The 144,179-nt window shown below is 42.8% G+C and overlaps 2 protein-coding genes across 4 annotated transcripts; one reads left to right on the forward strand and one right to left on the reverse strand.

Annotated features, from left to right (window-relative positions):
• Positions 1-849: 849 nt before the first annotated feature.
• BHLHE41 (basic helix-loop-helix family member e41) lies at positions 850-5,414 on the reverse strand. The gene is made up of 5 exons (XM_040642265.1): positions 5,060-5,414; positions 4,850-4,913; positions 4,429-4,536; positions 3,991-4,102; positions 850-3,532 (listed from the first exon to the last, which is right to left on the reverse strand). The coding sequence occupies exons 1-5, from the start codon at positions 5,119-5,121 to the stop codon at positions 2,424-2,426; spliced, it is 1,455 nt and encodes a 484-aa protein (XP_040498199.1). The 5' UTR covers positions 5,122-5,414; the 3' UTR covers positions 850-2,423.
• Positions 2,375-110,964, forward strand: SSPN (sarcospan). 3 transcript variants are annotated; one of them, XM_008693144.2, is made up of 4 exons: positions 2,375-2,510; positions 8,812-8,911; positions 104,468-104,554; positions 110,395-110,964. In XM_008693144.2, exons 3-4 carry the CDS (start codon positions 104,498-104,500, stop codon positions 110,758-110,760), a joined length of 423 nt encoding a protein of 140 aa, XP_008691366.1. In that variant the 5' UTR covers positions 2,375-2,510; positions 8,812-8,911; positions 104,468-104,497; the 3' UTR covers positions 110,761-110,964. The 3 variants fall into 3 exon arrangements, with proteins under 3 accessions (XP_008691366.1, XP_040498200.1, XP_008691365.1); XM_040642266.1 differs by lacking the exons at positions 2,375-2,510; positions 8,812-8,911 and adding an exon at positions 78,292-78,595; XM_008693143.2 differs by lacking the exons at positions 2,375-2,510; positions 8,812-8,911; positions 104,468-104,554 and adding an exon at positions 107,259-109,880.
• The last annotated feature ends 33,215 nt before the right edge of the window (positions 110,965-144,179 follow it).

Raw genomic sequence — 144,179 nt, forward strand, 5'->3', positions numbered from 1 at the left:
GGGGCTGGACAAACTGACCTCTGAGGTTCCTTTGGCTCCACATTCTAGGACTTGCAGTTTGGTTGCCGTAAGTCAGCAGAGGGAGCACTTTTTCTACATCTCATAAATTTTGACTATTATTTCAACACCTTTCAAAAATCAAGGCGTTTGTGAAGAACGTTATTGAAACTAAAAATTGACAATCCTTCACATATCAAATCACAAATTTGGTTATGAATCTGAGAAAAGTCTACAAATAATTATTTCTTTTCCTTGAATTCCATGATTTAAGTCCCACAAGAGAATTCTTTTATAAAGGTTAAGGAGCTAAAAATACAAGAAGAAGTTAAGCACCCCTAAGTGGCAGTGTATTTATACTGGACCTAGTAAAGGAGAAACACCAGACCATACAAAAGTCTATCAGGAGTCAAGATGAGACGTGAAAAATTCATCAATCAAAAACATTAGCAAATTGGGTCTAACATAAACAGACCACGCAAGTGACTGGTAGGTTTTTCTTTTGCACTTTCATTAAGATACATTTGAAACAAGTAGGTAGACACAGCCAGAGCTTGGAGGCTTGTAAGAAATTGGAAATGTGTGATATCAAGCCAATGACAAAGTATATCTGAGAACGTTAATAACTTTCATCCCTAAATTCATAGATACCTTAAAACTAATCGAGCATGTCTTTTTAATTATTAGACAATCTCATATCGTATATTAAAGTTTTTATTCCTTAGTAAGAATTTTAAAATCACAAAATAGTGTGGCAATATTTAGGTAATAGAATTTATGGAGTGCTGAAAATACTAGAATATAAAGATAATTTCTAGTTTATCTTCACATACTAAAATTTTCTAAACCAGCTGGTTTCTTGCAGATGGTATTTATTTTTTTTTAATAATTTAAGACAGCATAAGCTTGTACCAAGCATAAGCATTGTAACAAAAGTGCAACTTTTCAGCAAATCCTCCCCAAAAGATATTTTAACTCAAAATATCATTAGCACATAGTTTCTCCCTACAAAAATAGCATGTCAGACATCATTAATTGGATGTATTAACAACTATGTACATAAGAGCCACCTTGTAGGCTAAGAGTTTAACGTTGTTTAAACACAGCGTTTGAGGCAAACAGTAGCAACAGCAGCAGCAAATGCACCAAACTGACTAAAAGACCCAGATATGTTCTTCACTTATAGTCAGACTGTTGTGTCTCACCCCTTACATAACATTCAAGTGAGATTTCTCACCGTGCTACCTTGGCAACAAACTAAAAATATCCAGACAAGGTCTTGGTTTAAGCCTTATTAAAAAAGCTTTCTTTGTGATTATCTGGTATCTGGTTTGGTCTCCAGAAAATACATAGACTTGGAGATAGGAAGGCCTCACAGGGCTTCATTCCACATCTTTACAGCATTTCCAATCAAAACTGACCAGTTTAATGCTTTCCTCCACTTTTGTTATTTAACAGAATATAGGATAAATCATTTTGGATTTGTTTTCTTTTTTGTTTTTAAGTTCAGTGCACATTCCTTTTTTTTACAGCAAGATTATAAAAACTTAGGATCATGGTGAGTTAAATAATGACAAGGTGGAAATAGATTATATATATATATATACACACACACACACACATATATATGTATATATACATATATATATGAATGCAATTAAGACACGTCAATTGATTCACGGTCACTTTCTCAATAAAGTGCTAGAAAATGTACCAAGAATGATTCTGGCCTTCCTCATCCATCTCCTTCCCTGACTTAGTTCTGACAATGGCCCAACTCCGAGTCTCTTTAAACAAGAGCAAGTTACTAAGGGATACCATTCAAACCACTTCAGAATAGGTTGCAACGTAAGTGACTGCATCCTCACTTCCTCTTTGAAAAATATATGCCTTTAAAAAAGCTGAACATTATAAAATACTGAAGAGTAAATTCAATTCTAAAAGATCCTCATTCTGTTTGGAGAAAGCCTCCTAAAGCAGGTGGGACAGCTCTGCGGCAGGCAGATAGTAACTACCCGCTGGCTTTTGGAGGTCAACTCCTCGGCCACCTTTCCCCGACCCTGGTTCAATCAGCTCACCCACAGAGCACACCCTTCCTCCAGAATTAGGTTCTATAGTTTAAAAGATAATGGAACATGGCCTAAAGGAAGGCAAAACTTATTTGGGCGAATTCTTTAAAGAACAAAGTATCAATATCGCAGAGGTTCTTTTATAGCCGGTGGGGGAAGAAAGGGATGTTAGTGTGCGGAGGGTGGGGTGGTGAGGGTTGAGCAAAACAGGAACTCCAAATGTACACAAAACACCTGTGTTGTTTTAAAAGCCTGTCGTGCATCTATTACACTTCCTCCCTTAAAAACGTTAAGGGTGTTTTAACTTATTATTATTCCGTGTGAACCCTCGTCCTGTCTAAGAAAGGGGGCGAGGATTCAGTGGGTTTCCTTTCCTGGCTGCGAGGGATCTTCCTGAGCAGAGCTCTCTGGGTTCCCGGGCTCGCGGGCGCCGGCGAAGGACAGGTGGGTGCGGCCGTGCGGGTGCGGGGGGTGCAGCGCCCCAGGGGGCGCCACCTCGTGCGGCAAGAGGGTCGCGGCGGCGGCACTGGCCTTCTCGGGAGGGGGCGACAACACCGAGGACAGGCAGGGGAAGGCGGCGGCGGCGGCGGCTGCAGCGGCGGCGGCGGCGGCGGCCGCTGGCGCTGGGATGCCGGGGTACAGCAGTGGGAACGGGGCGGCAGCCGCCGCCGGGTACAGGTACTTCTCCAGGCCGCTCTTGTCCAGGAAGGGCTGTACGTAGGCGGCGGCCGCCGAAGGCGAGAGGAAGTAGAAGGGCAGGCAGAAGGGGGCCGCGGCGGCGGCTGCGGCGGCGGGCTGCGCGAAGGGCGCGCCCCCGCCTCCACCGAACGCCACCAGCGAGCTGAGCAGGGCGGCGTCGGGTCTCAGCAGCGCTGCCGCGGCGGCCGGGTCGGGCCCCAGGAGCGCGGCCGCCGCCGCCGCCGCGCCGCCCCCCAAGCCGCCGCCGCCACGGGAATCCAGCTTCATCCTCTTGGGCGCCGGCGAGTCCTCCCCGGGGGGCTCCTGCTTGATGGTGACGCGGCCCGCCCCAGAGCCTTTGCCCTTCTCGCGGTCAGGCCTCGCTTCGGCCTCGCCGCCGTAGCCGCTGTCGGTGTCCGTGTCGTTCTCGGCGGCGAGCTCGGCGCTGGGCTGAGTCCGCTGGATGACCGGCACGCAGTGGGCGAGGGGCTCAAGCTTCTGCCCGGCGCGCTCCAGGCAGGGGGCGGCCGCGGACCCTGCGGGGGCGACGGCCGAGGGCGCGCCCGTGCCTTTGCTCAGAGGGACCTGTTGAGTCAACAGCTGGGGGGTGGGCAAGAACTGGGTGGCCACGGCGTGCAAGTGGTTGATCAGCTGGACACACCGCTGCTCCCTGGGCGTCCAGCTCTCAAACCGGGAGAGGTATTGCAAGACTTCTTTGGCGCATGTTTGAAATCCCGAGTGGAACGCATCCAAGTCGGACTGAATGGGCGATTTCAGAGATCGCTCCCCTAGGATGAGGAGGGGGGTGGGGGTGGGGGCAGAGGCATAGAGGCAAGAAGAAAAATACCGACGATAAAACATCTGCTTATCACGTGGGCCCTACATTGACTAAAGTGATCTCGGTTTTTCCTCTGTATTCGGGTGATATAATCCACCGGTTGCCGAGGGGGGGGTGGCGGGGGTGGGGAGCAGGGGGGCGCTCTACTCCCAGCTGAAAAACCAAGGTGGAGAGCGCAACCGCCACTTTAAATAAAAATCTGATTCCTCTGAGTTCTGCTGAAAGCCTCTAGGATGCTTCGGGAAATGGGCACTTTCCAATGAAGGGGAAGTATAGGCAATTTAACAAATGAGAGTGAGCCCGTAGACCCAAGGAAGGAGGTGGGGGTGGGGGCAGAGTCCTAAACACTGCCCCTCTGTGGGCTGCCGGGCGGCATCAGGGTGGGTTGGCCTCCCTGAACTGACTTACCATTCTGTAAAGCAATTATCTTCTGATGCTGCTGCTCGGTTAAGGCTGTTAAAGCTTTTAAGTGTTTCAAAGTTAATTCCAAGACTACCGCTTTCTCCAGATGCCCCAGAGTCTGCAGTGGTGCAAAAGAGAAGGGGGCACTTGGTTATTTAAAAACATACATTTGGCTTGACTGGCTCTCCAATCAGCACAGCAACTTACACCGACACTTTGAAAGAAGTACTATTCCTATACTTCTTCAGCTTTCCAGAAGACGGGTTATACATGATTTCTTGCCTTCAGCTGTGAGCACCTACTCTTGAGTTTGTGGGAAACTCTACACTACAGCACAAGTTGTAAGGCATATGATATTTACATTTATTCTTATATCTCTGGGAGTAGTACCAAGCTATTAACACGCCCTTGGAGAGCAGCAAAGAATGAAAATGTGCATCTTACTGTCAACTTCAGATGTTCAGGCAGTAAATCTTTCAGCTGAGCAATGCATTCATTAATTCGATCTCTTCTTTTCTTTTCTATTAATCTGTGCGGTAATTTGTAGGTATCCTTAATATACGACAATCATGGAAGAAAGAAAACAATAAGCTACACATTTATTGGATAAAACAATAACCCTCCCCCCACAGAAACCCCCCGTATTATGTGATAAACTATCCCCAAGAAACCTTTTCCTCTGGACTGTTCTGAAATGCAATTTGAATTCAGGTGTGATGTTTAGTATCCAGCAAGCCACTTAAAATTCACAGTTGGGGAAGCTCTAGGGCTGGAATATATTTGCGGGCAGAGCTTCGCTGTGAAATCAATGGCCCTAATTAACTATCCTAGCAGGTTATGAGGAACATCGGAAACTTACACTTACCTTGCTATCGTCTCGCTTCATGCTCCTTTTGGGCTTACACATATACAAAGAGGAATAGTCCAGTCTGCAAAACAGAAATCAGCATCAGGCACCATTCGGGGAGGGGCACTGCCCTTGCCTGCTCCATACCACTTTCTGGAGAAGAAAAAAAAAAAAAAAAAAATCAAACTGAAGCCTAGACAGATATTCGCAAGGGTGCGTGCACCTTACCCTATAAAATCTCTATGTTCCAGTAACTGTCTCTCTTGCAAATGAGGAATTCCTTCGTCCATGTTCAACCGCGGTCCGTTTCCTCTGTTTCGATTTTTGGGGTTCTGTTCTATAATCTGTGGGACGATAGCTTTGGGAGATCTTGGGGGATCTGTGCGTCTCCAGTCTCTCTCTCTCTCTCTCTCCCTTCTTCAGTGCAGTGTTGAAAGTGTGAAGCAGTTGGTTCCCCCCCTCCCACCGCGCTCGCTCTCTCGCACACACGCACACACACGCACGCACACTCGCGCCGGCCCCAATGCGCTGGTAGTTTGCTCTCACTCCGGGCAGTGTTTGGCCACAGGGCACGCGCGTCGCCGGCCAGACCAGCACCCAGCTCACGTGCGGAACGTACCATCCGCGGTCCAGCCCGGAGGGGGGCGGGGGAGGAGGGGCCGGGCCAGGAGGGGGTGTCGGGAGCAGGCTGCGAGGGAAGGCGAAAGGCAGGAGGGGGCGGGGACACCTGATCAGGGCCACCGGAAAGGAAAAACAACTTCGGCCAAGCTATTCATCTTCCCAAAGGCGTTGCAGTCCGCTGGGGGAGAGGCGGGGGAGGAGGCGCCGGGGGTGTGGGACAGCCAGGGCTTCCTCGGCTCGGAAATGCTACTCCCTCAGTTCGTCCGTCATTACGGTGCAGGAACGTGAACGTGGCTTTTTGCTTCGCCACCGACTGCACTGGTGGTTTGGACCAGAGAAAGGAAAGAGAAAATTCGCGGTGGGTAAACTTCAGTCCCGAAGGAAAATTTGGAGACTTGTTTGCTCAACGCTCAGTGGCCTGGGGGGACCCCTTGGCCCTGGCTGGAGGTTGCCCCCTAATGGGGCTACTTGAAATCCTCTCCCTGAAGGATGTAAAATAAAATGTAGTCACTGGGTCAGAATGTCGCAACCCAAGTGTCTTTCGGCGACACGGTGTCCCTGGGCCACCCAAACTTCCCGCAGCAGCCGGAATTGCGGTGCCACTAATCACAGAAGCGGATGACGACGTTTGGGGCCTCTGGTGCTCCCAGAGGAACGCGGCGGGAGGGAGGGGGGAGGAGGGGGTGGCACAAGAGGGGCTACCGCGGAAAAGCAATGCACCATTATCACTCGCCAGCTAAACTCCGTCGCCCCTCTTCCCCTCGGGTGGTGCTGCGTGGTTCTCCCCCCCCCCCCCACACACATACCCAACACCTCCCCCTGCCTTGTGTGATAAGCGACGACGGGAGTGTGCAGAGCCCACGTTTACTACCGCTGGCACCTCCAAAGCCTCCCTCCTTAATCCTGTCTCAAACGGGTACCAGCACAGGGCCAGCAACGTGATCCGACCTGCCGCTGCTGCCACATCACTGCACGGGGAACCCGTGCACGCGCGCGCTCGCCCTGTAGCAGCGGCGCCCGGCGCGGGGAAGCACAAGCCCGCACGAGCCGGGTTACCTTTCCCCAGAGCCATCCCGGGAGCATGACTCACTGCTAGCGAGAGTTACCAAGAGGTGCCCAGAGATGCGCACTGCCCACGCCGCCTGGCGCAGCGGGCGACCAGGGGCCTTGGGAGGCCGGGGGGAAAGCTTGTCCTGCGGGACTCCCAGGGCTCCCGCCCCGCTGCTGCCGCTACTCGGCTCTGCCGGGGGTGGAAAGGAGAGAATATATGTTGATTTCTCTTATATAAGTAGATAGATGGAAAAATCAAAGGTCTTTCCTTCCTGCAGCAAGAGAAAGGTTCACGTTCTCCTGGGTTATCCCCGAAACCTTCATTATTGCCACCGGCGCATGAACCGAGGGGAGAAGTACGCCGAATGAGCACGCACAGGGGCGCAGCAGGGACTGGGGCCGTCGCTACGTGTCCCCCCGGCCCGCCCCGCAGAGCGCGGGTTCCGGGGACGGATCTGGGTCGCGGGAAGCAGCGGCTGGGAGGCGGTCACGTGTCTGCGGGAGTCGCGTCTCCTCCCAGCCTCTTGGAGCCGCCCGGGCCGCGGCCGCGGCGCGCGCTGCTGCAGTCTCCCGAGTCCCGGGCGGAGACGCGCCGCGTCTGGCTTCGTGACTCCCGCGGCGGCGGCGGCGGCGGCCCAGGCTCACCCCGGCAAGAGGAGACGCTCGCGGTCCGTCCACTGCGTGTCAGGAGAGGGCCCTTGAAGGTCTCTCGACTTCCTCAAATAGAGACGTAGTTTGCACCAAACAGGCAGTTTGATAAGGATAAGACTCAGAAGAAGTACTTAAATACTGACTTTATTTTAAACCTCGAGCCAACCTCTCTCGTTTCCAAGTCATTGGATGCTTAATTCTCTTTAGTGGAGAAGGCAATTTGATGCCCTACAAGCGTCATATCCCTGCAGTACTGTCCGCTTGTTCTAAATTGACCCAAAAAAGGGGAAGGAGGAGGATGCCTTTAAGGTGAAACCACCCCTCATAGGTTTGTGAATGTTCGAAGTCGGAAGAGGGTATTAAGTGTTTGTTCCACATCTAAATGTTCCCTTGAAAAGGATAGAATATTTAGTGAAAATAAGGTCTGGTTCACTTCATCTTGGCCTTGTGGTAGAGCAGACAGGACCTAAGGCAGACATTTGACTACCGCCAACCTTAGGGCCTAATTCTGGGGGCGGACTCTAAAGCAGTTTAGAAGAGGCGGAAAAGGGAAAGAAGACTAGTGGACCATGGGTGTGTTAGTTTTGGATGTACACTTCTCATCATTGGAAGACAAAGAGGCCTGTTGCTGCAAATGAACCCTTTTGTGTTACCACTTTTACCTCCTCATCCTGTCCCAAGCTTCCGTACTATGCCCGACATTTTTGTTTTCTCTTCCACTCCTTTCTCTTTCCGACGCCCAGCCCAAACTGCAGAGGGAGTCGTTTCTAATTTTTGGTTTCCTTTGTGATTCTCAGTCCTCCTTTTCTTCTGTCTTTCCTTTCCATGCCCACCTTTTTACTCATTTCTTTTTCTTTTCTTCTCTTCCCTTATGTTTTCCTCTTCCTACCTTCCCCCCCATGAAAGCTCTGCTTGTGTTCTTGCTTTGCCGTTTTTTCTTTGATCTTTTCTTTGTGTTTTGTCTTTTTTCTTTCATCATTCGCCTGGATAACTCTTCTTGCTCATCCACTTCCTTTAAAACCTGAGTCCTACTCTTTTCTCAAACTCTTGCCTTCTGGAATATCGGGCATAGTTTAAAGCCTTCTAATGTCCTTTTGCTGCAAGGAGGGTATGACACTAGCTAACAGCTATATAGCATTTACAATTAGAGAACCAGAAAACCACTCTAGGGACTTTTTATGTATGAACTCATTAATCTTTTCCACAACCTTATAAGGTAGATCCTATTATTGCCTCCATTCTGCAGATGACAAAACAGATATGTAGGGAGAGAGAAATAAATGTGCCTATGCTCCCAGAGCCAGGATTTAAGCAGACAGTGGGCTCCAGTGTCTGTGCTCTTAACTATTATTACCCCTTGGTAGGGTAATAGGGCCAAGGTCTAAATGTTAACTAGCTGTGCTTTAAAAACACAGGTGTTTTAAGCAATTTACCAGTGTCAGCGCGCACTTTTGTTGTTGTGTGTGTGTGGGGGGTGCATTGTTGGAAGAGAGGTGGGAAAGGCGAGATGTTAGCATTGGAATAGATGGCAGAGAAAGAAATGTATGAGAGAAAGAAGGGTGGCAGTCTTTTGTCAGTGAGGGATTCCACTGGCATCTGACTCCAAATTTATTGGTTTAAACCCAAATCTCCTAATTAATTGTTATAATTTCATACAGATGGACACATGGAACTACAGTATAGAAAAGGCTAACATTGACCAGCGGTTCACCATTTCCACGGAGCAAACCAAGCCGAACTCTAATGTGAAGACTTCAGGTTAGTAAGAGCAAAAGTTCACCTGTGGTGAGGTTAGAAAGGAAAAAAAAATCCCCTAACAAAGGAACAGAAGACTAGAATGCCCTCTTTGGGTCTGTTTAAAAATAGGTTGAGTCTTATCTTTTTAGGAAGGTTTAATGCTGTCCTGCTGAAAGCCAAGGAGATACAACATGAGCTTGAAACCCCTTTGAGCCTATAATTAGAGAATTTTGTGATGGCTTGCTTTCAATTAAAGATACCCATCTTTCTCCTTTTAATAGGTGAGGGGGAAGCTGCTTCCATTGCTTTTCTTTGGTTAAGTAGGGAAATCACTACCTATAGAGACGCTAATGAAAGGGTACACTTATCCCAGTTCCCACCCCCTTCCCCCACCCCCACGTAAGTATTCTGAGCGCTATGCTCATTATATTCACCTGTGACTTTGGAAGGTCTTATCATGTTTGCTTGCAAAGTCTTGGATTTCCAGCAGAAACTGAACTCTCCTGAGAGGATTAAAGTTTCCACAGAGAATAGAGGTTTTCTGCCTCTAGGGTTCTGCAAGCCCTACCACTCTCTGGGGTGGTGACTAGGGTGTTTGGGGACTCCCAGTCAGACTCAAACTAAGCGTGCATCTCTAATGGCCTTAAAGACCCCAGATCTGCCCGACGGTGTGAATCTTCTTGCCCATACTGCTGTGAAAATACCCCATTAGGGGGACACATGTCCAGTGCTGGACAGAAAATTTACAGTCAACTCGACATCGTTTTACATCAAAAAGGGAAATGCATGCTGTGAAGCAGAGTTCATAAAAATCTGAAGTAAAAAGTTTACGGTTAATGCTAAAATGAAGGCGGGGGGGGGGTGCAGGGCAGAGTGGGATGATAGATTAGGGGTAAGTGAAAGCTTCCCCTGGAATCCTCTCTCCGGGCATACACACTGCTCTCAGCGGAGAAAAGTTCGTGTTGTCATGCACAACACAGAAAGAAGGCCACCTCATAAAAGGATCTTAGAAGGGAGGGAAACCCCGTGCTACTTACTAGAAGCCAAATACAACTTTTAAATATTGATATTGCTATTTTGTGAAAGCACCAGATTTAAAATCCCAGAATAGAAGGTTGGGTTTTACAGTTTCATACTCAGCAAATTAGCAGGAACAGCACAAGTGTCTCTGTTTAATTTGTAAAAGAACGTAAGTCTTTCTGTAGGCTACCAACTAATGTGTTTGTGGTTGTAAACATACACATGAATCACGTTTTGTATTTATGTTAGCACCGCTCAAGAAGTTTGTACACTTACTCGTCTTTACATAGCACCAAGGAGCAGGTAATATGAAGTAGAAGAAATGAATTTTATCACCGCTGAAATCTTTGTGTTTTTGTATTTGTGTGATTATCACAAACACTCGTGCAGGTTGTCCTGAATTTAAGATATGCTTCAAATTCCTAGAGTGATCACATAAAAAAGACAACTAGGAGAGTGACAACTATAAGAGGTGATCTCCTTGGCTCTCCTCTCCTTGTCTGCCTGGTCTCTCTGGGTGCCCATGTGCTTAAAATTCTGATTGAACCCAGAAAAGTAGAGTGAGGAACACGTGACACGCCCATAAGGATTTCCACAAAGTGATCCCTATCTTTCTCTGGATTTTTCTGGACTAGCTGGATAGTGGAATCCAGAGAAGCTGCATGAAGATGGGGTCTTTAGACTCCTTTTCCCCCCTTGTTACTGCTGATGAAAATCTGTAGAAAGTTTTCAAAGAGATACATATTTATGCATCGTGAAACACAACTAGGAATAAGATGTGCTAGACAACCATTTATCTCACCTGCCCGTTATAGGCATGGCCCTTGAATACTGATTACAGATGGTGTCTGCCCGGTGCAGAGAGCCGTCTGCTAACAGAGTCCGGTACTTTTTAAAAGCATCAAAAAGACAAGCTAAGGAGGATTTAATCTACACTTAGAACTATTGGTAAAATGTATTCGACAGTTAACTTAAAGCAAGAGTTCATATCTAATTATCCAAAAAAGTAATATGGTTCTGATATTAACTTACAATCCTCATTGACAAGGAAACGGATGGAAATCTAGGCTGGGTGTTATCAGTTGAGGGCTGCATTCGTGCTTTTCTTATCATTTCCACCCAGTAACTTTTCTTATAATTTCCACCCAATAACTTCTGCTTATATCTGTGTCCAATCCTATTACAGGAGTGCTACAAGTACAGTTTTCTAGTTGGGGCTCTTCAGTAATGTAGGGGTTCTTTTAGTACAAAGGGAGCGGAGAATGAATATTGAGTTGGCACCAGCATCTCTGTGGTGGTCAGACGAAAGGAAATGCCTTGTTCAGGTTCTCTTCTTTTTTTCGTCAGTGGGCCTTTTTTCTCTTCTATGCCATATGGGTTGGCAGTGTCCCATTATTGTATGAGGGTATTTAATACCAATTTCAGAAAATTTTCAGTCTTTCCATCTGCAATTGCCCAAACTTAAGTAGGTCCTTAAGCACATGCTTTTTAACATCTGTATTTTTAAGTGCTAATAATTACAGAAATCTGCTTCGGGAGGGAATTTAACAGGGTTTGCTCTTCTTCCCGTAGAAGGCGAACTGCAGCTGCATGTTTTCTGGGAAATGATGGTCTTCCTTCCTGTGTAGCGGCATCTGTCCTCTCTCCATAGCTCTGCCTTCTGCCCCCAGCATTTGGGTTGAAGACAGCACCCCCCCCCCATAGTGTCCACCGGCACGTCGCTAGGACTCTGCTCTTCCTCTGCTTCGAGCCACCCTGGAGGAAGCCACAAGGGCCTCAGGGTCAGAAGATTAGAAGAGCTTTGTGATTGACTTGGGTTCTTGAGTAGGTGAGGGAGGAGAGGAGAGGGAGGTGAGGGCCCAGTCTCTGAGGCTGGAGTGGAGAAGCGAACCCTGTAAGAGAAGTCATCTCTGGGGTACGCTAGTGTGCCCAGGTATTCAGGCAGTTGTCCCACAAACCTTATTTAATTCTCTCAACTCTTGGATCTAGGCGCCTGAACTCCACTTTGTAGATGGAAAAACTCAAGTTTAAGAGACTTTCGGTAACTTGTCATTGCCATGTGGTAAATAGTGAAGTCAGGCAACAGGGAACTGAGGCCTGAGGTGTGCTGCTGGGCGTTGTTACCAGCCGGAGCCTAGGATTCTAACAGCCATCTTCTCCTCTCAACCCTGGAGGGGACCCCCCGCCCCAGCCTTCTACCTTCCTTGGTAAAGCCCCTCCAGGTCATGGGAGCCATCACTAGAGGCCAGTTAGAGTTGTTGAGAGATGAGAAGATGGTGGGATGAGGCATTCCTGAGCCTGTGCTGTGGTGTCCTGACATGTGGGTTGGAATTCTGGGATGCGAATTGTGGATGTGAATTGTGGTTAGTCCACTGGAATATTTATTGTGCTGATAGAGGCTGTGCACCGGGATGGGCATTAGGGATTCAGTATTGAAGCTTGTCTTCAGTGACGGTACGATCTAATAGGTCATAATTTGTCAAAGAGGAGCAATCACTAAGGAAGCCGAGTAGTTATCCTAAAGCCAAAGCATGTTCCGAAGGCAGTACTCAGAAGCCACCTCTTTGGTGCATGTGAGATACACTTACAGCAATGCTTCTCTAGTAAGGCGCCTTAGAAATCATTCCAGAAAGTATAGTCGGTGACCTCAGCCTATGGGTAAGCCTTGTTCTGTAATCAAAACATTCTTGGATGGAGAGAAGGGCAAGGACAAAGCTGTCTGCCCTGCTCCCATAAGCTGCCTAGACCATCATTACCGCCCCCAGTCTGGCCTGTCTCCCTGGTACTGGTGGGAATGCCCCTTCAAGAGCGTCCTCTCCAAGTGTATACAGCTTCACCTTACATGCTCCTGATTTGCTGTCTGTGATTCTGTCAGCTTCTATGACACGTATTGTGACCTTCTCTCCATGTGGCTTAGTGTTTAAACTTTCTCTCTTTGGAAATTGAATCTAAACTTCGCCCCGCAGATTAACATTTGGTTTTCCTCCTTGGTGTTCCACACCCTCTGGGGTCTCTGGTAAGAAGCTCCTGCCCCATCCCAGCCCCTCCGCCCTCACTCTGACCCCAGTTATTTGGTTCTTGCGCCAGGTTGAGACGTGGACACAGCTTGGCTTAACTAATTTCGTCTGCTCCAGAGCAGGCCAGAGCAGTTCTGAAAAAGATGGTAACTCATTACAGTGGCTCATAACCTCCAGATTTTCACATCCTGCAAAAGGGCACGTCTTCTTCACTGTCATGCTGTCAGCTTCCTTAGTTCATTTCTTGGTCTCGGCTCTTCAATCTGGAAAGGGGCCAGGCTGGGCTGGCAGATTGGGGCAGCCCGATATCCGCATCCCTTTCAGCTATATGGACCAGATGGCAAACTCAGCAGCACTGCCTGACCTTAAAGCCGAAAACTTAGTGGTCATTTTTGATCCCTTCATCTCCCTCACTGCCCCATTTAATTAATAACAATGTCCTACAGATTCCACTTCTTAAACATACATCGAGTCCCTCCCCCCCACCCCGTCCTCAGTGCCTACCCTCTAGACCAAGCCCCCCCCCAATCTCACACCCAAATACTATGAGAACTTAACTGCCTAGCAGTTGGGGTTTAGTAAGGAAAACAGAAACAGCTTTAGATATCTCAGGTAGGAGGGACTTAACGGGGATTAGAAGCAGGCATAACCTTTGGATACATAAGCGGGGGTAATCAAGACTGCAAAAAACTGCTGCTGACCTCCAAGAAATGCTGGCCGTCAGAAGGGTCCGGGAAAGCTGGATGCCACTGAGCTCAGCTGCCTGCCTTGCTGAAGAGGCTGACTTGCAGGAGCTTGCCTGGAAGCCTCTGGAAACCTCACATTCGCACACAGCTACCGCGGAAGGAATATGGTGTGTCTTTTCCACTTTCCACATCTGGCATGCGGGCCTGTGATTGGCACAGTCTAAGCAGGAACCCTGTGGGCAAGGGCGAGGGGAAAATGTCACTCCCAAGTTCCTCACCTGGGACAAGAGCCAGGTGTAGAAGGCAGTGGAGCACCTCACACTCGCACCCATTGTGTATGCCCACCTTCCCCCTCCACCACACCTGATTCCCTCTCAGCTTAGGAATGGAGCCATCTTTCTGTCCATGTCATTCCCTTGACCAAAACCCTTTGTTTCCCACTCCCATGAAGCTTCAGCGGCCCACGAGACACTGTATATGACTCGGCCCCTGGCTGCATCTTCAGTCTCAACTCTCATGTCTCTTTCTCTCTTTCTATATTCCAACGTACCAGCCGTCTTTCAATTTTTCTCTTTTCAGTATACTCTACTCTTTCAGGCCCTACCCTCATGTTGTTCCAGCTGATTGGAATGCTTTTCCCCCCACTTCTCCAGCCCCATTCAACTCTCTTTAACCTGCCAATCCTTCCAATGCCATCGGAAGTATCGTTTTCTCCAGGAAGCTTCCTCTGAGTTCCTAGAGCAGATTTGTCTCCTTCTGGAAGCTCCTTTGTACATTATCCTTCTCGTTCATAACATTTATATTGTTGGAAAGACTCCTAAGACTTTTCAGTGTCTGTATTCCCCCACGAGTCTGTGAGCCCCCCCAGGGAGGGGCCCCTCAGTCGTTGACTGCTGTGTCTCCGGTGCCCAGGACAGCGGGAAGCACAGAGCAGACGCTCAGCTGTTTCTTGAATGACTTGCAGGGGCGCCACCAAATCATCTACGAGCTGAAGGCTTGTTCCAGGAAAAGGCTTGCATGACAAGTCGTAACCCAGCCACAGAGCATTTGGGGAGTCCTCATGCCTGCTAGAGGTGGGAATCTAGTGTTGGCTCCTGCCGTCCCTTCCTCCCACTAGGACTTTCCTATATGAATGCGGCTCTTACGGGCAGGAGCACCCTCACTCCACTTGGGGCACTGTGCATTTCTTTCTTGGCCTTACGAGGCATGTGGAGACTAGGAAGTAGACAACATGAAGGATCATAAAGTGCTCCTGATGTAGCAGGAAACCCAGGAGCCTGGCAGGGTCTCTCGTGGAATGGCGGGCAGTTCTGTTGGGGACCTCTGGAACTGCTGTTGGTCACTGTGCCACGGTGGACATGTTCTGTGCCCAGAAGGCGGTGAACTCTGCCAGTGTGCTCCCTAATGGCCGTGGTGCGCTGGCATTTCTCACTCTCAGACTTGCACTTCCTTTCGCAGTGTGCATCAGAGGGCGGAGAGACTGCAGGGGCTGGAGCCGGTCCCGCTGGATTCCACAGGTGCTCCAGAGACCACGGATCGGGGAGGCGACACCCAGGGCATGGCTCTCAGAGGCCAGAAGTGGGGAGGGGATGCAGATTTCGGCATGACAAGCTGTATTTACAGGTCTGCCGAGCTGAGTGGATCACAGGAGGGGGTCCTGGGGCAGTGCCAAAGAGCTTGGTTACCAGGAGTGCAGAAAGAAACAAGCCCTGTGCCAGGATGTAGGAGTCAAGCCTCAGACTGTGGAACAAAGTAGGAGGGTTGAGAGCCAGCAAAGCCAATCCATCAGAATGCCAAACTGGTAGGCACAGAGGAGACAGGGAGAGAGAGGTCAGGAGAGACAAAAGAGAGCTGGAGCGAGACGGGGGAGGCAGACCCAGGTTGGGACGAGAGTCTGCTGAGGTGGGGGAGTGCTCTCTGGGTTGGTGAGTCATGCCCCCGATGGACTGGAAATATGGGCAGGACCACTTGGACCCTCATCCACAAACCAACTTTGCATGTGCTCCTGGCACTTAATACTTGCAAAAACAGAGGTCCCATTCTTCTAATCATGTATTCAGACAGGCAGTGTTGATTTTCCCCATCATGGGGTTGCAAAATCAGACTGCATGTACGGAACATAGCTCTGGCGATAGCAAGCCATCAGCAGGCCTGGGTCGGAGTCCACACATACTCAGCAGTCCTGCACTGTCCGGGGTGATCCAGCAGATAAAATTCTGAGTCTGTTGCGATTTTGGAGAGCTATGCTAATGATTTTTCTGGAACCTATGTTTTTTATTATATTTTTGAAATTCTGCTTTCGGTGTACCGAAGATCGTGAAATAGACACAGCCCACATTTCTGCCACCTTTCCTATGATTGCATGGTCCTGCTTACAGTGGCAGAGTGCTGTGGGCCCTGCCTTTAAATTAAGAAGACCTAGGTTCAAATACTGTTTTCCCCTGAAAAGTTGTGTGACCTTGGGCAAGTTATTAATGAGTCGTTTTTTTGTCAATGTAGTACAGAGATAGTAGCATCTACTTCTGACTGGTTGTTGTACGGGTTGGGGACAAGGCATGGGGAGCACCTGAGACACTGTAGGCGAGCCGTAACTGGAAGCTATTATTTTCCTGATTTGAGCTGCTTGGTCAAAGTTGTGGGTATCATGGAATATGGTTGGAAAGTAATTGATAGATTCAGTTACATATTTTAAGTTTGAGAGGTAAACCTTTTGCTTTCAATTATCCTTTACTAATAGGTGAATAATAATAAAACAGAAGGCCAAACCTGTCAATGTGATTTTCCATTAATGAGATAGTTTTGCTTCATGTGCTAGCTGGAAATAGGCAATCCCAGCCACAACTGTCTGATTTTAAATCATACTCTTCAGACTGCCCTTCAGAGAGCACACACAGTTCCACATTTGCGCACGAATGGGGGGAAATGCTGTCAGCTCATGTTTTGTCATAAGTTAAAGCCTTATTCAGGTTTTACGTGAATGACATGGATGAATTAAGTTTCAAATTTTGTTATCTGGCTGTGGGAGGTATATTGACTTATTTCCTCTCTATACCATCTATTCTAACAGCAAGCACTTTTCTTGCAATTACGCTGTGCCACGCTCTGCTCTGTTTTAGGGTTTTACAAATATTCACTCCTTTCTTTCCCCCAAGCCCTTTAAGATAGGTACTGTGATCATGCCCTTCATAAAAGGAGGAAACAGAGGTACAAGAGCAGCAATTTGTCCATGCCACACAGCTAGGAAGTGGCAGAGCCAGGATTCCAGGCAGGCGCTGTGACCGCAGAGCCAGTGCCTGCAATCTCGTGCTTTACTGCCTCTGCTTTTCAAAGGCTTCCCCAATATTCAGAGACACATGGGACCTTTCCATTCACCAGCCATGATTTTGTTTAGAGAAGAGAGGGTTCATAGTGCAGAAGGAACATCTGAAACTCTGACCGCAAGGTTAAGCTTGGCCAAGGACTGTTCGACTGAGAAACGCAGGGCATTGAACTTCTGCGAACCTCAGGGTCCTCACCTATTCAGTGAGGAAATTATATATCTGTCGTGAGGGTGACTAACAGTATGTCTGACACATAGGGGATGCCCAAGAAATGTTAGTCCCCTCCTTGAATACTACATACCTAAATATATCCAAGTATGCAGTTATTGGGGGGTTCTTTCCTCCTGAAAAATTCATTCTTGATTTCTTTAACTTTTCACTTTTAAGAAAGTAGGGTGAATTTTGATCACCCAGTTAATAAGTGTAAATCATTTTCTATGCGGAAGGCATTTTCTGTTGGTGCTATCCCACAGAACTTTTCGTGATGATGGAAAAGTTCTATAACCGGTGCTGTCTAACGTGGTAGCCGCTGGCCGTGTGTGGTTATTGAGCACTTGAAATGTGGTTAGTTTAATTAAGGCACTAAATTTCTAATTTTATTTAATTTTAACTGATTTAAGTTTAAAGAGACACATGTGGTTAATGGTGGTCACACTGCATAGTGAAAGCCTAGATGTTTTAATCTGGTCCAAGTACTAACTGATCAGCAGATAATTCTTTTAAGAAAGCCAAGACAGATTTTTAGTTTGTTCTTTTCCTAAAGTGTCTATGAGCTCAGCATCTTTATAGGAAGAAAAAAAAGTATCAATTACCGAGCATAAATTCAGGCAAATAAAGAAAACCTATAACCACCAACTTCACTAGGTTTTATGATATTTGACAGATCCATTTTAATTTTACGGGAACCCAAATGACATAACTTATCAACATTTTAAAATACTGATCATGAATTTGCTATGAATATTTAATGAGTTCCCATAATGGATAGTAATATAATAATTTTAATACCGCATATCACATCATATGCCTGTCAGGTTTGGATGTAAGCCGTGGTGTCCTGGTACATGTTTAACCAGTCCTCTGGGAAAAATGTGTGTGTGTGTGTGTGTGTGTGTGTGTGTGTGTGTGTGTGGTTTATTATAAATGTTATTATTATAAAGGATGTGTAGCCTAGCACCCATTTAAACATAATAATAAAATATACATTACTCCTACGAATTTCATATAGCCAATTGATTCTCACTGAATGCTTTTATTGATTTTTGCCAGATTCTTTTATCCCTTGCCAACCTACGGTGGCAATTAATTCACAAGTATAATTCTGACATGAATGTTGGGTATTTTTGTTTATGTCGTGGTAGGTGAAATTGAAACAATAAAGACAATTGTTAGAGCCCGACTCCTTCATCAATGTTATGAGCAACTTCTTCACTAAATCAGATAATACTTATCACATACTAGAAAAAGATTTCCTCAATTTTCTGTGTAATTCACAGTATAGTGACTATAGACATGACGCACTTTTAAGTCCAATCTACGATTAACATTTTCTCTATCACTTTCCTGAGTCTAACAATTGACAAAATAATAAATCAGGCTCTAATTTGTAGCATTTGCCAATTTTCGTGGCATAACTACTCCCACCACAACCAACCGTAGGCAGCAATACAGCAGCACCGAAAGTCCAGTTGGGAAGCCACAGGAGACGTAACTAACCTCAAGAGCATAGGTAATAATAAGATGTAATAAAGTAATTAGGAAGTGATGAGTTTTGTGTATTAACCGCCTTTGTTCTTAATATAATCTATTTAGTGGTAGGCTTATAGGACTTAATTTCTAATAATGGCTAGTCCCAGAATCAGTCCTGTGGTCATCAACAATTGATTGAGGGGCTGCTCTGCGCCAGGACTGAGAGCTAGGCTATAAATATGAATCAGGCCTGTCAATATGTGGGCCTTCCAGGATGTGCTTTTGCCCTCTTCTGTATCAACGTTTCCCCCTGCATGATCTCATCTAGGTTCATGGCCTTAATATCATTGTTATGCTGATGACTCCCAAATTTATGTTGCCACCTCTCTTTTCTACTGCAAGTTCCAGGCTCATAAATCCAGCAGCCTACTTGATGACTCCCCTTGGATAGCTTATGGTTATTCTAAACTTGACATGGCCATTCTAGCTTGACACATCTTAATGTCCCCCTTATGCCCCAGATCCATCCACTCTTCCTCGATTCTTCACCATGCTCTGTCAACGACACCACCATACACCACTGAATTGAGCCCCAAATTTAAGACCCATCCTTGGTCCTTCTCTTTCATATTTTCTACATCCAGTCCATCAATAATTTCTGTCTCTCCTCTACCAAAATCTTGCCCGAATCTGGACAGTTTTCAGCATCTTCATTGCTATCACCCTCATCAAATCCACTGTCTCTCATTGGGACTCTAGAGAGACTCCAACTTGGTCTCCTTGCCTCTACTTTTCCTCATACAGACCTTACACACAATACCAAGAATGAACTCTTAAAAATACAACCCAGCTCGTGTCACCTTTTTTGTTTGAAATCTCTCCAGTGATTATTTGTTATAATTAGAATGAAGTCCAAATGTCTTGCCATGTTTGTGGTAGGCGGAATAGTGGGCCCCCAAAGATGTCCATGTCCTAATCCCTGGCACCTGTGAATAAATATTTCCTTACATGGCAAAAGGAACTTTGCAGATGTGACTAAATTAAGGCCTCTGAGATGGGGAGGTTATCCACACGGTCCCAATGTAATCACAGCGGTTCTTAGAAGAGGAAGAAGGAGGTTGAAGAGAGTTAGAGGGGGATGTAACTACAGAATGATCGGGGAGATGCCACATTGCTGCTTTGAAGACAGAGGAAGTGGGGCAAAAGCCACGGAATAAGGGTGGGCTGTGGAAGCTGGGAAAGGCAAGGGAATGGATTCTTCTCTAGAGCCTTCAGAAAGCAGTGCAGCCCTGCCCACACCGTGGTTGTAGCCCAGTGAGACGCATGTCAGGCTTCTAACTCACTGAACTGTAAGATAATACATTTATGTTGTTTGAACCACCAAACTGGTGACTATTTGTTACGGCCGCAATCGGAAACCAATGCAAGTGTCTGCGAGGGCCTCCACAATCCGCCCGTCAGCCTCTCAGATCTCACTGCCTGTCTTTCTCCCCCCTTGCTCACTGTGCTGTAGCCATCTACACGTTTGTTTCGTCCGCTTAACACGGTGGATCTTTCCTCAGGCCTTTAGTTCCAGCTACGCCTCGCCTGTGACTTTCTTCCCCAGGTCTTCACAGAGTTGGCTATTCATCATTCTTCAAAAAAGCACCATCCCCTAGTCACTTTTTAATCTGTTTTATTTTCTGAATGGCTTTTATTAGGATCTGAAATTGTCTTAATCATTTGTTTATTGTCTCTGTGCCCCCTCTTCCCACCAGACACGTACCGTCGAAATACAAACTTCGTGAAGTCAGGGACCCAGTCTGTCATGTTCACTCAGTAAGCGTTCAGAGTATATTTGGTGACAAATGAATGAAAATATGGTGACTTGCCTCAGCATACACACATCCGGTGGTAGAGAAGATGAAAAAAGCAATGATGCTAGAACAATGTAATGGAGGCTATGAAAGCAGTTCCTGTGGGAGGTTACATGTCTCCATGAGAGAAGCACTTTGGCAGGCTTTCCAGAGGAATGACGACTGAGGAGAAACTGGGACAGCAAAAGCCAGGTGAGAAGGAGCAGGTGGACTATCAGGCATAGGATGAAGGAGGGGCAAGGGCACAAAGGTGTGAAAGGAAAGGCATTATGGGAACTGCAGGTAGGTTGGTTACCCTGGGAGCCTAAACTGAAAGGTAAGAAAATGCCTTGCCACGGAAGACTTGACATGACCTACCAAGAGATTTTTAATCTGTCTAAGTGGCAATTAGGGGGCCTTGAAGGATTATAAGCAGTGTCAGTTTTGCATTGTAGAAAATGTATTCTGATGATACTATTGAGAGTAGATTGAAGGGGAGGGATGCTGGAGCAGGACACCAATTGGGAGGACATGGCCATTGTCAGAGACCCTAGGGCAGTGGCAATGAAGATGGAGAAGGAATAGGGAGATCTGAGGACTATCTTGGAGGGAGATTCTATGCGAGTGCTGAGCCATTTGTCATGTGGAGTGGGGGGGAAAAAGGCTCAGGGATGACTCCCTTTGTTCTGGTTCGAGTGACCAGGCAGAGGGTGCTACCACCAGTAAGAATAGGGAATGCAGGAGGAAGATAGGAGGAAGATTTCACCGTGACTTGTTTGAGGTGCCATGGGTAAAGGAGACATCTCTGAAGTATTTGGATAATTGGATCTGAAGTTTGGAGGAAAGACCAAGACTAGAAATTTAGATTTGAGAGTCAGTGGCATATGTGATGTGACTGGTTGGGACAGTTCCAAAGACACAGAGATTAGAAGAAGGTTGAGGGTGGAATCCTGAGGAACTTCAATTTTTATATATTGGGTAGAAGAAGATCAGTCCAAGAACAGGACCAAGAAAAATTAGAGAGGAAGGAAAAGAATCAGGAATGTTGCTCTTGTGGCCAGAAATGCCTAGCTCCTTCATCTGCACCTGCAATATAGCACCCATTTTAAAGATGACCTCTTTGAAGTCCTCTCAAATGGATGCAAATGATTTTTATTGAATCTGTATCACACCTTATTTGTACCTATTTTATGGTGATTGTCACATGGAAACTTTTTTTTTTTTGTACTTTGGTCTAATTATCTCACTCCTATATTGTAAATTTCTTGAGTGCAGAGACTATGACTCACTTAGTTTTCATTCTTTGGAACTTTCAGTAGAATATCTTGCACGTATTACCTTTATGGCGAGTGAATATGACCACTGAATCCAGCAAATACTATTTGGAAAGTAAGAATTGTTTATATTTAAAAGAAAACAGTAATCACTTGCATAAGTATAGGTGATACCAAACAGCTAGCAAAATATTTCAAGATGACAGCCATGTATTATCTTGATACACTTGATCCTTATGAATTCCTATGTAGTCATAGTAGAGAATTATTTATTGAATGCTTACTATGTTCCAGCCATTCTCTCGAGTTCTTTATACATATGATTTCATGTCATTTTTACAATAGCCTGTGGGTGTGGCATTATTATTCCCATTTCACAGATGGAGGATAGGAATTTCAGAGAAGTTGAATAACTTGCCCAAGATCACACAGTCACTAAAGGGCTAAGATTTAAAGCTGGGCAACCTGTCTCTAGAGCTTGTGCCTTTGAGGTGACAACATATAAAAAACTCTGTGTCAAGGCAAGTCAGGTGCAGAAGGGGCACGTCAGAAACCTGCGGAAGGACTTTGGTAATTTAAGTGCTCATAATCAGGGATGCATTTTGAGTGGTTAGAAATAAATATGTGACATATTTGCATGGGAAACAAGTAGTTGCATTTTTGTGATTTACCTTAAAACAAAGACTTGCCGATTTAAACGAATACTCACATAAGATCAATTCATTCAGTAAGAGATTTAGAATGCAGAACTCTGCCGTGGAATACCACAGCACAAGAACCGAATATCGGCCACTGGCATCTAAGGCAGAAACAAATGAATCTAATGGAGTAAAAGACCCAAAAGAGGTTTTAGTGCCCCAAACAGGCGAGCTTTAAGAGCTATTGCTACTGCAGTTGTAGCAGTAATATCCGGTTCCTCCTGGTTCTTTCCACTTTAACAACAAGGTAGGATATGGTCTTAGTTCTCATTGGCCTGTTAGAATTGTAACATGTAACATATTAACTGTGTCTCTAAGGGACTGTAAGCCTATCAAGAACAGAGCTCACTTTTACCATTATTCTGTAGCAAATACGAAACAGGAGTAGGTAGTGAATAAGGTACAACTTGTAGCAATGATTGCAGTGGGGCGGATACCAGCTGCAGAAAGGAGGGGCTTTGCTGTTTCTGTGTACCACTGGCCTTTAAGAGAGATTCTGAGCTCAGTAAGTATTTGTGGAAGGAATGGTTTTATAGAATGGGGCAATTGTCTGACAGGGGAAATTGATTACCTACGAAGTCTTTCCATTTTTAAGGTCTGTGGCTGTTTTATTCATAGTCTATGTGCCTCTTAAAAATTATGTCGGTCACATTTCTTCTGTGCTAACGCAGTACAACAAACTACTCATTTTTTAGTTCACTTTTTCAGATTATTAAACATAATGATAACTTGCTAGTATACAGTCACTTCAATAGCACCATATTGGGATGTTTTTAATATTTCAATTAATTGAATGATTGAGCAAGTTTAAATGATTGACTGTCTTACTATATTATTAGAGAAAAAAAAATTCTAATAATGGGAGACACCAACAACCCAAATCCATATTCAAGTAATTGTATATAGTCTTTTTTTTCAGTTTATTAAGAAAAACTAGAATCGACATGTCTGTCAAATTCTTGTCACATCTACATTTTTGTAATCAGAATATTTCTGACTTCCCCAACCAGATAACCTACTGTATTCTTCAGGACTCTTCCCCACTGCCAGTGACAGAAACCAAATTCAAATTAGCGGAAGCAGTGAAGGAGATTGGTTTGTGTAAGCAACTGTGGGGAGTGCTAGGTGACAGAACTATGGATGTGAACGTCATTAGATCTCCTTCTCTCCATCTCTCAAGTTCTCTCTGCAAATTAGCTTTATTCTCTTCAGTGGGTTTCTCCCCCAAGGCTAAAACTCAGGTGTGTGTGGAGGGGGAGCGTGTGGGGGGGTGCTGCAGCTTTAAGGCATAGCTTCAGATTTGTAATAAGAAAACAGGTTAATCCTTCCGGTTTCAGTTCAGGAAAGGCTGGGAAAGGACTCTGGCCCCGTTGGGGACACTTGATGAGTTTCTATGTCCTAGAAGGACTGGTGAAGGACTCTGACCCATTAGCCTCAGTAACAGCTCTGCTCTTAGGTTGGAGATGAGATGGGATCTGTATCGAAGAGCAGGTGAAAAACAGTGGTGTCCACCACACTCATGACCTTAGCATCCACGCCGTGGTGGCCAGGAGCTGTCACATAGTAAGTGGCAGGAAGGTCGGTCTTGTGCAGAGCCTCTGTGCACTGAGGATTCTGGGAATCCTCGGAATGCCTGTGAAAATATCCAAGACTCAGTGTTGGCTTTCACTCCCTCCTGTGGATCCCACGGTCCTGGACATGTTCATGAAACTCTGTACGAGGCAGGGCCAGCGCCACCACCTCAGTCTTGGACTCGGTACTGGTGGGGAGGACTACTCCACCAAGACAAAACTGGAACGCGGCCGCGTGCCCTCTGCCGGGAGTCTGCAGTTCTCTCTCTTGCCGGGAGTGAGCTCCTTCTAGCTGCGGCTTCTCCAGGGTGCGCAGACTACCTTGGTGGGTACACTGGGATGGGAGGGATTTGGGTGTCACTTCTCATTGTCTGTGCAGGTGTATGATTGTACAAGTTACCTTCTCTCCTCGTTCCTTAGCTCTAACTTTAAGAGTTCCCGGAGCCCCCTCAGGCTCATTTGACCTCTCTTGGGGCCATTTGCATTGAAGAGGTGTAAGGGAGGTTTATGCTGGTAGATTGCAACACCCAGGAGCCATTGTTTGGCATCAGTCTATTTAGTCATCTGCATAATTCCTCAAAAGGCAGATTCACCTTAATTTTAGTACTAAATAGGAAACTCACCCTCCCTGTACACAACTGTTAACATTTAAAACCATGCAGAGTGTTAAGGCGAACTTTCTGTTTGGAAGTTTTTGAAACAACAGTTTTATTTAGATACAATTTGCATACTATAAAATCAGTGAACAATTAATTTCCAGTGTGTAATTAGCTTTTATGTGCAACCATCACCACAATCAGATTGAACCCATTTTCATCACCCAAAAAAGTAACCATTATCAGTCATTCTCCACTGCCCTGTACTCCACTCTCTCCAACCCTGGGCACCGCCCAGCTTCTTGCTGTCCCTGTGGATTTGCCTTTTTGCACATCTCATATAAATGGACTCATACAACCTGTTGTCTTTTGTGTCTGGCTTTTTTACTTAGCATAATGTTTTCAGAGTTCCCTATTGTTGTAGCATATATCTATACTTATTCCCTTTGATGGCTGAATAATATTCCATCATATGGACCACACTTTATATATCTGTTCATCACTTGATGGACATTGGAGCGATTGCCACCTTGGGCCGTTATGAATAATGCTGCCGTGAACATTCACGTACAGATGTTTGTGTAGACACATCAGTTCTTCTGATTATATATACCTAGGAGTTGGATTGCGGGTTTTAACCAGTTGAAAAGACTGCTTTCCAAAGTGGCTGCACCGTTTTGCATTCCTTCCAGAAATGTATGAGAGTCCCGATTTGTCCACGTTATAAGGGATATTTTAGCAGAAGACATGATAAATGTCAAAGTGAGGCATGTGAGTCATGATCTCTATTTACTGGCAATGAGCTCAATAAACTTTAAATTTTTAAGACTCCATTGATTCAACCTAAAAAGTGATATTTAAAATACATAATTCTGGGGCACCTGGGTGGCTCAGTCAGTTAAGCACCTGACTCTTGATTTTGGCTCAGGTCATGATCTCAGGGTCTTGAGATTAAGCCCGTGTTGGGCTACATGCCTAGGTGAGGATTAAGATTCTCTCTTTCTCCCTCTGCCCCCCCCTTAAAAAAATAAAATACACATTTCTACTCACAAACTCTAAAGTTTATGAGCCTAAATAATATACAAGAATAAAACTTCAATGTACAGTGCAAGTTTATCCAAATTCTAATAAGTGACCAACAGCGAGGATTAATGTATCTGAACAAAGATTTCAGGTTGATAGTGTTCAACTTTCTTTTCAAGGAAGCTCATCAACATGTAAAAAAAATTAGTAAATACACTGGATAGGTGGAGGTAAGGGTTTTATATAATTTCATTTTCTGGAACTATCCATATCTGGGCCTTAGCTCACCTAAGACATCCTATAATATATGTAATAAGGCAATAAATAATGTAGCTGGAAATGAAAAATAGCAATAATATTTACACATGATAAAAAGGCTTGGAGGTGCTCTTCCTTAATGCAACATCATAAACTTCTTCATGACCAAAAACAACTATCAGTGGTGGAGCACATCTTTTGCTCCCCATTCTTTCTCAGCAAGCCTGAGAGTGGAAGGCTTTGAAGGCAGCGAGTGCTTGCTTCTCAGTGATTTGTCCCTTTCCATCATGGTGGTGGTGGTTAGGTTGCTGTAGTTTGAAGGCTACCACAAGGCTCTCAGAATGTATCTAAGGGGGTGGCGTGGATGTTCATACCTGTCTTTCACTGATAGAATCTTCTTTTTAGAAACATTGTATCTGAGAGAACTTTTTTGGAGCTTTAGAATTCATCCGGATATTTATGTAATGAAACAAATTCTTCATTTCATAAAATATAAACGGCCACGGGAATATAAGATAATTGGTACATTTGTTTTATGGTTTGAACTTCTATTTTGTGACTTTCTGCCAAGGGAGGGACTCAAGGTCTTATATGTGGATACCAGCCCATAAATGAACACTGTGCACTTCTTACGGACCGATGTGATCTGGCCCTGGTTATTTTTCCATTCTCCATCCACTCTCCTCCCTACTCCTACTCTCAGTGCTCTCAGTGTCAGGGTATGTCCTGGTATGTGGTGGTTTGATGCACCTGAGCCTTACCTCGAGTCACCTGGCTTCTTCCCCAGATTCTAATTTGGCAGAATGGCCTGGGTTTATGCTCCCGGGAGGTGAATAAAGTTGAGATGCTGCCTAGCTAGTGTTTTTGTTCTGAGTATCTATAGGGAGGGGATTCTAAATCGATCTGAATGAAATCGAGGCAGTGAATAATCCTGTGGAATGTTGTAGAACTGATGCTGCGAGATAAATATGAATACCGTGGGCTTGTGTGTTTATAAAAAATTGACCAATGTGATATGCTGCTTTATAGACTGGATGTAAGTGAAAAATTCAGGGATTCGAGAAACCTATCGTCTCTCTACTTAAGGTTTTGCATTTTAACATCTTGCGTTCTATAATATTTAACTCAATTCCACCTTATTTCAAGCATGGCTTTCTAAAACTATGTCTACATCAAGTGAAAACATGAACCCGAAAGATTGTAAAATGATGAATTTTTCTTTTTGAAAAAAGCTTACTTTATCATTATGAGATTTTCTCAGTTGTGTTATGTGACATTTCCATTCAGAAATGTCTCGAAATAGTGAGGATTTTACAAGAATTACCGTAGACAAAATGCTATGTTTGCCCGACCATTACTGGCTAATCCTGGTGCAATTACAGTTCTCAGCTCATCTCACCATTACACACTCAGACCTGCTGGGTGCCTCACGCAAATGCCTGGATATTTTTTTAATTCACAAATTCTCTTTGTTCCTCATCAAGCGTTATTCCTATTTAAGGTTTGCCATTAGAAAAACTTCAAGCCATCTTGGGTTTTAAAGTAATGGTAGATTTTTCTTCTGGAACATTTCTCTTACATGGAGAAGTACTTACTATAAATTGAGGAATACAGGGCTTACTCTCTTGATGTGTAAGAACTATTTTCAAATTGGCTATAGATGTGATAGTTTATAAATTCCACCTCAGAAGTCCTATGTCTATTTGCTTATGTATCTGCATTTGTAAACCTTCAATAAAAATTTACTCATTCAGGCACCTGGTGACTCAGTCTGGTTAAGCGTCTGCCTTTAGCTCAGGTCATGATCCCGGGGTCCTGGGATCAAGTCCCACATCCGGCTCCCTGTTCAGTGGGGAGTCTGCCTCTCCCCCTCCCTCTGCCACCGCCCCTGCTTGTATGCATGCTTTTGCTTTCTGTCTCTCTCTCAAGTGAATAAATAAATAAAATCTTTTTAAAAATTTACTCATTCATAATTCTCACAATTGGAAATCTCAATGCTTTGAATTTTTTTTATCCACCTACCGTGTGGTAATTAGTGACCAAATTGGTGATTCAGAGGTACTGTGACAATAGGGATTATTTTTTAAATCATCAAAGAGAGATCAAATTTTGTCCCTAATGATTTCAATATTTAATCCATTTTCTTTTAGCATAAAAAATAGGTTGCACATCGGGCCACCTGGGTGGCTCAGTGGGTTAAGCAATTGCCTTCAGCTTGGGTCATGATCCTGGGGTCCTGGGATCGAGCCCCATGTCAGGCTCCCTGCTCAGCGGGAAGCCTGCTTCTCCCTCTCCCTCTGCCTGCCGCTCCTCTTGCTTGGGCTGTCCCTGTCAAATAAATAAATAAAATCTTTTTTTAAAAAAATAGGCTGCATAGAGGCCAGACCCCAGACTCAAAGCCCAGCCTCACCTTTGTCTCACTCTAACCTTGGGCAAGTGTCCTAGCCCCTCCTAGCTTCATTTTCCTCATCTCTTATTTATTGATATTGACATACAGCTTGTAAGTTTCACGTGAGAATTAAACAAGCCAGTAAACTACTCATCTGGCACCTAAATTGTACTCATGATGATTTGTGCCTTTCCATCATCTGGCTGCAATCGGTCAACAACAGCAATGATAACAATAACAATTCTTTGGAAACATTATTCTATGTGGAACATACGTTGTGATCTTTTTCTTTAAAGATTTCATTTATTTATTTGAGAGAGAGAGCATGCACATGCATGAGCAGGGGGAGGGGAGGAGACAGAGGGGGAGGGAGAGGGGGAGGGAGTAGCAGACTCCCTGCTGAGTGCAGAGCCAAGGCAGTGCTGGATCCCAGGACCCCAAGATCATGACCTGAGCCAAAGTCAGATGCTTAACAGGCTGAGCCACCCAGGCGCCCCTGTTGTAATCTTTTTAACCAAATAATGTGATAATCCATTAGTCAGTTACTGTACCTATTACAAAGGTAACAGATGCAGCTATGCACAAATGCGTGTGTGCAACACACAAGTCCCTACATACTGCAACTGAAGCTTTTAAAAAGAGCTTTTAGAATTTAACTCCTCCTATATTTGGATACATATATTCTCAAGGTCAGTACTTCTCACATCTTCTCAGGTGCAGGAAGAAACATGGGCACATAACTATGCTATACGGCGTACTGTCTCAAACTGGAAGACAATTCCGGTCGACAGAACACTGTCTTAACCTAGGGCACCCATGGTTTATAGCTGCCTCTTGATTGTGTCAGGAAGGGAGCAAGGCCAAACGTGTATTAGCCATCAGAGGGAAAGCACTTTGAAGCGAGCAAAAAGTGGATTTGACTCGGGCGGCACAGGGGCACTTTGTCTTGCCTTCCCGACTCGCACACATCACACTTCATACAAGTGCTGTAGTGACGTCACACAGTTTGGTATTCCAGCCCTGAACAGCACAATTCCGTGAGTGCTTTTGGAAATGTCTGCGTGACCCCCTCCCCGGAATGGCATCGTCACGTGTAATAGACTGAAGTTGGTCTGTGGATCAGTTAGAGTTTTACACACTGAAGCAGTAAAACCTGTTTATTGCTTTTTTTCACTTAAGCTAATGGTTTTATTTTCTCGAGATTGACTAAATTGTTTCTTTGTCCTATTCATATACTTTAAAGATGCTTCAAAAAAGCTTGTTTACAAGTGTCCTTTTAAAAATAAAAGCCAAGTGTAAAGTCCTGTTTTTTTTCTTTTTGTGCAAATCCTTGTGCATTTTTAATTTGGAGAGTCCTCTGCATCATTATACTCTACCTACCTACTAAAAAATGCATTAAGGGAGACCCTTGAGACCCCAGAGCTGAGAATACTTTGTAATAAATGAGCATACAGCCCAATGCTGTGAGGGCTGATAGATTTTGGAAGGAGACATAAGGCTTTTGTTTTGTTGTTGTTTTTTTTTTTTTTAGACCCTTCTTAAAAACCTAGGAACAGTCATCATTGGGATTTGTGATGTATTCTGCACGAGGATAATTTTGCCTCTGGGAAAGTTAGAGCCAGGCCAAAATCACTCCTGGGATTTTGAAGTCTGAAGTCACTTGTTTGGCTCTGCTCACTAGAGAACCCAAGAATGCTGTTGATTGGCCAGTGTGAACAATGGTTGAGAAATGACTTGTTGTAACAATCATTTCCAGAATTTTTTAAGGTACAGAAAAACTTCTACATTGGTTTTTAGGCACTAGAAAGGCAAATCCTGGTGGGGTTTTCAGGTGGCACTTAGAAATAAAGGAGCTAGTGTATATTTAAAAAATCTCCATGACTGTTCGTTCTCTCTGAGAACTCTGAAGTGCCCTGTTAGTCTTTTGAACAGGTTTTTTGGAAAAAAATCATGCTATAATGCCAGTATGAGATCAGCTTTTGTTAAAATACCCAAGGAAAACCATCAAACATTACTGAATCTGTTTGGAGATGCTAGAAGAGAGCAAGAAGGAGAAGTAAAGGGAATAAAATTCATTCTGGGTTATTTAGATGAGTATTGGCGTCATTTCCCTTTTAGATCTCTTCTTAATCTTGAAAAAATAGCCATATACATTGTGTTAGTTTTTCTCTTGCTGTTATCCAGCATGACTATTTCTTAAAATCCTCAACTGGGTCTCAAAGCTTCTGTTTGGAGGCACTTTTTCATATAAATGTTTCACTATCCAATTTTTAAAAGCATTTATTTATTCAACACATGCTTATTAATGCTTAGTGTGTGTCGGGCAGTGTTGAAAGTTCTCAGGGCGCATCAGTGAACAAGCAGACAAAGCTCCTTGCCCTCTTAGAGCTTTGCAGTTCCATTCCCACCGAGCCACTAACTCGTCTGTGCAAGCAGCCTGCAGCATGCTTAAAGGGTCCCTCTGGCCCAAGGGGATCTATTATAAGTTGATCTATTCTTCCTTGTGTGTCCCTGCCTGGTAGAAAATGAAAATAAAACAAAGGAAAAGCTAGATTTGTTTTTTTTCTCATCCAGTGTAATAATTTAACCATTGCTTTTGCGTAATGCTTGGTTTCTAGACTGAAAGAAAGAGGGAAGGGGAAGAGGGGCTGCATCAGATAATACTTTTGAATGCTGGAAGACTATTTTCTCAATATTTTCTGCTACTCATAATTCAGCATCAACAGACACAACACACTTTTAAATCTAATCTGCATTATTAACATTTCCTCCATCATTTTCTTAAGTCTAGACAGTCAACCAAACAATAAATCAAGCCCTGACTGTAGCATTTGCAATCTCCATGGTGCAAATACTTCTACCGCGGCTGATTTCAAGGTGCCAGTGCGATGTCACTGAATGTAGGAAAGATGTGCAACAGCTCCCCATTAGGAGTATTTCCAGCAAATGGAGGCGTAGCCATAAATAACTTCCAGATTGTAAATAATAGTAAACGTAGTCAAATGATTAGTAAGTGATGAGGTTTGAGTATTGATTACATTTGTTTTCAATATAATTTATATAATTATAAATTTACATACTTTAATTGTTAATAGCGGCTGTGTTTGACAACTGGCTTGCAAGTTTCCTAAAAATTTAGCCATCACTTCTCATAAGTCATTATGTCAGATCAAAACCATAGTAATCATAAATGATCTCTTCAGTTCCCTTATCACTCCCCTTCAATCCAACAGCAAATTATGTTGACTCTACCTCTAAAACATATCTTGAATTACTCACCTCCCTACTACCATCTGACTTCTCATCGCATCACCTCTCCCCCGTGTTCCTGTAACATCCTCGTAATTGCTCCTTCTGCCTCCACTACTACTGTGTCTGTAGTCTGTTCTCCATACAGAAGCCAGAGTCGTATTTTTTTTTAAAGATTCTATTTATTCATTTGAGAGAGAGAGAGACAGAGAGAGCACAAGCAGGGGGAGAGGCAGAGGGAGAGGGAGAAGCAGACATCCCACTGAGCTGGGGGCCCAACATGGGGCTCGATCCCAGGACCTGGAGATCACGACTCGCGCTGAAGGCAGACGCTTAACCATCTGAGCCATCTAGGTGCCCTCGTATTTTTAAAGTGTGTGTCGCATCATCACTTCCCATCGTAAGCTCTTCTACATTTTCCCATTGTCCTCTGAAGAAACTCACGCTTTTACCATTCCCAATAAGGCCCTGTATCATTTACCTACAGCCCCCTTACGGCTTCATCTTACCCACTGTCATATTCAAGAACTATATTCCAGCCACCCTGGCTTGCTTTCTTTTCCTAAAACGTATCTACTTTGTAGCAATCTTAAGGTATTGGCATTTGTTCCCTTTTCTAGGAATGCCCTTCCCTCACGGCATTCCAGGGCTGGCTCCTTCTCATTAGGTTTCAGTGAACTATTCTTACGGTGGTTAATTGTATGTGTCAGTTTGACCGGACCACAGAACACCCAGATTATCTGATTAGATATTATTTCTGGGTGTGTGTGTGTGGGGGGGGGTGTTTCCAAAGAGATTGGCTTTTGAATGGGTTGACTGGGTAAAGCAGATTGCCTTCCCCAACGTGAGTAGGCATCATCCAATCCATTGAGGGCCTACGTGAAGCAAAGAGGCAAAGAAAGTTTAATTGGCTTTCTAATCTGTTTAGATTCAATGACACTAATGACTTTATTTCTGGTAGTAAAGAGAGCTCTGATAGTTCATGGAGTGAATTTATAATAGAGATATGCAAAATATCTGTATTGGATACTCCTAATCAACCACTTGTAAGAAGCAAGCAGTTGAACGACTGTGTATGTGATACTTTTTCACATTGGAAAACGAATGAATATAATGAGATTGGTTGGCAGTCCTAACGTCTCTGAACAAAGTAGTGAAAGAGGAGGATGAGCTCAGAGATTTGAACCCCAGCTCAAGCACTGTATAAATGACCTGAAGGCTTCTGTTTGAGCCCTGAGGGAGACCCTTATCTCCAGTAGATGCAAGGCTGAGATTGCTGAAAATCCAATGCACAATCTCATCCCGGGACTCGCTCAATTACAATGTATATTGAACTCTCACCTTTGCAAGGCGTCCGCTGGAAAAGTGAGGGTATGGACTGGGAAATGATCAGATCCTGTCAGTTCCCACACGTGGGAAGACCCTGATGAAGTTGGGGACATTGAGCCCCTAAATTCTGAAGAGTCCTTTCTGCTGGTGTAAGAGGTCTCCCTACCCTGAGTGGAAGTGGTCTCCCCACCCCACTGGAAGTAACTGCCTTGCCCCCAGCAGAAATGGCCTTTTCGCCCCAAGGGGTAACAGCATCCCACCTCCAGTGGTCCTAGCCTTTCCACTTCCAGCTGAGGGGATTAACTGTGTAATGCCTGAGAAACTGTAATGGCTTTTCCTGAAGCCAGTTGCCATGCAAGACAATGCTGCTTCTCCTCAGGACGCAGTGTTACCACTCCTTTTTGTTTCTAGACCTATGACTAGACTCAAGTCCCCGCAGGCCCCTAAAGGCGAGGTACAGAACGAGACCCATAAGAAGTACTTTACCATCCAAAAGAACTCTTTGAGGTTTCTAATTTTTACAGACAGAAATCCGGGGAACATCTGGGTGGATGGATATGAAGAGTGTGAAATCGCAAATGGGAACTAAGGTTGGAGCAAGCTGGATTTATTGATGTGGGCTCCCTAACAGAGATTCTGCATTTTCATGTTGTAGCCCTGGGAGTTAGGGCTCTAACAATTTGCTTGGTTCGTTCAAAAGGTGGCCCGCAGTGAGTGAGTTGTAACTGCCCAACCTGCCTTGGTTTGTCGTAGAGGAAGGGATGGAAAGGCTTAAGGAGGTGGGAAAGTTAGAGTGGATTTGTTATTTAAGACCACTTCCCCACACTGGGAGGGTCCGAAAGACCTACTTTTCTCCAGTCCTGTAAGAAATACATGTGTGAGGGGAGCCCTGACATCCTTCAAGAGCTCTGTAATTGTTCCCTGTAGGTCAGACCTCACAGTGGGAACTGCAGCCACTGAATTGGGAAACCTAAATACGATGGGAGGAATTGGATGCCGGGGAGGCTGGGGCCAGGGGGCGGCACTCAACAGCGATGGCGAGGTGAGCGTGGTTTCTGTAACGGACAACAGCGTGAAAACAGCAGAGTCGTCTGACTCACGCGGACCTACGGAGCTGATGACTTGATCATAGTGTTCCTAGAAATCAAATAGACAGGAAGCCTGATAAATGCTTGCTTGATCTGTATGAGCAGAGAAGTTCTAGGTCAAGGGAACCAAAATCTAACCTGAATCATAAAAACAGAGTCATGGCCCCCTAATTAATTCCCAGACTTGAGCCAAAGCCCTTGCATGAAGGGGAGGCTGAGTTCCCTTGAGGAATGCTGTGGACTGAGGGTTACCAGCCGCAACCATGTGACCAGAAATGAAGGCTCTTGTTATAATGAGCATTTCCTCCTTAATTTGTTATGAACACATTTGTGTATGTGTATGTATCAAATATCTACTTCTCTTTCCTCTTATCCCCTTACCATGTAACATAAAATGTATTGATATTATATCATAGTATTTAAGTATTATTTATTTTACATCATAGTTTTGAAGTTACAAGATATCAAGGAGAAGAATAACATCACTCAAGGACTTTACCTCCTCCTCCGGGAAAGAGACTAAAGCATTTTCAGTTGTAGGCAGTATAGTTATATCATGTGAGGAGGAATTATAACCTTGTTATTTTTTTTTTAGATTTTTTTTTTTATTTGAGAGAGAGAGCGCACGAGCAGGGGGGAGGAGCAGAGGGAAAGCAAGAAGCCAGATCCCATCCCTGGCTGGATCCCAGGACCCTGGGATCATGCCCTGAGCCTAAGGTAGATGCTTAACCGACTGAGCCACCCAGCTGCCCCATATTTTCTTTATTTGCAAATTAAGTATGGTTTAAGGAGATGTGTATGCTGCCAGGTTGATAAGAAGTGGACTTGAGATAGTTAATTTTATGTGTCACCTTGACTCGACATTGGGATGCCCAGATATCTAGTTAGACATTATTTCTGGGTGTGTCTGTGAGGGTGTTTCCAAAATACATTTCCATTTGAACTGGTTGACTGAATGAAGCAGGTGGCCCTCCCCAGTGTATGTGGGCATCATCCAATCCTTTCAGGACCTGAATGGGACAAAAAGCCAGAGGAATTCCATCTTTACCTTACTGCTGGAGCTGGGACAGCAATTATTTTCCTGCTTTTGGCTCCTGGTTCTCAGGCCTTCAGACTTGGACTGGCTCTCTGGCTCTCAGGTCTTTGAACCAAATCACTGGCTTTTCGGGGTCCCTGGCTCGCAGATGGCAGGTCATGAGATTTCTCAGCCTTCATAATTGCATGAGCCAATACCTTACCATAAATCTCTCTTTCTCTACTGTCTATCTACCTATCTTCTATTATCTATCATCTTCCCTATTGGTTCTGTTTCTTTGGAGAATTCTGACTAATGCAATGTTCTAGGAGAGTTTTCCCTGGCTTTTTTTTTTTTTAATCTAAAGTATCTCCCCACATCACCACTCTGTCACATTACCTTATTTCTACAAATTCAGGCAAATTACTTAGCCTTTTTATGCCTCAGTTTTATCATTTGTTAAATGGAAATAACTGTACTACTTCCCTCATAGAGTTGTGAAAATCAAATGAGTTAATATTTGTAAACTATTTTGAACATTACCTGGATCATATTAAACACTACATAAATTTACTGCTGATATTATCATTGTTGATATTATTATTGAAATGGTTAAAGTGCTCATCACTGCCTAAAAGTACTTTGGGCATTTATTTGCTTGTGTATTTATTTTCTGCTTCCTCCACTGGAGAGCAGTGAACTTGAATGCCTTGCACATTGCTGTGTTCCATCACCTAGAATAGTGCCTGACATTTGTTGAATGAATCAACACAAGAACTGATAGTGACACCATTCTGAGCCTTGATTTACTTTCAGAAAAAAATGATCAAAGAGGCTTATAATCAGCATGATTGTTAAAACACAGCCTTTCATGTAGGTGGTAGAATTCCTTGACTCCTGCAACATTACTGAATACTGGTCCTTCCTGAGGGCCAAGTCGCTGATGGCCCCAGTGGCCTCAGTTGTCAGTAACACTGTGGCTAAATAAACTCCGCTTCCACAGTGAAGTCTAAGTTGTGAGAACTGGTCGTTTTTACTCATAGTGAAGAATGAGCCCAAAACCAGAACGATGAGCTTGGGGATTTCTGAAGCAGCCTGATGCTTGGGTGTCCAACGCCTCAGGACATCTTTGTTCTCCTTAATGAAGAGGCTCTGCAATGATTACCTTTAGTGGCAGAATTTAGCGTAATCCTGGGAAGACTTACAACCTTTGCTTTTTTGGTGGTTTTATTTACAACAGATATATCATCTATGGCAAGACCTTATCTTGAGTTCACCCATCTCAAACCTGAGCAGTTGTTCAAAACGGTGATTTAGAAAGGCCCATTCCCCTATGTTTCCTTTTTCAGTTAGACCCCTGAAATGTCAAAAGATGGAAGCGTTCATGACGATTTCCTGCAGCTCACCCTCTGTTGATCTGGAAAATCAGCTCCTTCACTCTGCTGGGGGCTTTTAGAGGACAGACGGCCTGTCTTTCTTACCATTGCATAGTGAGTATTTACACAGGGCCTAGCACTGAAGAATACCTATGGATGAAAGAGGGATTCTCGTGTTGAGGAAAATGTCAAATTAGATATCTGAGATCCTAGAGGGCAGGACCGGCGGGGTTCTAGAGGCCAGAGAACTCTGAATAATCCCCCCTTCTTTCTTCACAATTCTTCCTAAGCAAGCACGGAACAAAAAGAGGTGAGGCTTTGAAATCTGACAGACCGGGTTTCAGGTCCTGACACGAGTTAAATGACTATTAAATGACCTTGAGCTAGCTCCTTAAGCTCTCTGGGTTTCCATCTATAAAACAGAAATGAAAAGTGATGCCTGTAAGGATTAACTGAGATAGGGTATGTAATTTTAGCTCAGAATGTGGTACCTACTATGAGTTAAATCACTGGAAGCTTAGATAGGAATCTTGCAGAGTGCTCCTTGTTTGCGTGTTATCAGCAAGCAGATGAAGGGGCAGTGGTAAGTCTACAGCTCAGTCGGATTGGGTCTGGTAACAGATTCACTGCTGCTCTTGGGCCAGAACTGTGTTGGGAAGACGTGGGGTTGGGCCCAAAGGCTGGGGCACTGTGATGCTAGGTATGTCGTGAGGAAATGGGGCATGACAGTATAACAACAGAGAAAAGAATCTGTGGAACCCAGGCTAGATGGGGAATTTTATTGGGAGTGATACCTGAATCTTTATCAAACTACCGGAGAATCTCTATTCTTCACTAAATATCTCCTTTTTAGAGGAGGGGGGCAAAAAAGAAAAGCAAAACCATGTTCTAAGACCATTGAATTAGAAGACCTTGGCAGCTGGCTGATTTTAAACTAATGACTAGTGTATTCATCTCAGAAAGCAAGGCCACTGGCCAATATCTGTTTCTTCTTGTATTGGGTAGATCGTATATTTGAGAGTGAATCATGAGTTAGAGTTACTGGTCTGGACTGATCAGGGAAAGGTGAATCATTAGATAAAGGGGTGAAAATTAAAGAAGTAGTAATTGTGAACATAAGAAAGAGAGGACCATAGATGAAAGGGATGGAAGCAGGTATCTGAAATAGAGGGGATGGTATTGTGTTGTGAGTAGAGATAAAAAATGAAAGATAAGCCTTCAACAAGAAAAACGACCCAGGCTTTATCCTTAACATGGCGCGAGCATACAACTTTAAGAACTCAAAAGGAATAAAAATCCATTTAAGAAAGTGTCCTCTGGCAATAGACTGATGCCCCTTGAAGGGTTTTGTAATATGTGTGTAGGCGAGAGAGTAATTTGGCAGAAGGAGGAAGAGTTAATCTGAAAGAGGAAATTTGAGGTTAGGAGAACATGAAGGCAAATCATTCATGATGAATGCAAAGAAAAGAGCAAGATTTAATAATGAATAAGGGGGACAAAGAATAAAGCTAACAGTGCCTGTGTATCACCCATGACACCCACTATGGCAAGCTTTTTACATCTGCCATCACATGGAGTCACGACCTTTGCGATGAGCCCTATGGTTGGCCCCATTTAACAGGGTAAGTGGGTGACTGCGCGGTGATGGGGCTGGGAGGAAGGGGAGTTGAGGTGTGTATCTAGGGCTCTCGGAGACAAAAGCTCATGTGTTTAACCATTGAGCAACATGCCCAAAGGGCTGAGGAAGAGAGGAAGATCCGGAAAAGATTGGGAAGGAAAGGTACAAAGAACTTTGATGTTAAAGAATCTTAGAATGAAGGTAAGACACAGCGAGGAATAAAAAGAAGAAAGCATAGTAAGGAAATTAATGTTTATCGATCATGTGAAGACTCAGCTGCATAGATATCGTTTCTTATCACCCAACAGCCCCTTGAAATAGATAGACATGATTTCCGTTTACACAGATGAGGAGCCAGAAATGCAGAGAAGTCACCGTTAATCACTTCGTCGGTAAATACCAGAGCCAGGATTAGAACCGCTGTCAGCAGCACTAGAAAGCCCACAGTATTTCCATTCAAGCAGCTGCCTTGGGAAAGGAAGTGCCGAGACTGGGTGTGAGAGAGCAGAAATGGCATCTCCTTCGAATGGTGGGCTAGAAATGCAAATAAAGCATGACTAGAAAGCCGAAAAAAGGAAATGAGAAAGGGAGGACGGGGGTGATGATGAGGCTCACAGCACCTGTTTTTCCTTGGGCCAAAGAGGTCTCTCTTAAAGACTGAGTGAAAAGCAAAGCAACCGAGTGGCTCAGAAAGGCCAACAGAGACTCTTCCATCAGCTGGGCCGTGAAATGCTCAGAGACGTTGAGGCATGTGATTTGGAGAAACCCCAAACCATGACAAGAAAGAGATTCCAGACAATTGGCATGCTGCTGGCTGCAACAGATGTTTCACAGAAAACAATAATTTTAAAAAGGTGTAAATGCAGAGTGGCTCAGGAAGATGCTGTGACGGCGGTTGGCAGGAAGTCTGGTTACGATGCGGATGGAGCGAGACATAGAGGGCTATGAAAAACAGGCCCGCGAAGCTGCAGGATCGCCACTTTGCATGTAAGGAAACTGCGGCCCATCGAGGTTGAGGACTTGGCCTGTGGTGCCTGACTTTGAAAATCTTGGTGCCTGACTCCAAATCTAGGGCAATTACTACTGTGCCATTTCCATGTAAAGAAACACACTTCTTTTTTTTTTTTTTTTTTTTAAAGATTTTTTTTTTGAGGAAGAAGCAGGCTTCCAGCGGAGGAGCCTGATGTGGGGCCCGATCCCAGAACACTGAGATCACGCCCTGAGCCGAAGGCAGACGCTTAACCGCTGTGCCACCCAGGCGCCCCAAGACTTCTAATGGTGAACTTGGGGTATCAGGGAACGGGGGAAGTATTGGTGAGCTGGGCTCTTTACCTTGTACTCCCCAGGTAGCTCTTTTTAAAAATTCTCTGGCTTTTCATAAAACAACCCTACTTTCCGGATGCGAATGCCCTTCAGCTCAGTCACGCTCATGCAGGGTTGGGGGGTGCTGGTGTCTTCCAGGTGCGGCTTCATATAGAACCTTCACCTTGTGTTAGGTAATCATTAACAAAGGTGGCTGCTGACTTGACAAAGTGATGGGGGATTTCACTGAGAGTCCTTTTGTTTGCTGCCCTCCGGGTTACAATGATCCTCTGGAAAACAATTCTGTGATGACCAGCTCAATGTCATTCATGCAAGGAAGCTGACCGCTGCGAAGTCCAGCCTCACCCCCAGGCCCCGGAGTCGTTATTTCACACTTAAGCATGTCTGAGGGAAAGTGGAGCGAATTAACTTGGGCCCGTTCTGAATAGAATCGACTTATTTTGGCCCACAAAAATTCACATTGGGTATATTCACAATTATCAGTGCCATGTTGACACGCTTGAGCCGTTCAGATGACTAATTTTGCTTTTCCTTTAAGGAGATCTGGAGAGTGCCACCCCCTCACCCCGATTTCTGTAATAAGGTAAATAGAAGGCACTAGAAATCATGGTCAAGGTGACTTTCGAGTTCACTGTGGAATGTCTCTAGAACATTCTGTGGCTATATTCTATACCCCTGCTTCATTCCACTTGGATAAAGTAAATATTCCCCCAATTATTGATAAGATTCAATGGCTCAGTAGCAGCATGGCAACCCCAAATCACAGGACAAAAATCAACGCCTTGTCTACTATCTAGGCTCTTCATGAAGAAATCAGCTATTTCCTGAGAACAGACGGGCAATGTGCTTATTTCTGCTTTTAACACATTTTATTCAGAATTCAAAGTATTTTTACAAGAAAAAGCACACGAATCTCATTATCTACCTTCTGATCTGTGATAAGGTCATCGGAAAGGAGTATTTTATCTTTTTTCTTTGCTCAAAATGTCAAATACAGAGCAACAAGAAATGGAGAATAGGTTTTGTTTTAGAAGGTAGAAAACATGTTTGTTTTAATATAACAAAAGACACAAGTAGGATATTAATTAGTAGCTTGACGTAGGAGATCTCTAGAATCTTCCCCACCTTGCTATATTCCCTTCTTTCCTCCCTTTCTTTCTTCACGCCTTCTTCCTTCCCTTCCTTCTTTCTTTTCTTTCCTTCTCTTTCTCTCCCCTCCCTTTTTCTGTCTGCTTTCCTTCCCTTCTTTTTTAATTCTCCTGTATTTGCACATCTTTCTCCCTCCTGCTCTGGGTCTCCTCTTCCCCAGGACATGGCCCTGTGTGAGCCCACCCTGCCCAGCTTCTATAAAAAGATATATTACCTTCCCGGCCACATCTCACAGCCTCGGGCCAGCTGGTCAGGATGAAGGTGCGGCTGCTTAGCCAGAGCTCCTTCAGGCTCTGAGTGACGGAGGCTTCTTACCACCTGCAGCACGGGCTCTGCAGGAAGTCCCTCTAACTGCTCCTTGAGTCTAACTGGAAGTTCTCTTTATAACCAGAACAGGCAGAGAGGATCCTGGCTAAGGGAGGGTGGATAGAGGGTGGCCAAACAGACAAAGGTGAGGAAGCCCGGCAGGCGGGACTGCTTCCAAAGCTGACCATTGGCGTGTAGTGTTTTATGTCTTGGACTCTCTGATTCGCCCACTGCCACACGGTGGCCCCTTTAAGGCCAGGTGTTGTGAGATTATTCTCATGTCGTGGGCATGACACTGACCCACCCCCACCTCCTGACAGTGTAGGCCATAGTGGGGTCAAGCTCAGAGGCATGGGGGAAGATACCTGGGGTCGGGATATCTTCCATTTCAACTGACAGGAGCAAGAGTGGCGTGTTAGGAACGAGGTTGGGCCACACTCTCCTTTGCTCTGTTGCCTCTGATTAAGACCCCTTGTGGGCACAGCAGCCACGTGACCAGCCCTGGGGTCAGGAATGGCACCGCTGAGGGCTGCTCTGCTCTACCTGCCCGGGGCCTGGTGATACTGGATGGGGAAGGGAGGTGGTGCTAGCTAGAGTGCAGATCCCATCCAGGGGATGTGACACACAGACCGACAGGCTGACAGACTGACAGACAGTGGGGCTGAGAGGCCTGACCCTGCTAGGACAAGCCCTAGCTTGGAGCAGAGGTCTTACAGGGCAGCAGAGAGGTCCCAAAGCTAACTCTCTGTCCAAAGAATTAATTGAGTCGCTCAGGCAGGAGTGTTGCTAATACCTTAAACAGTGGGTAGTTAAAATGAGGAAACGGGCATCGGCCGCACAGAAGTCTAGGCAACATGACCAGACTAGAGACTGGCCACCAGAGGAAGATTGGGGGTGGGGGGGATGGTGTCCCAGGGGTCAAGATGGATGCCTTCAGGCAGGGATCCCCTGGGACAGGTAGAGCAGTGCGGGGGCTAAAGCCCAGCTGAGCCACCTTTGGTTCTGTCTTTCTGAGTGATTATAGGAGCTGTTCCAGGGTGGTTCAAACTTCCAGAAGCAGGGTCCATTATGACCCCACCCATGAGGATGAGCATGTCTACAAACACAGAAGGGGCTGATCTGTGGACACAGGAAGAGACACAGTCTTTGAGTATTCCTGTCCAGGGGACAGAATCCCAGATGGAGGCAGAATTTACAAAGAGACAGACGGTTGAATGAGAGAAACACATTTCCTAACCTGCCAGCAGCCACAAATGCTCCCGGAGTGGTATGCTCAGTACCTGGCATAGTGCCTGGAACACGGTTACGGTTCATTGAATGGACTGCCCTTGCTCAGGATTGCTTGCTAGAGAAGAGATCCCCTCTAAAAGGGTCCGGGCGTTGAAGGAGATTGGCCTGATGTCTGTCCCCTATGAATATGTGTAGGTGACTGCAGATCTGCGTGAACCCCTTCCCTGAAGCACTACCAGGAAACCTGGTCTTGAGGCGTATGGAAAGGGTAGGAAGCTGAAACTCGGTCCGCCCCCCGGAATGGAACAGGCATGATGGTGGATGATCCAGATGGCGAGGATAGGTGGAATTCCATTTTGAAAGAGAGAACCCAAGAGCAGAGGACATGTCTCGGTCATGGGCAGTCCACGATAGTCAATATTTGATCAAGCTAAAGAAAACAGAAAAATTAGTGTGTGTATAAATGGACACTTGTTTTATATTCCTCAGTTACCTTTGCCCCACCCCCAAATGATCTTTTACTATCAAATGAGCTTCTACTTTTTTTTTTTAAGATTTTATTTATTTATTTGATAGAGATAGAGATCGCCAGCGAGAGAGGGAGCACAAGCAGGGGGAGTGGGAGAGGAAGAAGCAGGCTCATAGCAGAGGAGCCTGACGTGGGGCTCGATCCCATAACGCCGGGATCACGCCCTGAGCCGAAGGCAGACGCTTAACCGCTGTGCCACCCAGGTGCCCCTCTACTTTATTTTTTAAGTCAGTTTACCTTGTCTGTAGACTCAAGGACTCAGTGCTATTGAAACACATAAATAAGATCGGCGTATTAGGTTGTATGAGAAATTACTCTGCTATTTTACTGCAGTTGCCAGAGCAAACTCTTCATTACATCCAATGTTGTCAGTCATTTTGAGAAATTCTGCAAGCAGCAACATTCAGTATAAACAATATAAACACAGAGTGGTTTATTTTGTTTCCTTGATGAAAAAGCGAATGTGTGAGGTTTTCCTTTGTAGGCACACCTTATCTATGGCAGCTCTTGAACTGTTTTCCTTCCTTATTTATAACCTGCTATCACCTGGTTCCCTCTCACTACCTCTACTGCTACCACCCCGGCCAGAGCCTCTCATCTCTCGTCTTACTGGAAACACCTCACGAAGGTCTCTTTGCACCTGTCCTTCCCTCTTCGGCCTGTTTCTGACACAGCAGCCTGAGTGAGCGTTCTAAAAAAAAGTCATCTCCTGTCACTCCTCTGCTTAAAACCTTGCCATGGCTCCCCTTTACTCATAGTAAAATTCAAAGTATTGACCAAGCCCTTCATGATCCATTTGCACCCGTCTGCCCTCCAACCCCTCTCCTGTTTCTCATCCTTCACTCCCTTCCAGCCACACGGCCTCCATGCTGTTCCTTGAACCCAGCAAGTGTCTTGTGCCTTAGGGCCTTTACTTTCTCTTGGCCTGGAACAGACACCCCAATGACAGCCTCTGGGCTCAGTTCCTCTCCCCTGAAAGCCTTTGCTTAAATCTTTGTTCTCAGTGAGTCCTGCCCTGGCCACTCTAATTCTGCGCCTTAGCACTCACCCCTGCGCTTGTGATCTCCCTTAATCTGCAATCTTTCTTTCTCGTCACTTACCACTTCTTAACGTACTTTATGATTTACTTATTTATTCTATTTGTCATTTGTTGCTAGTGTTCCACTAACAGCATGTAAGCTACACAGGGAGGGGATTTCCGTTTTGTTCCTTTGCAAGAACTAGAGCAGCATTCGGCACGTGGTAGGTACGTCGCACATACTGTTGAATGAGTGAGGGCACAAGTGCGTGGTTTTGGTGTGTATTAGTTTACACAACCTTTGTCATCCTTCTGTGTAACAGACCCCTGGCCAGTCCTTTCGTTCATCACTTCATTTGTTCTTCGAGCACCTGTTGCTGTCTCATTTGATTATCTTGTACGCAGACAACATCAAAGGCCTCCTTTTTTTTAACTTGAGAAAAATCACATCCATATTCATCCCTATAGTTGTTCTTTCTTTTTATGATTCATCCAGTTCAGTAGGGCTTCAAGAAAACCTCTCAGCCAGGTCCTGCTTTTACGCAAATAGAAAATCCGAAGTTTCCAGCATGCTGGCTCTTCTCATCCCCAGTGGACTAGTGCAGCTGAGTTCTTTCTGCTGTAAAACTTGTGACTCTCTTGCTTTAACTTAAGCCCTGAATATCTTATTTATTCTCTCTAGACAGGGGTAACTAGGAACCAGACACCTCATTCCCAAAAGCCCTTCATGGAGCTGAAGAAAGTAAAGCTAATCCTCAGCATTCTGGTCTCGAGATGAAACAGCCCTAATATCATTAATCTTTCCCAGGGGACATTTTTTTTTTTTTCTGAAAACATCTTACTTTAACAAATAGATTTCAAAAGGCGGCACAGATTCTACTGAATGCAACAGTTCACCAGAGCTCAAGCTGAAAGTGGTGAACAAGGGTTGCCTTATGAGGCAACCACTGTATAACTCGGTTTAAGAGAGTTTTGCTTGGTTCAAACAGTAAATGGTCATGGCAGAAGGAGAAATCCCGTGAAGATACTACAAAAATGACCCAAAAGGTTGGGAAGACGAGATAATGTTATCTGAAAACAACATCCAAATGAAGTTAAGGCAGTAGGAGGTTGTTTAACTAGAGTGGACAAAGGAGTTAGAAGATTAGGCAGAATCAGGGGCGCCTGGGTGGCACAGCGGTTAAGCGTCTGCCTTCGGCTCAGGGCGTGATCCCGGCGTTATGGGATCGAGCCCCACATCGGGCTCCTCTGCTGGGAGCCTGCTTCTTCCTCTCCCACTCCCCCTGCTTGTGTTCCCTCTCGCGCTGGCTGTCTCTATCTCTGTCAAATAAATAAATAAAATCTTAAAAAAAAAAAGATTAGGCAGAATCAAATACTGTCTGCTTCAGTGTGTGTGTGTGAGAGAGACAGAGACAGAGACAGAGGCAGAGGCAGAGAGACAAAGAGAGACTGCTTACCAAGAGAACCAGAAAGCCTGAGGCCTGGGACCTTTGGAACTTAGAGTGTAAATATGGCCATAGCATCACAGCTTGGAGAAATTGAACGAAGTCTTAATAGAGAGCAAGTGTAGACCTGAATGGACTGAAGGTTAAATGTGGGGAGGCGAGTGACCCACAGTGTTGTTCTTAAGAAGGCAAATCATACCCTTTCTATGGCAGGTTGTAACCAAGTGTTAAGGTCATCTGAAATGGCTCGAAAACCCCCAGTCAGTGCAGGTAGAATTGGGTGAATACCAAGCACAAGAATAAGTGAAAAAAAGTTTTTCCATTCGTGACAATGCTTGATTGTAAGTGCAAATCTCAGTCACTCAGAGATATATATTTCTTTAAATACAGATATGCTATATATCTTATCTTTTAACATTGATAGATCATTGTGCCTAACATCCAACAAAAAGTGTAATTGAACTCTACTGTGCTAAGCACTAAGACCACCAGGGTGAACAAAACCAGTCTCTGTTTTCATGAAGCTTAGAGGACAGAGAAATATTCAATTCATAGCATGTATCATTTGAGCAGTTGTTTTAATAAAGGGATATATTTTTGAAGAAATAAAAAACAAGAGTGGGTGGGCCACACGTGAATGGAGCTACTCTTAATTCTCGGGTCTGTACAAAGCCCAGTGAGCAGGTCACTCCGTTGAAAGTCATGGCGGCGCCGCCTACCAAGACTAGGTACCCGAACTGCAGACAGAGTGCCTGAAAAGAATCAATCACCCCCTTGAGTAGTGCTCCTCAGAGTGTGGTCCAGAGACCAACCTGCGTATGAATCATGGCACAAGCTTGTCCTAAACACAGAGTCTTGAGATCCTTCTCAAGAACTTACTATCATATTTGCAGAGATGGTTGCTGGAGTCTTAGTTTTAAAGCATCTCCAAGTGATTCTTAGGCATTGTTTTAGAATCACCCTTTTTGGGTTTAACACAGAATGATTTTTTTATACTCCTGAACCTACGATGGGATAGCAAACATCGAAATATCCTAAATTTATATTATCTTCCAGTGATGCTGTATTATTGATTTGATTCAGTTCATTGTCAAATGTCAGCCCACCTTCCCTTCTATTGTATTGAAGCATAACCAGTCCTTTGCTATGTTGCATTTGTGTCCTTTGTTGACTTTTCTTTTCCCTCTAGGTATATCCTTTCCTATTTGTCCCAAGTTCAATTTCATCCTTTTAAGTGTCCCTATTGAATTTCATAACTTTTGACTATTAAAAAATCTCTAGATTTTGAATTGACCTCTTTTCTCTGTGGTACTTAACAGTCCCACACGATTTATAGCAGTTCCACATGATTGTTAACAGTCCCACCATATTTACGAAGCCCATATTTGATTTCTTCTTTCATTTGAAAGGATAAAGACAAGCAAACCCCCTTGTAACTCTCCTCCCTGGGCTGATTTCTGTGGAATACCACTCTACCCATTAGTCACCCTTAGCCATGAGTAACTTTGCCCTTAACTCCTTTGACATTCTCATAAAGAGAAATGACTGTTTTCTTTGTGTTTAATTTATTGCCTGGTTTATATAAAAATGCCCTAAAAAATATTTAGAGCATGGGAGAGAATATAAGGAAGAGTTCTTGAGTAATTTATTTGAAAGATTCTTAACTTTTAGTTGGAATAAAAACAGTAAATGTACCTCCTTCTCCATATCTTAAAATTAAGAAATAATTTAGAAAAGCTCTGGCAGATGAGATAAACTGCCACAAATCTTGGGCCCCGATTCCCATCTATGGAGAGCTGGAGAAAGTGTTTCCTCTCTATAAAGAGTTCACTGCCCTTTTTGCAGGTCCTCTGGCCTTCAGAACATCTTGTAAATCTGCCCCTTCTAGATTTTGAGAGCAGAAACTGTAAAGCTGATATTTTAATGCACCGTGTTTTAACTGCAGCTGCTTTGTTGTATGTATCCTAATTGAATATTTTCAATTTTGTACTTATGGCCTGAAGCAGTCTAATCATCCAGGATACAGTTTAATAAATTGAAAAAAATTAAAAAATGTACAGTAATGAATGGGACTAATTGCCATTGTGCCTCAGACAGTGGACTGCAACCAGAAGATGCTTAATAAATATTAATTTATGATCATGACAGTTAGCCCTAGAGGCAAGGAACATGGTTTTCCTTTTTTTCTGAGTTACCATCCAATCAGAGAAAAGGCCCTTTTATTCTTCAGTTTCACAATCCACAAAAGGAAATAGTTCTTGTTCCTCATTATCAGCCCAGGATAGAGAAAGAAATGCGGAGGGATTAACTTCATAATTGTCTTTGTGTTTGAAGGTGGCGGCTGGCCAGGTGTTCTCAGGCTCAACTGAAGAATCAGAATGCAGTGGGTTTGAATGGGCAGGTTAAGGGGAGATGAGGAAGTCCTGGAGCACCCCTCCTCGACCCCTTCTGAGCTGGAGCTTTTCTTGCTTTAGGTGACCGAGGCAGATGACCTCTCCTACGGTCTTGTCCCCCTAAGTCGATTTTAACAAGATGGTTACTGTTTGGAGGTAATAAACTGCAGAAGGCAGTTCTTCTGCGGAGTCTCTCGATAATTATGTAATGCGGGAGGAAAACACTGACTATGTATATGTCTGAACAGCAAAGCAATAGGGTTGAAGGTAACCGTCCAAACGACCAGCAAAGGCCTGGCTGATGGTGCATCCTTTTTTAAAAAATTAATTAATTAATTAAGTTATTTATTTATTTATTTATTTGACACAGAGAGAGAGAGAGAGAGCGAGCATAAGCAGGGGGAGCAGCAGGCAGAGGCAGAGGGAGACGCAGACTCCCTGCTGAGCAGAGAGCCTAACATGGGACTTGATCCCAGGACTTTGGGATCATGACCTGAGCTGAAGGCAGACGCTTAATGCTTAACCGACTGAGCCACCCAGGCGCCCCAGATGGTTCATCCTTTGACCCAATAATCCCTAAACTCTAGAGCCAACTCCAGGCCAGCTGGCCATGTCTAGGCTGCTGCCGGTTTTTTGTACGGCTTGTGAGCTAAGAATGGCTTTTACATTTTTTACATGATTGGAATACAATAAAAAAAGATAATATTTCATGACCCATTAAAAGTGAAATAAATGCAAGTTTGATCACACACATATCAAGTTTTATTTGAACACAGACATGCTAATTTGTTTACGTATTGTTTATAACTGCTTTTGTACGACACCAGCAAAACTGAGCAGCTGGAACAAAGATCACGTGACCTACAGAGTCAAAAATGCGTGCTACCTGGCCCTTTGCGGGGAACGTTTGCCTGCCCCTGATCTAGAGGATCTACCCAAAAGTGGCTCAGAAAATGTGGCATATGCTTATTAGCACCGTGTTATCTGTAATAGGAAAATGGTGGAAGTATAAATGTTCCCCAACTATACGGGTGTTATTAAGTAAACTGTGGCATATCCACTCAATGGAACTTTTCAAAAGCACTAAAAATAAAGGCAGTGACTATCTACCAATATCAAAAAATAAAATGCTTATATGTTAAAGTGGAAAAAAATCAGAGCATAAACTTGTGTGATTCTAGCCTTTAGTCCATTAAGTTATCTAATAAACATTTATTGGGGGCTAGAAGATATTTTTTAAAAGATTTATTTATTTATTTTTAGAGAGTACGAGTGGGCGGGGGGGTAGGTTGGGGGTAGGAGCAGAGGGAGAGGGGAAGCAGATGGCCCACTGAGGTTGTGGGGCCCCGTCTTACAACCCTGAGATCATGACCAGAGCCAAAACCAAGAGTCGTGCGCTCAACCAACTGAGCCCCCCAGGCGCCCCTGGGGCTAGAATATTACTGAGGCATATATCGTATACACGAGAGGGGAAAAACCACCTCGAAAGTGTTTACAGTGAGTTGGTAAAAGTGATCGATTTTGCCAATTATTTTACTCATCTCTATTTCTATTTTTTTTCTGTATGATGTTTATTTTCCTTACATATTCAAAACCTTCTCAGAAAAGATTAGGGAAAGCATCAGAGTGCCGGAGAGGATGAAAAACAGCTCTCCACAAGACTGACACTACGCGGTGGGGCGTGCAGAGGACCCCTGACCCTGGGGACTGTGGCTTGTTCTGCTCCAGCAATTCCTGCTTGTATCTCCTCTTCTGCCACATTTCTCTTTATGAAAGAAAAGAGCAGGCCTCCCTTTAAAAATTTCCCTGCTTTCTATCTCCACCGACCCAGGGAGCCAGGAGGTATGAAAGACGGTCCCTCCATCCAATAAATAGAAAACAAACTATTTACGATCAGTTGCGCCATCTGAGCAAACCCCAACTCTTTCTCTGAAGAGATATAATTGGCATTCTGTGTCCTTCACAATGACCTATGAACTCGCACCAGAGCAAGATTGAAGTGCATTTTTTCTGAACTGGAATTGGTTCTGGAGCCTGGATACTGAATACCCTCTTTTTTCCTCCCTCCCCCTAGTCAAGAAGATGACCATTAATCACATTACATTTCAGTCTTTAAGGTAACACAGCATCACCATTTATTAATATTGCCTTTTCAATATTTCAAGACATGTAAGGATGAAATTAGTAGCAAAGGCAACATATGAGTAGGATTAAAAATGTGACTAGCACAAAACACTGAAGGGCATTAAGAAATTAATATGTGCGTAAGGCATCCATAGAAAGACAAAGAAAAGGAGTTTAAAAAATACCAGAATGATCCAAGGAATGATCCACCCAGACTAGTGTTCTGAGGCTGTCATGGCAGTGATGACCCAGTGGGAGTCGTGGACAACCACTGATGGTCATTGCACGTGAATGAAATAACATTGACGTTTGAGATGGTCCTCTCTCCTTACCTTTGGATACAGTTCTTAGGCTGATCAGAGACATCTATGTAGGGACTGGAGAAGTGAATTAAATCTAATAAGTATTTCTTGGGCACCAACAGCACTGGGATCAAGAAATAACTGAGGACAGTGTTGTGTTCTGGGTAGCAGGGGGATGGTGGCCTGGAGGGCGTGGGGAATCAATGTGCCGTGGCTGTGATTCTGATATGAGGATGTGGTAACAGTAGCAAAAAGGAACGAGAGGAAAACAGAAGACACATTTTCAAAGGACAAATTTATGTGACTCAGTGATTGATTAGATAGGGGGTATTATATAGAAATTTCCCTGAGGGCAGAATTCGTGCCCTGGACATGCTACAAATGGCTGACACAGCACCTGCGGCTCACGTAGCAAATGTGCTTTGAATGAAATTTGCTGAAGATGACTGTGATGCTGGGAGCTATGTAGTATCATTAATAAGATTAAAAGATAAAGCCAGATATTTTTTAAAAGAAAGATTATGAGCCTAGTTTTGGAAGAGAAAACAATTTAAGGTAATGGTGGGTCATCCAACATCAACTGCCTAGTTAGCTGATTGGAATTATGGAATTCTAGGGGCACTCTTGACAAGTATGCCTATATTCAGCAAGCATTTCTTTAGTTTTGTAACTCCTAAAAAATTGATTCTGCTTTCTACTAACCAATTTCCTTCTTTGTTTCAACCTTTCAAAAGCGGTTGGAAGGCTTTCAGTTAATATGCAAATTAATGTTGTCTACTAAAATTGCCTGAATTTGGAGTAATGATAATCAGTCATAATGGAGGTTATTTTTGAAATATATTGAGATTCTTCTCATGCATTTTCTTTTTTCTCCTGGAAGTACCCGTTTGCCTTGAGAGGATTTAGGAATGTTACAGAGGGGCTAGGAAGGGTTAGTATTTAGGGGGTACCTGACTGGCTCAGTCCATAGGGCATGCAGCTCTTGATCTCAGGGTCATGAGTTCAAGCCACATGTTGGGTGTAGAGCTTACTTAAACACATACACAGACAACTAAAAAAAGTAGTAATTTAAGAAAAAAAAAAAAAACAAAGAAAAATCAACACCAAAGGTTAGTAATATAGGAAGTGTTAGTATTTAGCCTCTAACATCAAAATAGGCTTTTCAAAAAAGCAATGATGATTAATTTTGCCTGGAAAGAAAGAGTTTTCTAAATTTCTTTAACTGTCAAGACTAAGCCATGAAAACTTAAATCATAGATTTTCTTCCATAGTGCATAGTGCATAGCCTTTCCCCTTAAGGCAGCTAAGCTATGAAGATGGCTGATAAAGGAGACAAGAGGATATGATGTAGAGGAAATAGAAAGGGAAGGATGAGAGGAATTTGAGGAGATCAAATATGAAATTCTCAACTCTATCTCCCATGTGAGGTTGAAAGTTCAGTAAGTAAAGTTTTAGAAACATCCAGATGGGTGTGTGGAAGCTGAAGGACATTTGCACCAATGCCTTACTTTTCTGGTAGTGTGGAAGCAGCTGTGGTTCCCCCCAAGAGTTCCAGCCTCTAGCTTGTCGCATATCCAAGATGGCGCTGGGAAGATAGCAGCATGAGGTAGCAGCACAATGTGGCTCAAGAATGAGCAACAGGTTCCTCCTACCCACATTTGTGATCTAAAAGGGGACACTCTGTGAGGCGTCTCAGGGGTGCAGAAAGATTTTGTAGACCTGCAGAGGTGTAGGGACGGAGAGGTGAGGCTAAAGGCTGTGAAGAATGAGAGGCAAATGATTGGCACCACAAACACGCCAGTGCTGGGAACTAAGTTTTCATCTTCAAAGGTCAGACAGAGCCTGCAACACTTCAGCAGTCACCAATGCAAAAAGCAGCCCCTCTGCATTTCCCCTAAGCTCCTATAAGGATGCAGAAGCCTCAGCCCCCTTGTCTATACCCAGAAGCTTTCCTAGAGAGAAAAACAGAGGAGGGAGCCAACTTCTGAATGCCTGAGCACTTACCTGAAGTCATCCAAGCAGAAGGTGGGTTATCCGAAGAGACAGTGCTAATGGTGGGAGGGATTAATGTCTGCAGAATGAACAAAATATGTACCCACCCGCTACCCCCTGTGTTCTCCAATTCCCCCAAACGTGGGGACTTCCGAGGAAATCTAGAAAGTTACAATAAAATAAGGAAGCTGCATTTCTTTGTACACCTGGGTGTATACAATGTGAGCGAATATCCAACATTTCTGCACAGCATTAAAATTAGGAGGGAAATGAGGATGGACTGCAATAAACTACTCTCAGTGTAACTCAGTAGGTACCAGATACATCCGAAGTCGGAAACTTGTCTTCAAAATGTATGGCACGATTTCCGATCGCTGGAAGTAAGAACTGTCCTAAGCTATTATTAGACCGTCTTCCTCCAATGACATTAAAGCCGACTTCAGAATATAGTGCTATTTTAAGAGTCTTCATGTATTTACTAAGATCCAAACAATTGGATTGATTACCACTGTTGAAATCCTTTCAAAGTAACAAAGCACTGTAAAAAATCTCCACAAATATCCCTGCATTGTAGGCTTCACCTCTTGTTCTTTAATCATCTATTGTCATTAGTCTAATTTTTCCCTGTGGTCTACGATTGGCTAATTCCAAGTAAGTGAGAGGAAACTTGCTTCAATTCAGAATCTGATATTTTATGTTTTGGAATTCATTGAATAAATAGATGCTTATTGACCACATTCCTCTTTGGAAGTAGGTGTTTTCCGCTGTGTTTCTGTCCCACTCATTAGTCAGATGGTGGGCATTGAGAGAGTGATAGCTTTGCCCATCCAATGATAGAAGGAATAATAAACGTAAGTGCTCATCATTTGTCAAGCATCGTATGCAAATTACTTTATATAAATGCTCACATTTCATCATCACAGTAACTGTACAAGTAAGTATTATTATTATTTTTTTTAAAGATTTTATTTATTTATTTGACAGAGATAGAGACAGCCAGCGAGAGAGGGAACACAAGCAGGGGGAGTGGGAGAGGAAGAAGCAGGCTCATAGCGGAGGAGCCTGATGTGGGGCTCAATCCCATAACGCCGGGATCACGCCCTGAGCCGAAGGCAGGCGCTTAACCGCTGTGCCACCCAGGCGCCCCAAGTAAGTATTATTTTTAACCTTATTTTGCAGATGGGGAAACTGAGATGTAGATACATTAGGTATCTTGTCAAAAATCCTACAGCTAAAAAAACAATCCTACAGCGAGTAAGTGGCAGAGATGAGATTCAAACCCATTCGGCCTAATTTACGAACTCCTTTTCTTAACGGTGTCACTGTAAGAGCACTAGATTGTTCTGTTGCTCCTTAGTTGCTGTGGTACGCTTCTGGGCTTCATTTATCTATTCATTCCACATTTATGGAGTATTTCCTAGGCACATCCTACAGGTAGGCGCGAGGCGGGGACTGGAACACAGCAGGTAAGTTTTCAGGTTAGTGGAGGACATGGGTTTGTTAACACGTGTTAAGCAAACAATAAACTTAGGATTAGCTTGACGTTCAAGGAGTGAGCTGTGGGAACAACTCTGAAGGTGACTGAGTTCTTCCTGGGAGATCAAGGAAAGCTTCCTGAAGCAGTGGAATCCAAAGTATAGTCTGGAGACCGCTGGTGGTCCCTGAAACACTTTCAGGGGGCTTACAAAGTCAAAACTCTTTTCTTAATTATGCTAAGTTACTCTTTGCCCTTTTTACGTGGGCGGAGGATCGCCCCGGCGCTGCTTGCTGTGCGCTGTCCCGACACAAATGCGCGCACAAGCAGGTATGGGAATCCCACTGTCCTCTGTCAATCCAGAGATTTACAAATATTTAAAATAATGCCCCTGTTTTCACTACTTTTTTTGTTTCCGAAAGATAGTTACAGTTCTTAAAATATTTATGTTACCTTATGGGTTTTTTGTTTTGTTTTTCAATGGATTAGTAAATAAATATTTTTAAAGATCTCAGTTTTAACTTTGAATCCAGTAACTATCCGTAGAGACGATCTACGTAAACACAATGTCTTTGGGCTTCTTAATTTGTAGGAGTGTAAAGAAATGCTAAAACCAAACTTCTGAGAAGGGCTGGCACAGGGGAACGAATCCTGGAGTTGGCAGGAGAAGGCCGTAGCTCTGGCCTCACCTCTGGTCACTCTGCCTCTGTGCTGGGGGAGCCATCAAAACACACCTCGTCTTGGTTTCTTCCTGAAATCAGAGGATGGCCACGCCTACGCACCCCCTAGATGTAGCTCAAATGAGAAAAAGTATATAAAATTGCCCAAGTCATGAGAGTCACTCATAATATTTGGTGTTCATTTTGGTGTGAAGTCTATACATTCACCTTAGAATTTTTAAAATGTGTATGAAAATAATTCAAGGATATGGTAAAAAATCCAAATATTCCAAGAGGGGTTTCTTCTGGGAAAAAGGTTTCCTGGCGCTTAACTCTTCACTTCCACTCCTCAGAGGTAAATATCCACGCTGTTCCCTTGCTGCTTTCACTTTTCCAGGTGGTGACCATCCCTACTCGAAGTAATAGGCTTACTCCTCCATTTCCTGATTAGCGATTTTAGAGAGCGTCTAAAAGCTCTGTGCTGTGAAAGATGAAGCTAGAGCTTATTCATATTATCCCTAACTAAATGTTCATGTATCATTTTAAATATAAATAAGATAATTAGGCCTCTGCTTGCTGACATACTACATATTTTTCCTTTGCTACTCTACTACTTTTTTTTTTTTAAAGATTTTATTTATTTATTCGACAGGATAGAGACAGCCAGCCAGAGAGGGAACACAAGCAGGGGGAGTGGGAGAGGAAGAAGCAGGCTCATAGCGGAGGAGCCCGATGTGGGGCTCGATCCCATATCGCCGGGATCACGCCCTGAGCCGAAGGCAGACGCCTAACTGCTGTGCCACCCAGGCGCCCCTCTACTACTTTTTTAAATAGTCTCTTGACTCTACCTTATAAAGCAAGAGGATATGACTTTATTCACCTTCCCTCCATCTTTACTCCTCTTCTGCTTCCCTATTTCTGACAGTGTACCCTGTAAATTTTATCTTGTACCAACTTATTTTTCCTGTATCATGTCTTTGTATTGATTGATCTCTGAGTGAACAGCATTTGCCCTGCTGTGACTTTGTGAATACTGTTCACTGCATGTTCTTCTCTACGGGCTCAAAGCCGGGTGAGATCTTTGTCCCACTGGAAGGAGAAAGCTTCCGGCCTAAAGGACAAATGCATTTTTTATTTTACTTATACATTCCGTAATCCAGGACTGCTGTTCATACTCAGACAATGGGACAGGAGATAATGACTGTCAGGTGTCCGGGTGATGTCCAACTTCAGAACTGGGGAGACTTTACTGTGGAGCATGCCTGCCGTCATAGGAATCCCCGTCTGCTTCATCTCTTTAGAGCACGGGGCTACGTGGCAGCTTGGCGTGTCGGCCGTCGGCACTGCACCGTGCAGGCGGAGATGGGGCTGACGTGTGCAACGGCACGCTCTCCGTAGAGAGAGCTGTCATCAAGTCCCCAGTTTTCAGGTCACCTCTGAACTTGCTCTTTGCCCTTCCTAGGGCTCTACTTGGAATGCCGACTCTGGAATCCTCTTTTTGGGGGACCATCAAGACGGCTTCTCCTGTCAAAATGCTTCCTTCCTCATCCCCATGTTCAGATACTTACTGATCTCTTTCACACGCTGATAATTCCCTTCCTTTACTACTCTTTACACTTACAGGCTTTTTTTCTTTTCTTCCCTTGTTACTTCCTTATGACCATTTCGGTAGTTTTGGGAAGGAGGATAAGAAACACACATGTTCAATCGTTATATCAGAAGCCCTTGGCGTTTCTCTTAAAAACACACACACACACACACACACACACACACACAACTTTTAAGGATTGATGGACTAGTTGTCGTATCTTCAAATTTTAGGTCTTAGGAAATTTGGAAATGAAATCCCAGTACATTAAAATATATTGCCCTGATTATTTTTCTCAATTTTTTTGTGATTATATTGACTGTGGCTCATGTATGGCGATGATTAAACTTAAATGGTGACTTCAAGGATGAATGAAGAAATGAAGATTTATAAAACTGATAGACAAGGAAAAATTCACTTGCAGCCATCTCAAACACTCAAATAAATATGTGATACCTGTGATTTCTGTATTAAGTTCACAGATGTCTCTTAGTGGAACATTCCAGGACATGGAAAGCAGGGCTCTCATGGTTAAAGCATGCTAAGGAGGAAATGGTCCGAGTTTCTTTGGTCACCAAGAAAATAAATACACCTTGTTTACAACCTAGTAGAGATGAAGTAAAAATAAATCAGGAACTTCCTTGTGGTAGCCATGAAAAATGGTAGACATTATTTGAAGTTCAAATTCACACTTTCAGGCATCATCACTGGCTTATTGTACACATCTGATCTTTAAATACCCTCTTGGTTAAATATTGATGGTTCTTCAGGCTCCATTTAAACTACAAATACTGACCACATATACCTATTTGTTCCATTTTTTAACAGCTTCGTTGAGGTCTGATTGACATATAATAGATTGCACATATCTAACGTGTGCAATTTAATAAGTTCTGACATATGTATATACCCATGATATCATCACCACAATCAAGATAACAAACATATCCATCGCCCTTCACAATTTTCTTCTGTCCCATGGTAATCCATTCCTTCTGCCTCTCCCCATCTCTCCCACCATCTCCAGGAAACCACTGGTCTGCTTTCTGCCATATAGATTAGTTTCCATATTCTACGATTTCATAGCACGGTGTGTGCTTTTTTCTGTCTGGCTTTTTCTCACAGAATAACTATTTTGCAGTTCTGTCATGTGGTGGTTTCCCCTTTAAGGCTCCTACAAATAAAGTTGCTATGGACATTTGCATACATGTCTTTGTGTGGGTATAGGCTTTCATTTCTTTTGGTTAAGAAGGCGGGTTTATATTTAACTTTTTAAGAAACTTATACTATTTTGTGCTTCTGCTGTTTTGCATGCCTACGAGCAATGTATGAGAGTTCCAGTTCCTCCACATTCTCACCATCACTTGGAAGGCTCAGTTTCTTTAATTTTAGCCATTCTAATGGGTATGTAGTGGTAGCTCATTTTCGTTTTAATTAACTAATTTAAATTAATAAGATTAATTTTAGTCAATCGATTAGATTTATTTAATTATTTAATTAATTTCCCTAATGACTAACAATATTATACTTACTTACATGTTATACTTACTGTACTTGTAAGGTGCTTATTTGCCACCCATATACCTTCTTTTGTGACATGTCTATTCAAATCTTTTACCCGTTTTTTATGGGGTTAATTTTTATCTTTATTTTTGACTCTTATTTTTAACTCTTATTTATTTTGAATCTTTATGTATTCTGGGCACAAATCTTTTATCAGTATGTGATTTGTAAATATTTTCTCCCAGCCTTTGGTACATCTTTTCGTTCTCTTACCATCTAGAGAAATTTTATTTTTTGTGGTCTTTATGGGAATTTTAATTTTTTTAAGGACTAATGACAATCATATTTATGAATAGTAAATCCAGTCCAATTGTCTTAGAGAACTATACAGAAAGGCTGAGGTGATGTCTCAGACTTTCAAACATACATTTCAAAGAGGCATTTTACTTGAACTGTTAGTTATCATGGGAAATACAATTCTATGTAATTCACGGAACTTATTTCTTAAAATTAAAAAATTAGAAAAGCTGTGATTTCATGTTTTTTTAAGTGAATCATATGCTGAGTTTAAAAATGTACTCTGAATTTCTTAAATTATAAAATATATTTCAGATGTAGAAATTCTTTTCATTTTTTGTTTCTTTCTCTTCATTCAGATATTTTAATATGAATTGTTCTAATGAAATAATGTATTCAGTCTCTTTTTCAATCATTTTCTAGATAGAAGATTCACAAACATTAGATCGGTCATAGTATATTGGGTTATATGAATCACATTTAGTAATAAATGAAAGGGAGACTATGAACGATGGGCCTATATCTTTCATAAGGCTCTCATATTTGTATCAGAGTTCTACTAAATTTAATCCTGGAATGAAGGCAGACTCTAGATAAGGATGTTCACCCAGTATATTTAAAGCCAGCATCCCGGATTTGGTTATGCCCCTTTGCATGCAATTGGAAGCTGAGCATTGCTGGACAACTGAACTCACTATCTTCATTACCAAAATCTTCTTATTGCTTCTATTCTCGTATTCTCTGGTGCTTGTGCAAATTAAATGCAGATATTCCTTCAAAATAGTTGAAGTTTTATGATCTAGACGCTCTTTGGAAGTAGCCGCTTTACCCTCCGTCATGGAAACACCTTCCCCTGAGTTGGTTAGGTCAGATTCTTGGGCGTTGTGTTCTTTCTGTCCTATCCCCAATTTTACTGCCTTGTTCAAGCCACCCGCAGCTCCCTGCTGGATTCTTGCAGCAGCCTCCCTCCTCGTGTCCCTGCCTGCTTTCTTTCCCTCCATCAGCCCATCATCCACGCTGTAGCCAGGTAGTGTCTTCAAAATCTGAATCTAAACACACTTCGTTCATGCTCAGATCTTGCCCGTAGCTTTTTTATTACCTTAAAAATCAAGTCCAAATTTCTTAGTGCGATTTCGCAAAGCTATTCGTGTTGGATTTTATCCTTAAAAAGATAAGAATACAAGAACAGGGGAAGATATAATTTAAAAAAAAGCTCAGAATATGAAACTGGCAAAGCTCGGTGACTGAATGGATATGGGGTTGTTGCAAGGGTCCAATGAGGCAATTTAAGTAAAAGCACTTTGTGAAGCATAAAACATTATTTTAATGTCATTATCATGTTAGTACTGTTCCTGTTTTCTCAGCAAATCTCTGAGAATTATGGAATACCAGATTTCACTTTCAAGTGGCTTACTTTTCCAGCCTGCCCTCATGAAATCCTGGCATATGGGGTTGGTTGCTACATGGCTCTAGAAACTCAGATAAATGTTGTACTGTTGGACACCTTTGTCTCCATCCTCAACCCTTACAGGTGCTCAGCCTTGAGCAATCACGGTGCCCAGTGGACAGTTGGGATCATCCTGGAGGAGGGGCTGTGAAGGTGATAGATGCTTCCCATAGGACTTTACGTATGACTTAAGCTCACTCTGCACCACCTGTAGCTTCCCTGCTCACCAAGGAGTTTTTTCTTTTCTTCTCCTCATCTCACCTGGGAGAGCTAACTCAGGCCCTTAGGGACCGTAAGGCTTGAGGCAGAGGGTTCTGGTCATAAATCTTTGGGTTATAAGAAACAGAAATCCTGAAAACTGGGAACTAGAAAAATCAAGAACTGGAAGTAGTCTCTCCAAATCTTAAGTGCCACACAGTTTCTCTCACATATTCTGTCAACTGTGCTCTTCTGCTCCGACCACGTTTCTACTTACTTACTCATCTTGCACAAGACCCAGTGTGGAGCCATCCAGTTCTACATATATCCTGTGTATCAGGGCAGGTCATCTCTGACATATGCTAAGGCCCGGTCTTGCTGCTCATTTCCCAGTTCCAGACTTTCAAGAGGGGTATCTGATTGGTCTAAATTATCATTGGAAAAAGGCCCCAAATCTTAGTTCACTGGCTGACCTATGGATCCAATCTCCTAGGTCGGCGATTTAGCAGTTGTCCGGTTATTCGAGGCCAGGAAATGCAAGGTGCACACTCAGTAGGCACTAGGAGTGAGGACTGCAGAAAATGCTGTGGTCAGGGCGATAATAGACATCCCTAATACATGAGCAACCACAAAGTGTGGTAGTTAAGAGCATGGGCTGGGGAGCCAGACCACATGGGTTTAAACCCTGTCTCTAGCTGGTAACCTTGGGCAAGTAACTTTACTTCCCTGTGCCTCAGAGAATAGAACTAATAGTACCATCCTAATATTGTTGTTGTTAGGATTAAATACGTGTGTATGTTGCAAGCACATGTGTGCTCAGTACATGTTCAGTGCTATACGAGTGTTAACAATCATGAGAAGGATGCAAATCTGAAGTATGGAGGGGGCAAATGAAGAAGGGCTGTCTTCGCTTGGCTGGCGGAATAACCGCCCAGATAGAGGGTGAAACCCAGCTCGAGATGGAGAAGTGGGGGAGGAAAGCAAAAGAATGAGCCCAGTAAGAATGGATTCTGAATTCCTCAGTTGAAGTTTCGGGGACTGAAATACGGGAGGGGTCAGGGAGAGAGGAGAGAAACAAGGAACAGAGTCATCTGGCTCAGATGCAGGCAAACATGTGAGCCGCTCGACACAAGCTCAGATGTGCCCTGAGCGCTTCCATGGTCTCTTCTCCAGCGAGTGTGGCCTCTGGTCTATTCCCCCGGTAGGAGCAGCCGGCTTGGGGTAAAAACCTGAAAGCCTTCTTAAGAGTTTAAAGAAATTAGATTCTCTAAAGATATGATAATAGTGTAGATATCTGGGCTAGATTAATTCATTGAATCATTTGGTCATCAGATATTTATTGGGCATTTGCTGGGGGCTAGGCTCTGTGCTGGGGCTGCAGCAATAAATATGTCTATGCTAAGAGCTCAGAGACACACAGACTTAGAGCTGAGGAGGGAACACAGCATCACAGGAAGAACAGCGCTGACATAGGGACCTGGACAGGAGCTGCACAGAGCTCTAGGAAAGGGCTTGAGCTGCAGAGCTGACTGCGGCCAGGGGGTCAAGCCAGGCTTCCTGGGAGATAGCAGGGGGAGTGGGAGAAAGGGTGTTCCAGTCGTGGAGAACGGAACGTTCGTTCAAAAGCCCTGCAGCAAGAAGGGAGCAGTGCTTGGGGAAGGACAGGACCCTCATGTGGCTGGAGACTGGACAGAGAGGCGAGGGTGAGGGTGGAGGGGCCAGGTGGGGAGTCATGCTGAGAGGTTTGTACTTTCTATAATGGGGCAATGGGAAGGAGTGGAAGAGATTAAGTTTGCACCACGGGGACTGGATTTCACTCACGCTGACGAGTTGCCCTCCCCTGTGTTTCTGGGGACAGGAGCCAGGCGCTGTGGTGTGGGGAGTAGAGGCAAGTGACACGGTACCATCAAGACAGAGGAGGATTCAAAAGCCAGGGGGCCCCATGTCGAGAGAAACCTCCTCTGTTTCACGGTGTTGCTTCTGGGCGCTCTGTGTTCTTGAAACCGTCCCCAGTACACAAAAGCTGCCTGGGCGTTTCTTGTCAGTTTCTCATGACTGCACCCCACAGCATCAGAAATACCGGCTCTGCTGCATGGCCGAAGGTCCAAATGCCTCGTGAGAGGCCCTACGAAATGGTGCAGCAAACCCTATGAAAGCCGTCAAGGACAAGCTAACTAAGTTTCATCCTTCAAACTGAATTTCATCGAGGTGTGCCCCTCTGTGGGTTCTCGACTACACACACACACACACACACGCACACGCACACACAGAGGGTGTTGCCGCCTCTCCTCTTGCTCAGCTCTTGGGTGATTGCAACCTTCAGATGGGTTGGATCCTGAATTTAGCCAGGCTTTTATTATTTGTTTGTTTGTTTTTTGCAGTGCCATAGTGAAATATTTACTCAGGCTGCTCACTGTCCCTTTGTATGCAGAGGACACCCGTTTGTCCGTTTGTCCCGAGATGAGGGTGTGTGCTGGGTGGTAGCTTTGTCATGGCAGAAGCCTTCCCCGCTCAGAGCTCCGGCTCTCCCACAGCCCTGTTGGAACCAGAGAACTTGGCAGGGATGTAGTTGAGAAAAGTCGGTGAATTTGTTTCATCTTCTTTCTCCACTTCTTCTCTTGGAGGTGTGAACAAATAATGAAACTGCTAAAAAAGAAAGGCAGCGTGCAAGAAGGAGGCCGCACAATTGGCCCTTGAAGTTACAGAATCAGGATCATTAGCCGTGACTCTGAGCTGGAGGTGCTGAATATTCATTCGCACGATTGTGCGTGGAGCGGCGAGATTTCTTTTCTTGACACGATGAACAGAGTGTCCCGACACCTTGAGACACTAGGGTGCTTGCAGAACCTAGTCAGAGGCGACAACAAGGGAAGGGATTTTTTACTTCACCTCCCACACCAGCCCCAAAAGCCCCACCACTGTACATTACATGCACATAATCTCATCCTACAAAATGTAAACAAAACCACTAAATTTAAGAAACTTGATTTTTCTCACTTCACTGTCCCCTGGGCTTTCTGGGTACACAGGATATTTTCCCCCAAGCTAATATTTAGCTTTAATGTTCACAGTTTAATAACTAAGCATTTTTAGTCCAGACATATATTCTGGGGTGAAAGAAACATTTAAGAGACGCAAAAACTCTGAAGGTGCTTGAGATCTTTGGAGAGGAATGGAGAGGGCATTGGATTTTTGTCTTTTCATCTCTCAAGCATCAGGCAGCATCTTGTAATCATACAGCACCCGAACATGGTTCGGGGCTCAGCAACAGCTGAGTTCAGCTCCAGGCTAAAACACGTATCAGGCGTTGTTTGCGGGAAGAGAGCGTACGGAGGGTAAGAATAACAGTGGGTGCTGTGTAGCGAACGGACAGCTCAGGAAGGGAGGAATCCAACATCTCCAGGGGGAAATGACCCCTGCTGTCTCCCAGTCCGTTTAGATGCTCCACGATAATGCTCACCAGTTTGGCTGTGCTCCGGGGAACAGACCGTATTGTTCGAGGACCAAGAACAGGCTTCGCAGAAAGCAGAATGATTTTCTTAAACTGCACCAAATTTCACCCAAGTTTTACTTTGGTTTAAAGGGGATCTATTTTCTTTATCACTTTGGTCCTATCAGTAAACAACTGATCTCTGCAAAAATCTTTTTCTTTTCTTAGAGTTTAGTACTCCTTTTTCCCCCCTTTACCCAAAGAAACTGTTCCCAATAGAGTTGGGAAAACTTTCATTTTATTCACTTCTTTGTTTACCTGGATGAATGCTGTGTGATCTTCTATTTAAAGACAAGATAGCAGCAAAAATTACGTTGTAAAACAAAATTATTATTAAGGACCAGAGTCCTATTCTGACATTCTGACTGTTGGAAGGATATCAGTAACAATGGTAGCCTCCTTCCTCTGTTTTATTGTTACAATTGTTTTCTCAGTGGTGGCTTGAAAAGGAGTGTGGTCAGAGCACGTTCTAAAACCACAATTTCTCTTGGTTCTACAGGACAGTTTACAAAAGGCTACCAGGGAGGTAATCTGACAGTCTTACCTAAAAATGTATGATTCTGACAACTGAGACACCAATTACAGATCAAGGTTTAGTTTTTGTTTTGTTTGTTTGTTTTTTCCTTTGTAGGGTGATCAGAGCTAAACATGTCCAGTGAGATAAGGGTTTGAAGGACAATACAAAGTAAACTAAACCTGGCACATTAATGCCTCTCATTGGAACACCTATAAGTAGAGTGTAACATCGTGCAATTTAGAAATACAAAATCAAAACCCGAGTTTTAAGAAACCAGGACTTCTATGTAGAGTAAGTGTGTCTCTTTCAAAGCGGTCGCTTAGGAAGCCTTTCCACTCACTTAGTTCCTGTTGCAACAAGTATTTTTGTTCATTATTTCTTGAGAATTGTTTTTAAACCCTGTGTGGTGCATTATTTTTAATACTCTATATGGCAGCTAATAGCATTCTCCAAATTGACAGCCGTTTGGAGGTGAGTAAAGCACGTGGCAGGATGGAAGGAGTTGAGTATGAAGAGTGAGCTAACCTGGTTTTAAGTCCCAACACAGCCATCAATGCGTAGGGAGAGCGTAGGCAGGTGGCTCAGCTAATCTGAGCCTCATTTGTAAAAAGGAGGAAGTGGAATCATTCACTCATTCATTCATTTGTTCATTCAAGAGGGGCTTATTGAACATTCACTATGGGAAGCTCAGTACAGGAGTGGAGGGATGAGTTGATTACCTCTAATTCTAAATTCTTTTTTTTTTTTTAAGATTTTATTTATTTATTTGACAGAGACAGCCAGCCAGTGAGAGAGAGGACACAAGCAGGGGGAGTGGGAGAGGAAGAAGCAGGCTCCTAGCAGAAGAGCCTGATGTGGGGCTCGATCCCAGAATGCTGGGATCACGCCCTGAGCCGAAGGCAGATGCTTAACGACTGTGCCACCCAGGCGCCCCTCTAATTCTAAACTCTGTCCTAAGTTGGTGATCCATCTTTAACAAAATAAAAATAACAGGCTAGGTTTACACAATGATTAAATAATAAGGATAATTATCTTGATTGGTTTTTAAAGCATCTTTGATGAAACTTCCCAAAGAAAAGTTGCAAATGTTGGAGCAACTATAGCTTTACTAAGTAAAAGCTTAACTTTTTTTAATTGACAAGGGTGAAGGACCAGAGCTATTTCTAATCCACTTCTTGAATTAGAATCTCTAGAGAAAGGTCTAGGTCACAGGCATTTAAAAAGAACATTGCCGGTGATTCTGATACGCAGTCAGAAGTCAGAACCACTGACTGATTATACCCCTTATGCTTTCAGAAATTGTCACTTTTACCTTAGTATATATATATATTTTTTAAAGATTTTATTTATTTATTCGACGGGATAGAGACAGCCAGCAAGAGAGGGAACACAAGCAGGGGGAGTGGGAGAGGAAGAAGCAGGCTCATAGCGGAGGAGCCTGACGTGGGGCTCGATCCCAGAACGCCGGGATCACGCCCTGAGCCGAAGGCAGACGCTTAACCGCTGTGCCACCCAGGCGCCCCACTTTTACCTTAGTATATTATACCTATCTCTTTTATCACAAAACTTTCTTTTAAAACTATTATCTTAGTAGCATCTTATAATTGAAACTACATTCGATTAATATATGAACATCTGGTCCATAGAGAATTTCTCCATCTCCTAAGTTGTGATTTTTTAAAAAATTGAGTGTCCACTAAGTATCTAATTGTCTGTTTGTTGTTTAGATAGCTATAAAAAAATTTAAGATCCAATCTCTACCCCAAATGGCCAAAGTTAGAATTAGAGAGGGTGTTGATAGTATTATGAAAGGGATACTCAGAATACTTAGATCTACTCTAAACCACAGCCTCCCTTCCTCAAGAGTTTCCTGAGGGATATGAACGTGTAGAGAGTGTGGTAAGTTGCTAGCTGGACTTTGGACCTGGACACCATTGATGGCTACAGTGTGATTCTGAGCTGGCTCACAAAGCCTAGGCTAGCCATCCATCATGGGCCTTGTTACAGCTCCTGGTCATCATCCCAAATTATCCTGTATTCTAGATGACCACGTGGAAGGAAGAAACTGGAATAAAGGGACCAGTCCTCAAATAAGAGCTTCAGGGGCCATGAGCTTCCCAAAGAAACAGCCCCCAACTCAGCCTGCTACATTCACTTATGAATGAAAGCTTGAGGAGAGGAGGAATAAGCAAGCTTGTCCGGATCGCAACCTCTATGCCAGTGGGTGCGCTGGATTCTTAAAGCCCATAATAACTTCTTGGGGGTGGTGGTCAAGATGTAGGGTGGAACATGGGAAGATTTCTGCTCCAGAGCCTGCAAAAAACAATCTGGATGGGCAGAGAGTAAGGTACTCCCTTTCTGGATTTGCAAAGCACTGTGTATATTTATAAATTGCTGTTATTTATTATTCTCTATTTTGTAATCCATCCTGTTCATTCTTTTTTTTTTTTTTAGAAGATTTTATTTATTTATTTGAGAGACAGCAGAGAGCACAAGTGGGGAAAAGGGGAGAGAGGGGCTGAAGGAGAGGCAGAAGCAGAATCCCCGCTGAGCAGGGAGCACGATGTGGGGCTCGATCCCAGGACCCTGGGATCACGACCTGAGCCGAAGGCAGATGCTTAACCAACTGAGCCACCCAGGCGCCCCCATCCTATTCATTCTTTAGTGCTAACCCAGTTCCTAGCACACAGTAGGTAACCGCTGGTGCTTTACAAGTGAAGGTTATCGTGTAAAGCAAATACAGACTGTAGGATCATACAAATAATAACATAGCATACATACAATGCTGTAGAAGTTCAAAGAAGAAATGGTTCAATGGCCTGGAGAGGGAGGAAAATCTTCACAGAGAGAGTGAGCTTGAGATAGACCTTTCCATAGAGTAAACCTTGTATTTACAAAGCAAACATCTGACCTGTGACCAGGGCTGTGAACTCTCCCTTTGGAGGTTGGAGAATAGTGACAAGACAGCGGGGACTTTGAAAGTGAGCAGAAGCTGGAGAGCTGACCGAAGACCATCCGCGGTCCATAGGTAGAACATTTAATGGCATAGTTCATTTTTCTCCTAGATGGGCATCCACAGAGGAAAGACTATTATAAATATTAGTAAATAAAATGGAAATATTTTCTCTCATAAAGAGGAAGAGAGCAGAAATGAAATGCAGCCTGTGGAACAACAGAAGTGAGTTTCTTTTAAAACTAAGGGGTTTTCTGTTTTGTTTTGTTTTTTAATTTGTTTTTGTTTGTTCGTTGGTTGGTTGGTTACATCATAATGTAATGTGCTCATTCGAGGACAACAGAAAAGTAAGAAGAAGGGGAAAATATATCATCCATGTCCCACTGCCCGCCCCCAAGCAATTGCTTTTAACATTTTGATGGGTTTTTTTTCTAGGTGCCAGTTTCGTTCTTATTAAAACCCAAGCAACTCGCTTCGATAAATGTTTCACATTTCCTCCCTTTTCTTCTGTTGTGTTGCTTCCCCTACTCTCTCTAAAGAGGATGTATAAGAAGATAAAATTATTTTGATTTAAAGTATGGATTGCTTAGGCTTTTAGGGACAAAACTTAATGCATGAATTTTAGAATCATGTGATATTGAAAAAAATGCTCTTTCTGACCACTTTCATGATGTGTTAAATGTTTATTGAGATTGCTTATGGACAAAATTTATGACTGAGTGAAAAATAGATGTTGAAGAAAGCTGCAAAGGATTGACAGGCATAGGGTTCATGAATTCCAGCAGGACCTTCGTTCTTCAGTATTCAGGGGAGCTGAGCAAGGGCTGTCCCCCGGGGCCAGCAATACCGTGAGGTGTTTAGCCCCCCCCGCCCATACCTTGTCCTGGTCTGATTATACCCTTACTGGCCTGGGGGCAGAGAGCAAAAAAGTGAAACTGGGAAGGATAGTCTCCAAGAGCTAGGCATAGGGAAGGAGCGGTTGGCCGAGTGACAGGATTTCGTGAACCAGCAGGTCCGACCTGATACATTCCAGAGTCACCTCAGAGATAAATAACCACAAGGCAAGAATGATCACTCTGCTGTGCCCCGTGTTTCCCAACCACCCAGTCTGTGTGCCTTCGATTATGACACACGGTAGTAGAGCCATTCGCCCTTTGTGCCTTGCTGTTCGTCGCATGCAGTCCTGTTCTCACACATGTCACACTTTCTTGCACTTTTCTAGGAGGTGTCTCCCTCCAGGTGAATGTGAGCTCCTCGAGGGCAGGAACCCGCCTTCTTACCATCCGTGCCACCAGGATTACTTAGCAGTAGTAGGCACTCGGTAAATGTTTAGTGAATGAGCGCAGGAAGGAATGTTGCATGGGCAGCTCACTACTGAGAAAGAGACGCCAAGAAGAATTAAAACGATATAGTTCAACAGTTACCTTTCGGGAAAGGAATTGCCTCAGAGATGGCCAGAGTGTTGAGCTTGGCTGGGGTGTGTCCTGGGCAGGTTTATAGAGTGAGACCTGAGCATGAGGGTACATCCTAAACATACTAAATGCCTAGATGCATCCCAAAGATAACTAAATCCGGCACTTAGGAAAAACACACCAAACACGTCTTACATACCCTACAGGCGATTCTGACCTGCGTTCTTGGCTCAACACCAGTGCATGCAAACATCGGTTAACATAACTACTTAATTTTATGATTTAGGCAAAGAAAAGAGCAACAAAAGTTTCAGATATAATTAACTAATTGAGCACGATGCTGTATTTGTACACATGCACTAAGCTAAAGGTGGTGTAGATTATAAAATAGCAATTGGCATTTCCCTACAGGCCAAATTGGGAAAGCGTTGAAGACACCTTATGGAATGTCTCTCCTCCCCTCCAATGGCTTCATATATTTCTACACAATTTGACAGGAAAAAAATGTGCTATTTTAACATTCCTGTCTTTTGGGGAATGAACTCACCACTCACTTGTCAGTTCTCTATGTTTTTCTTCTGCCACCGCAGGTCTGTTGTAGCGGACATGAGGATACTCACGGGCAATGCCGAAGTTCACCTGGGTGGGTGCCTTAGTCAGGATAGCTTCCAGTTTCAAGGGATAGAAATAACTCACTTAAAAGGAGTATCTTTTGACTTGTTTATTTATTTAACCATTCAAGAAATACTGATGGAGCATCTAGTGTGTGCCAAGAATGATGGTACAGTGGTGAACAAGACAGTCTCCTGCCTTGGGATACTCAAGGAGCCTGCTTCAGGCAGACATGTTTTCTGAGGCTCAAATAATGTCAGATTCTCTCTCTCACCTCTGTTTCTCTCTGCTCATTGATCTTATTCTCACCTGTTGTAGAAGGACCCTCTCTAAGCTGTGGGAAAGAAACCCTGCAATTGGCAGACTCCATTCCAAAAAAAAAAAAGAAATGAGAGAGGATGGCACCCCACCCCAGCATCCTTCTCTCATGCTTAATGGAAGGATTCTTACTCCTTCTGCCTTGGCTTCTCCTTCATGTACTTGACCCTTAAACCCAGGGTAGGAGCAGGGATATTATGATTGGCTAGAGCAGGGCCAGAGGCCCATTCCTGCGATCAGTCTCACAAGACCATATGGAGACGGGTGAGGGGTGACCCTCCAACATTAGAAGGGATTTTAGGCCATCAAAAACAGTGTCATCTATCATATCACATGTGATCTTTTAGGGAGTGTAACATTTGAGAAATGGAAACTTTTTTTTCTGTCATGATTTAACTAATCTAGCTTAATATTAGATTATCAAAACACTGGTTTTGAAGTACCAGCAACATAGTAACTTCTGGGAAATAATTTGAAATCAATTGGGGAAGTCAAGTGTGAATCTCCGTCTTAATTTGATGTTACCTTCACAGGGCGCATAGCAAGATTATAAATAAAATGGCAGCCCTTTTATGATTGGTCAGACAGCATTTGTGTACAGTCACTTCCCTGAAGCAGTGAGTGGGGTCAAAGTTCAGGTGGAGGGAGGGGTGCCTGGGTGGCTCAGTCGTTAAGCCTCTGCCTTCAGCCCAGGGCGTTCTGGGATCGAGCCCCACATCAGGCTCCTCCGCTGGGAGCCTACTTCTTCCTCTCCCACTCCCCCTGCTTGTGTTCCCTCTCTTGCTGGCTGTCTCTATCTCTGTCAAATAAATAATAAAATCTTAAAAAAAAAAAAAAGTTCAGGTGGAGGGAGCCCTAAAGCAATAGAAGACAGCAGGCTGAATCATCTCTCTCTAGGGATCGTTCTGGAAAAGTCCCAATTACAGGTGGTGGTGAGGAAAAACAAAATATTGTGAAGCAAAGCAGTAATTTAGTAGCTAAAACTCGAGAGATATCAGGCGGTGAGTATAAGAGGACAGGGAGGGTTCTACTCTTCTGTGGAGAATATGGGAGGAGAAACCACGAGGACAGAATTGTCAAAGAGAAAGATAATGCATAGGAAAGGAAAAGTGAATAAGAAAATAGGGCAGGGCTAGGATAACAGCCAACAACAATTGATTATTTATCCATGTCAGGAAATGGTCTCGTGTTTTCATGAACTACTGTGTTTATACTTCATAGCAACCTTCTGAGGTAAGTACCTGGGATATTCACATTTTACAGAGAGGAAATCAAGGCTTAGAGAGGTGTGGGAACTGGTCTACATCACACAACTGGTAAGAGTTAGAGCTGAGACTGGAACTCGGGCAGCCTGAGTCCAGTGTTTGCATTCAGAGCTGTTCATAGGAGAACTGTCAGAGAAAGAGAACACGGCCGGCATGGATTTGTCTTTGGGCCAAAGATGTCTTTAAAGGTGGTGATGACTGGGTATGGTACCAAATGCAGGGAGCCGTAAGTCTATGGAAACCTGCATATTATGGAAAGGATAAAAGACGTCAGTCTGGCTTAGAGTCAGACAGTGACTCAGTTATTCTAACTAAGGAGAAGGGTTCGTGGTCAGAGTGAAAATCACAGAGTTTGCTTATAACACATAGGATATTTAAAATGACTTTGTGGTGATTTTAATGTTATTATTTAGAAAGCCTGGTTATAATTCATCCAAAGTGTCCATTTGAGTGATTCTTAAAGACAACTCTTAAAAATGAAAATGGGCAAACAAAATATAAAATTCAAGGATTTTAAAGAAATATTATTTATGTCAGAAATATCGGAATCCTGGTGAATCGTGTAGAAACAGCATGACAGTTTAGGATCTATAAATGTTTACTAAAACTGTACAACATTCCGTGCACTGTGCTGAGTCCTGCAGGACTGATGGTGATGAGGAAAGCATGGTGCCTGCCCTGATGGTGCTTATGATGGACTCTAGACAGCGTCTGTCCTTGCTACCCTGGGACTTGGCGGGGATTTCTGTGTACAAAGCGCTGCATACCCTTGTGATATTGTGATTTTATAAGAAATATATATTTGGTTTCCGTCTCATTTTGGCACAGAGCTCCTAAAATCCTCAGAATTTCCTAAGTGATGAGTGTGATAAAGGTGTCTTTTTTATGTTAATGAGATGGTACTGGGACTATACCTAAAGATGGGCACTGGTTGCCAGGAGAATCAACCGTGTGATTAGAGAGTTAGAAGTTTCATTCCTACCCCCTGACATCCAGGGATGAGAGGGACTGGAGTTCGAATCAATCACCAATAATCAATGAATTAATCAGGCTATGTGATGAAGCCTCCATAAAAACCCAAAGGATGGGGTTCATTGGTGAACTAGAATGCTTTCACATGCCACCGTGCCGGGCCCCAAACTCTATGAGGACAGAAGCTTCTTTGTTATGGACCCTGCCCTTTGTACCTCTTCATCTAGCTGTTAGTGTCCTTTAATATTGTGTGTATTAGGCCAGTAATCTAGTGAATAAACCAGTTTCCTGAGTTCTGTAGCTGCTCCAGCAAATTAATCAAACCCAAGGAGAGGATCACGGGAACCTCAGAAGCACAGGTAACAATATCTGAAGTTGGGCCGCTCTTAGTCTAAGTGGGGCTGAGCCCTTAAGCTATGGACTCAAGGCCACCTCCAGGTCAACAGAGTGGGAATTGCATTGAAATGTAGAACACCCAGCTGGTGTTGCAGAACCGCTCGGTGGTGTCAGGAAAAACCCGCACATTGGAATTGGAAGCAGAGCCCTTAACACATATGTTTAACATGTATGTTAACATGTCAAACGTGTGTGAACATAAATGTACTAATGCAATTTCTTTATGCAATAAGAAATTCAACTCAAGATATACATTAAACTTGTACAGTTTTTTTGTGTATCAATAAATCTAACAAAATCCAAGTCATTCAGCTGAAATATATGAAAGGACACTGGTCTTAGAGTAAGAAGGAAAAATATAGCCTTGAGCAAATCATTTAACCACTCTGAAGAAATTCTGACTTCATAGGGTTTTGGTTAGATTTAAAGAGATAATATGTGAGAGAACTTTGTAACCTATAAAAATACATATACGCATTCCAGACATTATTATTTTTGTAATTCACAGAAAAATTATGTTTTTGTTCTTTTAGAGAAAATTTTCAGAAAATGATGTGGTTTTATGAAAATGTATCTATAATTAGATATAATGATAAAATATGCTGTGAGATTACTGTATCTGGAAGTAGAAAGGTTCTAGATCTAAAATCTGCATCATTTAGAAAAAAAATAATTTGATATTATGTTCATTGTATACATATCCTAGAAGAGGCCGAAGATCTGAATTCTCTCAACTGCTTTCCTTCCAACCCTGCACACTTAACTGCATTCTATTCAGTCTTACATTCTTTCCTCCTATCTCAGCCTCTGAAGGGAATTTCCATCTGACTAATTCTCCTGCCTCAAGGAACTTATCTGATCAATTATCCAAAAAAAAAAATTGAGGCAAAAATTTCCTCAGCTTTATATTATCCCTATAGCTACAGCTTTTCCCCCCTTCCCTTCACTGCTTAGCTTTTCCATAGATTTCTTTACACATGTTCTTCCCCTTTGTCCCTTTCCACTCACTGTTAAACTCACTGAAATCTTTTTTTTTTAAGATTTTATTTATTTGACAGAGAGAGAGGCAGCCAGAGAGAGAGGGAACACAAGCAGGGGGAGTGGGAGAGGAAGAAACAGGCTCCTAGTGGGGGAGCCTGATGTGGGGCTCGATCCCAGAATGCCAGGATCACGCCCTGAGCCGAAGGCAGAAGCCCAATGACTGAGCCACCCAGGTGCCCCAAAATCTACTATATAGGACTGCTGTTGGCAAAAGCAATCAGTGGCCATCTTGCCAGTAAAGTCTCTGGACATTTTATGTTTACTTTACTTGGTAAGTGGAGTTCAAGGAGGGAGTGAGTTTGGGGTACATTTGGGACATTCAAATGGAGATGTGAGTAGGTATTTGTATTTGCAGACCTAGAACTAAGGACAGAAGTCTGGGCTCCTTAGATCTGGGAATCTGCAGTGAAACCATGGAATGTGTAGTGTAAGAAGACAGAAGACAAAGAATACCAACATCCAGGAGTTTGGAAATACAGTCTGTGAAGAAAGTTGAGAAGGAGAGTGTGGTGGTTTTAAAATATGTCTTTGATACTCTTTGGTGCTTTGATACTCTTCCTTTTAGTGGAAGGATCTAAATTCTTCTCCCCTTGAGTGTGGGCTGGACTTAGTGACTTTCTCCTAAAGAATGTGACTCAAGAGTTACTAAGTTATTAAGACTTTTGAGGCCCTGTCATGAAAAGGATAGCTTTTACCTTGTTTTCTCTGTCTCTGACTCTCTTGTTCTGATTGAAGCCGGCCACCATGTTGTCAGGATATCAGACAGCCCTGTGGAGAGCCAGTGAGTGGAGAGGTCACATGGAGAGGACCAAACTTGCTAGCTGGAGGCGTGAGTCACCTTGAAAGCAGAGCCTTCTGCTTCAGCCAAAACTTCAGATGATTCCAGGCCTCTGTCTTCAAGGCTTCCTACTGAGACCCCAGATAATGTGAAGAAACAAACCATATCTGCTGTGCCCCATTGCAATACGGGACCCACAGAAACTATGAAATAATAGATAATTATTGTTGTTTCTGACCACTAAGTTTTGGGGTGATTTATTATGTAGCAATAGATGATTAATACAGAGGAGCCAGAAAGGCAGGAGAAAATTAAGAGAGTGTGGTAAGATAATTGAAAAAACCCAACTCTCTATTATTCAATATATATACATAGAACTTGCACAACTCAATACCAAAAAAATCTGATGTAAGAATGGGCAGAAGATCTGAATAGACATTTTCCGAAGGAAGACAGAGATGGCCAACAGACCATCATGACGCCCAGCATCACTAATCATCAGATAAAGGCGTATCAAAGCCACAATGAGGAATCACCTTACACCTGTTAGGGTGACTATTATCAAAAAGACAAAAAAATAAGTGTTGGCAAGGATGTGGAGAAAAAGGAATCCTTGTGCACCCTTGGTGGGAATGTAAATTGGTGCAACTACAATGGAAAACGTATGGTTTCTCAAAAAATTAAAGATAGAAATACCATATAATCCAGTAATTCCACTACTGGGTACTTACCCAAAGAAAACAAAAAACTAATTCAAAAAGATATATGGATTCCTGTTTATTGCAGCATTATTTACAATAGCCAAGATATGGAAGCAGCCCAAGTGTCCATGGGTAGACGAATGGATAAAGAAGAAGTGAGATAGGTAGATAGATAGATTTATATATATATATATATCCCATTATAATGGAAATGAGAATGAGAACTTGCCATTTGGGAACAACCATAGAAAAAAGAATGAAAATCTTGCCATTTGGCACAACATGGATAGACCTAGAGGATATTCTGTTAAGTGAAATAAGTCAGAGAAAGACAAATACCCTATGATTTTACTTTCATGTGGAATCTGAAAGACAAAACAAATAAACAGACTCTTAAATATAGTAGGTGCCAGAAGAGAGGTGGGTGAACAGGTGCAGGGAATTGGTGGTACAAACTTTCAGTTATAAAATAAGTCATAGAGATTAAAAGTACAGTATAGGAAATGTGGTCAATAATATTGCAATAACTTTGTATGGTGACAGATGGTGACTATTGCAACTTATCATGGTGAACATTGATTAACATATAGAATTGTGAAATCTGAGGACACCTGAAATTAATATAACATTGTACATTAACTATACTTCAATAATAAACTTTAAAAATTCCCAATTTATTCAAATGTTAATTATTGATGGATATACAGTGACTTCCTATAGTTCTTTTTATCACATTTTGAAAATTCAGATATCATTACATAAAATAACATGCATAGATCTTAAGTGTTGTTCAATGAATTTTCACAATTTTTTATACTCACATAACTACCACCTAAGCCTGGATGAAGACGACTTCTGTCATTCCAGAAAGTCCCCTCTTGCTCCTTTCCAATCAATTCTTTTATGCCAACTCCATAATCACTTCTTAAATTCAATACTGAAGATTAGGTTTGACCTTTAAAAAATGTGTATATAAATGGAATTATGCAGGATGTATTATTTTAATGTCTGTTTCCTTTCCCTCAGCATACCTTAGTGCCATTCATTCAGATCATTGCTTATATGAACATTTCATTTTTTTAAAATTTTAATTGAAGTGTAATTAACATACAGTGAATAGTACATTCCTTCTTATTGGCAAGTAGAATTCTGTTGTATGGATATACCACGACTTGTTTGTCCATTCTTCTCCCAATATTCTTTTTTTTTTTAAAGATTTTATTTATTCGACAGAGATAGAGACAGTCAGCAAGAGAGGGAACACAAGCAGGGGGAGTGGGGGAGGAAGAAGCAGGCTCATAGCGGAGGAGCCTGATGTGGGGCTCGATCCCGTAACGCCGGGATCACGCCCTGAGCCGAAGGCAGACGCTTAACTGCTGTGCCACCCAGGCGCCCCACTTCTCCCAATATTCTTATTTAAAATTAATTTAGTTATTTCATCATATGCAGTGAAAACATTGAAATTACATGGACAAAACTATATGAAGAAAATTATATGTAGAAAAATTTGATAGCATTATAAATAACATCGTATAAGGAGGTGGAATGAATTCGGAAATGACTGGTAGTTATCATCTTTACAGACTCTGTATAGAATGGGACAGTTATAAGCCCTCTGTTGACCGTAAAGAGTATACTTCCCATATGACACTCACCCTGAAAATATAAACTACCATGAAAAAAATCACAAATGAGTCAATTCTTTTGAAAAAAAAATTGAACCAAAAGACGCACTAAAAATTAATGACATAGGAAAAAAGAAAATAGGAAAAAATGGGCGTTTTTAAAATTTTTTGTACACACACACACATCAGCAATACCTGTAAAGTCATTTTACGTATGAGCCAATGTGCTGCATATCGTAAATGAGTTTTCAGTTGTCTCTGTATTTGATACTTTTTAAATCAAATCTAACTGAACTCTTTGATATATTTAATTACATATTAAAGACACTTGATATAGTCCTTGGAAATATAATATTTTTTCTAGGAAATCTTTTTTGTTCTCGGTGAATCGAAGATCATGTGTTCAGAAAAACATTGGTTTACAGATTATTTCTAGTTGGATTTCCTAAGGACATTTTGTTAATGACACTGGTTATAAAAAGAGTTATCATTTTCCCAGTTCTGAACTTCTGAAGTGTAAATACTTCCCAATAACGTGGAACTGGGGACACAGCAGAGATAGATACCAAGCTTAATTTTGTTATTTCCCCCAGAACATCAAAATAATCTCAAATCATATATTAACTATTCTCCTGTAATTTCTAATTTACAATCTGTTAGTTTTGAGTTATGAGAGCAGCCAGTAGAGTATTTGAAAACACTTTGTTTCTACTTTGCTTTTCTTCCCGGTAATATAAATATCTGAAGAGATTATTGCTTAACCTGTAAAACAGACATTACAATTTATGAACAACTGAAAAAAACCCTGTTCATTTCTGTTAAACTATGTGATGCCCTGGAAATGGTGATTTTTCTCAGTAGAAAGGACATGTTAAGTAAAGGAAAAGCTTTCCTTGTTGTATCCTTAAGGACCCTCCCATTCCATTTTAGCCTTGATTAGCTTTTATCGCTGACCTTCTGACAACTTTTCCCACCCTCTTCTTTGCTTCTACTTCCCCATATCAGTTAAGTGAAAATACCATTCTCATCACCATGGTCTCATGGTTACAGACCAGCCCCACTCAAACACAAATTCAACCAAGCAGTGGGGAATTCGAGCGTGTGCATGGCTCCCTGTATTACTGCTTCCTTCATTGGAAGCCGAAAATTGAAGTTGGTGGTTGTAATCAGACTAGGAGGATTACAATTCCCCTGGGCTGTTGTTCGCGGCCACTGGTTGCATTTGTATGGTCAGCAAATAAAGCCTGTGTCTAGTTACAAATGAGTGATAGAAAAAATGCTCTTCATTGACTCTGGCATGTATATTATGGTGGTGAATCAAGATATTTTTGTGAAGTACTCAGTTTTAGGTTCAAGGCTAATAGCCAGTTCTGTGATGGATAGAATACTACCTATCATTAAATTGTTTAAAATCAAGTGATTTACACAATCCACTTGTTTGCCTACAGAAAGTAATTAATAAAATAGGTAATCCACAGGAGTTCACACTTGGTTCCGCTCACCCCCATCCTAACTAGCTAAGTGAGTAGCCTAGTAATCTGGTCACTTAATAATTCTGATACTCAATTTTTTCATCTTTAAAAGCAGAAACTGTAATTATAAGGTGGTTGTGAGGAGTAACAGTCAAGTGTGTAAAGCACCTAGCGTATACTTGATACAGAATAGATACTCAGTAATTGGTTTCTATATTAATTCATAAAAACAATTAATTCTGTGTTATCAGCTTCCTAAAGATGCTTACCATGTTTACATAGAAAAAACATGTACAGTTTTGTCATTTGGGTTGTTCTCAGTCAGGCCCAAGTCAGGCAGGTACCTTGGTGGAACACCAGCTTTTATTTGTCTGTTTTCACCAGAAATCCTAGTGGTGTGGTCGCCCCAAAGCTGGCAATGACCTTATCTCAGCCTCTGTGCTCCTCTTGTGAGAGAGCCTTGTTTCTACTGCTTCTGGGAGGCACATTGGCCTGTGTGGTTTGAATTCTGCTTTTCAAGCTGCTGCATTTATTCCGTGGACCGTATTTTTCTCACTGATCCCGAAGGAAGGTATAAGAAAACACTGAAGTTCATAAAGTAAGAATATATTTTATATCTTCAAAGATACCTTTGTTAGGACGGGGCAGTTTACAAGGAGCGTCAATGATGATTAGTTTATAATTCTAAGAAACCAAAGCAGAGAATTAGACTTTCTTTAAATTAGCTGATAGGGACCGATCTAGGAGTTGGCTTTATCTATCCCAGCATCGTGGCAACATCATGTATTTTTTAAATACATCTTTCTGAATGTTACAATGACCATACCAAAGTAGATATAAATACTCCAAAATGACGGGATCATTTCTTAGTGGTTTCACTGAAAATTTCTCTAAGTGCTACTGAGAACAGATATGTGGGAATAAGATTAATCGGTTTTATTGATCTGTTCTGTGACTTTGGGCTGGGACTGAATCTATCTTGAACATCCTTACATTGTAGCACATTGTAGGTACTTAAAAATACCTCCGATGTGGACTGCATTAAATTGTCCATGTCCAACGGGTATAACAAGCCCCCCAGGCACTGATGTGGAGATTACTGAAGACTGGTTGGGAAGTCCATACAAACGACTGAAAGAACTTCTAAAAACAAATACACTCGGTAGAGTGTATTAGCCCAACAGCTCCATAAACAGTGCTTTCAAAAGCAAATACCTCAATGGGAAAAGTGCCTTTATTTGTCAACTGGATTGCAGAATTTATAAAGAAAGAGAAGAGCCTATTCCTTTGTTGGAAAATAAGAACAATTTAACTTCTGAAAATGACTTCACAGCTTGGGACCCAGCAATGCCTATTTTGGATTAAACTGTCTATTAATTAAACTCAAAAGATTAAACATTCATCACCTTGCATTGCACCTCTCAGAAAACAAAAACAAAACCAAAAAAAAATCCTGGGATTTTGAGTGAGGAAAACAGACACACACACACACACACACACACACACACACACACACACACACACAACACACGCAGCCTGTCTACCGTGCATAAAGTGCACAGGATTTAGAAGGCCAAGGGAGCCGCGCCGACTCCCGCGGGGATCGGCCAGCCCTGCGGGTGGGCCCAGCAGGCGCTGCGTCCCGGCGCGTTGGCAGTTGGCGACCCCCCTCGACTCCCCCTCTGCTGCGGGCTCCCGGTGGCCTTTGGAGGCTCCGCGATCGGCTCCAAATGTTTTCCATATTTGTTCAGCCTCCGTAATTCGAATACCAGGGCAGGCTCAGCCCGCCCAGCGCCGCGCTCCGGGGCCCAGCGCGCCGCACACGCACCCACCCACCCACGCCGCGGCCATGGGCAAGGACAAGCAGCCCCGCGGCCAGCACAGGCAGGGGGGGCCGGCCGCGGACGCCGCCGGGCCAGACGACATGGGGCCGAAGACGGGCAAAGGGGCCCCCAAGGAGCGCGGGGAGGAGGAGGCCCGGACGTGCTGCGGCTGCCGGTTCCCGCTGCTGCTCGCGCTGCTGCAGCTGGCCCTGGGCGTCGCCGTGACCGTGGTGGGCTTTCTCATGGCGAGCATCAGCTCCTCCCTGCTAGTCAGAGACACTCCATTTTGGGCTGGGATCATTGTAAGCATCGAGTCTGTTTTGCCTAAGCGCGTTTGCCAAACAGGAATGCACAGCAGCATGGTGGAGCCCAGACTAACCCAACTGCATGCGCCCTTCCCCAGCTCCACTCCTCTAACTCGCGCTCTGCTTGGTGACGGTGCGGGCCACACTTGGTTTGCCCGGGGGCAAGGCTGGGCGCCGGTGGGACTCGAACCCCTCTTCAGCCCGTTGCTCTCCCCGCCTGCAGCGGGCCTGCCTCTGACGCTCTGGAGCTGGGGAGGCGAGTCAGGGGCTGCTTATTTTGGTCAAATTGAACATTCTGGATAACAACAGCAGATTCACTTTGCCTTTGTCCTTACCCTGGTCCCCGGACCCCACCCTTGTCTCTAGATAAGTAACAGTGAAGTAAGTTCAGCGAGTAAAAAGCAGGTTTAGGAAAGAGCCTGCGCTTGGGGTTGCCACATTAGGTGGTATTAATTTGATTTTTTACGTTTGAGATTTCATGAGTAAGCTTTATAAAGTAATGTTTTAAAGCAGGAAATGCGAATACAGCAAGCAGGGCCTTAATCTGTTGGCGTCTAAAGTGGGATAAAGGCAGGGGCTGGCCATGGCAGAAGTCTATTTGGGACTCTGCTAATGGATGTTCTGTTCTAAGCAGAACACTGGTCAGCTGTTGTGAGTGAGTGTTGAAACACACAGCATACTTGGCTTAATTAAACGGCTTCTTTGATGAGAAATGGGTGCCATTTATTGGGCACCTAGTGTTGCTTGTCCTGATAGAGGCCTTATATTGATTATTTCTAATCCCCACATCATCCTCATGGGATAGTTATTATCACTTCATTTCTCAGATGAGAAGACCGAGGGCGGCCCACCCAGGGTGGTGAGTTGGCAGAGTTGGCCAGTCAGCCAAGTTGATTCCTTTTTGCACCAGACTACATCTGCATTTTCCTCACTGAGCCACACTGCCACCCCATTTAGTTTGTAATTTTAATATCCTGCTTTCGTGCCTTGAGGCTGAGTAAACTCTTTTCGTGTGCATTTAGTTTGCAATTTTTTAATTTTATTTGATCCGTGAAACAACACTTGGAGGTGGGAACTGTTACGCCTCTTTGGATGGGGGAGGCAGGCTAAGAGAAGTAAACGACATTCTCAAGGCCCAGAGATTAACAGTGGCAGAGCCAGGAGACATTAGAATGGCTACTGCTGGCTCCTAGTATCACACTGCGTCACGACGGCTATTACCACAGGAACTATAACTCATAAAACTACCCTCAAAATAATTTTCTATCAGGGACAGATGTTAAAAGCACCTGATAAATATGCATCGATGCAGGTCTTTTCTCATTAAGATTATTTGAACTCACAAATTCTTGCCGAGTAATTTAAAACTTTTAATTTGTGTACTAAGAATTCCCATGAAATTATCATGATTGGAGTTTTCTAAATCAAGTAATTTTAAAAATAGCTTTTCACTAAGATATACTGGGTATTTTAGTCACCTAAATGACTGTCAAGATACTCACAGGGGGAAAAGTCTGTCCTTTAAGACCAGGCGAATTAAAAGAAAGAAGGAATGAAAGGCCTTCAGTCAATGGTTTTGAATATCACTTACAAGTATGCCTTCTATCCTTTCCTTATTTCAACTTTAAAAAGCCCGATACCAGAAAAGCAAATTCGATGGGAAAAAACGTGTCTTGATGTTTAAGGCACACACATCGGAATCATGCAACTCTGAAATTTCACGAACTGAGCAATTCTGAAATTTCATGAGGGCCTGTTGGCAGCATCACATGCTCCTAATTGCCTTTGGAAGCTCCCCGGGTGTGATACAGAGACCATTGTAGACAGCCAGGTCGCTGTTCTTTCTAGTTTGCCAGTTTATAAACTGGGATCCATTGGAAGTTTGCTCGGGCTGTGCGGCCCTGATGGCATCTGTCAATCTAGTTTTCTTTCAACAGAGAATTTGTGGAGAGAAAAGCAGTTAGTGGAGACAGGCGAGGAGGGTCTCGAGGAGCCAGGCGAGGAAAAACTCTCCTCCCAGCTGGGCCAGAGTCGCAGGCTCCCACAGACACGGTGCTAGTGTCCTCAGCTCGCTGTCTGTGGTTAGTCACGGGCACTCTTCCAAACTTTCAGAGAAGGGCAGAGACAGGGCGGCCAGGTGAGAAGGTACAGAGGCATGAACACCGCGCCTGGTACTGAGCCACAGATGGCACGTTTTTTGCTGAATAACTTTGGGCAAGTTACTTAACCGGTCTAGGCTTCCATTTCCTCATTGATGAAATCAGAATGGAATAATTCCTACCTCTTGGGGTTGTCGTGAGAATTAAACAAATCAATACATGTTCTAATACTTAGAGCCATGCTGGCTAATGGTAAACATTCAGTGAACTAGCTGTTTTTATTAGCAATCAAAGAAGCAATCAGTGGGAGTGGCAATCACTCTTCAAATTAGAGGCAGCTCTATTTTATCTCTAGTCTTGCGGAGTAGTTATTTCAGACTTGCTACCTTTCCTAGACCAGTTGAACCCTGAAGGTAATATCAGTTTGACTGTCTCAACTTTCTCAGTTTGTAGCCAAATTACTATTAGCAATCTTATGGTATTAGATTAGTCCAGTACTTTCTGGATCTCTCTGGAGACTTAACAACAATTAACTTGGAGGAAAGGGACCTCCTCAGGGTCATCCCTCAGGGATACGGAGTGATTGTGGTCTGGGATATCCTCCAGGGAATACTGAACCGTTTGCCCGGTTTAGGAAATCTAGACCAAAGCAGTACAGGTCAGTCCCAGCGGCTGAGGCAAAGTGAAAACCCACTTCGGTAATTCAGGCTGAATTCAAGCAGGGGCTCTCAGACTGTGCCCCCGCACCATGAACACCTTTAATGCTCCACTCTTCTATTTCTCTTTATACTGGCTGCCTCTTACCATATAGTACTTACTTCACTTTACAAAGGTTACTATCCCATTCCTTGGGGCTCTCCGACTGCCCCCGCACCATGAACACCTTTAATGCTCCACTCTTCTATTTCTCTTTATACTGGCTGCCTCTTACCATATAGTACTCACTTCACTTTACAAAGGTTCTATCCCATTCCTTTGGGATTTGGGAATCACCGTTCTCAACCTAGAATCTGGCTAGGTGGATGAATCCTACTTAGGTGACTTCTCATTGACCAATGTGTGGGGGACTTGATGAATACTCAGTGAGCTTCTGGTTGTAAACTGGAGAAGTCCTTGATGATCTATGATCAGAGATTTATGTCCAGTGGATTTTAGGAAAACAAATAGGTTATTTCTTGCCTATCCGTAAATGTGACTTCCCTCATCCTCCATCGGAGAGATGACTGGAGTCTTTTTACTTCAGTTTCAAAAGAGTCCTGTAAATGAAAAAAACAAAAACAAAAAAACGGAACGGAGTCACTATAGAGACTCCGTAACCTGTAAAAGTGCCATTCTTCTCCCAAAATTCTTTATAAATGGTTTGAGGGTTGTAAGTCACACCACAACGGCAATACAAAGTGAAACAGGGTCTTTGAGGATGAACTTGGCTAGGGGCAGGGGATCCTAGGAGGTGACAGTTGGCTTTGCATTTTATTCTATTAATGGTTTGAGTAGTTGGGTCAAATAGGCAGTTAAGTCTGCTCATCATTCCAGAATTCTTATTGATGAAAAATGTATGGATTGAAGGAATCTAAGAACTTTGAGGCCTTTCCTTAATTCTTGCTCGATAGAATACGGTTTTGGCTTAGGTGAGGTGTAACTTGTTTGAACTTTGGCTTATTTTTCTTCATGCAGTAACATTTGTTGGGGGTGTCTGCTGTGTAGGCATTGGTCTAAAAAGAAGGAATCATATACCAGGAGGCGGAGATCTCTAGAGATCCTGATGGGCATGTGCCCTCATCACATCTGACAGTAATGAATACTTCCGATTAAAAAGTTTAACCTACACAAATATTTTTAAAGCCCATTTACCTTTCAAAGTATTTCATTTACAGTGAATTATTTGCTTTGGTGTCTCTACTCTAAGGTAAATTTAAGAGCAAACTCTTGCCTCTCATCCCCAGTGGGGATGCATAGTATTTGTTAGTCTCTTGGCCTTTGTAGGGAATAATTCCACGGAAAGTCAGAATTTGCCTTACTGTGGTTTTCAGCTTTCCTCATAAGTTTCTCCATTGCTCCCATATTGCACTCAGTGAGAATAAAAACCCTGAGATATATACCACATTCATCACATTAGAAAGTTTAAGGAAAGGGCTTAAAAGGAAAGGAAGAATATTTCCTTTCCTTAATGTCATTCATAAAACTCATCGTATGAATCTGTAATAATTAAGAGTCCTGTCAAGAATTTCAATAACAGTTTTCATATGTTAACTTACTCTAAGGAATTTAAAATGCAGGTGTATTTGGATTTTAAAATCTATTTTTAACCTTGGCTTAATGGAAGGGAAAATTGGTTGGTTATTTATTTTAAAACAGAGTATACCCTGAAATGCACAAGTAGATATATGACATGTAGCAAGTAAGGAACAGATATTATCATCCATAATTTATAAGTAGAAAAACTAAGTAAGACATGATGATTTGGCTACAAGATTTGATCATGGTTATAGGAGAAACCATAAATGAGGAAGGTTTGGCGTTTGGATTTTGGATAGACCCTAAAAAATTCAAGAAGCTAAAAGTGCTGTTTTCCCATATAGGTATATTGACATTTGAGAAAGTTAACCTTAAATTATGTTTTTAGGAATACATTACATAGTAATACATTATTTTTCATATTGGGACTTTGATATACTTCTGAAATCTAATGTACCTCTGGTACCACTGGGAAATAATTTTTATTATAGCAACTGTCACAGGTTTGTTAGAAACTGAGGAGTGGTAATTATATGGCCTAACTCAGTCTCCACTGAGTATATATAATAAATAATGGTTGGAAAATTATCTTATAGGTACATGAAGTTCTCCTAGTAAGTATAAAAATGCATATAACTGGATTAATTTGGCAAAAGAAATTACTTTTAATAAATGTATGAAAATAAGAGGGATTATTTGAGAATTTGGTGACCCATTTCCTGAAAGAATCTTAGAATGAAGGATAAGAAAGCTTAAGATCGGACAGAATCATTAGGAGAAATGTATTTTCACCTCCACTACTAGCCTGATACTAAGCCACACATGCCAAGGCCAAGAAAGGGCTTGTTCAACGAGGAAGTTATCCCTGGATCTTCTTTCTCTTTTTAAAATAAAGAGGGGAAGTGGTGGGTCCTGATATTTTTCAATCCTATAGTGTGAATATATTCAACCAGAAAGTTAGTCTCTGGAAACTTTTAAGATATCAATCATCATTTGGTTTTATTTCTTATGGTAGAAATACTAGTGCACAGAATTTGGGGGTAATCAAATAAACAGAAAGCCGTTTATTCTCTTTAAGTACCGTGTATGTCCAAGGGACTCCTACGTGTATCCCTGGACATATGATGGGTACCCGAGCAGTGCTGAATCGAACTCTGTCTATTCCATACTTCCCATTTTCAGAGCTTCTGTTTGAACTTACAAAAGCCCATTTTTTAAATAAATAAAAAATATTTTATTTATTTATTTGACAGAGAGATAGAGTGCGCATGCAAGCAGGGGGAGTGGCAGGCAGTGGGAGAGGGAGAAGCAGGCTCCTCGCTGAGCAGGCAGCCCAGTGCGGGGCTCGATCCCAGCACCCTGGGATCATAACCTGAGCCGAAGGCAGACACTTAACGGACTGAGCCAACCAGGCGCCCTGCGAAAATCCATTTTTTAAACTATGGTTTGAGAAGTGACATATAGTTGTGTTTTGCAATACTGACAGACTTAAGTTTATTGATAACATTTTAAAGAACTATTAGAGAATAATAAGGAATGTATTATTACACCATTTTGGGCTCCGGGGTTCCAGAAATATCCAAGATATACTAACTTAGCATTATTGAGATGTTTTATTTCCTGTTATAAAATGACTACAGGATTTAAAAAAAAAAAAAAAGGTAAAAGAGGTCATTTGACTTATTTCACATATCCCTAAGTAGAATAAACCAGGACAATTAGGATTGGCTTGGCTGAATGCCCATGTCTTCCTTCTACAAAGAAACAATGGCATAAATGTCCCAATTTAGTCTAAGAGTTTCATAGTTTGCCAATATGATACCCACTTTGAATTTGTTCTGAGGAGGTGGCTGTTTTCTAGTCTTTTTCTTGCCTTTAGCCTTGTCTGTGACATTGGTACTAGGGGCATCCTTTAACCTGGGTCCACTTGCTGGTGTTCCCTCCCACCCTGAAGAGTTAGCATCAGCATTAAAGGATTCACACGAGATTCTGTGAAGAGCTCAGTATGCATATTTCCATGTGGCTGTAGGACAGGAATGGAATCTAGTCATTAAACTTTGATTAGATATCATTGCACTGCAAACTAGAGAAATGCTGATCAGAACGGGCCCATCAGAGTCTAGAGCTGGATGGGACCTCACGATGTCGTATTTTAATTCTAGCTATTTCTTGCTGTGAATATCCAAGTCCAGGCTTATGACAACGAGTTCATAAGCTGAAGGTGAACTTTTTTTTAAAAAAGTGGATGTTGGTAACAGTATTTATAACGTAAGCTGTGTAAAAGCCTATTTCAGAGGCATATCCTCTTTGAGAGTGTTTCGATGCTACCTCACATCTCAGTGTATTGAGATAAAACTTGGCAGGAGTGACTGTCAGATGCCTGAGCGAGGCAGCTCAGTGGATCACCCTGGTTAATTTTAAAACTCCTATGTGTACATCTACGTGTATGGCAATAACGAAAATGCATTTTCCTTTCGGTCTTAGTCTGCCCCAGCGGGTTCTGCTCAGGTGTCTCCTCCTGGCTTGCAGACAGCTGCTCTCCCACCGCGTGCTGCCACGGGCTTCCTTCTGTGCCTGCGCTAGGAGAGAGAGCAGGCTCTCTCCTCCTCTTGTAAGACCACCAGTCCCTTCTGACTTCACTTAACCTTAATCATTCCCGAAAAGCCCTATCTCCAAATTCAGTCACCTTGGGGGTTAGGGCTTAAACATAGGAATTTGGGGAGGACACAGTTCCGTCCATAGCAGTGTCAGTGAGGGATGGAAGTTGGTACAACCCCCTCAGTGTTTCTTAACCCCGTTTTCCAGCTGATTCCTGAAGGCCCTGCGGCTTCCACTGGAACAGCTGAAGTCTGAATGTTTCTTTTCTTTCTTTTTTTAAAGATTTTATTTATTTATTTATGAGAGAGAGAAAGCGAAAGATGGAGCATGAGTGGAGGGGGAAGGGCAGAGGAAAAGGGAGAAGCAGACTCCCCGCTGAGCAGGGAGCTCGAGGAGCCCCAGGACCCTGGGATCATGACCTGAGCTGAAGGCAGACGCTTCACCAACTGAGCCACCCAGGCTGCCAGTCTGGATGTTTCTGATGAGAAGTCGGAGCCGGTGAACTGATACTCAGTGGCGCAGCGGGGTGGCCGAGCTCTGTGCTCGTGCCAGTAGTGAGATGTATGGAGATGCATGGAGGAGGTGGTTTTTACTGCGTTTACAGATTGCTGCTTCTGTCAAATTTCTGTAAAAATAAAGTGTAGTCGATTCAGCTAGTGACTATAGTTCTTAGGCTAGCTTGGGCATTTCTTTTGCTACCTTATTAGCTCTTTAAGGTAGCTGTTAGTAAATTTCTGCCTTTCTTTTCTGTTCTGGGAGTGACTCGCTGTCAGGATCCAGTGAAATGACACCTTGGCCTCTGAGGCAAGGAAATGAAGGTGGCGGCTGGGCGGTGGCCCCTGGCCTCTGACGGGCAGTGAACTCATGCTTGGTGTTCTGGAGCTCAAGGGAAGTCACCTCTCGGGTCTTTATCCTATGCAGCTGTTGTTTTCATTGTTGACGATGGTTCTGAAAACGACCAGATGACCAGTGGTTGTTCTATGGAATGGGTCAGAATAAAACTCTGGAGGCGTTCCCACCTGGGTCTCATGATGTAAGAGCCTAGGAGCCTGTGCCTCCTTGGGAGACCCCCTTCGGCACGCCTTCTCAGAGGATCCTGTCTGTCCAGCTTAGACATCCCGAACAGGGTTCTGCTTTCCTTTAGCAAGTGCCACGCAGCCCAGACCATCCCGAGGGAAAGATGAGAAGACACTAACTAGAATGGTTGATCCGGTCCGAGGCCCAGAAGGAGGGGCGCGCACAGGGCATGGCCCTTGTTCCAGGGACACCCTGCGATATCTCTGGGTTGATCTCTGAGCGTATTTAAAGTGGACCCTCCAGAGCCACGTCCCCTGCCTGACAGCCACGAGTGTGTTTGAGTGCTGTGTGTCCTGGGTGCCAGCAAAGGCCAGTCAGTGCCCGGACGCCGGAGAGCGGAGGGTTTGTTCACAGACAGCATTCTCAGATGCTGCTGGAGAAGTTCGCTCAGGGCCTGCTTCTGCTGTGGCAGAAACGAGCCACGTCCGCCCCGGCTGGGAGAGGCTGCGAGAAGCAGCGAGGATGCTGTTTGCGTGGCAACCCACTCAACTGTTGTTTGGAAAGTGTTTGATTCAGCGTTCATTGTAACGAGCCGTTAAAAAACCCTTCAAGATAGGTTATTACCAAGGAAGGCCTCTCTTGTGTGGAACATAATGACAGGTGACGAGAGAGAGGGGGACTTGCTAATGTGTTAACTAGACCCTGACTGGGGAGAGAATTTTGGCTTTATTACTAGGGGGAAAAGTGTAACCCTTGCCAGCCTCCTTCTAAAGTATCAGGTGTGGCACACGCATCGGGCCATTAGGCTCCGGCTGAGTCTCCTCTCACATTTAGCTGTGCCAGGAACGCTGCGAAGGAAGGAGGCCTTTTCCAAGATAAGGGAAATAGCATTTCGGGGTTCCTCATTTCTGCTGGAGGGCGGAGTGTGCCGCCCACTTAGGGAGAACGCAGGACGACCACCCCTGCCTCGGGGAAGGGGGGAGCGAGCGAGCAAACCGGGTCTCCGTAAGGTGAAGACATTATAATCAAGGAAAAATAATTCCTCCAGGACCGCATATAGATGAGAGACAGAACCCAGCTATTTCAGGGCACATGTTACATGTTCAGTAGGGCGATGCATTTCTGTCATGCGATCAGCCCGTCAGAGTTTGAAACAGAAGGATCAAACCCACGCAGGTTGGCTTCGTCTCATAATCTTCTCGTGAACGAGTAGTTTGGGATGCCTATTAAAGCGTTTCGATCTGAGTTAAGGGCTCTGAGAGCAAACAGAATTTTTAAAATGAACATAGGGTGACCGTGCTATTGTGTTATAGAGCCCTCAATAAATAATTCGCATTCAGTCACCGAAGCTAGTGCGTCACAAATTTTTCCACCTCCAGACCTCCCTGAGGCCTCGCTCCCCTTCTCCCTGTCCTCGCACACATCACAAAAAGCTCAGTGTCCAGCTAACCCATGTTGCCATGGAAGGGAACAGGAGAAATGCTAGAGAGGCTGCAGGCTGCTTGGGGACACTGACCTCTTCATTTTGAAAAGGACAAAACACTTTTCAAAGGAGAAGTAATATTACTATATACTACTTCGTGTTACATTATAGCCTGTTTTTTTTTTTCTTTTAAAAAGTGCTCTCAATTAGAAAAGCCACTTGATAATATTTTTTAAAGGTTGAACAGAATGGTTCTCTCATTTACACTCTTGTTACCGTGTTATATAATTGAATTTATACTGATTTACTGTATAATTTCTATATGCTGTACTATTTCATAAATTTTTATTTTTTGTACTATTTCAGATATATGAACCCAGGTTATTCATGTAGAATTATGTCTGCAATCATTTATAAAGTGGAACCTAATTTGAGAGCCTACTTAATTATGCCTACATAATAAGATCCAGCCTATAACTGTACGACAGGAGGAGGCAAAAATCCGCATTTACAAGATTCCTTTCCCTTCCGAGGACTTGAAAAATCCCAAAGTGAAACAAATGAAGTATAGGTTGTTTATTTTTCCCACAAATATGTAGCAGTTCTATCCCACCTGTTGATTCATGGGAAATGCTAGAACACAATCTTTGTGTCTTTTACATTCTTTGAAAATGGATAATTTTGAGAACGTAGGTATTTATTGAATTCGTTGGCTATTAGTTTCTGATAACTCACCATGAGAGTGAGTTAGGTGGTTGGTAAGAACGGAAACAGAAGCCTATATGAGAAAGTGTAAAGTTTTCACATATTTTTTAAAAAACTTACTTTGAGAGAGGGGGTGGGGAGGGGCAGAGGGAGAGAGAGAATCTGAAGCAGACTCCCCACTGAGCACAGAGCCCGCCTCGGGGCTCCATCCCACCACCCCAAGATTGTGACCTGAGCCGACATCTCGACCTGAGCCGAAACTAAGAGTTAGATGCTTAACCAGCTGAGCCACCCAGGCGCCCCTAGAGTTTCCACATCTTTGCCTGTCTCCGTTGGTCTTTCCATATGCCAGGTACAGTGCCCCCAGGAGCTCAGTGTCTGGGAGAGGACACACAGACAACCAGCTACAACACAGTTTAAAAAACCGGGTACTGAGGTGGTGCCCTGAAGAAGACAGCACAGGGGAGCCGTGATTAACCCCATTCAGGGAGGATCAGAAAGGGCAAGGTGAGGGGGGTCTGAAACTGCAGGATGGGCATCAGCTTTGGAATGGAACAAATGTGAGTAGGATCCTAGCTCTAGCAATTTGTAGCCGTTTCCAAAAATCTTGGGTTTTGCTCCTTATTGTCATTTTTGTGTGGGTTTGAATAAGTACAAGCAGCTTTAGGCAATTCTATGATTATTTTTAAATTATGAAAACTTTCAAGTATATAATCGCATGTAGAGAATAAGAAGACAGCCACCTACTTACACCCAGGTTTGTCGTTTTAATGTTTTGTCATAAGTGTTTTAGGTTTTTTTAAGAAAGAAAACATTACAATACCTGTTTCTTTCTTAGTCCTATTCACCTACCCCACCCCCCCCTTCTCCTGTTAGCCACTCTCCTGAATTTGGCATTTATCATGCTTATGCATGTTTTCATACTTTCTTATATGTATATAACCATAACCAATAATGAATTGTGCTTTATGTTTCAAATTTTATATAAATGGTAGCATAACTTCATTTCTGCTCAACAATGTTTTTGAGATCATTTATAATAGTACACAGATACCATTCATTCACTTTTGTTATACTGTATTGCCTTATAGGAATATACAATTTACTTATTCTCCTGTAGATGAAAACTTCGGTTATTTTCAAAACTAATTTTTTTTTTTTTTTTTGCAATTACAAAGTGTTGCCACGGGGTTTCTTTCCCATGGCTCCCCACGCACCTATCTCAAAGATTCTTTAGGGCACGTTCCTAGGAATTGAATGATTGGATCATAAGATATAGGCATCTTTGGCTTGCTAGCTAGTGTCAAATCAGGACCACAAAGCCACAGTGGTATGAATTTATACTCCCACCAGCAGTAAATCAGAATTCCCACCAATCTACAACTTGTCCACATTAGTTACTGTCAGGCAATTTAAATTTTTGCCCATCTTATTTGTGTACAATATCATGTTTTAATTTATGTGTTTCTGATTCCTACAGGAGTTGAACGTATTTTAATGTTTATTGGCCCATTTTATTTGTTTTCTAACATTTATTTACTGCACAAATATTTTCTACGAGCTGTTTGTCTCTTACTTATTGATTTATAGGATTTCTTATCTTTGTTATTTAACCTTTGTGATTTTAGCTACTGCAAATATCTCCTCTTAGTGGGTACCATGCCCTTTATCCTTGCTCATGGTGCCTTTGTTGTGAATAAAATTTAATTTTAACATATTTATATCTAACAATCTTTTTTTATGATAGGTGCTTTGATCTATTTTAAAGAAATCTCTCTCTACTCCAAGTCATAAAGATACTTTTCTAGATTTCGTTCCCAAAATGTTGAAGTTTTGCTTTTGTATTTTTTTATTTTATTTTTTTTAATTTATTCTACACAGATAGAGACAGCCAGCGAGAGAGGGAACACAAGCAGGGGGAGTGGGAGAGGAAGAAGCAGGCTCCCAGCGGAGGAGCCTGATGTGGGGCTCGATCCCAGAACGCCAGGATCACGCCCTGAGCCGAAGGCAGACGCTTAACCGCTGTGCCACCCAGGCGCCCCTGCTTTTGTATTTTTATCTTTAATCTATGTGTTCTAACTTTTTGCATATGATGTGAGGTAGTGTCTCATTTTTCTCATACAAATTATTGTTTTAAAACTATTTAACGAATAATTGGTCCTTTCTATACTGAACTGCTACGTCCATTTATCATCTGTCAGCTTTCCATATTAGATTCGAGGATTGTGTCTGTGTTTCATAATTTTATTTGTCATTCACTGTGCTGACACCACAGTGTTTAAATGAACAGCACGGCAACGCTCCTGTGATGAGGACGGTAGCATAAACAGCTCGCCTCCACCCCTCCCCACGCCTATCTTATTCTTCTTCCAAATGGCCTTGGTGAGACTTAGCCATGTTCTCTTCCATACATATTTTAAAATTGGCTTTTGAGGTCTCAAGAAAAGTACTTCTGGTATGTTCATTTGATTTGTACTTTATATACATGAGCAAAAATCTCTCTCCATTTACCTGATGCTCTGAAGTTTAGCTACAAGGTGTCCAAATGGAGATTTTCTTTCTATTTTTCCTACTGGGGACTTGTTATGTTTCCTGTATCTAAGATTTTTGTGTTTTCATCAATTCTGAAAAAATGTCACAGTATTTCAAATATTTGAAAAAAACCAAAACATTTTTTTTTTCCAAATACCGTCTCTTTCTTCAGTCTCTCTGTCTGAAACTAGTATTGGAGATATGTTTGGACTCCTTATTTCATCTTCCCTGTTTCTCACCTTCTCCGCTGTGTGTCATATCTCTCTCTCCGTTCTGTCGTTTGGATTCTTTCCTCAGCTCTATCTTCTAGTTCACTGTTCCCCTTTTCAGTTGAGTTTTTTTTTTTTTTAAGATTTTATTTATTCATTCCAGAAAGAGAGAGAGAGCACAAGCAGGGGGAGTGGCAGGCAGAGGGAGAAGCAGGCTCCCCGATGAGCAGGAAGCCCGATGTGGGGCTCCATCCCAGGGGCCTGGGATCATGACCTGAGCCAAAGGCAGAGGCTTAACCGACTGAGCTACCCAGGCGCCCCAGCCACCCAGGTGCCCCCTTTTCAGTTGAGTTTAACCTGTCTCTTACATAGAGTTTTTCATTCCAATGTTTTTTTTGTTTTGTTTTGTTTTTGTTTTTGTTTTCATTTCTAGAACTTCTGTTTTGTTTTTACTGATGTTTTCTTTCTAAATATATCCCTGGTGTTTTTTTAAAGTGCCCTGTTTTTTATTCATGTTTTCCTTTCTTTTTTTTTTTAAAAGGTTTTATTTATTTATTTGTCAGAGAGAGAGCGAGAGCGAGCACAACCAGGGAGAGCGGCAGGCAGAGGGAGACGCAGGCTCCCTGCTGAGCAGGGAGCCCAATGCGGGGCTCGATCCCAGGACCCTGGGATCATGACCTGAGCCAAAGGCAGACGCTTCACTGACTGAGCCACCCAGGCACCCCTTATTCATATTTTCTATTTCTTCTTTCCTGGCTTCAATTATTTTCAGTGTACTTTTTGTATAGGCTCTATTCTTTAGTTCCATTATTTGAAATTCACAAGCTTTAATTCTTAGAGAATGTATGTGTATGTCTGGGTGTGCGCACAGACACTTCATGCACACATGTGCTGGCCTTTGCTAATGAATTGATTATTTATGTGTTTGCTGTAATTGGTTCGTGAGTTCATTTTCCAAGAGGCTTTCTTTATATGTAATAATTTGATGTGGCCTCCTTGAGGCGGTAACCCTTCCAAATAGTTTGTCTTGCCAGGTGTCTCAGTGATATCATGAGCCTAGGGCTACTTTTTTTTTTATTAACCTATTTATTATGGAAAATTTCAAGTATACAAAAAAAGTAGATCAAATCGTATATGTACACCTATGCTCCCATCACCCAGCTTCAATAATTATAAACTCATGACTGATCTTGCTTCATTCGTGTGCTCCTATACTCCACATCCATATACCGTGTATTGGTTTATTTTGAAGTAAATCCCAGATATTATATCATTTCATCCATAAATACTTCACTATGTAAGTCAAAAGATGAAGACTAAAAAATAATCAAAATACTAATCATCCCTAACAAGTTAACAATTTCTTAATAGGATCAAATCAGTGTTCGAATATCCGTGATTAACTCATGAATATTTCTTCACAGTTTGTCAGAGTCAAGATCCTAATAAGATCTATACACTGCAATGAGTTCATATATTTCTTATGTTTCCTTTACTCAAAGATTTACCCTTTCTCTCTCCTTTCTATCAAAGTGCTCTCTCTCTTCCTCCCTCCCTCACCCCCCTTCCCTTCCTCTTTCTTTCCCCTTCACAATTTTTTGTTGAAAAAAATCAAGGTTTCGTTTTTTTTTTTCAGGACTGCTTTCTCAAAACCACCTCCAACCCCCGCCCCCCATCAGCTCAGACAGAACAATTGTCTCGATGACGTCCAGTGCTAGTAGGTTCATTATTTTCTAGTCGTGTAAGGGTGTAGCCATTTGAGGGGCCTAGCTTTATGCCATGGTCTTAGCTCCATCCCTTAGCCTATAGAAGATCAGAGCATTTTAAAGTACTTTATAGCAAGAAGGGTTTCATAAAAGTTAGTCCTTCCCATTATGCAGAAATAAGACCTCTGGATGTTTTAAAACATCTTCTTTGGATCAACTTGCACGTTTCTTTACCTCTCTGAGTCAATTTTCTGTAAGATGGAGTAATATTTTTTACTTACGGCATTGTTTCAGGGAATAAATGAACTTAGTATATATAAAGTGGGTAATGCACAAAAGGTACCCTTTCTGGATAGAGGAAACTCTTGAGCAGGGTTTGAAGAATGAATAATACTGGATTTGAAATAGTGGAAAGGGGAGTACTATACCACGAGTATAAAAAAGCAACCTTATTGCTTCACAATTCTGTTGTTGTGCTCATTCCGTTTTTTGAGGATGTAATTGCAAAAATTCCCAGTTGTTACTATCAAATATGCATCTTAACATATACACACAAATCTGCTATAATACTAAAATAAGACCCAAACCAAAGGGATTCTACTTGAATGTCTTGATATGCATGATAAGTCATGCATTAGGACAGTTGTTGGATTTTTCTTCTGTTTTCGGAGTTGATATAATGCTCGGTTATGAGATTCATTGGTTTAAAATGAGCTATTTGCAATAATCTTTAGGCAAGGTTTTTGGAACTTGTGAATTGTAGCGACTTCGTGCTGGCACATCTCTCAAAGATCTCCCTAGCTTTCCAGCCTTACTTTGGCAGGGACATCAAGAAAAGCACACTAGATCCATAGGATTTGGGGGATTCATGCTCCCTTCATCCAGCTGCTGGTCGCAAATTCCAACTTCTTTTTGTCAGTTCCATCAGGGTAGTTTTCTATTATCTTATAAAACAACAAATGAGATACAAGCGAACATCTGCAAAGCACAATGTGTGCTGAGAAATAAGGCAGTCACTTGACAAGCACATTTCCTTCCCACTCTTGCTGTGCTGGTACAACAGATCTGGCTAAACCACACAGTGATGAAATTACAATGCAACATTGGCTAGGAAAATTTAAAATGTATGTAATACAAAGATATACAAAGATATATAATACATGTAAATAACATTCTATATATTTCTGGTTATCGGATACTTTGAAATCATGATAAAAGCCAACACTTTGAAGTAGAAAGGATGTATTTTACCACAGAAAAGATTTCAGCCTGGTATGGAAGTGCTCCTTAATACTCCCTCCTTCTTTTTCTTCTTCTTCTTCTTTTTTAAATAAAGATTTATTTATTTATTTATTTATTTATTTATTTATTTATTTGAGAGAGAGAGCGAGAGAGAGAGAGCACAGGGGAAAGGGGCAAAGGAAGAGAGGCAGGCTCCAGGCAGGGCTTGACCTCAGGTCCCCACGACCCTGAGATCATGACCTGAGCTGAAATCAAGAGTTGGACACAAGCAACTGAGCCACCCAGGTGCCTCAATACTCCCTACTTCTTTACCAACCAATCAGAGCTTTGATCTCAACAGAACAGGTGACTCCATCTCATTGTTGATGATTACGTGAGCAAGAGTTTCCTTGGAATTGCCTCATTACTTCTTAGAAATCTTGTGTTTACAATGTATTTTCCAAAGAAATCTAGATTGAGCCGAGCTCTAGGTGATGATAGGCCTGCTTTGTTCTTCAGCTTAATTCATTACCACGTAAATTATTTATTTTGCATACCACATATGAAAAGTCCATACATTTACGGTAATGGGACCTGTCAGGTATCAACTCCTTAGTCAAAAGGACAATCATAATAATAAAGGGGAGAAGAAGACTGAGAGGATATTATAGTCTAAACTCAGGTGTGACCGAGCAAGTATCATTTCTCTTTAGACTCTGGAAAGAAATAATTTTCTGTGATAAGATTGGTTATCTAGAATTGCCTTTTCACGGAGAGATTTTGACCTAGATCTCTACCAGATTCTTTTAAAAATAATCTCTTGGCTTGTCTCAAAAAGCAAATATTACAAATTGTCCCCCCAGCCCCCACAAGAGGCTGGGGAAATATATAGATGAGATGTATGCTCTAATCCCAGCTCTTCCCAGGCCAAGCGGAATTTAGTTCTTGAATGAAGAGAATTTTTCTGCACTAATGCTGTCTGTTGGCAATTTTTACTCTAAGGAAAAAACTAAAGTAAAAAGTGTAAAACAGTGAAGCTCCGGGGCTGTAGATTCCTAAGGCTAATGAAAAGGCACTGAATCTCTTCCTGACAATTTGATAAGCCAAATAAAACTCTCTTTAGCAAAAGTTTGCTAGACATAAGAAGTTGTTGCTAGCTATAGTTTTGTTTATAGTAGAAAAGAAGCTACTACTTTGCAAAATGTTGTGGGTTTTTTTTTCAAATTCGTAATGAATGATCTGGGCTTTAATGCTTGTACATTAATATTCGTAGTGTTTAGAGACAGATAGTTACAGTGTTGTCTTGCATGTTGATGTGCAATTCTGTCATAAGCTCTTCAGTTGATTGTGAATCTTTATATGCCTATTGCTTTTGGAATTTCCCATTAATAGCCATGCACTACGTTTGGCTAAAACAATTATAATTAAAAAAAAAACTTGTGTTAATCTTGGATCTGCTTTGGACAGAAAATATTTTTAGCTGAACAGCATTTTTTTTTTCACAAATTAAATACTTGTCTTTGTAAAACCATAACAGCGTCATCAGAGAAACATATACAGTTCGCATGGTTACCAAGGTTGACATTTCCTGGGGAGTAGAGGATAAATAGGTTTGGAGCGAAAAGGAAAAGCAGCAGAAAAAGAATTGTATAACTCTTAGGTGTTTGCAAACTATTTATATCAACAATATTGGGAAGATTTTTGAAAAGTGGGCCCTTGCTGTGAAAGCAAAAGTAGCCCAAGTCACTGAAGGAATGGATTCATTTATTCATTTGACATATGTGCTGGGTACCGTATGACATCCTTTACATTTACTGTCGCCTATAGGCCTTAGAGCCATTTTGGAAGTAGGCACTGTTGGTCATCTCACAGATGATGGAACTGAGGCTTGAAGAGGCTAACTTGTCCAAGACAAAAAGCTAGACTGTGGTGGAGATGGGTTTTGAACCCAAGTCTTTCAGATCCCGGAGCTAAGATATATTGCCTCCGTCTCTATCTTTGGGCATGCGGCCCATTTTGCTGTAAAACTTTATATAGTTACCCTCTGTTGCCCCTTCTCTGGAGGCATGTGTATGTTATCTTTTATGGAACCTGTTAGGTCTTCGATAACTTATAGTGCAGACGTATTGTTGAAATAACAGAAGCAGCAAGGCTCTCATAAGAAACAACTGTGAGTCCACCATCTTTTTAAAGGGGTTGCTGGGCGTTACCGGTTCAGTCTTTAAGGGGGGAAACATCTCACCTTGAGGATTGATTGTTTGTTTTTTGCTAATTACTATATGTCATGCTTGTGGGGAAAAGGAAGCAATGAGGTAAAGTCCTATGCTCTCCATGGCTCTTCTCAACAACTGACATATATCTACGTCTACCAGTTTGTTTCTTTACGGTCTGCCTGTCCACTTTAAAGCATTGGCTCTATCAAGGCAGTGATTTTTGTCTCTTCTCTTTACTGAGGTATTTCCAGACCCTCAAAGAGTAACTGGCACGTGGAAGGTACAAAATGAATATTTGTTAAATGAACAGAATGAGCTTATTTCTAAGATGTGATAGAGGGCTACATTTATATGTATTATTCATTTCAGCTCAAATTTAAGACTAAGTTATACTGGCACAGGTTGGGGTCATATGAGATGGAAAAAAAATAAAACCTGCTACAGTAGCAGGCATGTTATTTATGATCCTTAACACAAATTATAAAGTATTATTTTCTCTCTGTTACACGTGAAGAGGCTGCGTCTTCACAACTACATCGCCTTCCCCCAGACTGCTGGTCATTTGCGTCTCAAAGACTGTTCCAGATACTATGCCTCGGGAGGGGTGCTTGGCGCCTTTCAGCATAGGAGAGGAGCAGATGCCGAAATGTTCTCCAAATTTCTGCAGTTCTCATTTCACTCAGTGCTTTCCAGATTCCTCCATGGAGGCGGCCAGGCTGTGTGATGGTTAAGAGCCAGGTTCTGGACTCTTGGGACAGATCTCGGCTCTGTATTTGCTCTGTGACCTTGAGCATAAACCCCTTCTGAGGTGTAGTTTCCTCATCTATGAAATGGGGCTAATAATAGTGACTACTTCATAGGATTTTCATGAAGACCAAATGGGATAATTTACCTAGAGTGCTCAATTTTAATGCTTGGCACATAAAATTGCTCAAAATTGGCCTTAAAATGTCTAAACATCTAGACTTGATAGTTTTTCTTCTGTAAATATAAAGATTAAGGCAAATATCCACTGGTATCCACTAATACAAAGTAGACTGTGTGGTATTGGCCATCAAGGCAGTATACGTGTTACCAATTTTAAGCATGGTTAACTTGGTAATACATTTGTGAGCCCTTAAATATGCTCTAAATTTGGTCTACTCTAATAAACGTGTAAGTGACTTGCAGTAATAATTATTATAATAATTACTCCCAGTTTTCTCCAGCTATTTCTTAGGCATTATTGTAGGCTCCTTATTTACATTATCATTATTCTTTGAATTAACCACCAAAAGACGGCACTATTGTCTCTGTTTTATAGATAAGGAAACTGAGGCTAAGAAGAATTAAATAACTTTGTCCAAGATCACTTAGTTAGAAAAATAATAGAGTCAAGCACCAACTCTAGCCCACAGGTTTTCCCCTGTGCAGCACTTCATTCTACTTACAGTTTCCTACTTGATTGTAACAGAACTAAATAACAGTTACCACTTTTTGAATGAACTGTTAATTAATATTTCATACTTTCGAGAGTTATTTTCACCTTTCTTACTTCAACTGATTGGGAGTTTTTTGGAGTCCTTTTATCTTGCTCTTATCCAAAAATGATATCTAAAATAATAACTATTAATAATAATAATAACTGTGAGGAGGGAATAACCTCATAATTCTACCATATTTAAGTCCATTTAACACCAAAAACTTTATTGTCTTTAAAAAATAATACACAGGAGGGAAAAAAACCCACAATTGATTCAATGTCCCTTACATTTAGGAAGGACGAAGGGTTTTGATGAGTGAACAGCAAGGAGGGGTTTGTATGAGCTGCTGTTGGCTGCTCATTTTCCCTCCCGGCCTACACTGGTCAAACGACATGACCCACGGCAATTAATTTTCCTATGCCTCAGTTCTTCAGCAAAGTAGGGATTAAACTGTGAATTTCCAAAGGGCAAAGAGGATATCTTATTTTTCTTTCTAGTGCCAGTATCTACCTCAATAAAGATTGTTGAGCTAAATTCAGTGGGAAGTAATACCGAGATGAGGGTGACCATTAATAACAAGATCTGAAAGATTACATTGTACTAGTTCTTACTCCATTTCTACAAATTAGGAGATGAATATTAGGATTTCTCTCGGGATCTCTCCTTTGCATCTTTATATTTGATTCCGCAGGCTGGCTTCAGGGATTCCAAACAACTAGGAAACAGTAATGTGCCAAACTTTCCTCTTTAGTTAGAAACTAATCCCACTTGGTTACGAGATGCTTCTTTAAGAGAAGGGACTCAAAGGAGGCAGAGAATGGGGTAGAAGGGGAGGGGTGTGCTCCGGGCTTGTGACAGAGGACTGTGCACGTCTCTTCCCAACTCCGTGCTCAGTGACTTCACGTTGATGGCAATGAAGGATTTCTCCCTCCAGTTTTAAGGGTTCCTAGAGTAGGAAAGACTAAATTTCTTTATAAGGAAACTATTGTTATTATATCTCATTATTACTTACAATAAACAAATCTTTTATAGGAAACTCTGCTCGCCAGCATATCGCTCCCGATCCTAGTCTTTCAGATTAGGAGAGAGAGCTCTTTGAAGGCCCATGCCAAGTGTCGGCACGTAGAAGACTATGTTTTCAGCTTAGACTCCTGGTGCTCAAAGTGTTGTTTTAGGACTAGCAACATTACCCAGTGATTTGTTAAAAATGCACATTTTTGGTCTCCACCCCAGACCAACTGGATCAGAAATTCTGGGGATGCCAGTTTTAACCAAGTCCTCCAAGTAATTCGGAACCACTGCCTTTGACTTTGTCTTACCGTAAGGCCATGGCGATGAGAATCTGGTAAAAATGCTTAAGTTATGCCAAAATATTCTCTCCCGTCCTGCTGATGAAATGTTATTTTATATATTATTTATATATTATTTAAATCTCTGATACATGATGTGTTCATCAACAGTTCTCCGGAGTGAGACTGCATTCGGTCGACTGATCACAATGTTTATCATTTGTTGAAAACGCTAATATTCTACCTTGAATCCTATTAAGTATATGAAAATCCACAGAAATTCTCTTAAGAAACTTCCAAATACTTACAGTTCTGCTACATCTCTCATTGATCAATTGTCTGTGCAAACATGAGAAGAGAGTTCATCTTGTTATTGTATTGACTGACTATAAAGGTGAAAGTTGATTAACTTACAGAAATAGAGTCACGTTTCAGGTACACAAATGAAAGGGTTGGGGTGGAAGGAGGAGAGAGTCTTTGAAAGGCATTTGACAGGGGAAGGTTGTATTCCCCAGGTAGTCCTGTCAAGCAGCTCTGTCGACAACAAAAAGAAGAAAACAAATAAATTGGAGGTTGTGTGAATGTCGCAAGACCAGAATATAAATCCGTATGACATGGAGAGAAGTAAATATCAGTAATTCGCATCCTCACAAAATGTTTTAGGCTGGTATCTTCTAGCTATGCCAGAATGAAAAGGAAAACAAAATAATACATAGGTCACTCTCCCAGACACTGGTCCGGCATTCACCTTTTATTCATAATGCCAACCCTTAAAAAGCACCACCGCAGGCACAATAGGAAGACAATGTGTGACAAGACTCAAGACTCCTACGTCTGGAAATGGATCTAACACTCAGAGAACATTTCATCCCTGTCTAACTTTCTAACTCACAAGAGAGAATGCAGCGTTCACTCTGAGCAAAGACTGTCTTTAGACAGAAGGTGGGATGTAGGACTTAGGTTTTCTTTTGATGCTAAACAAACTGTAGAAACATGCATCTAAAAATTGATTGAAGATGATAGTAGTCGTCTTTTTTCCCATTTAAAAAAAATCATTCCAAGCTTGTGTTATCCGTCTGTACATGAACTAAATCTTCCCAAGCTCTTAAAGCCCACCTGTGCTTTCCCCAGCGCCACCTTGTTCTTGTCTGGCTTTGTGCTCAGTGACACCACCTGTCCGCCCCAGGTCTGGGTGTCTGGTCCAATGAGGGCCTTCTTGAAAACCTTACATAACTGCTTTTTTTTTTTTCCCCTGTTCCATGGGCCTCACCTCACCACACCAAATCTAATGGAGGCTCTGGCCCAGAATCCAGGAATGTTGTTCCAGATAGACCTGGCGGGTCTCACTGCTCATTAACATGAGCTCCACCTCCCTGCCTGGGAAGTCAGAACACCCTGTCTTCCTGGAGTGTCCGTGGCCTGCCAGCTCAGGAAACAGGACCCTTCATCTGGCCTGAGAAACCTGGTTTCCTCCCCATGGCCATAAGGCCTTCAGTTTTAAGTTTCAATAAATACTACTCTTCTGAAAGGTGCTAAACACCAATAAACTGTCTGATAAAGAAGTATTATTTTAACATGTAAATCTGTAGGGGAGAAAAAGAAATCCCCCCTCCTGGAGGCTCCCGAGCCCTAGCAAAATGCTAAGAAATGAAAGTGTTGAATGTATTCAGGCTTTATAGTAAAGACCCTGTACAAGAACCTAAAAGGAGAATCCCCAAATCCAAAAGGATAATCAGTTTCATAGTATTTAGACATGATGTACCACCAAAATTATAAGTATGTCTGAGATGCTTTCTGTTCAAAAGAGCCAAAAGTTTTTCATAACTGGGCAACCTCCTTGGCTCTTTCCTGTTTTCACTAGACTCTCTCTGGATAGTCTAGCATTTCGGATGGTTTCAAGGACTTCGCGTATGCTGGTGACTAACCAGTGCTTATCTCCAGCTCAGGCCTCCTTCCTGAGCCCCAGGCCCATGCGGCTGAGCTTCGAATCCCCGTGGCAGCATCATTTTCTACTCCCACTCTGCTCTTCCTCGTGTGTCTCCCTAAATGCCAGCACCATCCACCTGGCAGCTCAAGTCAGGCCACTGAGCACCTTGCTGACCCCTCCCGCCCCCTCCAGCCCCTGCAGCCTTCACCTCCGGTCAGTTGATCGGTTTCAGAGCCTAAGGATTCTGTTTCCCTCACGTCGCATCAACACACCCACTGTTTCTCCCCACTGTGAGCTGAGCTCAGGCACTCACCATTTCTCCACAGATGCACCCGGGCCTGGGCCTCTCAGCTGGTCTTCCCTTCCCAATCCATTCTTCACAGCCAGAAGGACCGTTCTGAAAGGCAGTGTAGAGCGTACCATTCCGCTGCATCAGACGCCCTAGATGGACACAAAAGCCATTTGTGACTTACCTCCCGCCCATCTCAGTAAACCCATCTTTCACCGTTTCTTCTCTCATCCTCTGCACTGGGGCTATGGGAGTCCGCGAATGTTTACTCTACATTTCTCTATGCTTTTGTACCTACTAATACGTCCTCTAGTCTTCCTCACATCCCTCTCCTAACTAAGTTCTGCTTATCCTTCAAAATCCATCTCCCTTCAGGAAGTGTCCCCAAGTTGCCTTTGGGTTGGTCAGCCCTCCTGTGTATTATGGCAGCGAGGTCCTGGTACTCACATGGTATTCTAACTTCATTGTCCTCTTTCCCCCACTACACCGAGAGAGAGCTCCTTGAAGGCCGAGGCTCTGTCTTTTCACCTCTCAATTCCCAGAGCCATGCACAGGGTCTGGCTAGTGTATGTCCTCAAAACAGTTCTGTCATTTGACTAAGAGAAATGCCCTAGAATGAAGTCATGGGTTCCTGTGCACCTTCTTGCTGGAAACTGGCCTAAATTAAGGCTATAAAGAAGTAGAACTTTACTACCAAAGTGGGAACATTGTTCAAGGAAGGCACAGAATCAGATTTTAAGATGTGGGTCCATTAGGCCTGATTACTGGAATGTGTCTCTCATGAAGACCAAGAGGAGAGGCTGGGCAAGTGCCAACTTCACCACAGCCTCTAGGGACAAAGACAGTTACACGGGAGAGAGCTGGACCCTGGGCACCTGCAGACAGACACGAACACGGGCACAAGGCACATGGTTAGGGATTTAACACTCTGCACAAAAGCAAGGTGAGAACCCTCCATCTGGTTTGTTGCCAATAAACAACAACAAAAAAGGAGGTCTTTCTTCCATTGTTTCAGTTCTCTAAATTCTTAATGTGAAAATACATAGTCAGCCCCCACAGACCTGCTCAAACTTATACCTCAATTAGGTAATTTTTAGAAATGTATTTTGAGAAAGAAATCCATCCCTGACTTGGGAACGTCAGCCAGGTTGTGGGCTCCACACGGAACTTCAGGATCTTTACTTCTGCATCCGCCAGTGCTTTGCCGGGGGTCCTACCTGCTTTGTTTTCCACCCAGCTCTCTCCAATCCCTGCCATGCTCATGTATTTTAATACTGTATCTCTCCCCTGGGAATGTTACTATTAAGTTATCAGCCAGTCCTAATGATGGAAAAGCCTATACTAAAAAGCAGGCTTGGCTTTTGGCTTCACGGCCCAGTAGAAACCTGAACAACTCTCAACTTGGGAACCCAGGAGGGCACAAGCAACTTATTGATTATGTCCAGGGGAGAAAAGGATAGAAGCATTACCTTAAAATGCTCTGTTGGCATTGTAAGTAAACAGCTCTCCTACCCTGTGGTGTAAAGCTAGCCCTAGGGGTAGAAATTATCACCAAAGCAGTCTTTTAATGCACTCAGCTACACTTCCGACATCCTCTCTAGGAAACTTGTGCTTATCAGAAAATGCAATTCTGTTGCTTTTGGTTTCTGTCCTAAAGTAGAACTTAGCAACATTTGAACCGTTCCAAAACTAAGTGTGGATAGATATATTTTGATTAGAAATTCTAAATCACATTTACAAAACTCCCGTGCACTAAAAAAATCTGTTTTGACAAAGCAGTTGAGTATCTTTTCTCTCAAAGTGGTCATTCCCCCTCCCAGCCTCCTTCTTCCCTTTGGGGACACTCAAACATGGGGGGATCACTTCCTGTCTTCCTGGCCAGTGTCCTCCCATCAGGCATGCAGTAGCCACGAAGTGCAGATTTTGCTGGGCTACACCTTTCCTCTCCGCCTCTTCCTCTGACTTTGCCTGCATCATCTCAGCTCTGGCCCACCTGATACGTTCATTTTGCCTAGATGAGTAAAATACTACCCCAGCGTTCTCACCGCCAGTCTGTCCGACACCACTGCTCATCTTCCTGAAACAGGTCTTGAATCATGTCATTTGTCTGGTCAAAAAATTTCAAGGGAGTCCCATTACTTCCTAAATCAATCCTATATCCCTAGGTTGTTACCTTACGGTTCTGCTGTCTATGTTGTTATTTCAACTACAGGTATATATTTGCTACTCTCCCCCCACCATTTGCACCAGCCTCCCTCTCTGCGATTGCTTGTGCTGTAGCACCCAACTCCCTCATGTGAGTGCCGATTTCATTCTTTACTAGCTTTGTGCTTCTGTTTCCTCATTTCTAATATGAGGATCATAATAGTGCCTACTTCCCAGGGTTTTGTGTTGATTGCCTGAGGAAATCCATACAAAGCCCTTAGAAGACCGCCGCACAAACTCAGTAGTCAGTAAACGTTCGAGATCACTATCATTATCATCATCCCTTTCAAGGACCATTTCAAATCTACCTCTTTAGTGAAGTCTTTATAAAGTGCCCAGCTCATTGTTGTTTTTTCCCTTTTTTGTGCTTCTCTGAAGAGCATTCGACATATAATGCCCTGCCTTAGAATAGTGCCCGCACTTGCCTTGGCCTCGACTGGACTCTAACCTTGCTGAGGTGGAGGAAATTTTATCCCTCATTGTGTACTCGAAAGGGACCTCATACAGCACCTGGCACATCAAAAGGACTTAATAAATACGGCTCCATTGAAAGAAATTGATTTTACTATTTTAAAAACTCTGTTCCTCAAGCCGAGAAAGAAATAACACATACAGATAAGTAAATGAAATGAGCACCTCGATAACAAGGCTATTACTGGTGAAAGACGCTGAGATTGATGTCATTAGAATGCACGACTGGCCCTGATAACACCCTTTCGTCCATGTCCTCCGTTGCAGGTCTGCTTAGTGGCCTATCTTGGTTTGTTTATGCTTTGTGTCTCATATCAAGTTGACGAACGGACATGTATCCAGTTTGCTATGAAAGTAAGTTGTCATTTTTCTTTCTCTTTTATCATCACATAGAAAAAAAAGCCACGAGTACAAAATAAAAGAATGCTTTTTAAGGGGTTGCATATCAGATAATTCTAGAAATTGCATTTTTAGGCAGGCCACAAAAATGTTTTAGGAGGGCATTCATCCAGACCCCAAAGGTAATGCTGATTTTTTTAAAGTCCTAATTTCCAGGCACTAGGTTGGCACAGAGCATATGAAATCTGTCCTTCAGTGCCCTTACAAGGAATATTGAAAATTCATCAGTTCAGCAAAACACTTAGCCAGGGAAAAGGTGTCTCTATTAGTGCCCACTTCCATATCTTGGGGGTTTTTAGAATATTTTAATAGGCAAGCAGTCTATTTCCTTTTGTAGGTGGGATCACTGAGACAGAAAAAGTACATTGGGTGCATCCAAATGTTCTGTGCAAAGAGTCTGAGGATAAGGGGGAGGGCTGGGACACGCATGGTTTAACAAGTGTGTGTGCCTTTTCCATGCCTGTATTTTTTTTTCCTCCGTTAAAGATGGTGCATTTGGTTGGAACCAATTCACATACACAGCATTTTCACTGCACAGTAGAATCTACTCCAGAGGGAAACATAGACACACCCTTTTAGAGTTTAGGGAGATAAACACCCAACTCAGCAATCAGAGCCAGTAGAAATCAAATTCCTACATTTTCTTTCAACTACTTGTAGCAGAGAACAGAACGGTTTCTGTAATGTTAGTTTGTTGGGTTTTTTTTTTTTTTTTGGTCCATTCAAACTGTTTACTTTTCTTTTGTAACAAAACACATAACAACTGGACACGTCTTTGTTCAAAAAGAGAGCATAGCTCATAAGGGTAAGTTCACTCTATTATTTAGAAACGAAGATGCAGAAAAGATATTTTGTAATCTAGTATAATTGAAGCAGTTGACATAAAAAATGCTTATATGTGTGTATATTTAAATCATGTTGTAAAAGAGTAATTAATGGAATAAAAATGTTCACCTTATATTAACTAGCCAAAAAAAGCTGGCTACATAAAATGTACAATGTGATAACACAGAAATTAAAAAAAAAAAAACACCTCTCAGTGCATAGAAAAAAATAGTTATCTGTGAGTGGTGGGAAGACAACTGCATTTTGTAGTCTTTTTCTCTAATTTTGAAATGTTCTCCAATAGATATAACTTTCCTAGTTAAAACATAAGGGATTCTATTTTTAAAAATTTATAGAATTTCATGGATATGTCTACATTTGGACATTTTACTTTTTCTGAGGGTGTTCCTTAAAAGAAGGCCAGATAGAGCAGACACCAGTCCATGTTTACTTTTTTTGTAGAGGTCTGATTAAACACAGCAAGGCTTAGTGATGATTTAAAAAAAAAGGAAAAAGGAAAAAAGAAAAAAAAAAGTCAGAAAGCCTAGTAAGAAATGCCCTGTTAAATTACAGGAACCTCTTTCACTAGGGTATAAAGTGATCTCTGCTAGGTTCCTCAGCTTATGTGAAATGCTCCATTTCCCCTCCAGATGACCCAGCAGAGACACCAGCATCAGCTTCACGGAGACCCCGAAGCCATCTCAACACCTGCACTTAAAATAAGGAGCAAGGACAAAAATAAAATAAAACAAGTCAGTGCCAATGTCAGGCAGGTTGAGAATTCCCCACTAGGAAGATCTCATTAGCTACCTTTTTTTTTCACCTGTGACAGACATTGACAAATACGGAGGCACTTTTCTCTTCTCCTGAATGTGACCTTTAGTGATGCTTGCTGCCAGCTCTCTAAGGTCCCCGCTCTATTATCTTCAGGTCTAAAATGAGCTTCAGTCAATCTCCGGGGTTTCCCAAGGCACAACAAGTTACAGCCGACTTGCCTTGTGCCCCCACACCGTTTTTGTTTTGGGGGGGGCATTGGGGAGGCACGAAATGCATCTTCATACGGTGCTTCTCACTAGCATAACGGCGTTTTAGTGCCTGCGTGTTGATACCCTGGCCTAAGATTTGTTGAAGATTTTTGGAGACCCCCATGGCCCGGGCAGCCCCCCGGGGGAACACCGCGGCTCTCTGTAGCCTGAGCACGCGCGCGCACACACCGCTCCTTCTTCTTCGAGACAATAGCCACGGGCCTGGTCTTTCATCTCACGCCGCTACAGTCCGCCCTGGCCGCTCGCGGCGGGCTCTGCCACTACGCCGGCGAGTTCCTTCTGTCTCCCCGGGGCGCTGCCCGCGGCCTTGGCGGACCCCTGGGCCTGGGACTGGGCCTCCTGCCTCGCCTCGTGGCCCTGTCTTCTCGGGGCTCACCTGGCTGATTTTCAGAAACGTGTCCGGTTCATGTGCTTGGCAACACTCCCGGGGAACATTCCCCGCGAGGGCATTTAAGGCGCAGTCGCCTCGTGCCCACAGGCAGGAGGCCCCCGGGCTGCTGCTGCTGCGGCAGCGGCCTCCCCGCTCCTGCCATCGGGAAGGTAATTAAATCGAAGCCGAACCGCCCTCCTCCCCAAGTCACCGAGCGTGGAGGCTGCAGCCGGGTACCAATTAGCGGCCGCGAGCGAGCGGAGCCGTGCCGGGCGCCGCCGTTACATAAGCGCCGGGGCCGCGGCGCCCCCGCCCCCTGCCCGCGGCCGGGCGCCAGACGCGCGGGCCGACAGGGGCAAGACAGATGCGTCCCGGCCCGCTTTCATCAAGATGTGTTTGCTCGCATTCCCAAGGTCATCGCAAACACTTTCATTGATAGTTTATTCCTGCCGTGTAGGTAAAACAAGCCACTCGATTTTACATTACAGATTCTAACCCAGAAGCTTGTTGCTGTCAGATGAGTTAAAAGCCGTGAGGGAAAAATGCTACCCCGCGGCAGAGGTAGCCTACAGGCCTGGGCGGGAGGGGGATCAAGTATGTATTAAGTCTTAAAATGGATAAGAGATTTGATTCTGTGGCTCACGCCTGTTTACTCGGCCTGATGAGTCCACAGGGTGGGAGACGCAGAGTCACGGTGGGAGATACGCACCGAGGAAAATGTATTCCTAATCAAAGGGGCTGAGGGGCATGGCTTTTGTTTGTGCTCTCGCTGGCTTCTAGCATCTTTAAGATGCTCGAGGAAGATTGGGCGATCCCTGTGTTTGTGTAAATGTTCACATCCTTCCTAGGAGCCACCTATGCGTTGTTACTCCCACGTGACGGAGAATGAGACAAAGCCGGTAGAGTTGATATCCTGAGTCTTGAGAACTGGCAGCTCTTTCCATCTCTAGTAATTTGCTTATTGATTTCACAAATACTTAAGTAGTGCTACTGTGTACTAGACACAGCTCTGAGCCCTTTACAGACACCAACTCTTTCGATACTTATAATAATCCTATGACCACAGGCGCTATTATGATCATCATTCCAAGCTTAGAGGTGAAGAAATGTAGGTACACGTGGGACTGATTAGTTTGCCCCAGGAATCAGGATTCCATGGGGGCAGCCTGGCTCCCCAGCGTATGCTCCTAACCATCAGTCTGCTGTACACTTGTTAAATGTCTTGGGCTAATCTTTTCATACCTAAGCCAAAAGGTGATCTTTTAAAAATAGGCAAAATTCTCATTTCAGCAAATGGATTTCTGTGATTATGAGAAAACAATATTTTTGCAACCATCCGAATTACTTGCAGATTGAGAAAGAGGGATTATTATCTTTGGTTCAAGATATTGTCCCAATGAACATTATAGTAATCTGCTAAGGATGTATGTGTGTGTTGGAGGGAGGAGGGTTATTACAAGACCTCTTCAGTTCCATCCATTGATGGCAATAAAATGTGCCGACAAAACTCCAATTGGGGCCATTCTACTAAGCAGATGACTCTCAGGTGGGAAATTATCCCTTTAATTTGGGCCTCCCTGCTGGTAAAGGCACCGATGTACCCATGTTCCCAAAGCAAATAGTTCCCAGTTGCATGCTGCCTGTCCTGGAAACACGGCTCCGGTGGGCACACGCGTACAACAACACCGTCGGCACAATTTAATCTGGCTCTTGGTATCAGGAGTTTGAAGTCGGTCGTCAGGCCCAAAGATTTCGGAACCACCCAGAATATTTCAAATATTCTTCCCCAATGGTCCCACAAAAATAACCTCATAGTCTTTAGCCTGAGCACTATAGTGTTTGCAGAGAATATGGCCACTGACAGTTCAGGGAGGGGATGTGTTCAATATCACACATTGAATATTTCCTTTAAAAATTTTTAATGGTGCCCATTTGGATTTATCTGCTTCCCTTCCTCCAGGGGAGACCAAATGTGTTGAGTAGAAATTCTCCTTGTTATGTCCCTGAGATAGAAGACGTTGCAATAAACTGTTTCACAGATGAAACACGTGGGTTCCAACCGACAAGTCTTCAAATGATTTGGTGTGTGTGTTGAGGATGTCTTTGGTGAGAAGGTTCAGAGAAGCCAGGCCCTGCTTGGTTGGGAGCCGTGCTACGACAGGATGGTTTAGCCAGTGAGTTCCACCCTCCTCCTGCCCTCAGTCGAGCTTTCAGGCAAACTGGACACATGATGAGGGCACCAGAACACAGACACACACACCAGAAAGAAAACAAATACATTTTTAAGTGTTCTATATTTAAGACTCGAAAGCACTTGAAATTGTCGCCATGTGGAGAATCACTCATTTGGAGGACTTTTGTACCCATGTTTTATAATCTTAGATATGTGTTTTTATTTTAAATTATTGGAAGTGGAGGGAGTGCATAATCTTTTCACAGCTACTTTAATCTGAACCTGGACATGAGGAGAACTGATCTTACTTTGGGGAGTTCACATTCACCAGAAACGCTCTACAAGCAACTTTTGACTGTGGTATGCAAATCTCACACAAAGAACTGGGTTCAGTACACTAGTCCCAACAGCTGGGGCCTCTGTTCCTTATCTAGACCCCCAGCAGGTGGGACCATGAAGAAAAGCATCTCCACTAGGTCAGTGCAATCCCAGGAACATTTCTTGTTCTATAAAATGCTTTATATTGTGACCATGTCAACAAGCACTCACAATTTTTGATCAACACATTTCACGTGTAAGCTAAATGTCCTCTTCAGGGAGTCCATGGTTCTTCAGCAGCAGAGTTTAGATCTTGAACCAGACCTTTCCATCACAAGGCTATCACACAGGCCAACAGTGTTCAGAACCTCTTGGCAGCTGAAGGGCCGTTTAGGGTTTATTTTTATGCTCAGGAACCACATGCTTACAGGTGGACTTGGGTTGAGACGTGTAGGTGATGAAGCTGACATCCAGTCGTCTACCTTCTGGAACCATAATCCGCCCCCGCCCAGCAACCTCTTACTGGGGATCCTGGCATTCTGGACACAGGTTAGCAATCACTATATTGAACACCATTGTTTTTATTAACCCGTATCGCCAGTTGACCAATCACTGCCAATTCTGGCCAACACAGTGTTTACATTGCAGAAACGTGTTCTTTACTTCCCAGTCTTTTTGCAGTCAACAGATGAGCAGTTTTTGAGGTCAGAGACAGTCACGGCATGCCTTTCAGCGATGGCTTTCGTGTTTGGGATTCACCTAAACTGTTTGCTGCATCCATGAACATCCCACAGTCAAGCTAATGTTGTTGGCTCAATGTATGAAAAGCACCCAACATCTGTATGGCAAATAAAGCTAGGATCAGGGCGTAAGGACTGCTCACTAAGAAATCAACTTGGAACCATTCCTCTGTCTTGGGGACTCCGTTTCTGAGGCAAGAACAGCCCCTCCATCAGGACCCCTCTGATGAGAGGAGAGAAAGCACAGCTTTGATGAATTAGCTTTGTCATGCATCATCCAACGCTCTTTGTAACTGGAAAGGTTCTCTTCTGCTTTCTCGCAGCTGTTGTACTTTCTGCTGAGCGCCGTGGGCTTGACGGTCTGCGTGCTGGCCGTGGCCTTTGCTGCGCACCACTACTCGCAGCTCACCCAGTTTTCCTGCGGAACGGCTCTGGACGCCTGCCACTGCAAGCTGCCCTCCGTGGAGCCCCTCAGCAGGACCTTCGTGTACAGGGATGTGACGGATTGTACCAGCATCACGGGCACTTTCAAACTGTTCTTACTCATCCAGATGATTCTTAACTTGGTCTGCGGCCTCGTGTGCTTGCTGGCCTGCTTTGTGATGTGGAAACACAGGTACCAGGTTTTTTATGTGGGTGTAAGAATGTGCTCCCTCACGGCTTCCGAAGGTCAGCAGCAAAAGGCCTAACGTTCTTGCTCACAGGTGCGAGAGGAAACAGCCCACTGACTAGCTGAGGTCAAAAAAGAGAAAGAGGAGGAAGAAAGAGAGAAAGAGAGAGAGAAAAAAAAAAAAAACCCAAAACCAAAAACCAACATTTGACAGTAACTAATAGTCACTATTCTAAATGAATATTTTTGTATTTTTCATGAAATAAAAACATCTTTTCAGGTTTCTATAGTATTTTTAAAAACTCTTATAGAGAAAATAAGATCCAAACTGACTTTGGGACAAAGAACTCGGAACAGGGAAAGAACGGCACACATCTCTCCTTGCCGTCTGGTGTTTATTCCTCATATAGATTTCCCCCGCTTTCTGAAAGTGGAGCATTCCCATGAAAACTTTCGTAAACCGAAATGGTGTAAAGTGAAGAAGCTACTTCCTAGAAGCAGAAATCTTCAGCTCTCTTTCGGTTAGCGAAAACTCGTGCTCATGTAGCTATTTTCCAAGAGTGGGGAAACCTGTCCTCATTCTATTCATCATTTGTATAATCTTCTTTCCTGGGAGTTCAGTTTATAGTGTGGACTGGCATTTTAGGCCCACTTGCTAAATTTTGCCGTCTTTTCCAGAACTTCCCACCTCCCCCCATTATCTCCACTAAGTCTTGGAGAAAGGCAGGGGGTGGGGGGAAAGCTGAACAGCCAGGTTGAGTTTCTCTATTTTCCCTGATAGAGATGTCTCCAAGGCATGAAACAGCTTGAAGGAGCAGAGTAGAAAAGGAAGACTTTGCACAGGCTAAATAATTATAAACACCTGGGCTGGGGCCGAGGCCTTTTTCTCCGCAGCTCCCTTAGTTCGGCTCTGCAAGTGGATCCCTTACTAAACGCTTTGGATGATTGTCTGCTTCTCAATAATTGAAAGTTGGTGGTAGTTGTATTCTTAATGATGTAGAAGGCTCAAAAATAATTACATTATGCTTCTATTCTATCATCTAAAACAAATCATTAAAACTAATTTCTACCTAATTGTTAATTATAATTATGCTCTGAAGCCTACTTAATGAGCCCTGGCTGTACTTACGTAGCACCATCAGAGAAATTACTCTCACAAGAGAGGAGGCTTAAAGATTCTTTCTTCTGAAAGCCAAGCTTTACAACGGAGAAGAGAATTTTTTTTTTTTTATTAATAGCTCAGGTTAAAAATACTCATTTAAACAAAAACAAGAGCATTTGTAATGGGCAATGTTTGTACAGATAGCACATTTGTGATATGTTGTGAAGTATCTCTCTTGGCAGCTAAGTCCTTTGGAGGAAGATTGGGAATGTATCTGATAGGTAATCCTGTTGTTGACTTGTGTCCACAGTCCACCTAGAGACTTCAACTCCTGTTCTGAAGTCCTGATTTGAGCATCTGCCCGTTGACTTGGAAGGTAGTTTTTATTTTAAGTTACCACAACTTAAAAAAAAAAAAAGCACAAGTACCCTATGGTGGGAATCTTTTCTTTCTTATCAAGTTCTGCACAATATCCATGTTTTAAGGACGGAGCTCAGAATGCAAATGCATGCAGCATAAATGTTATCTAGATCTTTCTCTACTAGCATGCTCTATTGAAATCAGAGATTCAAGATAATAATGGAGATGAATTTGCCTCTCCACATTGCCTATTGATAGACTCCGCTAGTCATGAAATTCAAGCCTAAAAGAAAAGCGTTTTCTTGTTTGCCTTAGAAGATAGTCCAACAATCCCATTGATTGCGACAGTAGTGTCAATTTCTACACAATATAAATATCCAAGTAAAAAGAAAAACATTAAGTCGGTTAGTTGGAGGATTGTAAATAGCTTTTATGTCCTCCAGATAAAACACCTGATTAACAGATGTGAAAACCTTTTTTATGTATTGACTTGCTTTAAAAATGGCCTTCCTACACACGAGCTCAGGCCAAGAATTCACATTGGAGGGATTAGTGGAAAAGACTCTGGGGCAGAGGTTTGATCACACACAGAAACTACAGCGAGAGAACACCAAGCATCCTGATGATGACCTGAAGAATACTCTGTGCGCTGTTAAAAAAAATAATACCGATAACTGAGTCCATTCTGATTTGGACAGTTTCCTACACAAAGAAGAAAATGGCCACGAATCTGAAATATTGTAGCTGTTCTGTAAAGAGTGAGAAACTCATGATTTAATGCTAATTGCTGTGAATCAGGCACCACTGGAAGCACACCCTGACTTCCTTCAATGACTTTTTATAGCGAACACTACTGGTTTTATATTAGAAAAATTAAAATTCTACACATCACCAAGGTGCTCAATGCTTTACAAATGATTCACAGGGTATTTCAAATGGTAGAATAACTTTAGCTTATGTGTTTTCTTTTTCCAAATGATGCCACCAGGCAGGACTTACGTAAGTTTGATAATAATCAGGAAATATATACACTATACACACACACACACACACACACACGTAAACTGGGGATTTTGCTATTGTGTAACTAAATCATTCTTAAATCCCCGAAAGAAAAAAATAAGAATAAGTGAAAGAAGGAACAAATAAATAAGACAGGAAAGAAACCAAGGCAAGAGTCCTGTGCTGTGAACTCCCCGAGTATTGATACGTGTAAGAAATGTGTTGCATGAATAGCAAACTGCTTTGCGCTGGATTTAAAGTATTTTAAGGTTGTGTTTTGCAAATATTGAAGTTACAATAACGGCAACAGAAAAGGAACAGATACACAGCTTTACACTTAGCAAAATGTTACATTTAAAATCTGACAAGGAGCCAAGATGGTGACTGTCTCTTCTAAACCATAAAACAGTAAGATTTGCGCAATCTTCCTCCTCTTCCACCTCCTTCAGGAGGATTAAATGAATCAAGACTTTGGAAAGAGGGGGAACTGCCGGGACTTGGCAGTACTTGAAATAGGAGGAATACAGCAGCCTAAATGTACAGACTTTGTAACGGAGCCCACTCGATCGGTCTGTGCCTTCACGTGACCGCCATCTGTGCCTCCCTCGCTCTGTCCAAATTTGTGGAGGCAGCTCCTTGGAGCCGAGCCTAAAAATATAGCTACGCCAGGCCCTAGAAACTGTAGTCAAGGAACAGGCCTGACTCTTTTCCCTCTTTGAGTCCAGCGTCTACATGCTCTCTTTGGAGGGGTTTCCAGCTGCAACGGCAGTGTGTTCGGACAGCGAGGACCCGTTATATGGGTGTTTTCTATTCACGGCCAGGACATCCGAATCTCTAAACGCTCTTGTATTTCCCCTCCCTGCATGCGTTGTATCTGGAATATGGTTATAGATTTTTAGTAAAGGGTGGGGTAGAAGGTATCCAAGGAGGGTTCTGGAGGACAACGGTGGGGCAGTTATTTAATCAGAACAAACTTCGAAGCTGCCCTGAAAAACCAAGGCCACCTTTCCGTTTTCTAGTGACTGCTCAGAACTACGGCCAGAGCGCCATTAATTTCCGTCAGTCGCGCTGGCTGTCAGTTTTTGCTACACTCCAAGAACTCTGTCATGTTTCGGGATGCACACTGAGTCTTCAGGACGGTGTTAAAAAGAGCTGCTGGCCAAATAGATTGACTCCCAGTGGAAACATTTGTTTGGCTGAAGGCTCAGTGTTTCAGCCTGTGAAACGGATACCTTGATTCTTCTCTTCTGATTTTCTAGTACTTTATTATCTCGAGTGATTATCCCCTTTGAAAATATTGATCTGCATTTTGATGTTGTGGTTGCATTCTTCTGGCGTTGATGAAACAGTGAATAGAAAGCAAAGTGCTTTCCAGATGTTTGAGGTGGTGGGTTTTCAATGGGATGCACATATGCAGATTTTCTTTGTTAATAAAGTTTTCATAATCTCTGAAAACACCTTGTTTGGATGTGTTTTGCAGTACATCGCATGTGAACTTGTATACCTAAAATCTCTCAGATGAGTGCTTCAAAAATCCGGTTTTGGGATAGATGAGAACTAATATTCATTTTGACTCTTTTGTTCCGGTAACTGTCTCTATTTTGGTACACGGCACCCACTGTGGAAGTCAAGGTTATAAATGCTCCCCGGGCCGGAGAGAGCCAGAGCTGAAAAAAATCTTGCAGCAAGTACTCGGAATGCTGATTCTTAATTTATATCTATTAATGTCAAGTAAAGCTTGGCCTTGAGAATGGAATACATGTTTGAGTGCCACATGATCAATCATATCCTACATTTAATTATACAGGAAAACAGACGGCCTAATTCCTTTTCAAATCTGAATGCCAGGACTGCTTCTTCTGAACTCTGTGGCAATTTAAACAGTTGATGGTACCGTGCAATGCAGCAGTTCTTTCTGTTTATTTGAGTTAGAAAAGCTCGTAGAATGGGAAAAGAACAGAATCATGACTTAGGACACACTGTCTGAGGTGCATTTCCTATCCTTAGTGTTAGGGCTGCAGCCCTAGGATGGAAATCTGACGGCCGCTTTCTGGCTGCGTGACTCTAGACAAACCATTTCATGTTGGGTTTCCTCATTTGCAGAGTGGAGAAAAACATAACTGGGGAAAGTTAAATGAAATAGCACTTCGCAAAGGGACTTGCTCAGAGAGAGCCTAAGAAGCATTTGGTTTCTTCCACCCTTAGCTGGTTTCTGCATAGCCTGTGTCACTTCTCCTGTCCCCACATCCAGCTAGAAACGTGGCTCTGCTTTGCTTATCCCCTTCTGTGACTCCCTTTTTATAAACCAAGAACATTATCAAAGGGGCCGCCTACGGAAATTCTGCTTTTCAATAAGGTAGCACCAACTCTTACTGATGATAGAGCCCAGAATTACGTGCTGGCCGGATCCCTATTTGTTGGTTTAAGCAGCTGGATGTTTCCCAAAGGTGACCATCTTTTCTTGGCTCGTCACCCAGAAAGAAGTAGAAGCTGAGGCATTTCTCCTGATTTTCATGTCACTTCAAATTTAGTTTGATAGCAGTGTGTTTAACCCCAACATTTAAAAATGAAACTTTATTGAGCTTTCGTACATTATCAGTCCCCTATATTTTAGGTTGTGATGTACAATCCCTCATTTATTTAAAAACCAACTATCAACCACCTTTGGTATGCCTGACTCTGTGGGTCACTGATTATCACTCGAGAATCGTAAAAAAGGTCTCTTTTTGAGCATAGTCAGCAGATATCATCTGGAGCTTCATTCTCCAGGTTGGATATGAGAACACTCATATGAATCTAAATTCTTGAATTTATTGATTTGGAGTTATTGAATATATATACAGTCAGAAATCTACTTTCTCCCTTGATAGAGTCTATCTCTCTTTGTAATTCATAATAAATTGTTATAAATTATTTTTTTCATTTGACAGATTTATCTTTTATTAGTTTGTCTTTAGGAAGTACAGGACTAATATTGGCTATTTTACTTCTAAAATTCAGATTGTAGGCAAATAAAAATGAAACTAGCGTACGGGAATGCCAGCTTGAAGACAACAGCTCATTCTTCGATTTCTTTCCAACAAATATTTATATATGTTTATTGATCCCTTCCAAAGCATAGGTTCTTAGAGAACGTCTTTTTTTGTTGTTGTTTGTTTGGGAAGGTCATCAGAAAGATCCTGTCATCAAAGGGATGTGGGACATATACTCATCTGTTATTCTTGGGAAAAAGCAGATACTAGGGCTGTAATCCAAATACACAGATTTCAGCTGAGATCTGAAGTCTTAGTGTTTAGCAAGGTTCTCTGGCGCAGGGGGGATACGGAGGCCTGCAGATTCATTGGTGGCACCTGTGCTGGCCCTGCCCCTTCCACACAGAAGCTGGCTGGAGAAGGAGGCAGAAGCTTCTGGGGGGTGGCCTGGCCCTACCTGCTGCTGCCAGGAATTGTGGGGGCAGCTTGATTAATGGCCGACGAGGGAGCTGAACAGTGAGATGTCCGTGGGCAGTTCCAGGGTCTCTGCACCTGGAGATTTAGGACTGCGCCTCTCTCTTGGTGGGGTGCTCTGCTTACTCTGACTTTCTGCCCAGCCCCCCCTTTTCTCAGCAGCCCGTACTGCGGTGTCTTTGCCTGACCAGGTATGACTATGGGGAGCAAGGGGATGCCTCTCAAGGACCACACGGGGCCGTGGCACTTCGGAGCAGAGAAGATGCCTGTCATCTCATGCAATCCACTCCCAATGGGTCTCCCTACATCTTCCTAGGCATGTGTTTTGTGGACCATTTGGGGACTCAGGGAAGGCCTGAAAGTGGTATGCTGGCCACAGTGAATGATCAGAGATAGAAGAAATAGAATCTGAAAATTATGTGATGAAAGTTGTCACTAGACTCAATGGATTTTTTTTTAAAGATTTATTTATTTATTTGAGGGGGGAGGGGCAAAGGCGAGGGAGAGAATCTCAAGCAGACTCCCTGCTGAGCATGGAGCGTGACACAAGCTTAATCCCATGACCCTGAGATCATGACCTGAGCCAAAATCAAGTCAGGAGCCACAGGCGCCCCTCAATGAATTGTTTTCAATTACTCTTTCACTCAGGATAGAATTCATGTACTCTTACAAAATAAACAATGACCCCTCAGGTACCTTTTTGGGCAAGAGTCAATTTTTAGGTTTTATTAATTTTTTTTCTAGATTACAATTGAAAAGAGAGAGAGAGAGCTTACTTTATTTTAATATACAGAAACTTAGGACCAGGGCACTAAACATGTCTATTTAACTAATGACTGGGAACATGCACTCAGGCTAATACGGGGAGGAACGACATCATCAACATATTTGGGGTCCGGATGAGGTAATCACAAGTGAAAAACCTGGATTCCGTTTGGCCTAGCTTGGGTTAGAGTAAGAGCAACCACCCTGGTGTGACCCTCACACCCACCCACCGCCAGATTTTAAAATTGCTTTGGACAGTTCTGGATAAAGTGACCAAGAAGGCCACCTCCACTTCTGCGATTTATATGTCTTTTTCTGGGCTCTTTCTACCCTTCCAGAGAAGAGACTGCCGCCCCTTCCCCACCTCCTCCCACAGCAAAATCTGCCCCTCTCTGATCCCTTGTCCCATTTCTATGACAGTCAACTCAGGTATTGTTAACTCAAATGCTGGGGGAGAAAACCTTAAGTGGGAGATCCCTATAAATATTCTTTTCATTTTAACAGGATTTTCCTAAAGATCAGAAAGCTTTTCAGGTCCAGAAAAATGAGGCATGATGGGGGGAGGGGAACCTGCCCAGTAGTCCTTCAAACCCAGTCATGTAAGTAGCCACCTACTCTGTCTGACCAGAAGAGTCATCGTCACAGAGCTGGTGAGACTTGGAGAACATTTCCCAGTAGCCCCAGCTCTGGCTGTGGCTTGGGAACCTGTGTGGGTCTGCAGCTGAACGGCCTGCTGGTTCCAGCTGAGCAAATCTCGGCTCAAACTGGTTGAAGGGAAGCATCCAGAAGTCTAAGGGAAGGGGTTTTTCCCCCCACCATTTCAGAGGGCATTTTACTGTGGAAGGCAGAATGAGTAAAAAAAAAAAACCCAACAACAAAAAAAGACAAGTGGGGGGTTGGTGGGAAGAATTCATGCAGCACCTCCCTGCCCCTAGTGCCTGGCTCCCTGAGCATGACTTGTGACAACTCACCAAGGTTGACTAACTTTGCTCAGACCCCCGGGCTTCTCTATTCATCCCACACAGAACACCCTCAGAGACTGGCTTGGCTTCACACTGCTGCCCAGAAGAGGACGTGTCAGGGAATAAGTAAGAAAAATGCTCATTTCTTGTTGAAAAAGTCCCAAATTGTAACTTAACAGGGTGATCTTTTTTTTTTTTTTTTTCCAAAATGTGCTTTTCCCCCAGAGTCCTTGAGCACAGACCTGCGGTTTTCTCTCTCCTGGGTTTTATAGTCTATCTGCCTCAAGCCAAGAGACTTGGCTCCGCTCCCCCTGAGTCAGAGTCTCGGCTGGTAGCTGAACCCAGGAAGGCCTGGCCCCACATCTCTCCCTGGAACCACCAGACCACACAGCCTCCTGTGCTCAGGCCTTTGGCTGGGTATCCTGCCTCCTCTTTGTTTGGAAAGAGATGTCTTACGTAACTGCACAACCTAGTAAATGCTCCATTGTCTTCCACTTGGGACAGCTCAAAATAACCCATTAGTGACTTATGACTTATCACAAAGATAGAATCTCACCCACACAGCCACAGCCCCCATGGAGCAGGCCTCACCTATCTTACTCAGGTCAATAATCAACAAGGAGACTTAATGACTGTTGTCTTTGGGGGAATCATAAGTTCAGGACAAGGTGCAGGAAATACAAAGCCTAGTTTATCTATAGGTCACGGTACTCTGCTCTAGCAGCCCGTGAGAGTCATTTGTAATTCAAGATCGAGACAGGCTTACACAATGCTGATCGGATGATTCTTTTGCTAATCTGATTTTGATAAACAGCTGATGAAAATGGAAGGTGTCTGGTCATCAGAGGAGAGATACCCAGGCAGGGAAATCAGTTTCTCTTCTCTCCTGGGGCGGGGATTTATTTCGAAGCTCCTGTTAAGAGTCCACAATGCCAAGAACGGTGATCACTGCCCTGAACCTCAAGAGCCTTCTAAGCAGAATGACAGAAACCCATTGGGTAAGGTCTTCTCTTCCATCTTATTTTCTATGAATCTCTGATTAGCCCAGTTGGGAATTCTAGTAATTACTTTAAGCTGGCACCTCTAGAAAAAAAATATACCTCTTAGGATTCAATTAAAAATGAAAAGAAACTCTGTCTGCCTGGTGTTGCCAAGGAGTTTTCACTGTCTAAGGCAGGGGTGTAGACCAGGATGAATAAAACACTCTGCGTTAGGTGACATTTCCATCTGGTTCGGCTGCCAGAGCAGCCCTGGGGAGAGGAGCTGGAGAGAGATGGGGGCCAGCCTCCTCCAGTCCGCTCTCCTCCCCGTGGCTCTCAGAGTCTATCAAGGATCCCTGAAGATTCTGCCTTATTTCTTTCTGCGGCAGACATTTTCTCATCTGGGACCGGCGACGTGATGAGTTTCAGGTGCAGGCACGTTTCTTTCCCTGCTCCGTGACAGGTGAGCCTTCGCCGCGCGCTCAGAAAGGGCCGCTGAACTTGAAGTGCAGCCATCTCCAACGGCCTTTGGGAAGCATACCTAGGACGCATGGAGGGAAAAGGTGAGGGGCTGTCTCCCCTGGCCACCGCGGCCCCGGCCACTTCCCTTAACACCTCAGGATCACGTACCGAGCCACCAGGTTCCACGCCTGCAGCAGCCAAACTGAGCATGTGCGAAATGCTGCTGCGCTGAGCTCTGCAGCTCTGGGCTCGCGTCTCATCCTGTTCCGCGAACTGAGTCGGAAAAAGCCGCGAGCGCAAGGGAGCTTCCCTGCCGGCTTCCCAAGAGCCGCTTCCGCAAGGATCTCTGAAGCCCAAGCTTCCTGCAGAAGCTACTCGCCTCCATGACAGGGCAGAAATTGAAGGCACGTAATTTGGAAACCGTACCAGCTTTGAAATAGTAAGAATAAATCTTTGGTTTCCTATTGCTGGGAGACAAGGTGGAGTTCAGGTCGACCTCAAGTGAAAAAATTGGGTAGTTGCCATTTTATTTGAATACAATCTGCGTTCAAAAATGGGTGGGAACTCTATACTACAGGAACAGCTCAGAAGGCAGTGAGTGCCTAACATAGCTCACGGAAGTGCCTTTACAAATCCGTTTTCCTTTTAAATGCTGACATGCTGGGGTGCCGGAAAGGGGGGGCACTCAGTTTGTTAAGCGGGTCTGACTGTTGATTTCCGTGCAGGTCATGGTCTCAGGGTGTTGAGATCAAGCATGTGTCGGGCTCCGTGCTGGGTGTGGAGCCTGCTTAAGAGTCTCTCTCGCCATCTCTAAAAAAAAAAAAAAAAGTAATAATAAATTAATAATAATAAAAAATTTTTTAAAATGCTAACTTGCTGTGTAGGAAGGATTTCCTAACCATGAAAGTGTAAAGTATGGAAGATTACCAATGGAACTTGTAGAATCCCTATCTCTATAGAACATTAAATAATTTTATCTTAGGGTAATTAATAAAATAGTACACAACTCTTTTCCTGGAATGGTTTCTTTCGAACCCTACCTAAAAGTTGTAGGAAAAACAATTCTTCCAACTGGAATTCATGGGAACTTACCAAACCAAGAGACTTCTAATTGTGTTGCTGTCCTTTCTTACATGTCCCTCAGCCTCTTCTATGTCTAAAAATACTTCTGGCTTAGGAATTTTGGAGACAGAATCAAAAATAGGGAAGCTAAGGGGCCAGCCATAAAAACTAGAATTGAAATATCAATAAATTATCACTTCAAGTTAGCAATAAAAATGCAAATTAAGGGGCACCTGGGTGGCTCAGTCGGTTAAGTGGCTGCCTTCAGCTTGGGTCATGAGCTCAGGGTTCTGGGATTGAGTCCCACATCAGGCTCCTTGCTCAGTGGGGAGGCTGCTTCTCTCCTTCCTGCTGCTCCCCCTGCTTGTGCTTGCTCTCTCCCTCCCCCCCCCCGTGTGTGTGTCAAATAAATTAAATCTTTAAAAAAATACAAATTAAATTGAAAAATTCTTTCATTATAGACTACATATTTTAAGCACATACATGAAAATAATATGCAAAACCATGATCCTCTTTAACTGGGCTTGGGAAATCTCGGAACGATATTTTAAGGACCCTTTGAATTCAGTGTTGATATATGTTTGAGAGTCCATATATTATGGCCATTAAGAATATGGTTTTGGAACCACACTTGAATCTTGGGGATACGTGGCCTTGAGCAAACCACCAACTCTCTTTGTACCTCTTTGCCTCAGTTTCTTTGTCTGAAGGATAATCATAGGTATGTGTGAAGAGTGAATGAATGGATGATTATCTCTAATAGATTTAGAAATGGTGCCTATGATTAATGCTATCTATGTAAGTGTTTGATGTTGAGTATAAACTGTCATCAAATTGAAATTCAGGGGCACATTAGGCACATTAGGAAACCAGGAAAACTAGTAACCTCTAAAATTTCTAGAGCAAAGCACTTTGAAGAAACACACAAATTAATAGTCTCTATATTCTGGATCCTAAGAACAGAACAGTAATCCCCCTGCTTCTTGTAAGCACGAAAAGTATAATATAGATAATCTTTTTGTATTTGTTCCTCAGCCATGATCTCTACTCAGTGGGCAAACTGGAACAGGGCTTCAAAGCCCCGGCATTGGGAGCCCCGAGTCTCACTGATGTGGGGCTGTGACATGGGGGCCAGAATAGGATTTTTAGGGCCCCAAGCCATCCTGTGGGCCTCTTCCCTAGTCCCATAGATACAGGGGACTATAGGTTATAATGAATACCTCATGTAGCCTTTAAGGGACTAAGAAAGTAACAAAGAGCGTTGAGTAGTGGGCCGGGCACACTGGGGAGGACAAACCCACCATTTCTGCTTTGGAGATGCTGGCAGGTTTATGAATTAAGTGTTTGCACAGATATATATGGCTTTAAACCTAGCTGGCAGAGTCATTTCTTCGTTCCACCAGCAGAATCCCTGCCCAGCACCAGGAACTCAGGCTCTGTGTAGGGGTAGGATTTGGGTAAAATCCTGGTAGGGACCTCTGTGGGAAAATCTAGAATGGTTCAGAGCAAACTGGGATCCTTGAATTTTATGGATCCATGTCCAAATAGCCAAGGTCAGTACTGGAATCCAAGAGAGAAAACCTGTAGAAGACTTGTCCAGAGTTGTTCTCGGCAGGCCACATTGCCTGTGCCAGAGGCCCCTGGGGCCGGTCCCAGAAGTGGGCTCAAAATGCAGGCCTCCTCTGTCCAAATCTAAATGCAGAGTTCTATAAATTGACATCTTGGGTACTCCGAAGAGCTAAGATAGACGAGATTTGGATTCATAGCATGCCTGTGAATTAAAAATAGAAATTAAACACAGACAGGAGCAACTATCCTGCTGGAGGAGAGGTGACTTTCTTGCCTTAAGGAGAAATGTAATAGGATCTCATCTGACCACAAGCAGACGCTCCAAGCCACGCCCATTGCTTTGACAGTAGTAGAACTCTGACGTCAAAAAAGAGACGTGGCCCACACCGTACTTGACCCCAAACCACCTCCGCTTCTGCTCCAAGGTCATTCGCTTCCCCTGCTTTTCTTACATGCTGAGGAAGAAACACCACCACCAGCGGGAAGGGACCAAAGAGACATTAGCATAGGAGCCCTGGGACATCTGCCTGCAGCTTTTTGTATTCCTCCTGTGACACAACAGCAGTTCTGGATGAAGACGACTTGGAAGATTAAAGTGACTCCAAGACCGGCACGAGGCTTGTGTGGAAGCTTAGGATTTACTGAAGGTTCCCGTACTCTTCTGTGAGAGCAGTTAGGCTTCAGGCGGATTTTTAAATGAAATTATCAGATTTGTAAATGTTTTTTAGAGATAATATTTCTCTTCCAACCCCGGATTATACTCCCATCCACACTTAACCTCTGTGCATTTCTCTCCCAGTGCAGTCATGGCCCTTGACATAAAGCAGAAGGGAGAAATATTTTTCTGCTCTTAAGTTTAAACTTTGAATCTGGTTATTTACAGTCAGAGTTATTTATTAAATTTGTTTTAATGTAATAAGGAAAATACAAAAAAGGGAAAAACATGTTTTACAAATCTCTTAGTTTGCTCCCAGATCTTTCCCTCCATATTTATTTCTTATTTTAAAATCATCGTATTAGAGCTGGAAGGAATCCTTCTTGTCCAACTCACTCATTTTATAGAGGAACAAACTGAAGCCCAGATGAGGGTAAGCAACTTGCTCAAGGTCACGTGACTCAGTTTCTCTCTCTTTTTTCTTTTTAATGTAAACATTTGGCTCAAGACTGGCACAGATTTCCTTCCCGATTATTTTTCTTTATTCTTTGCCATGTGTATTAATATATTTTACTGTTTGGGATCTGCAATTACACACACTCTTATTTCAACAAGTTGAAAACCCCTGCTCAGTATTCTTATGGAGGCTAGGCAAGGTCAGGGACAGGGCGAAAACTCCACATTCATATTCCCAGTGTACTCCAGGACATTTCTTCTGTGCTTTTTTAAAAAATAAAATAAAGTAAAATAAAAATAATTAAATGAAATAAAACAAAACTTACTCATCCTCTCTCAACCTCAGTGACCTTGAAGAAATGGAAATAGTGAAATGAAAAGGTGATTCATGGTGACCCAAGAGTTTGAAGAAGAGTAGCTATAAGTGTGAGTAGGAATACTGAGGGGACGGCCAAAGCAGCCACTTTCTTTGAAAGCCTGCATATGGTGGTGATTATATGACATTGGTGACTGGAATCCCCAAGGGAGCTTCCTGTCTACCATGGTTAAAAACAGACTCTAGAAACGGTCAGATTGCCTGGGGTCCAAGTCTAGGTCTTACTACCATTTACTAGCTCTAGTCTCTTGGACAACTTCCTTAACTACTCTATACCTAAGTTCCTTCATTCATAAAATGAGTTGAATAAGAGCACCTACCTTATAATATGCTGGAAAGAGTACCTGGAACATTCTAAGGGCATAATCTATGCTTATTATTATCATTATCTATTATCAACCCTGTTTCCCAGCCGATCTGAAAATCTGGGCCGAAGATAGAAGAGGAGGGAACTTGTTCTATTATGTTTGACCAGGTACTTAGGAAAACAACACAGTCATGGCTTGACTTGATAATGGAAAATCCTTTTTCCTATTACTAATGTGTAAATTTCCTAAACTATTAACGTATACATTCAAAATAGAGAATAGTTTCCAGAATGTGCTTTCTTGGAGAGCTCTCCAGTAGACTTAAGACTTTAGATTAGAGTCTGGTCTCTGGTTGATGGAATCAGTCTCGCTAAAATTAGTAGGCACCGAGTTTTCTCACTGTACCTTGAGATCTGTAGCCGGGGACGACAGTCCCAGATGTGGGATTACGTAGAGACTCTGTTCCAAATGCTTCAGGCGCCGGTAAGCATTGGAGAATCCTTCCCAGTCACTTTCCTGTGCCCTTGGTGATGTCCTTTTCAAAGCTGGACCCATCTTCTGGAGAGATACACACTAGTACATACATACTCTAAACAGTACTAGGATTTCAGAGCCAGCCCTTCCAGCTGCATGAAAAGGTTCAGTGTGCAAGTAATGAGACGTTTCTCTTCTTCATCAGATCACCCATCTCTCCAGCGTTGTGTCAATCCTCTTGCCTTTCGTAGGGTTGCAGTGGACCACTCAGGAGGTATCACGTAAATTACCAGCCCACAAGGAAAAAGTAGGGAAAGTCTAATGACGATTAATTAGCCTGATACCGATAAATCCTGAAGGCCATCTTAATCTGGGAAGAACCCGGGAGTGCCTGACAGCGCTAACGGAATCGTGCTGCAGGAAAACCTCCACTGCTTCCGATTTTTTAATCTATGTCATGTGTACAACCACTAACACCAACACACAATACCCCGATAACGGGAGAATCCAGTAAATTGTGCAAGCTCCTGGTAAAGCCATCAGACCTTACCTGTCCCCACTGCATTGGAGGGAGGAATCAAATATTGCAACGTACAGCTCAAAACATGGGGCTTTGGAGTCAGTAGGTAAAACAGGAATGAGCACCATCATTGGTTGTGCTGCCAGAACAATTAGAAATATTCTTCACCTACTCTACTTAAGAAAAGGACCGGACTCCCACTTGCCTTCTGCGCGGTGAGTAGCTAATGTGGAGTGAGCCACGGGGAAGCCTGCCATGGCCTCGGAACAGGCTCCTCTGCTCTGTGCCGTGCCCTTGGCCACAAAACAGAAGGCTGCAGGGGCTGGGGGAGGCCAGACTGAGGAGAGGGAAAGAATGGCATGAAATCCGATGCAGCTGCTGAACTTTCTTTTCATTAACTTTAAATTATATCAATTTTTAGACTTTTGGATACCTACTGGAAGGAGAAAAAAAGAGGAAAAAGACAATCTGTCTGCTTTTAACCTAACTCGAATTGAGCAATAATAAAAGTAATTTAGCCGAGGGCAGAAAGCCAGGACCACCACTGTCCCTGCTCCCCACCTTCCAGTCCTATTTAGCTAGAAGTTTCCATTTCAGCTCTCCTCCTCTGAGGCAAGGAAAACACAGCTCCAGAAAGGAGGCTGTCCCTGCAGCTGTCTCCTCTGCCTGGCCTTACCAGAGTGACTCAGCAAAGCAGCCCCTTCCAGGGCGGGAACAGGGCAGGGCCTGTGTTACACGGCTGTAGAAGCGTGTGCCATCTTTCCAGCTTGTGTATTCACGCTGTCCCAAAGCACATCTATTGGAAATGGTCAATAGCACCCAGATCGTTAAATTATGTATGTACTCCATATTGCAAGTGTCTTTCGGGGGAAGAGGTGACCAAAAAGATGGTTCTTGGCTGTGCTAGGCCAGCTGAGACTGGTGTGGGTGGATGGGAATGTGGTGGGTGGAGGGGCAGGTAGTAACAGTCACCTCCAGATCCCCGAGTGTTCAAGATCCTAGCACTCCAAGCCCTTCCCTGATCTTCTGCCCTAAGGTACCTTCTATTACACCTGGAGCCTTACTTTGAATGCTCTGAGCTTCTCCAGAACACCTGTACCTCTTGGTCACAAAATAAATAAAGCAAGAAGGGAAGGAAATGTAAAAGATTCAATTCTCCAGTGCATGTTTATGGAACACCTACTTTGTAATAGTCCTCATTCCGGGAGCCAGATGTAGGGAGATCCATAAAACTTACAATTATGTGGGAGAAACAGACAATGAAAACATAAGCAAATAAACAGAACACTTTCAAGAGTGGTGAGTATTCTGGAGAATACTTTTATGGGAGAGAGTGAAGGGGCAGGGTGATACTGGGATGATAAGAGAAGTCCTCTTTTGGGACTCGTCATGTGATCTGGGACTTCAGTAATAAAAGGAGTGAGCCATGCAATGACCTGGGGAAAAAAAGCATTCCAGGCAGAAGGAAGAGCAAGGATGAACGCCCAGGGATAAAGTTAGGCCATCAGGAGAACAAAGAGAAGAGCTGAATCACAGTGTTGGAGGAACAGGCTGCTCCCAGATAAGGAAGAGGAGGTCGGCTGCAGCCGGGTCACAGCGGTGGGGCTCGTCGGCCCCAGGGAAAGTTTGGGAGCCGGCAGAGCGTTTGTAAGCAGTGAAGTGACGTGATGTTTATCCCGCTTCCCATTCCTCTCTATGACAGACGCACAGATACGCACAGACACAGGGAAGACATGTGGTCAGGGTAGAAACTGAGTTAAGGTTATGAAAATAGTTTATGTTTTTATAATTGAATGTCACTTCAGATTTGATATTTAGAAGGATGAACAATTTCTCAGCAATGCAAAAGGAAGGGCTAGGTTGGAAAATCAGGCAAGTGTTTTCTCGAAGCTGTTTTATAAAATTAATACCTGAAATGGGACAACATCATCCACACACAAGTCACGCTGGACGTTCATCTTTCAGAGTCAACCAACTCTTAAGATATTTTGACTAGAACAGACACACAACAGGGAAGAGAAAATGATATCTTTCTCACTGAGTCCCCAGAACTTACATATCCATTAAGACAAGGCACGGCTTGGTTTAAGAAACCAATGACCAGTAATTTACAAGTGGTGGGGTTTATCCATATTTGCACAGAGTACCAGGTCTCCCTCTGAGATCCAGACAAGAACCTTCAGTTTTAGCCACTTGTTTAACCACAGTGGTCTCTCTTTGTTCCAGGACATTGGCACCACCCTGGAAGATCCAGTCAATGAAAAAGCTTGGACTAATAAATGTTTTGGGGTGTTGACCTATGAAACTCCTTCAAATATTCCTTTTCTGTGTAGCTTAATTTCTCTTTCTTTCTTCCTTTTCTTTCAAGAATTTTTAGAAAGGGAGAGAAAAATATGAGAAAGGGGACATGATTTTTGTTATGAATTCTGTGATTATGTCTAATGTGGCTAAAATGACATAATACTATTTTTGTAAAAGGATGGAGTTTTAAACACCTAGTGATTAGAGGCATTCTTCAGACTATAAGTAAACAGAGACTGAGTACCCACAAAATATGTACGAAAATCAAACAAATACCTTTTTAAAAAAAACAAAGTTAATGTCTGAAGAAAATTGATGGACTTGAGCAGAGTAGCTATTAACAGAGAATAAATGAAAACATGTTACTTGTAGATACGTTTTTATTCAGGTCATCATATTTATCCCCTGTCAACTTAAAGACATAATAGAAGACAAAATATTTTAAAAGAGTAAAAAACCAGAGGCCAAATACTAAATAAGGTAGGGAAAGTAGACATAAAATAGTAGGAGAAGCTACTATAATTAAGCAAACTACTTAGCTCTGAAAAATGTGGATACCTTCTGCCGTCCTATATTTTAATTTCACAGTGATTCCAGAGCCCTAAATAAATTAGATTTGAACAATTTATTTTTACCTCAGAGATAGTTACTTCTTTTGAATAGACATTGGAAAGTTAGCTCAATGATTAGAAATCTAAAGAATGAAAGTATGGGAGACTGAATATTGACTCCCAAAGATACCCGTGTTCTAGTCCCTTGGACCCAGTGAATGTATTATATGGCAAAAAAAAAAAAAAAAAAAAGAAAGAAAGAAAAAGAAAAAAAAAAAGAATTTTGCAGATGTGATTAAATTAAGAATTTTGAGATGGGGAGATTATCCTGGATTATCTGGGTGGACCCTAATATAATCACACACATTCTCATAAGAAAGAGGCAGAGGGATACTTGACACAGAAGACGAGAAAGCAGTGTGACCCCTGAGGCAGAGAATGGTATGGTGGGGCCACAAGCCAACGAATGCCAACAGCCAGTTCTTCCCTAGAAGAATAGTTCTTCCCTAGAGCCGCTGGAGGAATGTGGTCCCACTGACACCTTGGGTTTGGTTTGGCGAAACAGATTTCAGACTTCCAGACTCCCCAACTGTGAGAGATTAAATCTCTGTTGTTTTAAGCCACTCCACTTCTGGTAATTTGTCACTGCAGCCATAGAAACTGACACAAAAAGCTAGTCTGAATTAATACTCACTGACATCTTAAAGGAAGTAAAAATAGCTGTGAGAGGGCAGAGGACCCCAGGCTAAAATCAGGTCACAGACTGACTTCTTGATATCAGCCTGTTGAGACTCTGAGCAGAAAACCCAGCTAATTCATGCCAAGACTTCTGACCTACAAAAAGTATGGGGTAATAAATGGGTATTGTTTTCAGTTGCTAACTCTGTGGTAATATAGCAGTGACAAACTACTATACTATACTAACCACGCAAGATGAGGATATATTCACCCTTACGATTTCCTTAATAACACTTCTCTGTTTCTCGGATCCCAGTTTCTATCAACGGTGCACTTACTTCCACATTTTCAAGGTTAATAATGTTTATATTCTGTTCTATAATAGTAATAGTGTTGTAGCATGAGAAGAGGATCTGTAGCAGATTGGATACATTTGAACCTAGTTCTACTTAACATAGGCATATATTTTTAAAAAGATTTATTTATTTTAGAGAGACAGAAAAAGACTGAGCATGAGAGAGAGTGAGCGGGGGGAGGGACAGAGGGAGAGAATCTCAAGCAGACTCCCCGCTGAGCTCAGAGCCTAATGCTGGGCTTCATCTCAGGACCTGAGATCATGACCTGAGCTGCAACCAAGAGTAGGACATTTAACCAACTGAGCCACCCAGGTGCCCCAATATAAGCATATTAAATTTGGGTAAGCAAAGTCATCTTTCTGTAGCTGTTGCCTTATCTGTATTATCAAAACAGAAAAGTACACCCTACGTTATAGTGTTATTGTGAGAAATAAGTCAATACATGTAAAGTGCTTACAAGAGTGACCAGCACATCATCGTCGTCGTCATCATCATCAGTGTTCAGTAAGTATTGCTATTTTTATTACTATGTTTATATTTTTGTGATTTGAATACATTTGTTCTAAAAATTGAAAGCCAACAAATTACATTTACATAAATAGGACTAAATATTTTTCACAGCAGTGCCAAATTGTGTGTTAGTATGAAGTATGCTTCTCTGCAGGTCCAGTGTCATAACTTCTGGACTATTTGAAGGAGAATGTTCCTAGCATCAAGGTCAAATGGATACTGTTTTTTCTTATATATACATCAACAGTTTCTCAAAAATTTGTCGTATTTTGTTTACTTTGTATTGGACAATAACCTTATTGTTTATTTTGTCTTCTTGATAAAAACTTTTGTTCATAATACCTCAAAATGAGGTATTTTAATAAGTCAAAAAATTGTTAAGATCTCTTTTCTCTTCAAGGGTATTTCTCAGCTCCAATTTGGACTACTTCTTAAAACTGTGAAATAGCAGTCAACCTGGGATTTTATGGTAAATACTTGAACACTTTTTTTCTATTTGTCAGTAAAAATAAATCAAAAATAGTATGTAAAGTGCATTTTCCTGGAAAATTCTGTCAGTGTGATAATCACAAATTGGTAGCAGTCCCAGGAGGCAGAGGGCCAGCTTTGAAGTCAGACACTCCTGAAACCTAATCCTACCTGTACCACTTCCTCTTTGTGGGAGTTTAGGCAAATGAACTTTTCAGATCCCCAGTGTCCTCATCTTTGGAATGATGATAATAGTACATGGCTGATAATTCTGTACATGGCAGATTAAATGACATAATGAATGTAAAGCTCCACGTGTGATACCCGTTACACGGTAAGCTCTTACTAAATGGGAACTGTAATCATCACTAGTCAAGAACTGCAGCTAATCATCTCCTTAGCACTTAACTCATTTGAAAAAAAATATTTATTTTTAACTTTCAAATTCTGGGATATAAAACACAGAATAAAAAGCACTGAAAATGTAAATGTCCAGTTTAATCATTAACAGAAAAGTGTTGCACAGATAACAAACACAGATTTTTAAAAAATGCATTGCCAGCATTCAAAAGCCCTCACTCTCCTTTCCCCTCTACTTCTCCTTTAGAAACACTTCCTTCCACTGTAAGGCTAACAGATATTTAATTTGAATTTTCAATTTTCTTAATTTATATGGTAAACACTTCCCCACTTTGTTCTTCTAGTTTTACCACCTAGAGAGAGATACCTCTAGCAAGACTGAGATAACTTACGAGTTGCCCAAGAAAGTTTGGTAGATTGATTTCATATTTTTTGAGAGATACAGTGTGCAGAAACTATACAGAAACTAATAAAGGAGTATACTATTTACTCTCCAGCAGCTTGTAGTGATGAAAAATAAAGCCACGCTCCCAGCGATCAGCTTGCCTAATGCCCTTTGTTCCACTTTCCTATTGAGTATAACAGTATTTACTAGAAACAAAAGGAATACTAGCAGTCGCTCTTTTTAGAATTCTTTTCAAAGCCAACTCTGTACCCACTCCCATAACATGAAGAGAAGGGAAAATGGAAAGGGGCTTACTGTTTATTGAGTTCCTGCTACATGTCTAGCAATGTGCTGGAGATTTTCCATTGTACTTATTAATTGTTATAACAATCTGATAAATATTATTAACTCTATTTGACTTGCAAGGAAATTGAGGCAACAGCTCAGAGTCAGGACGATATAATACATTTGAAAGGAGTCAGTTCTTACAAAGTATGCTTTCCAATCACAACAGAACTAGAAATCAACAATAGAAAGAAATCTGGAAAATTCCCAAGTATTGGGAAATTTAAAAATACAATTCTAAATAATCCATGGTTCAAAGAAGAAATCGCAATGAAAATTACAAAATATTTTAACTGAATGAAACTAAAGTATAACATACGACAATTTAAGAGATACAGCTAGAGTAGTGCTTAAAGGTAAATTGAGTTTTAAATACCTGTGTTATAAAAGAAGAAAGGTTTCAAATCAAACTTAAGCTTTCATTGTAAGAAATTAGGATAAGAAAAGCAAGCAAACCCCAAATAAATAGACAAAAGTAAATAATAAATATTAGAGCAGAAGTCCATGAAATAAAAAAACACAAGAACAGTAGAGAGAATCAATGGAACGAATTTTTTTTTCTTTTTTCTTTTTTTCGTTTTTTTTGATGATCAAGAAAACTCACAAACTTTTATATGGACTGACCAGGAGAAAAAAAGAGAAGAATCAGGAATGGAATCAGGAAAGAAATGGAGGCTATGACTACTAACCCTCCAGAAACTAAGAAGGATTATAAGGGAATATTATGAATAACTGTATGACAGTAACTTAGACAACTTAGATGAGATAAACAAATTCCTAGAAAGTCACAAATTACCAAAATTGACCAGGAAGAAATAGAAAATTGGAATACCTCTATAACAAGTAAAGAAATAATAGTAATGAAAAATCTTCCCACACAGACAAGCCTAGGCCCAGACAGTTTACTGGTGAATTTTGGCTAAAATGTACAGAATAATAGCAGTCTTCACAAAATCTTAGAGAAAGTAGAGAAGGGAATACTCCCCAGTTCATTTTATGAGTATTACTAGTATCACCCTGTTACCAAAGTCAAACAAAGACATCAAAAGAAAACTACAGACCAATAATAACCTTCATGAACACAAATACAATGATCATTAACACTATTTTAGCAAATTGAATCCAGCAATATATATATAATTAAGATAAAGTAGGATTTATTCTAAGAATGCAAAGTTGGTTTAAGACCCGAAGATAAACCTAAAATATAAAGGACAAACAGCTCTTGATCTTCTCAACAGATACAGAAAAAGCATTTGACAAAACATAACATCCATTCATGATTAAAAACTCAACAAACTAAGAACAACGAGGACTTCTTTAATCTGTGGATGTGATGTTTGCTTATGTCTCTAAACTTACTACAATCATTTAATTAAAGGTTAATAAATTTACAATAAGTAAATCTGTTTTAAAGTTTATTTATTTAAGGACTCTCTACACCCAGCATGGCGCTCAAACTCATGACCCTGAGATCAAGAGTCACACGCTCCTCTGACTGAGCCAGCCAGGTGCCCCAACAGTAGGTAAATTTTATTATATATAAATTATACCTCAGTATAGCTATTACAGAAAATTGAAAATGTCTAAGGTGTTTCTTTCAATAGAAGTCACTATAGACAAGAAGAGTATCTTTATTATGTTCTCTTTAGAACACAACTCATCAAGATTACTCAGTCAATTTTTAGTAATTTTTCAATTGAGCTTTCAAGAATTAACCATGTTCCATGGACTATATAATCTATAGCCTGGCATTCAAGTTGCTGCATGTTCTTGCCACAATTTATTCTCTTTTATCTACTCTGTTTCCATCAAAGCAGCTTTTAGACCAACATTTTCATGTCTGTATCTTTGCTCATGCTGTGCCCTTCATCCACTAGGTGGTACTTTGGGCCCTTGCAGCTTTGTTCCTACAAGGACAGATGTCAGGGTGATTTGAAAGAGGGAGACCCATTATGTAAACAAGCCATTTCTCACTTGAGTAGTCACAAGCCAGAGGCCCTTTACCAGGTATAATTGGACAACTTTAACTCACATTCATAGAATTAATATTTTTCTTTTCCTCAGCAAAAGTTGAATATAAAGGATCTCATGTTTCAGAATTTTTACAAAATGTGGGTTCCTTGGGCTAATTTAGGGCTTTACTCATTAATTCTTCAACCAACATTTACTGAGTGTCTGCTCTATGCCAAACACTCTTCTAGTTATTGAAGTACAGTAGGATATACAACAAAGTTCCTGCCCTCGCGGCACCTACATTATAGTCGAGGAAGAAAGTGAATGAACAAATAGTTTCTGATGTTTAGTATGTAAGGACTTTGCAGAGCCCTGAAAAGCAGGAAAGGGGGACGGGGGAATGGTGAAGATGGCACCATTGTATGTGGAATGGACGGCCAAAGCTTTTCTAACAAGATGACATTTCGTACATCTGAAGGAAATGAGGGAGGGAATCACGAAGCTAACCTGGGAGAAAGCAATGAAGGCAGAGAGAAAACATAATATATAAATGATTATAGGCAGGAGCATTCTTGGTATATTAATGTAAGAGCAAGAAGGGCAAGTATGTGGGTGTAGCACAGTGTGGACAGGGGTATGCGGTAGAGACAAGCTTGGAGAAGTAGATGTGATCTGGCTTGTAGAGCATGAAGGGACTCGCAAGGCATTTTAAGGCCTTTTGACTTTACTCAGAGTGAAATAGAAGCTTCTGAAAGATGTTAAGCAAAGAAGTGACACAATCTGACTTCTGTTGTAAAGGGATTACTTTAGCTGCTGTGTTGAGATTGATTATAGTAGGGCAGAGGCAGAAGCTGGGAGACCAGTTAGGATGCTATTATAATAATCCAGGCAAGAGGTAATAATGGCTCAGATCAGGGTTAGCAATGGAGGAGATGAGAAGTGACCATATTTTGTATGTATTTCTAAGGAAGAGCCAACAAGATTAGCTGATGATGAGATACAAGGTGTGAGAGGATGAGAAGAGCCAAAGATGAATATTAATTTTACTCATTTAACAAAAGTTTATGTAGTACTAATTATATGCCAGGGACTGTTCCAAGATCTTGACAAATATTGACTCATTTACTCTTTGCAATAGCCCAATGAGATAGCTACTATTTTTGTTCTCACTTCCTGCCTTCAAAGTTCTTGCTGTGAGGAGCTGGAAGGATGGAGCTGTCCTCTACTGAGAGAGGGAAGACCATGTGAAGAGCAGGTTCAAGCTGATAGGTTAAGGTTGACAGGACTGAAACAACTGTGTGGTGTCAAGCAGGTGCTTGGTCACACAAGTCTGGGGTTTACACAATCTGTGTAAAGATTGTTTAAAACCATGAAATTGGAGGCGATCTCTAAGGGAGTGTGTATATAGGATGAAGGACTAGGCTGGGGGCCATCCAGTATTTAAGTATGAGGACGCAAAGACAAACTATCAAAGAAGACAGAAGAATGGGGCGCCTGGGTGGTACAGTGGTTAAGCGTCTGCCTTCGGCTCAGGGCGTGATCCTGGCGTTATGGGATCGAGCCCCACATCAGGCTCCTCTGCTATGAGCCTGCTTCTTCCTCTCCCACTCCCCCTGCTTGTGTTCCCTCTCTCGCTGGTTGTCTCTATCTCTGTCGAATAAATAAATAAAATCTTAAAAAAAAAAAAAAGAAGAATGACCAAAGAGCTTGGCATCCTGGAAGCCAAGTGAAGGAGGAGGGAGCAAGCAGCTGGGATAAATGCTGCAGATGGGTCAAGTAAGAGAGAACTGAGAATTTATTCACTGGTTACTTTGAAAAGAGTTGTTTCATTAGTGGTAGAAATGAAAGTTTGAATGCAGTGGGTTCAAGAGAAAGCTGGAGGAGGAGAATAAGAGATGGTAAATAAAAAGAACTATTCCATGGTGTTTCCTCTAAAGAGTAATAGGGAAATATGGCAGCCGTCATGGAAGAGTGTGGGGTCAAGATGGGACTTTTGTTTTATTTGTTTTGCTTTGTTTTAAATATGGGAGAAATAGCAGCATATTTGTATGCTGGGGGAAATAGTCCAGTAGAAAAGGAAAAAAATGTTGCTGTAGGAGAGAGGAGATGAAGTGATGTTCATGCGCTGATGAGAGAAGATGATAAAGTATGGGGCTTGGACGTCGAAGCACAGATAGTTCATCCTCAGCAAATGGAGAAAAGGCAGGATGTGTGGGGGTCGACAGAGTTATGTGGGAGATGTGGTTGGCATCTGTGGAAGTTCTCTTCTGATTGCTTCTGTTTTTTGCAGTGATGTGGGAAAAAGGTCATGTGCCAAAAAAGAAGCCCAGAAGTATTGGAGTCTTGAGGATTTCTAGGGAAACGAGGATTATTAGCCACAACAGCCCACCCACAGTTTCTTCTATCATCACAGTTTCATTATTTGGGTTTCGAAAAGTTTGGTCTTCAAGAGGCCGCTATTAAAAAGCAAATACTGGGGCGCCTGGGTGGCGCAGTTGGTTGAGCATCCAGTTCTTGGTTTCAGCTCAGGTCGTGGTCTCAGGGTTGTGGGATCAAGCCCCGGGCCTGCATGGGGCTCCACACTCGGTGTGGAGTCTGCTTGAGATTCTCTCTCTCTCTCTCTCTCTCTCTCTCTCTCTCCCTTCGCCTGTCTTGCTTGTGCTCTCTAAATAAATAAATAAATCTTTAAAAGAAAAAAATGGGGCAAATACTTAGAAGCCCCAGTTCTTTTCAGCTGCTTTTCTTGGATAAGGCGTTTGTATCAGAAGATGTCTGAGTTGTCAGACGGTAGAGTGAGATTTCTCAGGTCATGATGCTTGTACTCTATTTTTCCCGGGAAATCTAAATTTCACTTCATTTTTTTTTTTTGTTCAAGAAAAGTAAGCTGTTAAATGTAGAACTGAGTGTAATTCATTTGAAAAGTTTTGCAAGATTTAATATAATTAAATCCATATTAGAAAAATAATTTATCAAACCACTTGTCCAATTTTTTCCCTATAGAAGTAAGACACAAGTCCAGGCCCTTGGCAGGAGTCAGGGAGGTGGGGTGAGGAAAGACACTCGTTCTTAGAAAGGAGGAAAGGTGCTTCTTATAGGAGATAAGGAGTTGTTCTAGACCAATAATGTGTTACAATTATGGGGGCCTTCTCTGTGTCTATCAAATCTAAATATATGTTGTTTAATGAATACCCCCTTTCAAATTAATAACTACTGAGCAAGAACATACTTACTTGTTCTCTCCTCTACTATTATGGCCAATGAATTTCTGTAGAATTTTCTTTTTATAAAATGCTTTGGGCCACCCATATGGTGGCAAGAGAATGCTATACATAAGCCTTAAGCTTGAGTTAGAATCCCGGTTCTATCACACCCCAACTTTGTGATCCTGGGGGGAGGGTGTCTGCTCCTCACTAAGACAATCTGTTCTTCTATAAATCATGGGGTATGGATGAAGGTTGTAAAATGGAATGAAGAAACGTGCCATAGTAAATATGTAGCACTTTGTCTGGCTCATTGAAAGAGTCATTATTATTTGTATGTTGCTAGACACTTAGGCAGTATCTTCTCTTGTACCTGGAGAAACAGCCAGAGCTCTCTCAAAGGATTTCTGTTTATTCTCAACCCAAAGATCTGAATGCCACGACACAGAGGAAAGTAAATGGAGAAGAGTTGGAAGAGTGTTGGGAGAATTGGAGAAGAGTGGAGAACGTACAGGCTATGTTTTCTTCTTTTCTTAGAAACATCTTTATTTCTAGTTTTGTTTGTTTTGTTTTGAGGGCTGGATATAAGACTAAGCCTCACCTTTTGTGAAACTTGAGATATCGCGGACATATAACATCATGTCAGTTTCAGATGTACGACATAATGATTTGATATATGCATATATTGTGAAATGATCATCACAATAAATCTCATTAACATCCATCACCACATATAATGACAAAAATTTTGCTCTTGTGATGGGGACTTTTAGGATGTACTCTTTTAGCAACTTTCAAATATATAACACAGTAATGCTAATGCTGTACACTACATTCCCAGAACTTATTTATTTTAAAATTGGAAATTCATACATTTTGATCACATTCACCTATTTCACCCACCCCCAACTCCCATCTCAGGCAACCACCAAGTTGTTGCCTGTATCTATGGGTTCAAAGTTTTTTCTTTTTTCTTTTTTTTCGCTTTGTTTTGAAATTCTGCATATAATGAATATCATAGAGTATTTGTCTTTCTCTGTCTGACATATTTCACTTAGCATAAAGCCAGAAGGTCTATCCTTGTCACAAATGGCAGGATTTCTTTTTTTATGGCTGAATAGTATTACATTGTGTATATTTATACCACTTTTTTTTTTAATCTGTTCATCTGTTGATGGACACTTAGGTTGTTCCATGTCCTGGTTATCGTAAATTATGCTGCAGTCAACATGGGAGTGCATATATCTTTTCGAGTTAGTGTTTTCATTCCCCTTTCATGAATACCCAGAAGTAGAATTCCTAGATCATATGGTAGTTCTATTTTTAATTTTTTGAGACATAGCCTCTCCAGGCTATGTTTTTAATTATCTCCTTGGTAATGTAAACGTGTCAGGGACTGCTATACATTTTGCTCATTTCTAGCTTGCCTAAGACTCTAGGAATCCTTAGCCAACAGATGAGGAGGACATCTTCATTTTACCATAATATTTAAGAAGTTCCAAAAGGGTGAGGACCATATGTGTGACTGAACTCAGCGGGCCTAACGAAGGATAATAATCTAACAAAAATGTGAGAATTTCCCGAGCAGTTGGGTTTCAGAGCACTGCAGCCATGAGCTCCTTTTCATACTGGCTTGGGTCTGGGAAGTGAGTGGGTGTGCTGGCTGCCTGGCTTGAAGCTGGATTTAATGATATCCTCCAACACTGCATCCTTTGCTGATATAGCTGTTTGAATCTTGCAGCTGTTTTGCTGTTGGTGTGTATTTTCTTCAGTGTTACAGTTGAAAATGATGAGAGCAGGAATAATTCTTGGAGTCACACGTGGAGCCCCCATGGGCAGAGTGTTCACAAGGTAGGATGCTTAGGGAGCAAGAGAGCCCAAGTTCTGTGTTTTGCAGAAAGCCTGTCCTTCTGTGACCTCTGTGTATCAATCAGCCCAGATTCCAGACACTCTGGCTGATGGAAAAGATTAGGTCTCCAGAACAGCCCCACCAGACAAAGCCCCAGTTGATACCTGGGTTGGTTAACCATTAACTTGACCAGGTGGAAAGGAGTCAAGTCTATTCCTGATTTATAGGCTGCCGCCATGGGGCCATATGTCTTGTGCAACCAGCTGTAGCACGGGGCCACTCCCATGCTTGTCACCCGGCCCTTTATTTCTTGGCAGGTGACTGTTTACTCTTCTTTCCGTAACTCCAGAAGCTGGGCCAGGGCTCTTGGAGCAACTTACAGGTCACGCTGTGCAAGGGTTTTTAGCGTCTTTATTTAGCCATGGATACTCTTCTCCCAACAGAATCTCACACCAAAGTCCAATATTTAAATACTTTCAGTTAACTCTGGAAGTATTTGGCATGAAGTAGAAAGTAGATGATCCAAAGCTGGTCATCTCTACCCCTTCCAAATCCATAACACACACACAGACACACAGACTCCTTGAGGCACCTCTTAAGAATTCCTAGCACTCTAAGCAAAGACAATTTGATAGTCTTATCCTTTCATTTTACAGATGACAAAACAGATCTAAATCTGCCCTGTGCAATATGGTAGCCACTAGTCACAGGTGGGCAGGGAGCATTTGATATAGCTAGTCTGAACTGAAATGGGCTGTAAGTGCAACACACACAAAATTGTAAAAGACTTAGTAGAAAAAAAAAGAATGTGAACTATCTCAGTAATACATTTTTTATTGATGACAGGTTTAAATGATAATATCTTAGATAGTCTAGTTTCAATAAAATATATCATTAAAATGAATCCCAACTGTTTTACTTTACCTTTTTAAATGTGACCACTAGAAAATCCAAAATTATACAGGTGGCTCACATTCATGGATCACATTATAATTCTACTGGACAACGCTGGTCTAGATTACTCTGCTAAATGCACTGTTCAAGGCCACCCAATCATTGGAGGCAGGTCAGCATTCACGGCTCCTAACTTAGGGTTGGCTCATTCCACCATCTTCACATCACTCATTTACATGGAGACCTGATTGACAGATAACAGCTTAAAGTGACATCCCTGGGCAGTTTCACTGAACGTGATGGGGGAGGAGGAAGGAACTTGCAGGTGAAGGTGAAGGTAAAAATGGGGTAGTATTAGGCCCATGGATGGCCTCCCCAGTATATTCGATTGGCATCTAAGAGGAAATTAACCTACGGAGGGAAAATTGACTTAGAAATAGAAAAACCCAAGTCTTAGACCCTTTGATGATTACCTTCTCTCCTTGAACACGTTTCCAACCTTCCTGGGTCTCCTGTTCCTTCTTTTGAAGGTAAGAGAGTAAATTCACAAGTGCCCATACCCGTCCTTCATCTCTCAATTCTGTGATTTACCACTTGTGCATTCATGATATTCTTCCCTGCCAGCAAATACTTTTTCATGAGGTGTTCCTGTGTCCACTTCCTTTCCTTGTTCAAATTTCATTCCTAAAAGCTTTGAAAAAGAGACGTTGGGTTGGGTAGGGAAGATTACTTCAAAGACAACTCCAAGTCACTTCCTTTTGCCCTTGACCTTAGAAGCAATAAAAGATGAGCTATGTGCTCTTACCTGTGGCTCAGTAAAGGAGGAGGAAGAGGGCAAGGGATGGAGGAAGGGGAGGGAGAGTGAAAGGAGAGAAGAAGAAGGTGAAGAATAAAAAGGAGATGAGTTTTAGATATATATTTATACCTAGTGGGATGATTAATCTTCTATCCGGACTCCTTGACCTATAAACTTGTGGAAACCAGGGACTATACCCTATTTTTTGGAGAGGGGCTTGTCCTCTATAATACACAAGCATACTGCTCCTCAATGGACGATGAACATGAAGCAGTCCCTTCATTTGGTTCCTCGGGTTATTGACAGCCCACCTTATATGGCTGGGACGTTCACAATGGGCCTGACAATAAAGGCAGGTGAAACACAGACACAGACAGTAGGAGAAGTCAAATTAAACAACACATTTATTAAAATTTTACTCTTCTTCAGAGGTCCTACGAAGCAGAAAACACCCAGACATTGTTTTAAGTCAGGGAGTTTCCAGCTTTGCAACTGAACTCCCTGGCGGAGGGCCAGGCCTGCCGTCAGTGCGTGGGAGAGAGTGGCATTCTCAGGGCCGTGTTGGAAGTTCCAAGTTTATGAGGCATTTATGTTAGGATTTAGTGGTTACCTGTGGGTTTAGAGTTTAATTTTTTTCTCTAAAATACACTTCATCTCCGAATTGCAGCACATGCTAAGATGCTGTTCGTGCTCTGGCTTTTTCTTAAGGCAGCTCTAGATTTTGTCTCAGATGAGATGATGAGGATACAAAGCTTCCGTCAGGCCCCACCCATACCTGACAGCCATGCGGGAAGAATCGTGTGAGGGGAAGTGGCTCTGAGGAATTGTCCTGAGACACTGGCTCACAGTGCCCTATTGTCCTCTTCTTCATGTAGGTGTTCTAGAAGGGACAAGGAACTGGCGCAACTTTGAAGGGCAGCACGAACTCAAACTTACCTGCCTACACCAGAGATGTTAACAGCTGAGGTTAGCTTTGCCAGGAACCAAAGAACATTTAATTAAATTAGACTTTTACAAAAGAAAGGAAGGAAGAAAGAAAGAAGGAAGGCAAAAACTAGAATATTCAGTTAAAATGTCAGATTTCTGGAAGCTTTAGAAAGGATAAAACTGAAGCAATTAATACAGTGGGAGTAGGGGAGTGGGAATCCAGCCATGAATCCTTCAGGGGTATTACCCTGCTGATGCTGGTGTCCATACCTGCCTCACAGGACGGAGAACACAAAACTCAACTCTACCAAAGCTAATAGCCAACTATCTAGTGTTGTGTATGGGGTAGGATTCCTTCCTCAAGGGTCTGCTGAGACCCTCTCAGTCAAAGCCTTAAATTAGTTTCCCTTGATATACTTGAGGCATATGAATAAACCACTCCTTTGGCAGTTAAGAAACTGAGCAGGGGCTTCTGGAGGCTTGGCCAGGCTCCAGGTAAATGGGGTTGTAAACTGGAGCTCAGGAAAATTCCCTGTAGGTTGAGCACAGTCTGTTCAGACAGCGCAGGTTAAAATGTCCTGGCCTAGAAAGCCCACGTAGCTGTATTTCCTTAGCGGGGCCTTGGAAGACTCTTCCGCTTCTCCTCACTGGGCTATGAGCCTTGGTGTTTTTCTCAAAGAGCCCAGGAAGCTGGTCTCCACAGCTCCATTCATACTCAGGGGTTATAATGGGGAAAGGGAGACTTCTCTCTCTGCACGCCCTAGCTTATCTTCTGAGAACTACATAGGAAAGGCCAGGCTTTGAGCTACACAGAAAAGCCAAGGTCTCCACATTTAGGGGATTTGCAGGGTCACCATGTGGCAGTCTGCTAGGGCTACCACAGCAAACTACCACAGGCTGGATGGCTTACACAGGAGAGACGTATTGTCTCACAGTTCTGTAGGCTGGAAGTCCAAGATGACAGTGTCATTGGTGTTGGTTTCTTCTGAGACCTCTCTCCTTGGCCTGCAGATGGCTATCTTTTCCCCTGTGTCTCACATGGTCTTTCTTCTGCATGTGTCTGTGTCCTAATCACCTCTTATTGTAAGGAGACCAGTCATATTGGATTAGGGCCCAACTTATGACCTCAATTTGACTTAATTTTCTCTTTAAAGACCCTCTCACCAAGCATAGTCACATTCTGTGATACTAGAGGCTAGGACTTCAACATACAAATTTTGGAGGGGGACACAATTCAACCTATAATACCATGTCTCTGACTCTTGGGAAGGCTGAGAACCCCAAGGCAATTCCCAGTTCTTGGTGGCGTGTCACCATTTAGATAACTCAACCACATCATTCCATCTCCATTTCTTACCCAAATGTCCTAAATTTACTGGACTTCCCAAGCTCCTTAGGCCAGTCTTCTCAGTGTCTAATTTCACTGTGATGTTGGGGATGTTTCCTAGAATGTTCCTCTTAAGGACCACAGCATGGCCAAGCTGGTGGCCAATATGCTCACTCACCCACCCCTCCTCCCCTACAAGCCCTTCCCAACTGAGCCCAGACAGACAGGGAGACCCAGTTAAGGAGGACTATACACACACCCCAATCCCCAGTGGTGGCATTAAAAAAGATAGCCTTCTCCTCATCAGCTTGTCCTTCCTGTGGTGTTTATAAGCAGGCCTTCTCTGTGTGAAGCGGATTCCAGAAATGGATTTTTAGAATTTGTTTTGCTTCCTACCACTACTCAAAAGTAATTCCCTGGCAAGGCAGGCTAGGAAAGAAGACGGGATTACTGAGCCCAGAGATGATCTCGCCTAACCCCTCTGTTTCTTTCGAAGAGCAATTTAAAATCACTTCTCTCCCTGAACCAGATAAACAACTGTCTCCTTTCCTCTGGGCTTTGCAATTCAACCCTATTTTCTATGATCACAGTGCTGAGCTTATTATACAAAAACAGCCTTTGCGAATCCTCCCTCTCTCTAAGATGATGATTCTTGGGTGGTCCTTCTTGGGTGGGTCCCTGGGCACCGAAGGCCCATGCCATGTCTCCTCCTCTGCTTAGCGTGCTGGGGGAAGAGTCGGCCTCACGGAGCTCAGCTCCAGCTCACCAAGAGATAAGATCAGAAACACTGTGGAAGGGCCGTGTTTTAACAAGGCAGAAAATACAAGCTATTCCAGACCTCAGGCCTACTGTGCAAAAAACAAACCCTGCAGCACACCCAGGCTTTGGGGGCCCTCTCCCGGAGAGGCTTCTCCCCTCGTAAAGATTGGTATCGTGGGGTGAAGAAAGAGTCATGTCACTCCCAGCAGGATTTCCAGTCAGAAAGGCTTCACTTTCAATTACCCAAGAGCAGCTGTAGACTGCTGCTTATGTAATGGCTCTGCGCCTCCTCGGGAGGAGGATGTGGAACCATTTGGTGTTTGCTGAATAATGAGTCACGGTCAGATTTAGGGAGTAGAAACAGTGAATTTCTCCCCTGCATTGCTTCATCCGGAACTTCTAGTAAAGAGTGATAAGCACTGAGTCAGTGCCCCGGGGCTGGCTGGGGGTGGGGGGGCAGGGGGGACTGCCTGGGAAGGGAAAGCACCACAGAAAGCTCTGAAATACAGGCCCCCAGAGGGCTCACGTGTCGAGCTGCTGAAGGGACTTGAGGGGCATTTGCAGCTTCGCTGGGCAATGTATGCGGAGATTCACTGTTTATTGAGGCCCGTGGCTGACCGGACAGGGGTTTTCCTATCTTGGGCAGTTGCAGCCTTTTTCCAGGCCCCAGTCAGGATCCGGGAGTGTCGGGGTGAAGACGGGAGCTTCAGAATGAACAGAGCTTTCTCCACACCTCATTTTAATTCTCAGAAATGAAATGAGTCTGAGAAGTGAGGTGGGGTGGGGGGGGCGCGGGGAGAAGAGGGGGCCCATATTTATATCCACTGAGAAGTTAAAAGGTTCGGTTTCAGCCAGAAATAAAAAATTAAGATATTCTATTTTTCATCACGTTCTGAGCTAAACAAACAGACAAAATCCCAAGAACACAAAATTAAGCCGTGTGTGAAAATGGGCCAGAAATGATTTGTCCGTCTTCACAAGACAATAATTATTTGTCCCTCTTCTAAGAAATCCAGTCAAAGTTTACAGACTTTTCACATCAGCAAATAATTTCTTGTAACTTCCTTCCCCACGCCCTGTGATGCTTTTCAACATGCGTGGCAAGAAGTCACAGCCGCCATTGTCCCTCTTTAGCAAGTCACCACCCAAATAAATCTGTGTGTGAACGCAGGGGTCTCTTACGGAGCTGGTGGTTCTCCCCGATGCTGTGGTAAAGGGTACTGAAGAATTTCAGGGCGGCTTGCTTGACGAGCAATGGAGGGAACATTTTCTTCAGTGTGCAAACCTTCAGGAGGCAGGGAACTCTGCTTCCGTGAAGCAGCATCTAGAGGTCAAGG

Source organism: Ursus maritimus, unplaced genomic scaffold, assembly GCF_017311325.1.
Source record: "Ursus maritimus isolate PB19 unplaced genomic scaffold, ASM1731132v1 scaffold_26, whole genome shotgun sequence".
Classification (NCBI taxonomy): Eukaryota; Metazoa; Chordata; class Mammalia; order Carnivora; family Ursidae; genus Ursus; species Ursus maritimus.

What these genes read in the sequence shown, in the direction of transcription:
- BHLHE41 (XM_040642265.1), bottom strand. Translation starts at nt 5,121, where the DNA reads ATGGACGAAGGAATTCCTCATTTGCAAGAGAGACAGTTACTGGAACAT. An exon ending in GAACATAGAGATTTTATAGG is followed by an intron (nt 4,914 to 5,059) that starts GTAAGGTGCACG and finishes TCTGTTTTGCAG; the next exon opens with ACTGGACTATTCCTCTTTGT. An exon ending in GATAATTGCTTTACAGAATG is followed by an intron (nt 3,533 to 3,990) that starts GTAAGTCAGTTC and finishes TCCTCATCCTAG; the next exon opens with GGGAGCGATCTCTGAAATCG.
- SSPN (XM_040642266.1), top strand. Translation starts at nt 78,320, where the DNA reads ATGGGCAAGGACAAGCAGCCCCGCGGCCAGCACAGGCAGGGGGGGCCG. An exon ending in CATTTTGGGCTGGGATCATT is followed by an intron (nt 78,596 to 104,467) that starts GTAAGCATCGAG and finishes CCTCCGTTGCAG; the next exon opens with GTCTGCTTAGTGGCCTATCT. An exon ending in GTATCCAGTTTGCTATGAAA is followed by an intron (nt 104,555 to 110,394) that starts GTAAGTTGTCAT and finishes GCTTTCTCGCAG; the next exon opens with CTGTTGTACTTTCTGCTGAG.